Source organism: Lepidochelys olivacea (genome assembly GCF_965140295.1).
Source record: "Lepidochelys olivacea isolate rLepOli2 genome assembly, chromosome: 6".
Lineage (NCBI taxonomy): Eukaryota > Metazoa > Chordata > Testudines > Cheloniidae > Lepidochelys > Lepidochelys olivacea.
The window spans coordinates 20,250,844-20,375,996 of record NC_140416.1 but is presented as its reverse complement, the minus strand read 5'-3'; the positions used below and the strand labels follow the sequence as shown (position 1 = coordinate 20,375,996).

At 42.1% G+C, this 125,153-nt stretch overlaps 1 protein-coding gene across 1 annotated transcript; it reads right to left on the bottom strand.

The window, feature by feature from the left end:
* Nucleotides 1-10,962: 10,962 nt before the first annotated feature.
* MUC2 (mucin 2, oligomeric mucus/gel-forming) lies at nucleotides 10,963-79,973 on the bottom strand (the record flags this gene model as incomplete). The annotated part of the gene is given in 54 exon segments (XM_084629788.1): nucleotides 10,963-11,360; nucleotides 12,749-12,878; nucleotides 13,949-13,988; nucleotides 14,900-15,028; nucleotides 15,688-15,786; nucleotides 16,290-16,409; nucleotides 17,051-17,091; nucleotides 17,709-17,813; nucleotides 18,023-18,203; nucleotides 18,582-18,613; nucleotides 18,750-18,850; nucleotides 19,193-19,262; nucleotides 19,989-20,167; nucleotides 20,816-21,014; nucleotides 21,179-21,362; nucleotides 23,477-23,724; nucleotides 26,575-27,972; nucleotides 29,066-29,536; nucleotides 31,653-31,956; nucleotides 31,958-32,039; nucleotides 32,729-32,798; nucleotides 33,168-33,980; nucleotides 35,982-36,452; nucleotides 38,884-38,965; nucleotides 38,969-38,985; nucleotides 39,439-39,468; nucleotides 40,521-40,646; nucleotides 41,333-41,376; nucleotides 42,591-42,741; nucleotides 43,426-43,554; nucleotides 44,725-44,881; nucleotides 46,938-47,177; nucleotides 48,935-49,114; nucleotides 49,377-49,484; nucleotides 50,036-50,174; nucleotides 50,751-50,902; nucleotides 51,412-51,512; nucleotides 51,779-51,831; nucleotides 52,884-53,139; nucleotides 53,986-54,112; nucleotides 55,067-55,161; nucleotides 56,276-56,440; nucleotides 61,890-62,027; nucleotides 65,534-65,603; nucleotides 66,741-66,851; nucleotides 68,534-68,672; nucleotides 69,007-69,124; nucleotides 69,964-70,089; nucleotides 70,521-70,737; nucleotides 71,121-71,230; nucleotides 71,912-72,002; nucleotides 72,645-72,759; nucleotides 76,784-77,048; nucleotides 79,904-79,973. Coding segments are annotated over 54 exon segments (9,657 nt in total). The 3' UTR covers nucleotides 10,963-11,092.
* Nucleotides 79,974-125,153: the final 45,180 nt, after the last annotated feature.

The window sequence follows — 125,153 nt, the reverse complement described above, 5'->3', positions numbered from 1 at the left end:
TTTTTGTGGTATTTAATTCTTTGGGGATGAGCATGAGGGGATTCACTGCAGCTTTTTCCATTCCCCTTTTAAATACTTTAAAATGGTGTTTCTTTCTTCCCTTCCAGTTTTGTCTTTTTCTTCGTGGCAAACATCTTCCTTTTTATTGTGACTTATTGGACACAAGCACTCATGGCCCTGATTCAGTCCCTTTACTCCTTTGTTCAGACACCAGTGGAATTGCTCTTCCTCAGGATCAGTTTGTTGGTTATTATTACATGCTCCCTCTGCTGGCTGGATGGCTACTTCTGAGCAACAGAAGAAAAAATACTGTAGGGTCAGGCATAAAGCAATGGCTTATTTAAAGAAAAAAATATTGACAGCTGAGTGGTGGACTTTAAAAAGTGAAAGGGGCCAGGTTAGCTGCACTGGACACTGAAGTAGACTTTCCACAGAACAGGTGCAATGTTAGTACAGAGAATGCAAACTTCTTACCCCTACCATATAAATGTGTCTCAACCTTGCTTTGCAGGGATAGGAGGATGATTTAGCCTTCAGTCTCATAAAGCTGGAATTCATTGGTTCATTGGAGTTGGTTTTCATTGTGAGAACTCTGAGATTTCAAAAGCCCAGTTCACACAGGCCCACCAAAATACCATTAGGGCTCAGTCATGAGCTGGTCTATGCACTTATGCAAGGGGATTACCTTGAGGGACACAAAATATCTCTGCATCACCAGTCACCTCAAATCAAGGCCCATTACTTAGGTTGAAGAGTAGCTTGCTGGAGTCAATGGGACCACTCGTGGAGTAAGGTGCTTCTCAATGTGAGTAAAAGCATCAGAATCGGGCCCGAAAACATTAAGCCAAGGGGAGAGTCATTCTTGAACCCTGTATGTTTGTGATCGTCTATGGACAGTGATTTCTCCTGCAACAGTTTTCCCTGCTGTTCCAGCATCACTAGGGTCAGAATCACTTTATTCTCAATGAACTCAAGACTGTGTGTGACACTTTACTTATGTACAAATGGATGTGCCTAGGTGCTAATGAACAGAGCTGGGTGAATTTGTTTGACAGAAACGTTTTCAACCAAAAAAATGCAGGTTCGATGACCCTGAAATATTTAGTGACTGAGTGTTGAATTGTTTCAGTCAAAAAAACTAACAAATTTCAGAAAAAAATGAAACATTTAATTCCAACACTTTTGAAGCAAAACATTTTGATTTGAAATGACTTTTCATTTTGAAATTTTCTTTAATTTTATTTCAAAAATTAAAAAGCATTTAAACCTCAAAATTGAAATGAAATGCTACAGATGGAACAAAACGTTTCATTCAACCTAAAACTAGGTTTTTTGATGACTGATTTGCTGAAAATTTTGAAAAATTTGGTTTTGGTTTGATCAGTACGTCCCTCGGCCCACGCCATTTCCCACAGCTCCCATTGGCCGGGCACAGCAAACCGCGGCCAGTGGGAGCCGCGATCGGCCGAACCTGCAGACATGGCAGGTAAACAAACCGGCGGGCCCGCCAGGGGCTTTCCCTGAACAAGCGGTGTCCCAAGTTTGGGAAACACTAATCTAGTCTGTTCTCCTGCACATCTCAGGCCACAGAACCTCACCCACCCACTCCTGTAATAGACCCATAACCTCTGGCTGAGTTACTGAAGTCAAACCATGATTTAAACACTTCAAGTTACAGAGAATCCGCCATTTACTCTAGTTGAAACCAGCAAGTGACCTGTGCCCCATGTAGCAGAATCTGCAGCAAATACTTTGTGGGAGCTCAAAATCTGAGATTCTCAGCCCCAACATAAAAGAGGGTACAGTGGTTTTCAATTGGATTTTTTCCCAATATTCATTCTGTTTACATCATTCTATCTATACCATTCATTGTATCTATCAACATACATTATACCTATAGCTGGATGAATCATTAATCATTTATACTTTGGCAATCTTTCCACTTTCTCCCTTTGCTAATTTTCCATAAACAGATTGTAACTTTCTTATCACACTTATTCGTTGTGCAAGGTTATTTCCTGTGACTAACTCTTGGGCTTGATTTCTTGATGTTAGGGCTGATTTACCCTACTCTTCCAGTACAAAACTGCCTTATAAGCTGGCTTACCTGCTCACTGGAGGATATCCTCAACCACCATAATAGCACTTGTGCTAGCTGCCCTCCCGCCCAGCCAATCCCAGCTGCTGAGATGGCGCTGCGTGGCATGGGTTCCTTTACAGTTGGCTGCTAGAATGTCTTTTTTGGGCCTAGACGTGAGCCAGAATGACCCTAGAATTGGGGAGCGTTTTGACCTCACCCTCATTTAATGCCCCTTAGCCACAGCTCAAGATAGGGGCACACTGACAACACTGAATTAACTTCTTGTTCAGTGTGCAGTGAACAAGTCCTTGTGCACTATGTTATGGATGGTTTGCTTGCTGCTTTACCAGACTCTTTGGCATATACAAAGTTAAGCATCCTAGATCTGGCTCTTTGATTTCTTACTGCAGTTTCCCTGAAAGGTTTATGGGCATTCAGTGAATAACTCACAGAAGTGCAGGTGCAAGTCTCTGCCTGATGAAGATTTGCTGGTGCCGTTGCTTTTAAGGAAATCCCGCACCAGCAGGTGAGCACATTGTGCAGGACACGACACGTGGGTTCACATTGCCCCTTTCCCACTGCCTGTGCCCCATTACCTCCATTGTCTGTCAGTCACAATTAAACCAGGGCCCTCTGGGAGGTAAAGTCTGTTCCTGAACCTTTGCCATTTTGGCTGCTGCACAAAGCTGACATTAGACTTTATGGAACCAAGGCTGGAACTGCTGGATTTCTGTCCCCTTGCCTTTTAAACACAGCTCTTCTTCTACTCCATGCCCACCTGAACACTTAGGATGACAAACCACAGAATTCCTGATAGATAAATCAGAGTAAGAGAATATGCGTTAACGGATATTCAGGTGATCGTAATTCCCCTTTGTTCAATAGGGTACTATTGTAATAATCAGGTTCAGGCTTTGGTCAAACAATGCTCCAAGTGAGCCAGAATTGGGTCTCCCCATATGTACTGAAGGCCATGCGGCTGCTAGCAGTGATGACATTAGGGAAGGGTGATTAAACCAAGGAGAGACTGTTCCAGAATTAGTGGCTCACACAGACTGATATTTCAGGGGAGGAGCTATATCAAAAAGGTGTGTTTGGCCAAGGGTAAGGAGGGGATGCTGAACTCGGCTGAAACCTCCCCAGTAAGACCCAGTGACAAAGTCCTGGCATGTTGGTGTAGGCAGGTATTGCCTCCATGGCTACTGCTCAGGCATGCTGCAGTGAGGTGAGGGAAGGAAGAGGAGGGCTCAAGGGGCCAGATTCTCAGCCCTGCTCCTTTCCTTTTATATCGCTCAGGCAATGCAAAGGCAGCAGCAACCTCCCAAGAGCTCCTTGCTGAGGATACCCCTAATGTGGAGGAGCCCCCAGCATAATTAGAGCTAGCAGAGCTGATTACTGCAGGTTCTGCCCTGAAGCCGCCATGCATGGGGTGTTCTGAGGGCATGTCAGAAATGGCAGAAGGAGTGGATGGTGTGTGACTTGCTCCAGCAATCGCCATCTGGTAAATGTTCCCTTGGGGGAATATTGCCAGCTGGCACAAGTTAAAGAAACCCCCCACGCTGCTTCTAGGGAACAGGGCTGGGTAGAGAATCAGAGAGCTGTTATCACTGCCACCCGCCTTTGCTGCATTCAGCAAAAAAAATTGGCTTAAGTTAGCTGCCATCCTTTCCTGGGAACAGAACAAGCAATTTGGAAGGCTTTTACTGCCTCAGCAAAAAGGAGACCCTTCTCCCTCTTCTTCCCCTTTTTTCTCTATCTTGTCAGTTTTTTACCTGTGCTTGGGTCCTCTCTGTCTATTTTCTGGGAGCAACATTTGCTGCCAGTAACTGATGAGGATGTTCCGTTTCCAGTTCCTCTCCAGAAAGATGCTCTGCCACACTCTCAATAATCACTAGAAGCAGCCACACACTGGGCAGTGATTTCAGGAATGCTGATACGATAAGGGATTGAAGTAGCTTTTCGTAAGCTGTCTCATACCAACAAGGAGCCTGTGGGTATACTGAACCCACAGCACTGAACCAATACCACTGCATGCTTTCAACATATAACTTTTGCCTCTGTAACAATATTAGAATAAATAACTTTTCCCTTTATTGGGCCCCCTGGCCCAAGAGGCAGTTGATCTAAGCTTCTTGCTTTCCACAGATGTCCTGCCAGAGTATAATTATCTTGGCCTTTTTACAGCATATTTCATGGATCATTTGCCATTGAAGGGCAATTGTTTTTAGTTAATACAGTAGGTAAATATTAACTCCATTTTTTATCATATACAGAGGAAATACTTTGGTGGGCCAGATTCACCCATGCCTTACTGGAGATTTGCTGGCATGGAACTGGAGTAATGAAGGAATAAATCACATCCCATACCCTTTTCTAGACACTTGTTAATGACACACTTATGCTGATACTTATTGAATAACTGAGGGAATTAATACCATCCATCTCCAACTGCTTTGGACCACAGTACTTAAGTTCAGCACTTGCATTCATACCATTCAGTTGTACTGAAGGGTAGTCCTGTATGGATTATGTAAGTGTTGCAGCTAACCAAGATTTAAGCAATCTTAAATCTTGTCACTTGTGCCATTATGGAAATAGTCTGCATGCTGGTAGGATTCACACTGAAACCTTCTGACACCCCAGTTAATCTTGGATTAGAGAAAATGTGGCTTTTTTAACATAAATATCACCATAAAACACTGGGTTTATCCAGTCCTCTATTGGATAATGAAGTTTACTTAATTAACAGTGGACGGTTAGCCAAGATAGAGTGAGATTTGCTCATAGTCTCATTCCTATTAGTGTAAACCATAAACATAAATTTGGCCAAATCGAACTAGCAATGTCTTTAGGGTAAATGGTTGTTACATTAATTTTTTTATAGTTAGTCACATTCTAGTTTACCAGTAGGGCACAAGTACAAAATGGGAAGAATTAATCCCTGGTATAACTCCAATGAATTCAGGGAATTTACACCAAAGATTAATTTGGCCCACTCGATTTGGGTCTGATCATAATCTCGAGTCCATGGTATAAAAGCATGTTGCTTAAAGGTGACCTGCAAAGTGTGAAAAAGTGAGGTTGTGTCCTTGTTTGCTTCTTTATGATGTACAAAGTAGGAAGGTTTTATTTTATTTTTTTTTTAATTTAAAAAAAAGGGTTGGGGTTTTTGTTTTTTTGTCTCAGAAATTTAAAATTTTACCCACTCAGATTTTGCCATAGGGTTTGTTGAATCAGTGATAAGAATTGGGAAACTTTGTTAGCCCTTAACTGGAAGGCTCCCGTCAATGGCATCAGGTCCTCACTTCCGTAAGGAACAAATTCACACAGTATTTTTTTTAAAAAGAATTTTTTTTACCAATTTCTGTATATAGTAACAAATACATTGCTGGCTGGTGCTGGCATTTGCACAAAAACACTGACAGATCTCAATAGGCTTTAGGCAGCGCTCTATGAATAATGGATTTTCAGTTCACCGGCAGTTCCAAAAAAAATCATTACAAATTTGTCCTTTCAGGTCAACCCAAAACCAATTTTTTTCAGAATTTTTGATGAAGCAAAAAAAAGAAAAAAAATCATTTTGGGGTCAAACAAAACATTTGACCCAAAACAAAAACTTTTCATTTAGATTTTGAGAGTTTGATATTTGAGGAGAGTGGTGCCTGTTGATCATTTTTTAGCTGGAAGGTTCTAGTTAAACTTCCTTTATAAGAAGACAAAGCATGCAACAAGGCCGAATGAAGAGATGAGCCCTACAGGCCTGTGCCGGAGTCATGTGCTGAAATCAGACTCTCTTTATATTTTGCACAAAATGTTTCTCTAGCCCTCATGGATGTGACGAAGAAGCTTAATAGCATGGCCTGTCTGCATCTGACACCTGAGTTGCATACAGCCTGAAACAACAGCTCCATCAGTAGCAACCTATTCATCTTGACTGAAAATGGGTGCCATGCTGTCACTTGGTTAACCGTGCAAAGGCAGGCCTGGAACCTGATTGCCTGTATTTATGGTGCAACGTTATTGTTATAGCCATGTTGGTCCCAGGATATGAGAGAAATGAGGTAGGTGAGATAATATATTTTATTGGACCAACTTGTGTTGGTAAAACAGACAAGCTTTCGAGCTCCACAGAGCTTTTCTTCTTCTATTTATGGAGTGCTGTGCCATATGGAGCTCTGAAGCTGAGCACAATGGGCTACATGATGTAATTCTAACACAGCCAACGTTGTCATTGGTTTAAGTGGGAGTTTTGTCTGGGGAAGACTGTAGGATTTGGCCTACAGAATCCATCAATGCAAGGAACTGAACGTGGGAACAGAATACACTAGGCTAAAGCAACCTTATAAACCATATGTGTAATTTTAAACACTGCAGATAGGTTAATAAATAACCGCAAATAGGGAATTCACTTGATGATTACCTGTTCTGTTCATTCCTGCTGAAGCACCTGGAGTTGGCACCTGTCAGAAAACAGGATACTGGGCTAGATGGACCATTGGTTTGACCCAATATGGCCATGTTCTTCTGTTCTTAAGCTCTTCCCTCCAAAGAGGAACCTATGGTACAGTCCAGCTTCCCCTTCTCGCTAAATGGAATGCCTTCCACCAAACAGGAATCCCTATAATTAACCAAGAGTCCTTCTTATTCCAAATATAAGGAAGCCCATTAATCATTCCCACTTCCCCTAGAAAAGAACCCTTATTGATGTGAGGAAACCCCAAACTCCCATTACTGCCAAGAGTCCCTCCAAAGAAACGTCCAAGTTACAAACTGTCCCCTCAAAAGGGGAACCACATTACAGCCAGGAACCACCCTGCAAAGATGGACCCCCCTTCATAGTCATATCCTCTACAGAGTAAACCCCATTACAGGCAAAAGCACTCCAAATAGTATAGAGTCCCCAGAGAGATCATAGAATATGAGGGTTGGAAGGGACCACAGGAGGTCATCTAGTCCAACTCCCTGCTCAAAGCAGGATCAATCCCCAATTTTTGCCCCAGATCCCTAAATGGCCCCCTCAAGGATTGAACTCACAACCCTGGGTTTAGCAGGCTAATGCTCAAACCCCCTGAGCTATCCCTCCCCCCAAACACTGGTCTCTCACACTGCAAAAAGGACTATACCCCAGAATCCATTTCCATCCTCAAAAGATAAGCCCAGCTACAACCAGTAACCCCACTTCCATAGTACAGCCAGAAATTCTATTACCTGGGTGCAGTAGTTTTCAAACTGGGGATGTGCTCCCCGGGGGACACGGAATGTATTCTGTGGGAGGGTGAGCAGTTCTCTGCCCTCAGATCTGGGCTGCCGGACAGCAGCAGCTGCTGGCTAGGCACGCAGCCCTGAAGTCAACGCCGCCATCAGCAGCAGCGAAGGGTGTCAATGCCGTACCATACCACCCTTACTTCTCCGCTGCTGCTGGCAGTGATGGTGCCTTCAGAGCTGGGTGCCCGCCAGCCACCACTCTCTGCGCTGCCTTCGGAGGTATATGTACTTGTATGGCAGAAGTGGGGGAAGGGGCTGGTAAATGACTACAGACACAAAAAAAGCGGGTATGATCAAAAATAAGTTTAAGAACTACTGCGTGCGTGTATCTTTAATAAGGTCTGACACACAGGTCTGCTGGCAGGAAATGATTTTTCATTTCCTGGCTCCAGTCAGGGTTCTGAAAGGATCTGGTGAGCAAGAATGATGGACTGCAAAGACCAACAAACTGCGCAGATCTGTATCTCCTATTGCCATATGTTTTGCAGAGCCTGCTGTGGGGGTGCATGAGTATACAGATGAATATCAGGGCTCATTAGAGTCAAAACTTAAACTCCATACTAAGCAAGGGATAAACTGCTTTGTGTAGGATGAAGTCTGTGTGGGCAGCTTGCTTTCCGTCCCTTAAATAACGTTGCATTCTTGGCATCAGAATTCCCTGTTATGATGAAGCCAATACCTGCCTTGTTATCAAAAGCATTTTTACAGACTGTCATTAAAGTGTGTCACAAAACTTTGCTGTTTAGAAATATTTGCAGGGGGAGAGGGGGGAGTATTTTTTTTTAGGCGAGGGGAAGAATCAATTCAAATATGAAAGGATGGCAATGAGAAAAGATGTTTAGATCTCAAATATAAATTTAGCATGTATTAAATTCAAACATGGTGATGTGAATATATATATTTTTAAATGACAACTCCTTTTTCCATCCTGTTAGACAAGGGGTGGACAAACTTTTTGGCCTGAGGGCCACATCGGAGTTGCAAAACTGTATGGAGGGCTGGGTTGGGAAGGCTGTGCCTCCCCAAACAGTCTGGCCCCACCCCCTATCTGACCCCTTCCACTTCCTGCCCCCTGACTGTCCCCCTCAGAACTCCCCACCCATCCAACCCCCCCTGCTCCTTGTCCCCTGACTGCCCCCTCCTGGGACCACCATCCCCTATCCCTGTTCCCTGTCCCCTGACTGGTCCCTCCTGAACCTCCGCCCCATCCAACCACCCCATGCTCCCTGTCCCTTGACTATGCCCCGGGATCCTCTGCCCCTTATCCAACCCCCAAACCCCAGCCCCCTTACCATGCCACTCAGAATAGCATGTCTGGCAGCCGTGCCACGCCGTGCCACACGCTGCCGTGCTGCCCTGCATAAGCGCGCAGCCCCGCCACCCAGAGTGCTGCCCGCGTGGTGGCGTAGCTGCGGGGGAAGGGGAACAGCAGGGGAGGGGCCAGGGGCTAGCCTCCAATGCCAGGTGTTCAGGGGCCAGGCAGGACAGTCCCACTGGCCGGATGTGGCCCGCAGGCCATAGTTTGCCCACCACTGTGTTAGAGGGAGGTAAGCACTTGATCCATGGACTCTGCTTCTCCAATGTAACCAAGCATTTAAGCCCACAGCTCAATGTACATATGAGTCCTGTACCTCATTTCCTTCTCTTTCTACATGCCATCCTGTAGGCTTCCACACAGCCAAACCAGGTGTATTAATTCATGATGAGTAGCTGAGGTAGATGTTACACAAACATAGCTGGGATAGGATAGCCACTTCTGATGTTGCACAAACAGACATTACTAACTTTTTCTAACCCCTCACCCCAATTCAGTGCCAATTAAATCAATGCAAAGACTCCTGATGACTTCAGCGGGAGTTGGATTGATCCTTATGGGAGGCTTGCTGTATGCAGTGTTGTTGTCGCTGTGTTGGTCCCAGGATATTAGACAGACAGGGTGATTGAGGTAATATCTTTTATTGGACCAACTTCTGTTCCTGAGAGAGACAAGCTTTCTGGCTACACAGAGTTCTTCCTCAGGTCTGGAGAAAGTACTCAGAGTGTCACTGCTACATGCAAGCTGGGACAGATTGTTTAGAATAAGTAGTTAAGGACCATTTCAAGGGACCATTCAGGGTGAAGTGGCTAGTTAACACTGTTGGCATGCTGACATTTCTATCATATCAGGGTTAATTTCAGGACTCCTGATACCCACTGCAGCAGTCTTTTGTAGCCCATCAATGTTCCATTTAAACATCTGGTCCTAAATGTATAATAAAGTAAAGCGGGGGGGGGGTTACCTCCATATATTGGGCGCCTAGGTAGACATGAAATGGATAATGATATCTTGGCCACATGAAATCATATCAAGAATGGGACAAAGTTTAACATACCTATTGCCAGTCTAGATGCAAAACCTTTAATTGCATAAATTATTTAAAACATTGTTATGCCTAAAACAATGGAAAGAGATCACCAGCTCTATGTCTTGACATAACTTGAGGTGCCTCTTTTTATAATAGCTATCCCAAAAAATGTCTGGTCTGGGGTAGAATGGTAAGAGAAAGCAATGTGGGTACGAATGGTGGATTTGCATTTTTTATTCCATGTAATACTTTGTCATGGTATGAGACCCAAGAGAGGGTTAATTTAACTCTCAATGGTTGACGGGTGCTAGTGGCCAGCCGTAGAGTAGAATCTATCAATGAAACTCTTGTGATGATATAAAGCTTCTGTCTTGTGTTCCACTTACTGTACTGTGTATCCTTGGTGATGAATGCCTGCTTAGATGACGTGCATTTAGCAGGCCAAAAGATGGGTGGAATAGATGATACATAATAGGATGGAAGCTAACTTTTAGCATACAATACACCATAACTACAGAGGTTGGCTTCTATGTCATTAACTCGTCTGCCTTATTTGGCATGGACGCATGTATTTAAACTATGCCCGTGGCTATGCACATACAGATTTATTCCAAATTGCTAGGTGGGTAGACTACAATTTCCGCTTACCAATGAGTGTGCAAATATTGCCACAGATTTCTGCTAGACGCACTTTTCACACACAATGTAACTACATGGCCCTCAATTTTCAATTCCTGTGAGTAAGTGCAGCTATTTTTATTTGATGACTGACTGACTACTGGATCATCATTCACCAGAAGCAGCTCTTCAGGCATTTCTAATGCATAAAGAACAAAGTTGAAAACAGAGAGGACCTGATAATGGGCTACAGAAAATATGTCTGAAAATAACCCCAAATCGTCTGAAAATGGCTGCTTTCTAGTAAATTAAACCTGATCTTTCCCATGTTTTGTTTTAGCAGACATAGCATCATAATGCTGGTACAGAAGAGCCTAGCCTTGGGACCCAGAATCTAGACCTCCACAGATTCTATCACTTAGAGAGCCAAAATAGTTAGTCAACTGACTTAGAAAATCTGGCACTTTGCTGCTTAGGCCTTCGACAGATCTCCCTTCCCTTTAAAGCTCTGAAGGCTCAAGAGTGCTGGTGAATAAACACATAAAGAGCTCTCACATCTGAAATGAGTTTTTAATCATTTAAAGCAAAAGAAACTACGTTAAAACTAAACAAAAGAGACTCTGTCTCTTTTGTACACAAATAAATAGAGCACAGTTACAAATGGTCAGAGAGGGCACAGAAGAGGAGGAAGTCAGAAAAGGCAAAGCATTGATTTACTCTTGGAAGATGAGACTGGTGCATAGACCCTCCTAGTACTTTTTGTGCGCCATGACTTTTCTCCCCTTCATTTCAGTATTTTCTGAATGGCCCGCTTGACACGTTGGATGGTACTCTTTTCTTCACTTTCCTTGGACTGTTCGTTGCTCTTGGAATTTTCTGAGGAGTTGGATTCTGTGCACTTAGTGTCAAGACATTCACAACGGTCCACATGCAGGTAGCGGTGCATCACAGATTTCCCATTGGGGCATTGCAGTAGAACTTGCTTCTTGCTAGTCGCTGCCTCCCTGCAGCAGGAACACTTGTGCTCCATGGAGTTGGCCTCAGCAGAGTATCTGTTTGTTAGTGTGGAAAAAGATACCATTACACTTTGCCATAAGCTGGCATGCATTAGAGAGAGAAAGAGAGAGAGTGAAATGAAGTACGATGAGCAATTTTGGTGAATAAGCTGCTGTAAGGAATTGGGAATAATATGTAAAAGGGGCCCTCTGATGGTGAGAGTTAGGGGAGCTGCTCCTTTAGCTCAGCTGGCAGAATGCTAGGCACCCAGGTTCAAGTATCATGTAGTCTGCTGTTTTAAAAACCAAGCCATCAAGGCTAGGATTTTGAAAGGGGCTTAAGGGAATTAGGCACCCAACTCCTATTGGAAGTCACTGGGAGTTGGGTGCCCAATTTCCTTAGGCTCCTTTGAAATCCCTGCCCCAAACCATTTAAGTTAGATACTTTCTGTTCACAGCAGATCAGATGTAGTGTAGCCAGCTTCAATATAACCCTCCCTGCATCATCCTTCCAATGAAACCAGCCCTAACCATCCTATAAGGATCAGCCTAACTTAGACAGTAAACTCTTTGTGTCAGGGGCCATCTTTTTATGTTTATATACAGTGGCTACCCCAACAGGATCCTGACTGGGGCCTGTTGGTACTGCAGCAGTACAAATAAATAATCCCCATGAGGAATTTATGATTCATTTTCCACATTAACCAAAAACGGGCTTTCCTCCAGATAAGGGCTGCCAATTGTATTCAATGATAGGCTGCAAAGGATCATTCCAGTGGGAAATTCTGGTTATAGACTTAATTTGTCAGATGGTGTTCAGGAGCTGTATTCCAGGTTTCTTGCCAGGTTTTAGCAGCTATACCTCTGGTTTCTTCAAAGTTCTCTCATTCCAGAGCAATAATACTGACTCCATTATTTCAGGAGTCACAGACAGCCCTTGAGCACGCATCCTTTCAGTTCTTTACCACACAACAAGTGTCTCCCTCTGAATCCTTCTCACAAAGTGTATTTCAATAATGTGACTCTCTCTCTTCCCTCCTCCCGTTATATGTTCGTCATTGGAAAGTAGCTTCTTTGCTGTTGAAGTTCAGACATGGCTACCATTAGGATATTCCTTGCAATGGGAATGAACTCAATGCCACATATCCAAGTTGCTCTAACACAAATGACAAATGAGCTGGCTCTCGCTTTGTAGGCAATAAGAAATCAACATAGCTCTCTGGAAGCAAAGATGCAGCCCCATGTGTCCTTTTGCTTTGGACTTCATCAACGCTTCAGCCAGTTTCACCAAACCAGTTACAAATTTCAGTACTCATGAGACTGGGAGTCGAACCAGTTTTAGCTCTTCTACCATTCTTCAGCCTGGCTATGTATTGTCCCTTTTATAGGAACTGTCTATATGTCAATTAAATTCAGCATCTCCTTGCCTGCTTCACTTTACTTACATTGAGAAGGTTCCACATGATCCTTCACATTGAGTCAGGTAGACTTTGTCCACAGAACGGCAGCCCTTATGGGTGATATGGTCCCAGATTTGGGTGACAGAACACGGTGATGGGCTTTCACGAGGTATGCCTGTGGGAGAAAAGAGTGGGAAAGCCCTTCAGTCAAATGGCTCCAAAAGCACCATGCTGCTTCATCACAGGCTGTGAGTCACTGATGCTTTGAAATAACTGTGTGTAAAACACAAAAGTAGCCAGAAAGGCCAAACACCTTAGCATTCAGCTTTAGCCCTTAAACTGTAGCTGTCTATTGATTGCCTGGAGAACAGACTATCTACTGAACATGTCCCTAATTGGAGCTGCTGAATGGCAAAGGAAATGATGAAACAAGTGAGGAAGAGAGAGAATGGTTCATTTATCATATATTGTTTAGGTTTATAGAAAATCAAAGTATGTGAGAGCGTTTGGGAGTCTGTGGAGAAAAGAGTGAAGGCTGATTAAATCAAAACAATGATTTCAGAATGATTATTGTTTGGTGCTATCAATGTTACTAGTGTCCAGATCAGTGCTCAGGAGCATGTTTTGCTAAGCCACATGCAGTAGCCAGTTATTAGAGGTGTGTCAAATAAACTGCTGGCAGGAATTGTAACATACCAGCTTCCAGGGCAGAGTTTCAAACCCAAGGCCAGAAAGAAAACTCTTATAATTCTTATCTAGATATTTCTATGGCCCACTTCACTGCATTAGGCACTGAACTCAACAATTCAGAAGGGAAAGTCAGAAACCCCCCCGAAACATATAAATACAGTAGGTGAGCTACATTAGGAATGTCTTCCGATGCCATTGAGTTAGGTCCTTTCCTTCACCTGCCTTTCCTGTCTCAAAAGGCACTTTTGCTGCAAAGCCCCCTGTATGGCAGCACCGATTTATTAATAACAACAAAATCTGCTATGTGACCACATACTCAGCCAAGGCTTTTGCTGTGTAAATAATTTACTTTTCTCAGCTTAGACTGAAAGCTGCTTGGGGCAGAGTCAGCGTCTGACTGTTCTGAGCATACTTTATATGCTCCACAAAATAACTAGTATGAATGTACTTGCATCTATTTAAATTAATATGTATTAGCAATAGCTTTCAGATAGGAAAAACCGGTCCCCATTTTGTTTTGTAGTGACTATATAAACACTGAGTAATTATACTCACATGTTTTACAGCAACCATTAGGCAGCAGCGTAACAGTGCCCTGAAAACAAATCAGAAAAAAATATGTTATCTGTATTTTGACGTTTTCTGCATGCACAGTGGGGAAAAATAATTTGTTCCATGGCAGGAATTACTGGTTGAAATTGTGTGGCCTGTGTTATGCAGGTGGTCAGATTAGATGATCATAATGGTCTTTTCTGGCCTTAATATCTATGAATTCACAATGGAATCTGTTGGAATATGTAATTCTCTGAAGAAAGGCTTGTGACATATAAAGCTCACCACTTACAAATTACTGTTTACCATGAATTGCACGCTGTTTTGTCTGACATACCACAGTATTTCCTAATACTTTCAACAGGAAATAAGTGTGGGGTAACCCTTATTTATTGCAACCACTGTGTCTACAGGACACTCATGAAAATATGCTGTCTCATACAAACAGGATCCTGCAGACTATAGTGTGATAGGACATTATAGCCCACTACTGGTCAATTTTTAAGCCATGGGACACTGATTACCTACTATAAACCTCAGAACCCATCAATAAATATGTAGTATATGCACCATATGTCCCTTTTGTAGGATGGAAGCATGCTTCAAGTAAATTAGTACAACAAAAAATCATAACCCCCTCCCCCGGGCTTAAATTCTTATCTACTATTTCCCGAAGCCCCTCCACGCCCCTCCCCATTTGCGGCTTGCAGCTTCAGCCCTGCGGGAGGTGCTAGGGCTTCGGGCTTCAGACACGGGGCATGCCAGTGCATGCCCCACAGGTTTGAAAATATTTGCCAGAGCTCCACTCCAGACAGCACCGGCTGAATTTGAGCCCCGATAATAACAGTTATAGCAGCTCCTCTGCCCAGTAGTGTCTTTTGACAGTAAGGTGGCTGGATCAAACTAAAATGCATTGCCAAAAGGGGTGAGAGTGAATGTCCCAAATTTACTTACAGCTTTACAATTCTCCTCATTGAACGATGGGCAGGTAATCTCTGAGGTGGAGGAGATGAGCTGACCTTTGATCGACACACAGCTATAAACGGTGCAGTTGTTTTTTGGATCGTTTTCCATTTCACCAGGCTGTATACAAAAAGGAAATTCCACATACTCAGAAGGATTCAGAATGGGCTTAGACAGAAATCTTCCTATCTTCTGAAAAAACTCTCCTCATTTCTCAGCATAAAAATACTAGATAAATAACTGCCTTGGTTAGCAGGGTAGTGACTGTATTGTGGGGTCCCATGGGTGGAGGGGATCTTTGGAGCTCGATATGGAATTTTCCTTGGGAAAGAAAAAAATCCCTGTGTGGGACCAAGGGATTCTGGAGATAAGGACAAATAAGTGGGTGACATTTTGATTAGGGATGATGAGTAAACTGGTAGCTATTAAATAGGAATAGCCCTTTACTCAAAAAGGGCAACACAATTGAATCATGTTCAAGCTTTTCTGGGACCTTTCCACTTCTTGGTCAAAAAAACTGCAAGAAAGGCTCTTCTCATAGTATTTCTGAGAAAGGTTGGAGATCTTATCAGATCAGGCTGTCTTCCAGATCAGAGAAATTCAGATAACTTTCTTTCAGATGAGCAGCTGAACTTTTAAATGCACATCTGAATTTAACCACTGAACCTTTCCTTTCCCCCATCACTAATTGCCATGTCTTTCCTCCCAGTTAACACTTTGAAGAATACAACAGGAATGCTACAAGTTTAGTAGACTCCTAAGAACAGCAGCACACTTACATTCAAGATGAGGACAGTGTTGTCATCCTTATTTACAACACACTTGGTCTGCACGCATTTTGGACAGCATTCCCCTTTCACATCTTTAAGTTCATATCCCTAGGAATTAAAAAAGCACTAGGTTAAAAGAAATATTTGAGAAACAAACAAAAATGTAATAGTCTGAGCACCAGATTAAGGCGCTCTGTAAAAACCCAGCTAAATAGCAGCACTGATTATGATTTTAAGGATAATCTAGATCTGTCGTGTTTTCTAACAGACGGAGATCACCAGGTGAAGAGAAAGGGATAATGAAAGTAGAAAATAAATGGAGGCAACAAAGGCATTATAATAACTACACTGTGCTTAGATGTCACTTTATCTTCAAAGCATTTTTTAAAACACGGTTAGCTAATCCTCACAACATGACTATGATGCTCATAAGTATTATTATCACCATCTTTAAGATGCAGAAAACTGATTGCCCAAGGTGAGCCAATGTCAGAGCTCGAATTAGGACCTAGGAATTCCCACTCATTTGTTTAGAACATACGTCTCTCAAGCATGGCTACTTTTCAAGAAAATGTGCATGAAAAAAATTTTTTTTAAAGTTTGTTACTTACTGGCTGGCACACTTCAATGCACGGAATGTGCTTGCATGAGATGACATTCAGACCACTACTGTTCGATTTGTCAGTGCAGACACAAGTGTGGCACTTATCAGCAAGGACTGGGGAACCAGGCTAGATTTTTTTTAAAAAGCAAGAGTTCTGGTATTAGCAAGGCATGATGTGTATGAGAAACGTATCTCTAATATCCAATACTTCCCCCACAAACAAACATCCACTAGGGGAAACAAGTCATAGACACAGAGGACAAATATTCATGCTATGCATTATGGTGCATACGAAGTGGGTAACTTAATATCTGTCTGTATTAAATAAATAAAATAATTACTGGAGCCAATAGAATTATAGGGGGTGTAAGCCAGTACAGAATGTGGCCCTTACCCATCCCTCTTTATTTGTGACAGCAAGGCCTTAATATCATGCAGCAAAGTGCTGATGTTAAATGTGCCTTAATTTTTTAGGGATATGTACATTGTGTATTAAGAACAAATCTTTATATCCATGATGCTGCTGCTTAGAGCCAGTGCTTCATTCTCTCTTACCTGCAGCAACTTTCTCTGAAAAGTGTTACACTCTGTGTAACAGATAAACCCCTGACTACAGCTTGGGGTGGTGGGGGGAGGGGGGAAGTTGTCTCTAAAAATTGATTGTACCAAATGCAAACTGCCTCAAAGCACGTAAATTAAAGAGTGTTCTTGGGACTCAAATGTTTCTTGGGACCCATGAGTCCTTCTCATGAAGAAATGGAAACTTACCAAGTACTCAGCATTCTGAAGCACACAAACCTTCTTGGGAACTGTGAAATAAGGCAAAAGTTGTATGGTTATACATGCAAGGAAAGTGCCAAATTTTATTATCCCAGTCATGCAAATTTCCTCCACAAATAATCACAACAGAAATGTTAAAAGTGTCACCCAGATTCTCTTTTTGCAGTGCAAATTGTGCAATACATGGACACAAATATTGTAAGGTACAATTTGCACCCACAAAAGAGAAAGGCTGTCTGGTTTGAATATCTATATCCCAGGTTTTACATCCCAGGATGTCCACTGGACAGTTGCAAACTGTTTCCTGATATGTTTAGTTGGAACTTTCCAGGAATGGTCATCTGCTTTTCCTATCGCTAAAGTTCATAGGGACAATTTCTTATGGGAGGACTCAAGACCCAGTCAACAATCCCACTATTCTTACATAGGCATATAACCAGAAATATCTGACCTGACCAGGGTGAGCTATCTCTCATCCACCTTGCACTACCATTTTCACAGCTACTACTTGGGCTCGCCCATGGTAGCAACCTAGAATCTAAGCCTGGTTTTGTTGCCTCCTCCGAAAGAGAAGCATACAGTGTTGGCTACCAAGCTTAATGCTCAAGCAATACTGACTGTTCTCATATATTTAAAAGTGACTTACCGCACTCATATGTAGGACAGCACTTGCCAGGGGGAATATCGCCAACAAGTTCGTAACCCAGTTTACATTTAGGAGGGATGGTTGTGCAAAAGGTCACATTGCATCCTGCAAAGGGAAAAAGCCAAGAGAAATGTAAAATACAGGCTACAGAGAGAAATATGCCACTTGGCCGGGCTCAGTCCAAGCATTTAGCTGGCCTGGGCTTCACAGACTAATCTCAATTAATTAAACACAAATGAATAATGCAACCATTATTGCAAAAGAAAGTCTGAGGGGCAGTAGAGTGCTGTAAATGAAGCAAAAGGGGAACTTACTGCAGGAAGTTATGTTGCAGCAGATGTTGGCAGGATTGACTTCAGTGACCTCATAAAAGCCTTCATCACTGCAGCTTGGTTTATCCTCTTGCTCTGAACATTTGAGGGGCTCACAGACAATGCCACTTCCACCCTCCAGGCAAATGCAATTCTTACAGTCAGACTCAAACCTTTCCCCAAACTGTCATTAAAGAAAGAGAAGAAAGCAATTAAATGAATAGTTAGTGAAGAGAAAAAAAACCATAAATCTGTTGTTTTCAGTGGGCTGTGCTGTGTGTTTAAGTGTAAGTATGTGTACATGTACGTGTTAGGAGGGAGCAGAATGGAATTATAAATTAACTATTTTGTAGTCTGGAAACTGATCATCAGGAGCTGTCTAAAGACAATATCTCCCACTAATGTATAAGTCAAGCTGAGATAAATATAAATCAAGGATTTTCAAAATTCCACTCACCTACCAAATAAGTGTATGGATGAAAACCTGGGAGTCTTTACAAAACAGGACTGGTATGGAGGAGAAACAAAATACTTGCAATGGCAAAGCAAATGTGTAACATACCTCTCTAGGTTCATTATCTGGTCCAACACACCCTGCAAATAGAGCAAAATAAATCTCCATTACCACTGATACGATGACAGGTAGCCAGATTCAGAACTATATTGTATAAATGACCTGGCAACAACAAAAATGAAATGCAATACATTTAAATATGGTAACACAACCTACCACAGATTTTTACACAGACATCCACACCATCACCATAAGGTATTGTTCCCTCAGGACAGAAGCAGCCTTCCACGTGACTGGTTTGATTTTGTGCAACTTGGCTGTACAAGACAAAAAAGACCACCATTATCATCAATGACACACAGTGGAAGGTTGGCCAAATATATTTTATCCAGAAATATATGGGCAAAAGAAACTGCATATGTGACATTTATAGATTGTAAATCATCCTGATTCTAATCTTAGTTTATTCCACTATACAGTATTTGATTCAGCTGTATGAGAGGATACCAGGGCAGATACAATGATAACCAGTTAAAGGCTGTCTCAAAGATTTCTATTTTAAATCAAGATTGTTAAATTGGATATTCCTCACTTCTCTGTAGATTATCTATCAGTGGGTAGTTGCATGGGACCTGACTGGCAGGAAAGTTACTATTTACCTTGACTGGCAGGTCACCTCTTCAATAGGACCACATGCTTTGTATACTTTGTGTGATGGGCACTCAAGAGCTTGAATGGAAGAAATACAGAGAAAGAAATATTTCAGCAAGACCATCATAAGCAGGTCCAGCAAGTGTACACCTTTGACAATCTTCAAACAAACATTGGAAACAAATAGATTTAAAAATATGTCACACTCATTCAATAACATTGCAGGTCTGACTGAGAACCATAACAACCAAGAAACTCAGACTTAAGAGGGAAAAATCCATCCATGACCCCTCCCGCAAGTAGACAGGTATTGCAGGGCCTCTGGGTGGTAGGTGATTTTACATTAAGTAACATATGCAAAGCACATCCCCATCCTGTTGTGCCAGGGTAAGGACAGGATTTGACCTTCTGAATACAAATACTTTTGTTTGCTAGGGTTTCTTAGAGCCACATTTTCGAAGATAGGAATGCCCCCACACTGCACCAGCAAAAAAAAGTTGGTCTCCCATTAAATATGTAAATGCACCCATTGTGTCTGCAAAATCCACATACTGGGCACACAGGCATTTGCTCAAACAGATGTAGAGCATTTCACTCACAATGAGAACACATGCATTTTTACAGGCTCATCTATTTCCCCCATCTTTGAAATCTGGCCTGTAAAATTATTTCAACAAAGCTTTTGGTGTTTATTACAGTCATTAGAGACTTGGAGAGCCAAGTAACCCATTAACGGAAGGGGAACTGAAATAGACCCTACAACCAATAGTTCGAGTTAAATGGCAGAAAAATGTCTCTACTTACGGCAGGTATCATGGGTATGTCCTCTCCAATCAACACAGACACCCTGGTCGGCGCAGACGGCAGCGTAGCTTTGCAAACTTGCACACTCCAATTTAGAATTGGGAACAGCACAACTGTCAAAAACGCAGGCTGCATAGAAGTGGTCAGGGTTGACAAAGGGATGGCATGCTTTGAACGGGCTAGAAGCAGAAACATGTATCATTATTAGTTACTAAATGATCCGTGCTCAGTTTAATATGCTGTATGCCATATTGTAGCATGATGGGAGATTTGAACAGGACTCATCAATGATAGATCAACATTTCGCTGGAGTGCAGCCTTCCAACACACTTAGATCTTAATCTTTAGACTATCCCCCCACTACTCTCTTTCCAAAATACTGCTTCCCACCTAGTAGCTGAAGGAATATAATTGAGCGTTGCCATGAATTAGAGTTGTGGATAAGACTTGGTTGGACATTTCCTCTTTCTGAAGCCACATCCTGAAACTCAAGCATGAGATCCCTTTGGGATCTTCAGGGGACCTACATCTACTGCTGAGAGAGCATGGTAGAGGAGCAAAGTGGAAAGGGATGGAGAAGGCCAAGGGATCCCAGAAGAGTATGAGAGGGCCAAAGAATCATTAAAGAAGGCTGAAAGGCAGTGAGCAAGTTGCAAAGATTAAAACAGATTAGGGGGGAAGCTAGAGAGAATGGAAAAGAAGGAATGGAAGAGAGAGAAGGAGCAGAAGCAGCTGCAAGAGACGATGAAGCAACAGCAAATATTTGCATTTCAGATTGCCACTGAATTCCAAAATTAAAGGTCTGTACACACTTCTAGTATATTTACCCTTCTTTAATGAGCTTGCAGAGATCAGATGGTTTGCAGGATGGTGGGGTGATAGGAGGTGCCTTTGTAGGTGGGGATGGAGAGCAGTGTGGCTTTTCAGGGTCCTTAATCACCCAATGATCTGCCATGGTTTCACAGTTATCTATGATCTTTCCACCTGGTAACATGCAGTCATCTTTTGTGTTGTTGGTACAAGTGCCTAAAATTGACAACAGGAAGAAGAATTCACACACAAATCTTCACTATCAAATAATCATTGTATTTCCATCCATCACAGAGAACCAGCAACACATCTCTCTTACTGCCAGAGCTTACATTTAACTTTTTGTATTTCATACTAAAAGTAGAAAAATAGATCCTCACCGCACTGTCCTTGGGTGTTGTTGCCAAACCTCTGGTAGGGCAATCTAATTGAGAAAGCCAATCCATTGTAGGTTACGTTTACCCCAAGTCTAGAAATGTCCACTACATGATTTATGCCTGACTTAAAGACTCTCACGCCGTATTTTTCGTAAGGTGTAGCCACTTCCATATTGTTTACCGTCACCTAATGTGTAAAGGAAACGGAGAAGAGACATTTTGTATGATGTTAATAAAAACTATCTATCAATCATTAACTTACATTGGAGATACAATATAAAGGAAAGTAAAGTTATGTTTATGTCTCAGAGCTTCCTTGCTTTCTATTTCTAATGAGCTATATGTTTTTGCACATGTGACTGAAATGTTGAACTCTCTCTCTAAGGCCCAATGAAGGGGTACATCAGCCTGGGGATACATTTGCAGAATTTTGGAGAAATGAGGATGGAATTTAGAATGCAGCCCCCCTTAAATGTAATAGGAGATGCCTGCTAAATTTTCACTGCACCTGAGCTGAAATTTTCTCTCTCTCCCCAAAATGCTCCAAAGAAAGGGAAACCTTTGATCTACATTTGTACAAAAATGGAATTGAATGAAATATGGGGAGAAATTTTTTTATCATTTACTAGTTCAAAACAAGGTGGTGGGCCTAGTGCAGCGATTCTCAAACTATGGGGTGGTGCAGGAATATGTCAAGGGAGGTCCATGGGGATGGGGGGTGTTGTTTGTTTTTTAAGAGCTTGGGCTGTCAACCCTGGGTGGCTGGTGCTTGTGCGGAAGGACTGTGCACAGCTGAGAGGCAGGGATAAAGGGGACAGCCAGAGCCCCACCGCCCAAGCTCAGGCTCCTGCCTTATCAATCCCTCACTGGGAAGGAGCCCATGCTCAGGCTCTCCTCCTGCCCCCCTCCCATCCCTTACATGGAGGTAGTGTGGATCAGGCTTTCAGCCCTGGGGCAGCAGGGCTGCACCTGTCAGCAGCAGTGCAGAAGTAAGGCTGGCAATGGGGCACTAAGCCTGCGGTGAAAAGGGATAACAAACATCACTTTTCACATTGCCTCCCTTACTTCTGCACTGCTACACCTTTACTTCTAAGTCTGCTGTGAAAAGTGATATTGACGAAAGTCACTTTTCATGTTACCACCCTGACTTCTGTGCTGGTGCAGTGTTGCCTTCAGAGCTGGGTGCCTGGCCAGCAGCTGCTGCTGTCCACTCTACCTTCAGAGCTGGGTGCCTGGCCAGCAGCTGCTGCTGTCCACTCTACCTTCAGAGCTGGGTGGCAGTACATGTACTTGTGGGGAGGGCGCACAAATGACTACAGACACCAAGAAGCTGGGCCTGATCAAATAAGTGTGAGAACCACTGGCCTAGTGCATCTCCCTTAAGCTCATCTAGGACTGATAAGTTTTGCTCAGTCTCAGGAGGCAATGGGGAAGTTAGCCATATGTTGTAGTCTTGCAACACTTTACCTGTAGTTGCACCTCTAAAATTCCCCACCTTAATAGTCCAAAAGTCAGCAGAGATCTGCTGATGGCAAATAAGGAGGTGAAGAACCCTAAAAGTAAGTACTTCCAACACATTTTGAAGAAAACAGATTCTATTACATGCCACAGCCTAATCCTTGGAACATGGTGGCTAAACAATGACATAAAACTGATGACAGCCCTTCACTTGAAAAATCAAAAATGGAAGCATCTTAACTCATCTTGAGGTTGACTACTATCACCAAGCCATTGGCCTGTTGAGGATGTCTTTTAGAAACATCTTGGCCTACCACTTTGATTCCCATCTCTAATTCAAATGTGGTCTTTTGTTCAAACCCCAAAAAGATCCAATGCCCTCCCGCAATCACTCCCTCAATCCTGCTTTACAAGGACAATGGGATGATCCTTGCTCATTGGAAACCCTTTGATCTACTATAACATTTATTTCTTTAGGCTGTTATCTACATTAAAATCCTTAAAAGTCATAATACAGTATTCCATTTTATGTTGTCAGCTAAAATGGATTCTTCCTATAATCCATGTTTTGAATGGTCAGGGGATTGTAAAGATCTGAGTTTAGAAAAGGGGATGAAGGGGATGATCTCTTTCTATATGCAGATGAAGTAGTGTTCCTATAAAACTCCTTCAAAGCAACCCACAGAACAAATATTCCATTTTCCTAACATTGCTGCCAAAGTTATCAGCTTTGAGTGCCACTAGCGTATAAAGATGTGAATGTGAACAAGTGAGGGCAGGTGTAGCTGTATATCAATACCAATCTGAGCATGTACATTTGGTTTATTAGTCACTTTCCAATACCTGTATTTGGAAAGGAAACATTCTGAGAGTCTTTATGCGCACTTCCTGGGTCTCGTGTCTCACGATGAGTGTGCGTGGACAGGACACTCTGTCCCGTGCATCGCAGTGATAATTGTCAATGTAGACTCCAAAGTTGTCAATCTTTTTGTTAATCTCTTCCACCAGGACATACGTACAATTCCCTTGGTAGCTATAGTACTGTCCATCAAATGTCACATAATGTGGGTCTCCCCAGCCAGTGCAATAGCCTACCGAGAGAATGAGAGTTAGTTTAGCTGTATATGGTGACATATGAAAGCAGAGCTAGACTATGAATAAAGTCTTTAGTAAGTGGAAGACCAATATACCCTACTAGCATTGGAGTCAAATAGGAACGAGAGAACCTGGATGAAGCGCACTATAGATAAGTATAGAGAATTAATCTAAAACCTCAGTTGGACCCAAAGTGGAACTTTTTCATATTTAAAGAAGCTGAACTGTTTCTTTTTATGTTTGTTTCTTTCTTTCTTTCTATGTTTACATTTTTCATTTCCTGGATCTCCAGATTTCAGACAGGACGTCAAACAGAAATACCAAAAATTCTCTGAAAGAGGCTGTTCTTGTGCTATTTCCTACCAAGTTGAAATCAGTAAGTGCCATTACTCTCACAAGTAGGCCTGTACTTGTGAGAGTTTCCGGATCAAAGAGTTCAAGATCATTTCAAGCAGCTGTCTCAGGATCCAAATTCAGCAGCTTGGACCCATCTTTAACGTAATCATATAGGGCCACATTCCACCACTCTTCTCCTGCCATGTAGTACCATATGCCGAATTATTTTGATGGGACTACTCGTGTAGTGAACTACCAGTTGACATGAGTAATTAAGTGGTATCATCAGGTCTGTATAGATGACATCATAAAAAAAATTGCCAGAGCCAAACAATTTGAAGAACAAAATCTGAATGCATTTTTTCATTGTTAACCTTAATTTATATCAAGGGTTCATACATATTAATTTGTAATTGAATAATTCAAATAATTTAATAGAATAAAAAGCTAAAATGAAAGACTGAAGAATATAGCATTTCATGAAACATTGTTAAAAGCAAGTGCTGTGGCAGAGCTGGGGGGCACCCAGGACTAAGCTAGCAAGTGGTACTACAGTTAAGACTGAATTGCGTTGCTAGGGATATGAAGGGCTAAACTTGCACAGCACTTGCCCCCACTACAAATAGTGTAGCTCTTGTAACTATTACTGTCTCCATCAGAGATAAAAATATCCTTCAAACTATATACTCACAGTCACACTGCCACTGCGGACAGCATTCACCCTGCACCAGCACAGGAGAGAGCCCATTGGTACAACTGGGCTTAGGAGGAAGTTCACATTCAATCGTAACCAGGTACCATGTGTTGTTGGAAATGCATATTGCCTTGGTGCAGTTACATGGCCAGTAGCTTTCACCTGGCTGGATTTAAGACAGAAGAAGAGGGGGGTGGAAGGTGAGATCTACAATGAAGCAATCAGACTAATAAACAAAAAATTGATTTCTGGATATTTTACACAGCTTTATATTCCCAACATCTTTATTCCAAACAAATATTTGAAAGTGAGAATAAAGCATGCCATTCAGCACTGTCATCAAGGTCTGTAAAATGAGATTGCTGCATTGATAATTATTAACTGTAAAGGATTTATTATGAGCACTATGCCAGTCACCAAGGTTTTATTCTGATTTCCCTTCCCTGGGTCACAGTGTAAAACAGCAGCTGCACCGGAGGTATTGACAACTAATAGTCTTTTTGGAAAGATTATCATCAGTCAACCAATAGATGGATCCAAAATTATTTTGTATGTCACATTTCACAAGCAAAAAGTAAAGGTGCAGGTGAATATGCCGTGCCTGTAAAAACTTTGTACACTTTAATAAGTCTTTAGTGCAGTGATTCCAACCTTGTGCTACTAGAGGCAAATACACCCTTTCAGAGCACTTCATGAGGCGCTATCTAAATTTGTTTGATTTGAGCTCCTCTTGCTATCCCTGGCTTCAGAAGCCTGCTGATCAGAGGAGTGGTCCCCATGCAACTGATGCATGCAAGGTAGAACACAGTGGCAAAAAGAAAATGGACTGGCATTGCCAAGACCCCTCTTTGGCCCTACAAGAAGTGTCTCAAGTTTCTTTCCAGCTGGAATTATAAATGGAAAAAGAATGGAGTAACACGTCCCTTCCCAGAACAAAGAGCCAAAATGGAGGGGAGATCTGATCATATAAAATGGAATCATAGTGAGACACAAAGTAATTCTGGTGCAATGTTCCGAGATGTTCACCTCCATGCATCATGACAATACAGGATGATGTTATATTGTCAGTATATCTTAGCATGGTTATTTTTGTCTCTCTGCAACTGCATTTGGTGATGAAGAGGATCTCCGTCTCTAAAAGGCTGAGCACCACTGTTTTAGAGTAAGACATTTTCAACTGCTTAGGAGAAAGCAGCCATGAGCTACAGATTGGAAAGTTACTGGGTCAAATCCAGAAAGGGGCTGGGCTATTGACTTCCGTGGGAGTTCCAGGTTTTAACACATTCTCTGTGCCATTCAGAATATGGCTCATTAAATCTGACCAAAACTACAGTTCATGACTGATTTGGGTTGGTAGATGAGTTAATACTTTGGCATAATCATTCTGACAAACACTAGAAAGATAAAGAGGAAGGGATGGAATGTGGAATTTGCTGCTGGTAAGAGACTTTTTGGTCACTCTTTCACAAAAGCTCCTTCACAGTATGACAAAGCTCTGCACTGTGATATGATCCCTTGAAGAAATGCCACTTGAGAGCTTAAGTTCAAAGAATGTTATGATGTCTGAGCTACCATAATGAGAGAAAGGGTCACCGAGTGCCATGACAATAGCCAAGAAATTAATATGACATAGATGGAAAAATCTTTATATACCCAGCATAATAGAGGATCACTATGTTAATGAATGAATTAAAATATCACAAGATAGCATCCTCCAAATTGCACATATAGTAGTACAACTTGGTCTCCTTTCATAGACATATAATAAAAATGTGAAATATACTTACTGGAATGATAGTATTATTAGGTAACTCACATCCGTACGGGATGGTAGAAGTTGCTATGGTAGTGGTGATGGTAGGTGTCGTCGTCTGTGGGGTAGTCGTTACTGTGGTGGTGGTGGTAGGTGTCGTTGTTGCTGTAATGGTGGTGGTGGTAGGTGTCGTCGTCTGTGGGGTAGTCGTTACTGTGGTGGTGGTGGTAGGTGTCGTCGTCTGTGGGGTAGTCGTTACTGTAGTGGTGGTGGTGGTGGTAGGTGTCGTCGTCTCTGAGGTGGTTGTTTCAGTGGTGGTGGTGGTAGGTGTCGTCGTCTGTGGGGTAGTCGTTACTGTAGTGGTGGTGGTAGGTGTCGTCGTCTCTGAGGTGGTTGTTTCGGTGGTGGTAGGTGTCGTCGTCTGTGGGGTAGTCGTTACTGTAGTGGTGGTGGTAGGTGTCGTCGTCTCTGAGGTGGTTGTTTCGGTGGTGGTAGGTGTCGTCGTCTGTGGGGTAGTCGTTACTGTAGTGGTGGTGGTAGGTGTCGTCGTCTCTGAGGTGGTTGTTTCAGTGGTGGTGGTGGTAGGTGTCGTCGTCTGTGGGGTAGTCGTTACTGTAGTGGTGGTGGTAGGTGTCGTCGTCTCTGAGGTGGTTGTTTCGGTGGTGGTAGGTGTCGTCGTCTGTGGGGTAGTCGTTACTGTAGTGGTGGTGGTAGGTGTCGTCGTCTCTGAGGTGGTTGTTTCTGTGGTGGTAGGTGTCGTCGTCTGTGGGGTAGTCGTTACTGTAGTGGTGGTGGTAGGTGTCGTCGTCTCTGAGGTGGTTGTTTCTGTGGTGGTAGGTGTCGTCGTCTGTGGGGTAGTCGTTACTGTGGTGGTGGTGGTAGGTGTCGTCGTCTGTGGGGTAGTCGTTACTGTAGTGGTGGTGGTGGTGGTAGGTGTCGTCGTCTCTGAGGTGGTTGTTTCAGTGGTGGTGGTGGTAGGTGTCGTCGTCTGTGGGGTAGTCGTTACTGTAGTGGTGGTGGTAGGTGTCGTCGTCTCTGAGGTGGTTGTTTCGGTGGTGGTAGGTGTCGTCGTCTGTGGGGTAGTCGTTACTGTAGTGGTGGGGGTGGTGGTAGGTGTCGTCATCTCTGAGGTGGTTGTTTCTGTGGTGGTAGGTGTCGTCGTCCGTGGGCTAGTCGTTACTGTAGTGGTGGGGGTGGTGGTAGGTGTCGTCGTCTCTGAGGTGGTTGTTTCGGTGGTGGTAGGTGTCGTCGTCTGTGGGGTAGTCGTTACTGTAGTGGTGGGGGTGGTGGTAGGTGTCGTCGTCTGTAGGGTAGTTGTTACTGTAGTGGTGGGGGTGGTGGTAGGTGTCGTCGTCTCTGAGGTGGTTGTTTCGGTGGTGGTGGTGGTGGTAGGTGTCGTCGTCGGTGGGGTACTCGTTACTGTGGTGGTGGTAGGTGGTGTTGTCTCTGAAGTAGTCATTGCTGTGGTGGTGGTGATAAGGAAATCAGATATAAATATCCAAATCATTTGTAAAAAAGTTACTATAGTAAATACATATTCTACCCGTACCATGTTGCCTCTTGTGATAATGATCTCTTTGACAGAAGGTACCATGAATCCAAACTATGCTAAATGACATAAATTTGATTGTACAGAGCATTACTATGTCCTGGATTCTTAAAATTCTACCTCAGCTTCACATAGGTTGTGTCTTTCTTGTAAGAACATCAGTGTTATTCACTAGAATTCACCAGAGGCCTGGTGGAATCAAGGACTGCATATATTTAGGGAAAAGACAAATGTGATCATTAATATGCACATCCAGTGAGGCTGCAGTCAATCCTTCCATTCAAGCCTTACATGTGGGAAGATGCAGGAATAATAGCTAGATACAGGATGCTGAGCATAAAGTTATATTAACTCCTTTGCTCATGAGCAGCTCAGCATCACTTGCCTAAATAGCAGTAACAGCAATTGCTCTGTGCACTCTTTAATACCTGTTTCATCCTTCTGAGCTTTGGAGGGACAGGTGTGGAACCAGTTTACACAGGAGTAAGGAACATAACATGCCTCTTATTCCCATGTAAACCGTGGCCAGGATTTGTTCTAAGTAGTAATATGCGTCTCTATTATAGTATTACTAAATCTCAAAAAAACCTTGTTTCAAATCAACTGGCAATAGATAGCTTTAAAATATCAATTACATTTAAATTAACACATGGAAGGACATCTAAGACCACATGTATAATGTTCAAAAATGACATTTTTCCTGTTGATGCTATATGTCGTGTAATATTTTGTTAGAAATTCTGGAAGGCTAAACAGAGATGAACCCATTAAATAAATCTTTGATGTTAGCACAATTCTGACTGTAGCCTCTGTATCCACCCTACCATATCTGAATTGTTAATGATGGTTACCTGTGGCTAATGAGAATCACGAAAGCTTATGCTCAAATAAATTTGTTAGTCTCTAAGGTGCCACAAGTCCTCCGTTTCTTTTTGAGAATCACATGAACACCTATAGAATTTTGTTGTTATCATTAAGTGTGGGCAGTGATCATTCAATACTTACCTGTTGAAGTGCTGGTTTTGGTTGTAGTAGTTGATGTTGGGATAGTGCTAGTTGTAGTGGTTGTCAGGGTGGTAGTTGGAGACTCAGTGGTGGTGGAGGCTGTGGGGGTTGAGGACTCAGTAGTCGTTGGAGTGGTAGGTGTAGGTGTGGAGCAAACTGATAAGCAGCAGTAAACACTGATCTCATAATCGTAGCATACTGGAATCAGGCTCTCGACTTGGTCTTTATTCTTACAGGTAAGCCCAGTGGAAACATCACATTGCACTTTTTGTCCTAAATCTTCAATGGGGACATCAGGGAGTTTCTGAGCTCTGCATGAAATATTTTCTGGTTTCTCACATATTGCTGAGGCGTTCCATGCTCTGATTTTCTCATAGGTTTCATCATCACCTTTATCTTCACCATATTTTGGGACACTGACACTAATCCAGGAAGACCACCAACAATATTCAGACATAGGTGTACATGGTGCTGCAAGACAACAATGGAACACAGAATTTAGAAAGAAGAGAAACATGCATGACATGGTAGTGAGGTAAGCAGTGCTGAGAGTGATGCACTGGATGTACATTGGTCCAAACAAATAACTACTGCAACCTACAAAGATTTGACATGAGAGCAGGATTATGATCTCATCTACACCAGTTTAAGTCACAAGTGTTTCAATTCAAGTCAATGGAGGTAAACTAGTCTAAAAATAGTGCAAGATCAAAATCAGGCTGTGAATGTGCTAAATTGGTATTTCTTATGCACAGAAAACAATATAGCATGAACAGTTACATGTAAGAGTAGAATGGTAGAAGGAAGAAGATCAAGTAGGCACTTCCTACTTTATCTGACACCCTCCTGTTAGTAGCTTTTCCAGCCACTTGCATCTGATGGAAATGATACAAGGCGGCGGGGGGGGGGGGGAGGGGAAAGGGGAAGGAAAGCAGATGTAAGTATCCCAATTATTTATAAAACAAATTTAACTGTAGTAAATACATTCGCCTCCCCTCTCACACACACAGTTTTCTGAGATAATAACCTGTCTGAGAGAATCCAAAATTTGCTAAGTTGTATAAAATATAGACTGTAGAGAATGTCCCTCATTACAACACAAAGGATTCTATCCTAATCACTAAAGACAGAGCAATTGCAGCAGTGGCGCAAGGGTGCAACCTGGCTGGACTCCGCAGATGCATTCTGGCTGCCTCAATTGGAAAGCCTCTGGGCTTCTCGAGGAGAACATGGCAGACTGGAGGACACAAAACCCTTGGAAAGGGTGCAGCATCTGTTGCTTATGTGCAGCCCTGCTCCAATGAACTGTGCAAGAGATGCAGAACAGCAGAGCCATGTTCTCCTCCACTTTGGGATATGCCCAATGTCACTGATAGTATTAGATACCCAGGTCCTTGCGAGATGGTTCTCTTTTGGCCCAGATGTGTGAGGGATCTCAGTCCCGCCACCCCTCTTTCCACCTTTGTGCACTTTTGAAGGGCTAATCGCAATCTAGGGAGAAAGGAAGTTCTTTGACACCCCCACAGCAACAGTGAACCAGAGACTGTAGCACCATACAAAGTAAATAAGAGCAAAGGGAGCCTTACCTCACCTTGCCCCGTCTAACCTCCTACAAAATTCCTGCATTGGTTAGTCACAATAAATATCCTTGCACTCTTCTCAAGGAGCAATATGAGCTCATCCTCACTCTGCATGCACTATTTTCTAGATTCTTAAAATTCCACCTTTTCTACCTGGAGGTTGTATCTTTTTTATAGGAACATCAGTACTATTCACTGGAATTGACACCATAGGACAGAAAACTCCCTCTAGGACTGGTGGAATCGAGGGCTGCATATATAGAGGAATACATGCAAATATGATAAATATTAGGCATAGCTGGGAATGCAGTAATCACTCATCCCACCCAAGCCTTACATGTGGGAGAGACATAGTAACAATAGTCAGATGACCAGTCTTGGGCAGGAACACTGTGTGTATACTTATATTAATTCCTTAGCCCATGAGTAACTCACTATCACCTGCCTACAAAGCAGCCCCAGAGAAGCTCTGCACACTCTTTAATACCAGTTTCAGCCTCCTGAAATTTGGTGGGACAGATATGAAACCAGTTCACACAGGAGTAAGGGTCTTAATATGCCCCTTACTCCCACGTAAACCAGGGGCAGGATTTGTTCCAATTGAAAATACAAGTCGCTATAATTTTATTCCTAAGCCTCAAAAAATACCTTGTTCAAAATCAATTGGCAATACATATTTTTTAAAAATATCAATTACATTTAAGTTAGCAGGTGGAAGGGTATCTTGGCCAAAATGTATATTGTTGAAATAAAAGAAGATGGGGGAGTTTTTTCCAGTTGATGCTATATTTCATATGATTTTTTGTTAGAAATTCTGGAAGGCTAAACAGAGATGAACACAGTAAATAAATCTCTGCTGTTAGGGTTCTTCTGTTTATAGCTTCCATGTCCATCTTACTATATCTTAATTTTTACTGATGGTTACCTTTGGTTAATGAGAATCACGTCAACACTTAAAGATTGTTATTCTTATCATTAACTATGGGCAGTTATTCTTCAGTTCATACCTACTGAAGTACTGGTTGTGGTTCCTGATGTAGCACTTGATCGTGGCATGGTGGTAGCTGTAGTGGTTGAAGGCTTAGTGGTGTTAGTTGAAGTAGTTGTTGGTGTTGGGGTTGGAGTGAGTGTCGGATGCTTAGTCGTGCTAGTTGTCAGGGTGGTGGTTGGAATGGGTGTTGGTGTCTCAGTGCTGATAGTGGTTGTTGGTGTGATTGTGGGGGTGGTTGGTATGGGGATTGGAGGCTCAGTATTAGTTGCGGGTGTGGGGGTTATGGGTTCATTGGTAGTTGTGGTGGTGGGTGTGGGGGTTTGGTGAAATTGTCATTGTGGCTGTGGGGGTTGGAAACTCAATGTTGTGTTGGTGGGTGCGTGGGTTGGTGGATTGGGGGTAGCTATGGGTGTGAGGATTGGGGGCTCTTTGGTTGCTGTACTTGGGGCTGAAGGCTCAGTGGTAGTTTTGAGTGGAGGGTTGGGGGGCTGGTGGTAGGTGTACTGGTCAGCACTGGGGGCTTTGTGGTCATTGGAGTGGTAGTTGTAATTGTGGTGCATTGTGGCCAGCAGCAGTATTTGCTGATCTCTGAATTGAGGCAGACAGGTATTGGAATCAGGCCCCCTGGGACTTGGTCTTTATTATTACAGATAATCTCAGTGAAAACAACACATTGCACTTTTTGTCCTAAACTACAATGGAGGTGACAGGGAATTCCTGAGCTCTCCATGAAATATTCAGTGGGTTCTCATATATCGCTGAGGAGTTCCACACTGTGATTTTTTTTCATAGGTTTCTAATAATCATTTTCTGGGCCATGTAAAAATATCAAAGATTTGCCTTTCAGGGAGATGCCGGCTCTCTTACACCAGCCTTTACATCATCACTGATTAAGGCCTAGAGACTTTTATGTGTATCATAGCTGGTTACACCAGGTCTAAAGTTGTCTGACTGTTTAAAAGCAAGCTTTTTGTTTGCCACTTAATTCATAAAATGCAAGGATGAAATACACACGTACACACACATATTCTTTTACCATTCTAAAATGAAAATGTATCTCTTTTTCTTTCTTGTCCCTTATTTTCTACCTACCATGTTTCACAATGAGGAGCTTCGTAATAAAGAAACTTACTTGTAGAGGTTGAAGAGGTTGTGGTGGTAACTGCAATGGAAAAATAATAGTATCACCACAAGAGTTCCAGAGGAATGAAAACAGTAGCTAAAATCCCACCAACATTCAGTTCAGGATTTTTGTCCAAGACACTAAGGGCACCTTCCATCAGTGCACCAGCCCCAAAGATTTACAGCACTTGCTTCAGACTCCCAGCTGTGACCTTGGGATTCAGGAACATTTTCATAATGGTGAGACCATCAGTCACACCAATATCTGAGGTTTCCCGCATTGAAGGATAGAGCAACATCTAATATTTCAAAACTTTCTTAGTTCACCATGATAAAACCATGCAAAAGCATAGTTATAAACAGTTGTAAGAAGCCAAATTTCTATGCAATCTATCTGTAAAACTCTTACCTGGGGTAGTCGTTGCTGTGGTGATGGTGGTGGTAGTTGTTGTCTCTGAGGTGGTTGTTTCCGTGGTGGTGGTGGTAGGTGTCGTTGTCTCTGAGGTGGTTGTTTCCGTGGTGGTGGTGGTAGGTGTCGTTGTCTCTGAGGTGGTTGTTTCCATGGTGGTGGTGGTGGTGGTAGGTGTCGTTGTCTCTGAGGTGGTTGTTTCCGTGGTGGTGGTAGGTGTTGTTGTCTCTGAGGTGGTTGTTTCCGTGGTGGTGGTGGTGGTAGGTGTCGTTGTCTCTGAGGTGGTTGTTTCCGTGGTGGTGGTGGTGGTGGTAGGTGTCGTTGTCTCTGAGGTGGTTGTTTCCGTGGTGGTGGTGGTGGTGGTAGGTGTCGTTGTCTCTGAGGTGGTTGTTTCCGTGGTGGTGGTGGTGGTGGTAGGTGTCGTTGTCTCTGAGGTGGTTGTTTCCGTGGTGGTGGTGGTGGTGGTAGGTGTCGTTGTCTCTGAGGTGGTTGTTTCCGTGGTGGTGGTGGTGGTGGTAGGTGTCGTTGTCTCTGAGGTGGTTGTTTCCGTGGTGGTGGTGGTGGTGGTAGGTGTCGTTGTCTCTGAGGTGGTTGTTTCCGTGGTGGTGGTGGTGGTGGTAGGTGTCGTTGTCTCTGAGGTGGTAGTTTCCGTGGTAGTGGTGGTGGTGGTGGTAGGTGTCGTTGTCTCTGAGGTGGTAGTTTCCGTGGTAGTGGTGGTGGTGGTGGTAGGTGTCGTTGTCCCTGAGGTGGTTGTTTCTGTGGTGGTGGTGGTGATGGTGGTGGTAGGTGTCGTTGTCTCTGGGGTAGGTGTTGCTGTGGTGGTGGCAGAAGGGAATTCAGATGTAAATATCCAAATCATTGGTAAAAAAAATGACTATAGGAAATACATATGCTACTCTTACCACATTACTTCTTGTGATAATGATCTCTTTGACAGTAGGTACCCTGAATCCAAACTATGCTAAGTGACATAAATATGGTTTGTACAGAGCAGTGCTACATCCTGGATTCTTAAAATTGAATCTCAGATTCACATAGGCTGTGTCTTTCGTATAAGAATATCAGTGTTATTCACTAGAATTCACCATAGGAATGGTGGAATCAAGGATTGCATATATTTAGGAAAAGGACAAATGTGATAATTATTATGCATATCCAATGAGGCAGCAATCAGTCCTTCCACTCAAGCCTTACATGTGGGAGACATAGAAGAATAATAGATATTAACTCCTTTGCTCATGAGCAGCTCAGCATCACTTGCCTAAATAGCAGTCATGGGAATTGCTCTGTGCACTATTCAATACCTGTTTCATCCTTCTGAGCTTTGGAGGGACAGGTATGGAACCAGCTTACACAGGAGTTAGGGACTTAACATGCCTCTTATTCCCATGTAAACCGTGGCCAGGATTTGTTCTAAGTAGTAATATGCGTCTCTATTATAGTATTACTAAATCTCAAAAAAACCTTGTGTCATAAATATAAAGGGAAGGGTAAACCCCTTTGAAATCCCTCCTGGCCAGGGGAAAGCTCCTCTAACCTGTAAAGGGTTAAGAAGCTAAAGGTAATCTCGCTGGCACCTGAACAAAATGACCAATGAGGAGACAAGATACTTTCAAAGCTGGGAGGAGGGAGAGAAACAAAGGGTCTGTGTGTCTGTCTATAGTCTGTCTTTGTCGGGGATAGACCAGGAATGGAGTCTTAGAACTTTTAGTAAGTAATCTAGCTAGGTATGTGTTAGATTATGATTTCTTTAAATGGCTGAGAAAAGAATTGTGCTGAATAGAATAACTATTTCTGTCTGTGTATCTTTTTTGTAACTTAAGGTTTTGCCTAGAGGGGTTCTCTATGTTTTTGAATCTAATTACCCTGTAAGATATCTACCATCCTGATTTTACAGGGGGGATTTCTTTATTTCTATTTACTTCTATTTTTATTAAAAGTCTTCTTGTAAGAAAACTGAATGCTTTTTCATTGTTCTCAGATCCAAGGGTTTGGGTCTGTGGTCACCTATGCAAATTGGTGAGGCTTTTTATCCAACATTTCCCAGGAAAGGGGGGTTGCAAGTGTTGGGAGGATTGTTCATTGTTCTTAAGATCCAAGGGTCTGGGTCTGTAGTCACCTAGGCAAATTGGTGAGGCTTTTTACCAAACCTTGTCCAGGAAGTGGGGTGCAAGGTTTTGGGAAGTATTTTGGGGGGAAAGACGTGTCCAAACAGCTCTTCCCCAGTAACCAGTATTAGTTTGGTGGTGGTAGCGGCCAGTCCAAGGACAACGGGTGGAATATTTTGTACCTTGGGGAAGTTTTGACCTAAGCTGGTAAAGATAAGCTTAGGAGGTTTTTCATGCAGGTCCCCACATCTGTACCCTAGAGTTCAGAGTGGGGGAGGAACCTTGACACCTTGTTGCAAATCAATTGGCAATAGATAGCTTTAAAATATCAATTACATTTAAATTAACACATGGAAGGACATCTAAGACCACATGTATAATGTTCAAAAATGACATTTTTCCTGTTGATGCTATATGTCATGTAATATTTTGTTAGAAATTCTGGAAGGCTAAACAGAGATGAACCCATTAAATAAATCTTTGATGTTAGCACAATTCTGACTGTAGCCTCTGTATCCACCCTACCATATCTGAATCGTTAATGATGGTTACCTATGGCTAATGAGAATCACGAAAGCTTATGCTCAAATAAATTTGTTAGTCTCTAAGGTGCCACAAGTCCTCCGTTTCTTTTTGAGAATCACATGAACACCTATAGAATTTTGTTGTTATCATTAAGTGTGGGCAGTGATCATTCAATACTTACCTGTTGAAGTGCTGGTTTTGGTTGTAGTAGTTGATGTTGGGATAGTGCTAGTTGTAGTGGTTGTCAGGGTGGTAGTTGGAGACTCAGTGGTGGTGGAGGCTGTGGGAGTTGAGGACTCAGTAGTCGTTGGAGTGGTAGGTGTAGGTGTGGAGCAAATTGATAAGCAGCAGTAAACACTGATCTCATAATCGTAGCATACTGGAATCAGGCTCTCGACTTGGTCTTTATTCTTACAGGTAAGCCCAGTGGAAACATCACATTGCACTTTTTGTCCTAAATCTTCAATGGGGACATCAGGGAGTTTCTGAGCTCTGCATGAAATATTTTCTGGTTTCTCACATATTGCTGAGGCGTTCCATGCTCTGATTTTCTCATAGGTTTCATCGTCACCTTTATCTTCACCATATTCTGGGACACTGACACTAATCCAGGAAGACCACCAACAATATTCAGACATAGGTGTACATGGTGCTGCAAGACAACAATGGAACACAGAATTTAGAAAGAAGAGAAACATGCATGACATGGTAGTGAGGTAAGCAGTGCTGAGAGTGATGCACTGGATGTACATTGGTCCAAAACAAATAACTACTGCAACCTACAAAGATTTGGCATGAGAGCAGGATTATGATCTCATCTACACCAGTTTAAGTCACAAGTGTTTCAATTCAAGTCAATGGAGGTAAACTGCCTAAAAATAGTGCAAGATCAAAATCAGACTGTGAATGTGCTAAATTGGTATTTCTTATGCACAGAAAACAATATAGCATGAACAGTTACATGTAAGAGTAGAATGGTAGAAGGAAGAAGATCAAGTAGGCACTTCCTACTTTATCTGATACCCTCCTGTTAGTTGCTTTTCCAGCAACTTCTATCTAAATTCTGTCATTGCTACAATGGATTGGCTAGTATAGTATAAAGACCCAGAACAAAGCAGCCATAAAGCAGTGTTTCATCCCCAAAAGTAGACTTGCAGTGGCTCATTGGGCAAAGAGACGGTATCCTGAGGTAGTATGTCACAAGGATAGAGAATACCCATGAGGCATAATGAGATATTGTAATACCAAGCCTCAGTCCGCAATCGCTGTGCTGGGCATATACTGAAAATATAGTCAGTAAGTCCTGCTGTAGAGAGTTAAACAAATACATATTCATGCTTTTGTGGAATCAATACTTTTCATAATGGAACTTGTGGTTGTTACTGATGGATACGACACAAGTGGGGGAAAAGAAGAGCAGATGTAAATATCTAAATTATTTATAAAACAAATTTAACTGTAGTAAATACAGGTTTCAGAGTAACAGCCATGTTAGTCTGTATTCGCAAAAAGAAAAGGAGTACTTGTGGCACCTTAGAGACTAACCAATTTATTTGAGCATGAGCTTTCGTGAGCTACAGCTCACTTCATCGGATGCATACCGTGGAAACTGCAGCAGATATTATATACACACAGAGATCATGAAACAATACCGGGTGGGAGGAGGTTGTGTCTTTTTTATAGGAACATCAGTACTATTCACTGGAATTGACACCACAGGACAGAAAATCCCCTCTAGGACTGGTGGAATCGAGGGCTGCATATATCAAGGAATACATGCAAATGTGATAAATATTACGCATATCCAGGGATGCATTAATCACTCATCCCACCCAAGCCTTACATGTGGGAGAGACATAGTAACAATAGTCAGATGACCAGACTTGGGCAGGAACACAGAGTGTATACTTATATTAACTCCCTAGCCCATGAGTAGCTCAGTATCACCTGCTTACAAAGTAGTCCCAGAGAAGCTCTGCACACTCTTGAATACCAGTTTCAGCCTCCTGGGGTTTGGTGGGATAGATATGGATCCAGTTTATACAGGAATAAGGGACTTAATATGCCTCTTATTCCCATGTAAATCAGGGGCAGGATTTATTCCAAGTGAAAATACAAGTATTTATTATTTTATTCTTAAGTCTCAAAAAATACCTTGTTCAAAATCTATTGGCAATACATACTTTTTTAAATATCAATTAGCTTTAAATTAGCAGGTGAAAGGGTATCTTGGCCAAAACGTACAATGTTCAAATAAAAAATAAAAAGGTGGTGGGCTTTTTTTCCAGCTGATGCTATATTTCTTATTTGTTAGAAATTCTGGAAGGCTAAACAGAGATGAACACAGTAAATACATCTCTGCTGTTAGGACACTTTGTCTGAATTTTTACTGTTGGTTAACTTAAGTTAATGAGAATCACATCAACACTTTCAGAATTTTATTCTTATCATTAATTGTGGTCAGTTATCGTTCAATGCTTGCTTACCTGTTGAAATGCTCGTTGTGGTTCCGCTTATAATATTTGCTGATGGCATGGTGGTAGTTTTAGTGGTTGGAGGCTTAGTGGTGCTAGTTGTAGTGGTTTTTGGTGTTGGCATTTGGTGTTGGATGCTCAATGGTGCTGGGGTTGGCAGTGTGATGGTTGGAGTGGGTGCTGGGGGCGGCTCAGGGCTGATAGTGGTTGCTGGTGTGGTGGTGGGGGTGGTTAGTGTAGGGGTTGGGGACCTGGTAGTAGTTATGTTGGTGGGTATGGGGGTTGCTGGAAGTTGCGCTTGTGGGTGTGGGGGTTGGAGGCTCAATGGTCACTGTATTGGTGGGTGTGGGGGTTAGGGCCTTCATGGTAGTTGTGGGTGTGGGGGTTGGGGTCTCGTTGGTTGCTATATTTATGGGTGTGAGGGTTGGGGGCACCTGGTGGTAGTTGTGCTGGTGTGTGTAGGATTTGGGAACTCGGTGGTAGTTGCAAGCGGAGGGTTGGAGAGTTTGTGGTAGTTGTGACTGTAGAGATTGGGGGCTTGGTGGTCATTGGGAGTGGTAGTTGTAATTGTGGTGCATTCTGACCAGCAGCAGTAAACACTGATCTCACAATTGAGGCAGACAGATATTAGAATCAGGACCCCTGGGACTTGGTCTTTATTATTACAGATAAGCCCAGTGGAAACATCACCTTACACTTTTTGTCCTAAAACTACAATGGAGATGACAGGGAATTTCTTAGCTCTGCATTAAATATTTAATGGATTCTCATATATCGCTGAGGAGTTCCATACTGTGATTTTTTCATAGGTTTCTAATCACCATTTTCTGGGCCATGTGAAAACGTCAAAGATTTGCCTTTCAGGGAGATGCCAGCTCTCTTACACCAGCCTTTATGTCATCACTGATTAAGGCCTAGACACTTTTATGGGAATCATATCTGGTTACAGCAGGTCTGGAGCTGTCTGTTTAAAAGCAAGCTTTTGTTTTGCAACTTAATTCGAAAAATGTAAGGATGAATTACACACGTACGCACACATATTCTTTTACCATTCTAAAATGAAAATGTATTTCTTTGCTGCCTGGCTATCTCTTTTTCTTCCTTTTCCCTTGTTTTCTACCTACCATGTTTCACAATGAGGAGCTTCCCTATAAAGAAACTTACTTGTAGAGGTTGAAGAGGTCGTGGTGGAAACTGCAATGGAATAATAATAAGTATCACTATACAGTCCTAAGAGTTCCAGAGAAATGAAAACAGTAGTTTAAAAAACCGCCAACATTCAGTTCAAGATTTTTGTCCAAGACACTACGGGCACCTTCCATCAGTGCACCAGCCCCAAAGATTTACAGCACTTGCTTCAGACTCCCAGCTGTGACCTTGGCATTTTCATCATGGTGAGAGAACCAGTTACACCAAAATCTGAGGTTCCCCGCATTGAAGGATAGAGCAATATCTAGCATTTCAAAGCTTTCTTAGTTCAGCATGATAAAGCCATGCAGAAGCATAGTTATAAACAGTTATGAGAAGCCAAATGTCTATGCAATCTCTCTGTAAAACACCTTCAAGGAGAAAAGTATTAGATGTCCATCCACACTGGAACTTTACCGATATTACAGAATACATACCAATATGATAATATTATGCATATTCAGGGAGGCAGCAATCACTCCTCCCACTGAAGTCTTACATGTGGGAGAGATCTAGGAACGATAGCCATGTGGCTAATCTTGGGCAGGGATGCTGAGAGTATCATTATATTAACTCTTAATCCATGCGTGGCTTCGTATCCCCTGCCTAAAAAACAGCCATAGAGATGCTCTGTGCACTCTTTAATAACAGCTTCAGCCTTCTGAGGCTTGGTGGGGCAGGTGTGGAACCAGCTTACACAGGAATAAGAGACTTAAAAAGCCCCTTCCTCCCATGTAAATGACAGACAGGATTTGTTCCTATCAATATTATATATATCTATTATTTTATGGTTAAATCTAAAAAAAATATCAAATTCCAAATCAATTGGCATTCAGTATATACTTTTAAAATGTCAACTGAATTTAAATTAGGAGGTGGAAACGTATCTGGACAAAATGTATAATGTTTCAAAAAAGAGTGATTTTATTCAGGTAATGCCATATTCCATAAAATTTTGTGACAAATTCTGGAAGGCTAAAGAAAGTAGAAACTATTAAATGAATCTCTGCTGTTAAGGCAATTCCGTCTATAGCTTATAGTTATTGTTAAATTCTTGCCTGTTGTGGTCTCTGTTGTAATTGTTGATGTTGGCACAGTGGTAGTTGCAGTGGTTGTCGGCGTGGTGGTGGTGATGGTGGTGGTGGTTGTGGGTGTGATAGTAGGGGTGGTTGTTGAAGGACAGCCTGCAAGAAAGAGCTTCTTTGTGAAGTTGTTCTTCTAAGAAATGATCAAGAGCAACAACATGCCAAGACATTTATGAAAGTGCCTAAGGTAAATCTGATATTTTTGAGTGTGTGAGAGGTGCACCTCTAAGAGCTATACCTGAAGCTAAACTATGCAACCCTCATTAATTTATATTTGCATTTAGGAGGAAGCTAAGATATATCTAATAAAGCCCTATGTAGGTGAGGTACATAAACTAATTAGCAAGAATAGTAATTTCATTTAGAAGCAGGGTTACTAAAATACTTCCTAATACAGTAGCAGATCTAACATAATGAATCTGTTATAAAATACCACATGTTCTTGAGGGCTAAGTGGCTTGAGCTGAAAATTAATATTTTAACCTTAACCCTAACCCTAGGATATTGGGGAAGGGGCATTGTTCTAACAACACCAAAAGAAAGGGGCAGTTGTTACACTTTGATCTTAAATCAGCCTTCACTTTTTTGTCATATCTTTAGATGTGTGAGTGATGACTGTGAGGTTACAAAGTGTTACCCAATTTTTCTTTTGTGCAATCCTGGCTAGAGCTGCAAAGAATCATTCAAAATCATTACTAAATCTCCCATGGAGACAGATGGAAGAGATACGTGGCATTCCTTTTCTTTCCCTTTCCAGTTTGCAAAAAGAATAAAATGCAATTTACCTGGGACAGGTTTGCACACAATATTTCCTGGTGCGATGCAGACACTAAAAGAAAAAAAATTCAGTCAAAATGAACATTTTTGCAAACCAACAGCAGCCCCTGCAGTAATTTCTGATGATTCCCTGCAATTAATTTATAGCACACTATTTGCAGGGGCTAGGAGTCTAAAAACTTAAAAACAACTTTATCACTCAAACTTCACCTCATGAGACTGGATATTTCTTTGGCAGTTGTTTGCTCCAATATTGAGAATTGCTATTTCCTCCCGATACAACCACCGGCTTTCCTTCCTCCAAACATTCTTCCTTGATATAATTAATTACCCTCCATCAGGAGCAGGGAAAATATAATATGACTAACAGCCACTGCTCCCTTAAACCATTTTGCTCCATCTCTGCTGCACAGATCCTTATATCTCGACAAATTACTGATCAGGGGTATACTGAGGAGGGCTGAGGGTATGAGGGAACATGGCCAGAGACATTTGTGCTCCAGTGATCCCCCAGCTGGTTCTATCTGGCAAAACGTAGAACAGCGTAAGGGCTGCGCTAGGTGTAATTTCCAGATATGACATATTAAAAGTAATATTTAATGCCATTATCAAAAGATATATTAATGGGACATTATCAACGTGAAATAGTCAATTTCAAAACATGAGTTTAAAATAGTTTTAGGCACTACATCTGCTTCTGAGTTTTCCTGTCAATTTTTGAAGTTTTACAGCCACATGTTCCTATTTTTAAAAAAATCTCTCCTCCGCTGTTGCAGAGACAGACGTGAAAGACATACAGGAACAACAGGTGCAACTGACTTTAGTGAATAATTGAAAATGACTATACACAATATCCTGTTAAATTCACAATGTGAATAAATTCAAAAAATCTAGGTACTTTTATTTCTCTAGTCTCTCCCAGTTATAGCAATCTGTGGAATTACTTCTAACAATTGCAGGTAAAAAAATGCACAGAGAGAAATGTGAGTAGAAATAGATGGCGTTCCTTTGAAATCCAACTGTATTGTAACTATGGAAATTAGCATTTATATGGAGAAGGGCCAATTCACACCGAGGTTCTTGCAGGTAATCTGTAATATTACAGCCTTCATTCAGGAGAACACGACAGCATGGTCTGTTCACAACAGCAGTTAAGCGTGTGCTGAAGACCCATTGAGGTCAATGGGATTTAAGCATGTACTTAAGTGATTTCCTGAATCAAGGTCTAAATATGCATTGCTCCATCACTTTTGTATTTCCACATACCATTCCAGACAAGGGTCTTCTGTGGGTATTTTTGAGCCATTTTCATAACGAGTGCCATTTTCAATATAACAGCCACATTGATCTTCAGGTACACATTTTCTGAGGTCTTCATCAAAAATGGGCTTTTCTTCAGGGCATCTTGGGTAGCAACCTGTTGACCACAAATGGTCCATTTTGTAATATTAATAAAAACTGTTAATTTAGTGATTACATTCTTATGGGAGGCCTGATCTAAGGCCCATTGAAGTATGAAAAGACTCCTTCTGATTCTAGATGAGGCCCTGGATGATGACCACTTCCAAAAGTGGTAAGTTATTCATTGTAAATCCTGAATATTTCCCATGAGCCATCCATTAAGAGGCCAATATTTACCAGCACTACAATGTCTGAGATCAGTTATGATCAGTTATTTCTTTTTGCAAGGATACAGAAATGCTGCAGTATCTCAGTTACAGCAATGTATAGCTGACACAGCAAAAATAAATAAAAAATTTAAAAGAAATAATTAAGCAATAAAATTCTACTTTTCTTTACCACAGTAAGAATCTTTTCTCCCCCTTGAGGTACTCTTAAAATGGTATTGGCCAATGGGGATGGTGGATCAATCTTATACTACAATTCAGGAAAATACGGCACGTGCTCAACATGTGAGTATCATCCCATTGATGTCAGTAAACAGTACGTTACACCACACCAAATGCTTGTGTCTGATTATAGATTTAGGAATGGCCAGGCAATCAATTGATCTCATTAGCTAATAGCTCCAACTCCATCAAGTAACATTTCAACTAAATCTTCATGATATGCCATACAAAAACAATTAGGAGTTTCTTACCTTCCAGATATGGCAATGAGAAGTTGGTGCTGACATTGTTAATGATCCTGCAGGTCAGAATTTGACGGCCACAAGGCTCGTAGTGCCATTCGCACTCATTACGAGGGTTGTAGTAATCACAGAATATTGCTGATAGAAAACAGAAACTGATAAAAAAAAACAGCCGACAGAACAGAATCCCATTCCCACCTCTAACCATGCCAGCCAAATGCCCCTACACCGTGCACCGGTAGCAGTATTTCCCTTGACACATGAGACCTGGATTTTTTTTTCCTACTCAACCTGAATACAGAACACATGAAACTCTGGATTTCAGCTCCTTCACGTTTAGCACCACTGTTGCAGGAAACAAATGTTTGATTGAAATCACACAACTGCTCAGAATCAATTTTGAATTCAAGCTGTCTGTTGAAGTGTTGTGATTTTTTTTTATTTATTTTATTTTTTTTTTTACTTCTCTGGACATCTGCAGACTCTTAGGGCTGATGGTGTGTATAGGCTGAAATCAGTTTTGCCCAGATATATCAAATGGAGTAGTCACATGGTGTTCCTCCAGTAAACCCACATGGACATGCACAAACTCTTCAAACCTGAACCTTTATGGGGGAAAGCTTAACGCATTCAAAACCAAATTCCTCAAACCATATGGCCTATGAACCAGTGTGAATTGCCACATGGCTGCAGAATAAAATTTGCAAGATTTCTGAGTTGAGAAGTGATGTACTGTGTGTAAGAACAAGTCCACACTGTGAAAAGCTTAGTTACTGCTCCTACTGGTTGGATCGGTGGAAGTGTTACCCGTAACTCATTTAGTATGATCACCATCCCAAGTTGACTTTTGGTGTCAGTAGCTATATGCAAGAGGCACATACAACAGCCTAAAATGAAGTCAGTGGGATTTTATGAGTATAACTTAAACACAGTTTGGCCTAGGGGGACTAGTCACATGTGACTGTGCTATACACAAAATGTAAAAAAAAAAATACTAGTAACAATTCTGGGTGGGAGGTTTTGTCAACTAGATAAATATGCTGGGAAGGTCAGTCCACCAGTTGGCACACAGAATGGGAAGGATCATTTGAAATGTCATTTAAGGGTCAACCCATAGTGACAATTTAAATACACTGAACTCATTGTTACAATAATGGGCAGCTGCTTATACTGAGATGATGAACCCTTTCCACTGTGTGCCATAGCATACAATCCTGTGTCAACATACTGCTGCAGTGATTAAAACTTTGTGATATCGTTCTGATAGGTCCAGTTGTACTCAGTGGGGAATATTTGAAGGTTACTCACGGCATATATCAGGAGTTCTCCAGAAGACACAAGCTTCAGCCTTAATGCACTCTTGGGCATAAGCAGCAACTGCGGAACAGAAGCACTCACAGTCTCCACCACTGTCACAGGAGCAGGCATCATGAACACAATTGTCATAGAACGGAGCTGGGTCCACCTGTGGGGGAAACACATGGGGCAGCTGTTAACACCAGAGCTCTCTTTCCAATTTGGAATCTCAGATGGAAATCCTTTAGACCAGAAGTTGCTTACTGTCTGTCAGGTAGCAGATCTGAGCTAGGTTAATTTCCATTACATTATCTTAATTTCTTCTAATGTGGTTATGGGGAAAAAGGTAACTAAAAGAAGTGTCTTGTGCATTGACCATATCTTCTGATGGGCATCATTTTAGTTTAATGACAAAAAAAATTATTACTCCCAGCACAGGACCACTGTACCAATGTCAAAGCAAAATTTTATTCTATTCTGTGTCCTGCATTATCAACACAATTATCCGCTGAGTTCTGAATCCAGACTCTTTATCAATAAATATGATGCACAAAGTAGAAAGAAACACTTTATTGAATTTACAAAACTGGTGATTAGAAAAAATGTGGTTTGACTGGCAAACTGAACTATTTGGACAGGAAGAAAAGGAGTACAAGTGGCACCTTAGAGACTAACCAATTTATTTGAGCATAAGCTTTCATGAGCTACAGCTCACTTCATCGGATGAAGTGAGCTGTAGCTCACGAAAGCTTATGCTCAAATAAATAGGTTAGTCTCTAAGGTGCCACTAGTACTCCTTTTCTTTTTGCGAATACAGACTAACACGGCTGCTACTCTGAAACCTATTTGGACAGGGAAGTTGCTGATGGAGAATAAAAATAAGACAATTTGAGGTTATTTTTACAACTGCTCTTCTAACCATAACCACATTCTGAAAACAATTTTGTTAAGCCTCCCTTCTAAACCTATCTGCTATTAGGATAGTATACTTCAGCTTTCAAAAAAAAAATCCCTGCACTTAAATTAGCCTCCTTTTACAAGCATCTAACTTGGACACTCTTCAGGGTGCCATAAGTACCTCACTCAGGTTCTCTTCTTCTTCTTCTTTAAAGTGAATTAATCTGCTAACTGTATCACCTTCTTCAATCTACTGTACTTTATGGCTGCTGATACTACTGCTGATCTAAAAGAAAATTTGATTGAAGTTAATGAAATTTTCTCTTCAGTTAGTTAACCAGCCAGGTGGTGTACATCTGCCAGACATACCATCTGGTAGCAGAGAAGAAGCAGAGACAGTTCTATACCTGCCTAGTGTTGGTGCATCCTGTCATACATTAGCAAATGCTTTTTTTCCACTTTGGATGATCAGAGGGAGAACCCAGACTGGGTTTTATGCCCCCACTGAAAGGGGCATAAAAGCATATGCTAGAACAACAGGAATCACAACTCTTTGTCCTCCTTCCTATACTTATAATGCATGTAAAGCACTTTGAAAAACTCTGTTAAGTGCAAACTATTATTATTATTAAATTATTATTACACTTCAATTGAGGGTCATGGCTTAGATAAATTACATAACACTATGTATACCTTGAGCCTATAACACTGTGTTTTGTTATTATGGTTTGGATGCATTTTAATATGAGATAGGGTGATGTAAGCATGCTTAAACTATGAGCTGATTGATACCAATTATCACTTAAAACAAGGAGAGTGCAATGCAACAGATGGAAACATCTAAAGTCTGTCCACAGTCAGAACCACCATCTGTGATTGGAGAGGGGGAGGATCCATAAAAACCCAGTGACATACTGGATAGGGATCCCAGTCTGCACACTAGAAAAGAACCTCCATTCTATATGTAAACAGAGTGTTACTTCTGTGTGGCTCACAAACAATACCACGGCAGGGAATTTCTCCCAAACTAGAACAAATGGATGCTTCAGTCCAATCTATGAAAACATACCAAATCCCTGGTTTGACTATCCCAAGGAATAGCGGATGCCTGAACATCTAACTTGCAAGTGTAGTACCTCTTCTTATCAGGGGGATGAACCTGATGATCTCAAACTTATTGAGATCCTTACTGAGAAACTTTCCAGTTTCTAACTTCTGAGGCTACTATGATTCACTGTTCCCTCACTCAGCTGTGCAAATTCAGCCTTCCTCCGTCTTCTTGCACAGAGGTTCACTTGTAGGTAGTAGCCACCGGCCTCTCTACTAACCTTGGCATGACAAACTTTAAAGACTTCACTCCGGATGATGCTGCACTCCTTCTCTGCCCAGGACTTGCGGTGAGGTTTCAGATTGCAGGGCAGGATCTCTTCCACCACATCAGGGCAGGAGCCAGACAGTTTCCAAGAATTACCAAACTCCAGAGGATTGGTCACCAGCAGCCCGCTCCTTGTTGTGAAGTCATTGTTGGACTTGTCATCAAAGTTGCCACACAAACCACAGATTTTGCCCTGAAAAAGCAAAAGTTGTTTGATTTCAGAACATGTCATCAGATTTTCAGTTTGCCCAGTAAGTGAACACCAGTAGAGTTAGAACCAAAATAAAGATACAAAGTGAGGGAACAATTTCTCTCTGTATCTTACTTATTTTCATATTTACTTCAAAATCATGTGTATAAGTTAAACTTATTTTTGTGTGTTTATCTCCCTGGTTAGCAAGCTACCGATAGCCCAGGCAAAGAACCTGTGTCTTCCCTTTCTGCTACATACAGTATCTAGTAACTATATCTATATTTCTTTGCAGCCTCCCATTCAATTTATAGGGATCCAAACAGTGGCTACACTTCTCTCACCTGACAACAAGCCACCTCTTTACAGTGCATTGTGGTATGCAGCAACTTAGCTGCATGATTCCTATTAATATAAATAGGAGTCACATGACTACATTTTCCCTTACACAATGCACTGCAAATTTAGCCCTAAGTCTATTCAATGTTAACTGTGAAGAGTTGGCTGATCATCTTTAAGGCAGATTTCCATCATTTGCAAAGAGTAAGACGGAATAAGGAAGAAATAAAGCATCCTTGAATAAAACTTAAAAGTCAGTACAGTGGCTTCAGTGGGTTTTGATTGGCTGGCATCCTTCTAGTCAGGGACGTGTTTGCAATAAAAACTAGGAATCTTTTGCCTCTCTTTTTCTTCTCCCTCCATTTTTTTAACCCTACTCAAGCTATTTCAAGGTTTCCAGCAAAGTGTCATGAAACCATTTACCCTCTTAGGAAAACAAACTAAGCAGTGTCATAAATGGACACAAGTGTGGGGTCCTAAAATGTGTGCACAGCCCCCAACACTACAAAGGGCTGCTTGAGTCTCTTGCTAAATAAGTCAAATGCTTTATAAGGGAAGATGTCCGGGTTGGAAGCGTTTCATCAATAAAGGACTTTTAGTTTCTTTTCAGACAGGTCCCTTACACAGAGGCTGTGAGATGTTGCCACACTTTGCACTACTTGAACCACAGCTGCATTTCCCCAAGGTAAAATACGTTGCATTATTATTTGAGAGCTGGAGTTATTCTGTGGCAATCTTGTGAATTTTTGTTCTGTCTTCTATTGGGGAATTACAATGTTTTAGCCATTTCTTTGGTACTAAGGGTCATACATATATAAAATACGCACGTACGCTATACTATTATATATAATGAATAACTTGTGATTTAATAGTGAAATGCCTCCAAATATAAGTTGGCCTCTACCACTGCTTGAGAGCTCAAGCCTAGCAATATAGCTCACTGTCTGGAAAATAGGGCCCCTGTTCTGTTTTTCCCTTACTTTACAATATAGAGCAAAGTTTTGGTCTATAATGATGAGAAAAATTATGTCTGGGGTCCCAAGAGTTTATTCTTTTGGGGCCTGATCCAAAAACTCATAAAAGTCAACAAGAATATTTTAATGAACTTCAGTGGGATTTGTATTAGAGCATTAATGTTTACAACTACTGGAAAACCACAGGGGACTGCTCATCCATATTGCAATAGTACACAATACACCCACTGGTATTGTTGCACTGGATCATACCATAAGAAGCAACAGACAATGGCACCCGCCATCATGGATAATGCAAGATATATATGAATCATCAACATAAACAAGATTTAGGGACACTATTAAGAGTAACAATAAAACATCATCCATATTTACCTGCATTCAACTATTCATAACCATATCAGCAGATTCCCTAATATTTTAGAAAAAAGGACTGGAGTTGCTCACCTTATAATTAGGAGTCAGCTTTATGAAAATAGTAGTCTTCTTATCCCAGATGAGCATCACACCATTGCTGGCCTCAATAACAAGATAGAGCCCCACTGTACGATTCCAATATCGTACATGTTCGCCAACATCTCGCTGAATTTCTACATACTGCTTCTCCTCCAACTTCAGTTCGGTTTTCTGAAGGACAGAAAGAGAAGGGATATAACAGCACTGGCTTTATAGTGAGGCAAGCTATTGGAATGATGATGCTGATGGACTTCATTGTGAAGCTAAGACTGCCAAACCACAGCCTAAATCCTTAGCAAGTGGAAATCACCATAGTTCCATTCACTTTAATGGAGCTATACCAACCTTCAGTTTCAAGGCACATGACTACAAGCAAAGGGCAGTTTTGATCAGCTGCATTCTAGGGCTGAACCCATCCACAGCCACCACTCACCCCTAGAAATATTTTAATAGCCTTTGAGCAAGTGACTCCGGTGGTTCCACATGGAACATTCACTGTGACAATACTAAGCGAACCTCTGGGATCCTCGCCACAATAATCCTGTTGAGAGTGGAAAAAAGAAACAAGTCAATGAAAGGAACCATATTATTTATTTTGATTTCAATCTAAAATAATTTAAAATTATTCTTCAAATTCCATTACACACACACACACACACACACCCCTGCGTGCCATTTAACTCTATGTTTACCAAATACTGGGAAAGAAGTGGGACAATTGAATTAAACAATATTTTATGTCCCTAAATATATGGATGATATTTGTTTTCCAATTTCAGAATCAGCCATTTGTTTTGGAGTAGCATTGAGCTGACAACTTTCATTGTTGAGCTAGCCCAGTTGTGTACAATCTGCAACAACATCAGCAGAAGAAATGTTCACTCAAGGGCCATTAATTTCCTTGCACAGCTGGGATTTGTTGCAAATATGGAATTTAACTTGGCAGAAGTTGCAGTCATCACAGAAACAGTGATCTTAAAGAAAAAGGGTCTAAGAGAGGTGGTCCAAGAACCAAACTGATAGCTATGTTGTTGTAAAACTTTTCATTCTTTTTAGAAGTTTTGTCTGCTCACTGCTCCCATTGGACATTACCTGGGCAGCCACATATTCACAGTGTCCATCAAAGTCATAGTATTTTCCATCAAAGCTGATATAATGGCCACTTCCATATACAGTACAAGTCCCATAGCACACATGATTGGTGCAGGTCCATCTTCCTTTTTGGCAGGTACTAGGGAAAGAATAAAAGAGTTGGATGAAATCTGAAAAGTGAAGTCGGAATGCTGATGTATGCTGCTTTGGAAGCTGCAGGATAAATCACATAGCTGGCTGACACAAGGAATCCATCACATGCATAATATTATGTTACAGGGTATTATAAGACACCATCTCATCAACAGTCCCCACATGGAATGGGCCCACTGACAAATTTATAGCATGGTTGTTAGCTCTGCACAGCTTCCTTTTTTGTTCCCGCATCAACACTACCCAAAACTTACACTACTGCCCAATCAGAGATGCCCTTGGCAGAGAGATGGATTCTGAGCTCAGTTACAGTGATCACCCTAAAAACTTGTCAGTTTTGCCTGAGATAAACAGAGATAATTACCTTAATGTTTGTAGTATTACCTAAATTTACACAAAGGGAGTCATCCGAGATCACAAAGAAACCAGAGTGGAACTGAGAATCAAGGCTTGTATACCTATATCCTGCTCATCACAGTGGTATTTAAACCATTTCATTACTATTCATTTACTACAAGAAATATACATCAAAAGGAAAGAAGAGACCTTTACAGCATCTTACCATTTGTTGCAGCCCACTTTTACGTCCTCTCCAGGAGAATAAAACTCCTTGTTATGAATACATGGACAGTCCTTCTCCTTGACACAGCCCCCTCTGCCATCATCAATCAGTCCATGAGGACACACGCATCCTGAGACACACTCTGTCTGGAACTAAAGAAGATAAGACAAAAATTATATTATTGTATAAGAAAACACGACTTCTCTGTTATCCCACTTCTTCTACAAACATTCATCCCATGTGCTTCATTCCCTGGTTTATAACTCAGCCATTTTTATTTATTTAATTCTATTGGTCTCATCTCTCTAGTATCTGAGTGCCTGAGAATTTCCTTCATATTTTACGGAGACATTAAGTTCAGACTATCTTACTTTTGTTCTACACGGAAAACTAATGTGCTGCATTGTGAACAAAATGTCTATCCATCCAACCCATGATTTTCCTACTGAGAAAAGAGAAGACAAATCTGTGAAAAGAGAAAGGATGGCAAAAAGTAGTGGAGAACTAGAACAAAAATGATGAAAGAAAAGAAAGGATGGAAATAAAAGGAAAGAAGAGAGAAAAGACTAAAAGATCATGTTAGTCAGATTTGCACTGCTTCATTCAGGGACTAGGGGAAAGAAGAAGCCATGCCATAATCAGAGGTAAAATGAAAACGTACATAGTCAGTATCCAGTGTATGACAGCTTAGCTGCAGAGGGGTTTGTGAAGACCAAGACTTGACGCTGCTGCAATCAAAGTGAATCTTGGGGGATGGACACTCTGTAAAACAAAGATACCATGTTAGATGGGTGAACTCTGAAGATCAAGGGAACAGAAAAGAAATAGGAAGGTATTCGATACTGAGACAGAAACAGCAGTGTGTACCCCTTAAAAATAATAAATGTAAACATCGTTTCTAATACAAGGTAAAATCCTTGGCCAAAAGCAAAGTGAAAGGTGGTGACTGTTTCACAGAAGGGAAAAAGAAACAAGTGAAGAATTCAAATGAGAAACTGAGATATTTCTCTCTAAAGCATTTCACTTACTGTCATTTATTATCTTCACTTGAGTGCAATGGAGAACTGCATTTCGGCAAACACTACAAAGGGTGAGAAGATAGAAATTCATAGAACGTAAGCCTAATGTTTTCAAATGATGAACATCTGAGAACAATTTGCAGAGGCATAAATGAACAAATGAGATTATTACTTCTGCCAGACAATTATTCTTTTGGACCGTCAAAAATTCCCTATTGCTGTGGTATGTTCTTAGGTGATAAAGTAATAATGAACCCATTAATAATGATCTATTAGTGGAATAATATTTAGCAGTGGCCTTTGTGAAATATGCGCCTTGGGGAAGAAGTCCCACATGATTTCAATAGAGATTTCACAGTGAGCTGGGGAAAAGTTTTGCAGAACTTTTGAATGTTACATTATAAACAGATGGTAAATTCATGATTTTCAAAGAATGGCCACAAATTATCCTGCAAATCCTCAAAATTGTACTTTTTAGCAATCAAGGGAATACATAGTCATACCCTTTCAGAGCATGTCCTTAGCCTCCAATAAATACATGAAAATACATATCACCATTTTATGCCAATTCCAGTCAATTGCAATAACCTCATTGGCCTGTACTCTTATCTCCTTGTTCTCTCCTCCTTGAAAGGCAAGGAAATATTTTACCATTCACAGCATGAGTCACTAGAGTTCATGCAAAAGACTATTGCTTCTGGGAGCCTGCATGTTGGTTTTGGAACTCATCATCTTGATTAAATGGGTATCAATTAGTAACTGTTACAATGCAAAGTGAAATGGAATAATCTGTTTTCAGTGAGAAACCTGCTAATTGCTCATGTAGCTTCTTTTCCCCATTGCCTAGCAAAACTCCCATTGGCTTAAGTGGTGCAGGATCAGGTCCAGGGTTACCACAAGAGGCCACCACACACCTCATAAATAAAGAGATATGCCATACATATTAATAAGTTAAGTCACAGCAGTATGACGTTTTGTTCTGCTACGGTGGTGGCAGGTAATATATACCTTTTATCTACACGGTATCACCATAGATATCAATATATAAGCAAAGATAAGAAGTGGGGGCTTTCACCTCCACAGTCCACAAATGACAAGCCATAAAATAACCTACCAGCGTTCTTCTTGTTTCACGATGACATCCCCAGGTTCCAGGTATGACCCTTTATAGTAGCATGTACAATGGGAGATGGGCACACAGTTACCCTTCTCATTCATATAGGTGTTATCAGGGCAGCCACAGCCATCAATGGGAATGAAGCCCTCCAAGCAGTGCTTTTCGCCATCAGCAAGGGAGCGACAGGTATGTTGACATGTGGTCAGATTGTAACGAAAGACCTGGGATGCTGGGCAAGAGGACACTTCTTTGTCTGGAGAGGGGGGAAAAGACCAATGGTTGCTATACTGGCAAATAAAAAAACCCTGACTGGGCATTATAGAATTTAAATCTTTCTTTCTGATCTCTGCCCATGCAGTATGTAATAGGAAAAATGAAGGGACTCCCTCCCATTGTATGATTGAATAAATTATGGCAATTAATAAATAGTGTTGCCTTCACTTTGTCCTACCTTCCAAATTACCACCTAGGAAGTAATACTATTTCTACTCTAAAGGGTATATTCTTCCTTTAACGAACAGGCATAATTTCTTTTATTATAAATGGGAGTTGAGTATATAGAGGAAGCAATGAAAAGATCCATTAAATACACGTAGCGTTATTTCTTTTCCTTTTCCCTTTAGTTAATGGATCTTTTGCTATTGGAATTTGCTTTCTAATAATAATATCTTTTTCTCTGTTGCTTCATAGCCCTATAACCCTCCAACAGAAGCGCAGTTTACCAAAGCCCAGTTCCCAGTGTTGATGGTACCATTGATAATGCTGGTCCACACCCAAGAAAATAAATAAAATGGAAGAGCCATGACGGCTTATATTCCACTGGACAAAGAAAAGACAGATTAGTGTTTGTGAAGTGGTAGAGGAGAAGACGATAGGGAAAATAATTACTCCCCCGTTCATGAAGTGGTCCTATAAATGAAGGACATTTAAAGAATACAGCTTTAACCATTCAAAATTCTTGACACTGTCCCCTTAAATTGTATTGGGCATCTCCAAGGCACCTCTAAACTCTTAACACCGAGGTTAATGTAACTGTAGTCAGGTGCACTCCGTCCATTCCTATGACTGGTTTCAAGGGGATTACAGTGTCATCACTTACTGCAGATAGTTTGTCTCCAGCCCCCGAGCATGATTCCTTTGAAGGCACAGGCCCTTGCGTAAGAGGATAGGGCCCCACACAAGCATTCTTCACTGTTCTTACAGCTGCAGGTGTCATATTTACATCTCTGAGACAAATAAGAAGCAGATTGTTAACAAGCCTGCAGGAGGAGGATTAGAACCATAAAAGGAAGACTGTGAAAACTGGGGCTCCAGTACAGTAACTGTAGAACACCCAGTACTTTCTTTCCCATGTGGCTTTCATTCACTCCCAGAATCAGAGAGCACAGCAGATGAGCAGAGAGCTGAGGGACCAACCCCAAAAGGCTCAGGGTGTGTTTGATTAAGCATGAAAAATGTGGATAGTTCGCCAGCCCTTGTCTGAACAGCCAAACCTTTTGAAAGTCCAGTGTTTAGCCAGCTTCCTCACAGCAGCCTTTTTTAAGGGAACTTTGATACTTTTAATTCCTGATCAGTCACAACTCGGAAATGTGCAAGCCCACAGAAATTAAAAATAATAAAAGCAAATAAATTAGCTGAATGGGTTAAGATCTTCACAAATGTTCAGCTCAGACTGAATTGTAAAAGTGAGGGGGTTCTTTCTTTTCTCCCCAGATTGGTTTGTTTATCCCTCCTCAACAGAATTGAAAACAGAAGGAAACAGACCAGGAATAAAATGACACATAAATGGGTTGTTGTTTATCTCCCGATCAAGTAAACTCAATTTATTCTTTATTAAACCACAAAATAGATGAATGGTTAAGGGCTGGGTTAACATGTGACTGTCATGGCTCAGTATTCCTGCCTCTCTTGAATTCTCATATGAAAATGAGTGCCCTTTCACCACACACAAGCTCCACCCCCCAAAAAAGCACAATGATTTCCATCTTCTAAATTAGCATTCTATGAGAAAGCCTATTGTAGGAGATCAGGGATGCACTCAATGCCATTGGACAGGTAATCATTACAAAATTTGAACCAATTTTTATGGCCAAGTTTCAATAATCCCTTGAACATATGTATATGGTAAGACACGTATTAGACCAATGCCAGAAGGTGTCAGTATAGTATAAAATCCACACCTTATAATATTCCACAGGATCAATGACTGAGTGACATCTGGCAAAAGGAGATTCTGAATTTTTCAGAAAGGAACACCAATATTCAGCATAATTTTCTGTAACAAAAGCGGAGAGAATGAATTATTTTCCTTGCATCATACCCTGTTTCACCATACTGTCACATTACAATATGCAAAATAATCTGACCCAAGCAACAAAATGATAAAAATGAGAACCCTAAACTTTTCTGGGAGTGGAGAGATCGCACAGAACCAATATAAATTTGGCCCACAGTCTCTGACTCAAATACCTAGTGGCAAACACAAAGTGGAAATCATATCCTATTAATGCAGTCTGCCTGCACAGGATTGTCTTCCTCTAGCCTCCAATTGTTTGAGAACCCATGATCAGAGGATCACAAATCCAAGCTGAACATAAAAAGAAGCAATAATGCTAAGAAAGGTGCACCACTACTCCAGACATATATTTTAATATATTAACGACTTTTCTTCTATGTCTTTCAACACAGGGTTACCAATTTCCCTCTGAACTGTTCATCTCTTTTATAGAGTCACAGATTCAAAGGCCAGAAGAGGCCATTATGATAATCTAATCTGACCTCCTGTATAACACAGACCATAAAATGTCCCCAAAATAATTCCTAGAGCAGATCTTTTAGAAAAGAATCTAATATTGCTTTTAAAATTGTCAGTGATAGAGAATCTACCAGGAGCCTTGGTAAATTGTTCCAGTGGTTAATTACTCTCACTGTTAAAAAAAATTCTTATTTCCAGTATGAATTTGTCTAGCTTCAACTTCCAGCCATTGGATCAAAACCTACTGCCTGAACAGAAAACTGAACACTAGACCCTCAGATTAAGAATCTGACACATTACCACGTAAATTCTCCAGGGTCCCATAAATGATTAATGGAATTTTGAAATAACAGCCTTATTTTGTATTTATTACCATCTGAACCAGGCAGAGCAAGGACTTGACCTTGGGTCTTCCACAGCCCAGTTGCATGCCTTAACCATAGGACAATCAATTACTCCAAAGGAGAAGCACCTGTTAGCTGACATGTGCAAGCCCACAGTACATCAGACAAGCACACACATTATTAACTTGTCAGCCTTCTAAATAAAGATTATTATTCTGAAACTGCTATTTGACTGTGTATGAGATATAGAATTGGAGGAAAGAGGATCTATGAAAATGTAGTATTCCTACCGCTTTCAAAGCTGAGAACACAAGGGTCTTCCAAATTATCCACTTGGTCTTTACAGGTGGCTTGTGCTTTCCAAGTGTTAGCAAAGGCAGATCCTGTAGCTTCTACCAGCCCACCAGCTGTTTTAAAATCATCACATTCTATGCCATTGAAATTCCCACAAAGACCTGTTGAGAAAAAATGTGTTTTTTAAAAATTATTATTCATTTTTCTTCTAAAAGAGCAACAAAAGAGGAAAAAGATGATTTACCACATGACTAACAGTCAGAACATCAAACAGAGGGCTCCTCCAACTCAGTATTAAAATTGCAATCACAAAAGTAGGCATTTGGGGGGTCTCACTTTAAAAATCCAAGTTCTGGAGCAGGTGGTCTTCAACTGGTCTTCGGTGTTTTGGGTGATTCTCCCTAACATTCTTTTATGGAATAGTTTCCAAAGACTGGCTACTTAAGTAATTTAAAACTAGACTGAACAAATGAGAGCTGTAAACAGGGGAGTTTGAGTGGGAGTTTGAAAGGGGAGTTTGTCTTGTGGTGCTTGTTTTTTGATGTGGGTGGTGGTGTTTTGGTGTGGTTTGTGTTTCCCAGATTAACAGGATTTAGGTGGGAAGGCAATGACAGATACAGAGGTAGCAGTGGGAGTGACCCATGTAGCAGAAGACACAATGAAGATGACTGAATGTGGAAGCTGTGGTATGTACATGATCCTGGAGGGGGCACCTGGTAAGAGTATTGTCTGTATGAAGAACCTTCTGATAGAGCTGATGGAGGAAAAGATCCGAGGTTTGGAGATGCAGGTGGAAAGTCTGGTAGAGTTTAGGAAGGGGTTTGAGCAGATTATGGAGCAAAGACATGAGGTATCTGAAGGGAAAAGCTCAGACTTGCAGATGGGAGCAGGACTGGGGAATTCTGAGGGGAGACTGGGTGAGGAAAGTGGTCAGTGGAAGCATGTGACTAAAAGAACCAGGCAGAGGAAAAGACGGGCTAGTGAAGGAGAAATAGATCTTAAGAATAGATATGCAGCATTGGAAAATGAAGAAGGGGCTCAGCAGGTAGTCACTGAAGGTGGAAGGGCAAGGAAGAAGAGAAGAGCGGCTAGTTCTATAGGAAAAGGGGAAGAGTTAATGGAGATTACATGAAATATGAGCCCCAGGAGGATACAGGATGGGTTGAAGAGGATTACAAGGGAGAATAGGAATGGAAAGAACTTGCAGCCAGAGGGAACAGGGGATAGACTGGAGAATAGCACCATCACTAGGAAAAGACAGGTCTATGTGATTGGGGACTCTTTACTTAGAAGAATAGATAGGCCTGTAACCAGAGCTGATCCGGAGAATAGGAGAGTGTGCTGTCTTCCAGGTGCTAAGATACGGGATGTAGACCTGAGGTTGAAAAGGATCCTAAAGGGAGCGGGAAAGAATCCACTAATTATCCTTCATGTGGGAACAAATGATACCAGTAGATTCTTGTTGGAACGTATCAAGGGAGACTATGCTAGGCTGCGGAAGACGCTTAAGGAAATTGAGGCTCAGGTGATCTTTAGTGGGATTCTCCCTGTTCCTGGAGAAGGGCAACAAAGGTGTGACAAGATTATGACTATCAACAGATGGCTTAGGCAGTGCTGCTATAAGGAGGGCTTTCGGATGTATGGCCACTGGGAGGCATTCATGGATAGAGGACAGTTCTCTCGGGATGGACTTCATCTGAGTAGGGAAGGAAATAGACTTCTAAGATGGAGGCTGGCACAACTAATTAAAAGAGCTTTAAACTAGGAATTAGGGGGAGATAGTTGGGAGATGTCCAGGTAATCTCCATGCTGGATTTTAGCATTGAGAGGGAAGAAAACAAAGTAAGAAAGGATACAGCTGTGGGTAGGAGGAAGGGCAGTGTAGATACAAGTCTAATAGGTTATACTGGTAGTAAAATGACCCGTGCCTAATAGGGTACAGAATGTGAGTGAGGCCAAACAGCAAAAATTAAGATGTTTGTACACTAATGCGAGGAGCCTGGGTAACAAAATGGAGGAACTAGAGCTACTGGTGCAGGAAGTGAAACCAGATGTTATAGGGATAACAGAAACATGGGGGAATAGTAGTCATGACTGGACTACAGGTATTGAAGGGTATGTGCTGTTTAGGAAAGACAGAAATAAAGGTAAAGGTGGTGGAGTAGCATTGTATATCAGTGATGAGGTAGAATGTAAAGAAATAAGAAGCGATGGAATGGATAAGACAGAGTCCATCTGGGCAAAAATCACACTGGGGAAGTAAACTATTAGAGCCTCCCCTGGGATAGTGCTTGGGGTGTGCTATAGACCGCCGGGATCTAATTTGGATATGGATAGAGCCCTCTTTAATGTTTTTAATGAAGTAAATACTAATGGAAACTGTGTGATCATGGGAGACTTTAACTTCCCAGATATAGACTGGAGGACGAGTGCTAGTAATAATCATAGGGCTCAGATTTTCCTAGATGCGATAGGTGATGGATTCCTTCAGCAAGTAGTTGCTGAACTGACTAGAGGGGATGCCATTTTAGATTTGGTTTTGGTGAGTAGTGAGGACCTCATAGAAGAAATGGTTGTAGGGGATAATCTTGGCTCAAGTGATCATGAGCTAATTCAGTTCAAACTGAAAGGAAGGATTAATAAAAATAAATCTGCAGCTAGCGTTTTTGATTTCAAAAGGGTTGACTTTCAAGAATTAAGGAAATTAGTTAGGGAAGTGGATTGGACTGAAGAATTTATGGATCTAAAGGTAGAGGAGGCCTGGGATTATAAATCAAAGCTGCAGAAGCTATCGGAAGCCTGCATCCCAAATAAGGGGAAAAAATTCATAGGCAGGAGTTGTAGACCAAGCTGGATGAGCAAGCATCTCAGAGAGGTGATTAAGAAAAAGCAGAAAGCATATAGGGAGTGGAAGAAGGGAGGGATCAGCAAGGAAAGCTACCTTATTGAGGTCAGAACATGTAGGGATAAAGTGAGACAGGCTAAAAGTCAAGTAGATTTGGACCTTGCAAAGGGAATTAAAACCAATAGTAAAAGGTTCTATAGTCATATAAATAAGAAGAAAACAAAGAAAGAAGAAGTGGGACTGCTAAACACTGAGGATGGAGTGGAGGTCAAGGATAATCTAGGCATGGCCCAATATCTAAACAAATACTTTGCCTCAGTCTTTAATAAGACTAAAGAGGATCTTAGGGATAATGGTAGCATGACAAATGGGAATGAGGATATGGAGGTAGACATTACCATATTTGAGGTAGAAGCGAAACTCAAACAGCTTAATGGGACTAAATCGGGGGCCCCAGATAATCTTCATCCAAGAATATTAAAGGAATTGGCACAAGAAATTGCAAGCCCATTAGCAAGAATTTTTAATGAATCTGTAAACTCAGGGGTTGTACCGTATGATTGGAGAATTGCTAACACAGTTCCTATTTTTAAGAAAGGGAAAAAAAAGTGATCCAGATAATTATAGGCCTGTTAGCTTGACATCTGTAGTATGCACGGTCTTGGAAAAAATTTTGAAGGAGAAGGTAGTTAAGGACATTGAAGTCAATGGTAAATGGGACAAAATACAACATGGTTTTACAAAAGGTAGATCGTGCCAAACCAACCTGATCTCCTCCTTTGAGAAAGTAACAGATTTTTTAGGAAAGGAAACTTAGTGGATCTAATTTACCTAGATTTTAGTAAGGCATTTGATACCGTGCCACATGGGGAATTATTAGCTCAATTGGATAAGATGGGGATCAATAGGAAAATTGAAAGGTGGATAAGGAATTGGTTAAAGGGGAGACTACAACGGGTCCTACTGAAAGGTGAACTGTCAGGCTGGAGGGAGGTTACCAGTGGAGTTCCTCAAGGATCGGTTTTGGGACCAATCTTATTTAGTCTTTTTATTACTGACCTTGGCACAAAAAGTGGGAGTGTGCTAATAAAGTTTGTGGATGATACAAAGCTGGGAGGTATTGCCAATTTAGAGAAGGACAGGGATACCCTACAGGAGGATCTGGATGACCTTGTAAACTGGAGTAATAGTAATAGGATGAAATTTAATAGTGAGAAGTGTAAGGTCATGCATTTAGGGATTAATAACAAGAATTTTAGTTGTAAGCTAGGGACGCATCAATTAGAAGGAACGGAGGAGAAAAAGGACCTTGGAGTATTGGTTGATCATAGGATGACTATGAGCCGCCAATGTGATATGGCTGTGAAAAAAGCTAATGCAGTCTTGGGATGCATCAGGAGAGGTATTACCAGTAGGGATAAGGAGGTTTTAGTACCATTATACAAGGCACTGGTGAGACCTCACCTGGAATACTGCGTGCAGTTCTGGTCTCCCATATTTAAGAAGGATACATTCAAACTGGAACAGGTACAGAGAAGGGCTACTAGGATGATCCGAGGAATGGAAAACTTGTCTTATGAAAGGACACTCAGGGAGCTTGACTTGTTTAGCCTAACTAAAAGAAGGTTGAGGGGAGATATGATTGCTCTCTATAAATATATCAGAGGGATAAATACCAGAGAGGGAGAGGAATTATTTAAGCTCAGTACCAATGTGGACACAAGAACAAATGGATATAAACTGGCCACTAGGAAATTTAGACTAGAAATTAGACGAAGGTTTTTAACCATCAGAGGAGCGAAGTTTTGGAATAGCCTTCCAAGGGAAGCAGTGGGGGCAAAAGATCTATCTGGCTTTAAGATAAAACTTGATAAGTTTATGGAGGAGATGGTATGATGGGATAACATGGTTTTGGTAATTAAATATTCATGGTAAATAGGCCCAATGGCCTGTGATGGGCTATTAGATGGGGTGAGATCCGAGTTACCCAGGAAAGAATATTCTGTAGTATCTGGCTGATGAATCTTGCCCATATGCTCAGGGTTTAGCTGATCGCCATATTTGGGGTCGGGAAGGAATTTTCCTCCAGGGCAGATTGGAAGAGGCCCTGGAAGTTTTTCGCCTTCCTCTGTAGCATGGGGCACGGGTCACTTGCTTGAGGATTCTCTGCTCCTTGAAGTCTTTAAACTACGATTTGAGGACTTCAATAGCACAGATATAGGTGTGAGGGGGTTTTTTGTAGGAGTGGTGGGTGAAATTCTGTGGCCTGCGTTGTGCAGGAGGTCAGACTAGATGATCGTAATGGTCCCTTCTGACCTAAATATCTATGAATCTATGAATCTATATTCCCGCGATCCATTCTGCATTGACATGGGCCTGATGGGTTTATTTAATCTGTAGTATCAATAATTCATCTGTAAAATGTGTGAGCTGTGGGGCCATTCTCTCATGAAATTTTGGATTCTGCTCTCATTCTTTCTATATTCAACCAGCTAAACATTTCTGTCTCTAGAGCCAGTGCCTTTTAAAAAATATGTATCACTAAATATCAAAAAGTATTCATTTGTTAAGTCTATACTAGTATCTTACAGGCACACAGTTCCCTTAGTATCTTAATTAGTATGGAAGATTCATTAGCTCACAATTTCTTGCTATGCCAGTCACAGACACATCTCACCATCAATGTTAAGAACACACAGCACTTCAGTTGTAAATATTTTGGCTGCATCTTTCTCCTTTAGAAGTAGACATAAGTAGGCACTTACCTTGCAGTTTTCCTTGGGCAGATTGATCCACAATCACAAACAGCTGCATGATTGGAACCAATTGGATTTGTAGCTTGAGACCAAAATAGGTATGCACAATGAGATGGTATGAAGTTGGCTGGAAAATTGAGAAGCTTGCTGGAAAAGGAAAGAAAAGTCATGTTTCCCTGATTTTTTTTTATTTGTTTTTATCACCTCTTTCTGTTATCATCCAGAAATGTCACAGACAGGAAAACACTAGCCTGCTGAAAGCAACACTTTACATGAGCAGCCTGAGTCACCATCTGCCCTGAAAACTGCAACAGGCAGAGGACCAAGGATCAGATTGTGACAGATCCAATGCTATGGAAACATGGAATATTCAAAGACTATTGTATCAACTTTTACATGTATCATTATGCGCTAGTTAGTGATTGTATTCCTGGCTCGATGGGTGAGCTAAAGGATGCTTCCCACAGGAACTAAAGACACTGGATAGTAATTAATGCAAATCCCCAAGACCGAAACCATGCAGGTAACAAATCTTGTAAAGTTTTGCACCCTCTGGGCAATAGCATCTACTGGTTTGACCTAGTTCAAAAAGTCTTAACAGGCAGAGGACTTGAAACTGTACAAAATGACAGCCATGACCTGGGAGATATTCTCTCACACATGATCCAAGAACTTGCATGAATCTGTGTCCAGAGACAGGCTTTGTGAGAGGGCCCAAAATACTTTAAAACCTACCCGAGATTCCATGTGGAAGATGGGTGATTGCTTGGTAAGCCAGACATACATATAAACTGTTCAGAGTTTTAAAGATATGCTTTTTTCTGAAATGCTTTTGTTCTGAATAACTAGTACTTGGCTTTATGAGGGCTGGCTGGTCACTGTTAACCTTATCCTCACTGTCACTGAGAGAACAGCAGGTGCTGGACTGAAGTCAGATCTGCTGAGGTAATCACAGTGCATTGCAGAAGTCTGCAGGCTAAGCCCCCGTCTGAAGGGAGCGGGTTGTGGGGGATCCTGCCCCAGGAAAGGTGATGGCTGGATGCCTGAGAGATAAGTGGGGTGCCCTTCCAGAGCGGGAGAGGGTATGAGAGGTACAGTTAACTCAGGACCCGTGACACAAACCTCTCTTATTTTACTCTGAAGAACACTGACTGCTTAGCTATAGTGCCAGCCCCTGCTATACTAACAACCCAGCTACTTATGATGACTGTGCGGGATCAGGAATCAAACAGATCACCGCTGCTCTGTGGCATGACGGCTCACAGGGCTGAGTTATATGCTGCTGTATTAAAAGCTTTTTTGAAAAATCACTATCTCTGCCTATAACAGTATAACAATAAGTAAGAGTCTCCCTCCCGATGCCCCCTGCTTAACTACCATTGGTTCCTGTTTCTATTTGAAGATCTCCTTGTTCTTCCAACTTCCTCCGTGGGCTGGTCTATTTACTTAAGGGTTTGGTGCCTCAGGTATCACAGTGAATGCTGGGTACAATGAAAGGGACAGCAGTGACAGTGACTCAAAGGGGTAACTCCCACTATCCTTTTGAGAGGAGAATGACGGTGACTCATAAGTTTCTGCCACTGTAATGACGAGTTATTCCAGTCAGATTCCTGTTTTAAAACCAGTTCAACCTAACACAAGATACCTGGAGCAACTAATGGTAAGACCCTGGATATCCCCCCAAATAGAGAGAGGAATTGCCATACCAGAATAGACCAATGGTCCATCTAGTTCAGTGTCCTCTCTCCAATATTGGCCATGCTGGCTAGCTCAGGGAAAGATGTTAAATCCCTGTCATGTGCAATACTGCACTGCAGGGAACATTTCTTCTGGACCTCACCCAGTGATCGATGTATGCCCTTAAGTTTGGAGACTGAGATTGCTTTCCCCATTTTGTCCTACATCCATAAATCAGTGTAGGAATGGATTGTATGCCATATTATATCAAATGGAAGCACTACTCAATTGTAAATCTTAAAAAGAAGTAGCTCTTGAATAAAAGTAGCATCCCAAAATTGAACTCCCTATTAAACGTTCCTTGCTTTTAATATACAAGTACTGAACTTAATTGATGCTTGAGTTGAAGTCAAATCCAAAGAACAAAAAGAAGAGTTGTTTTTGAAGCTACCCATATATTTTTTAGCGTAGGGTTTTCCAGTCACCCATATTCCTCAGAACTGGAATTCTCAACCTAAGTCACAAACAGGTGTCAGGAGTCGTAACTACCCTGCCCTTCCCATATTGCTAAATGGGAGAGGAGTCCCACTATGGAAAAGAGTGTCACAATATGGAAAGGTTTGAAAACCATAGCTGTTACTGATTGTGGCTGTGGCTATTTATGCCCGGGAACTGAACTGGGTGAAAGTTAAACCAGCTCTCAATATGTGACAGCTGTTCATAAAACACTCAAAAACAGCTGAGCTCTGACACACTTGGAGGTATTATATATAGGCAATACAGCATTATCAAGCCTGAGTGGAAAAATCAACAGAACAGCCCTACAAAATAAATAAACTGGAAGAGCTAGGCCCACTGATGCCTCTGTGATGTTGCCCAGAGAGAGTCATATGCTAAGGTGAGGCTATTTAATATGTGGCCTGTAGATTATATTGTTCATTCTGTAGAGTACTTTGATCTGGATCCTTTCTACCAGGCAATTACAAACTTCTCCTTCCATGTGTGTCTGTCCTCCCTCCGCTCTATCTATGCAACTGAATAGTTTTTCGTAGAGGGGGCAGTGACTGAGAAGTAGTGCTGATTATGGAGCTGGTGACTCTGCAGTTTAAACCTCCACAATAAGCAGCACTAAAAGGATTTACAAATTTGGGGGAGGTTACTTCAGGATCCTCTGTTCTCTGTTTACTGATCTCCCACAACAACCCTCACAGATTCTGCCTCACTGCAAACATCTTTCTAGCGGAATAAGGCTACATGTGACTCTTTCTATGCACCATGAGCACTGCTCTGCGCATCGCCACAGGGTGTTGTTTGACACAAATATAAAGTAACTGCCTCATTAAAGCTCCATACCCCAAATATACCTCCACTGAGCTTTCTACGAGGTCAGCTCAGCGACAGAGAGACCTAAGATCAGTCCCCAAGACCACCAGCCTTGAAAAGAGTACTTAAAGGGAAAAAAGGAAACAAGAAGAAAAAGATCCTCTTGTTGGAATTTAAGTGATAGATATAAATCAGAAAACTTTTTCTCTCTCCTAACCAGAGTATATGGGTAAAAATTACCCGAGTTAAATATGACATTCCTGGTCCTATACAGAACATATGCTGGCAGTGAAGTTCATTTCTATCTATTTATGTGAGACACGTGCAGATTAAGCTGTTTGCCCAACATCATACGGGAAGCCTGTGCAGAACTGGGGCTCAGGCCAGTGCCTTAATCACAAAACCATTCTTCTATCCTTACTGATTAGCCTCTGTACACAGAGACACCATCTCGTGGTTAGGTCACACTTTCCTCCATGTATTTTCTCAAGTCCCCTTCCTCTCAAGCTCTTTACATTGCAGTCCAGTTCATTCCAGCACAAACATTCAAGAAATGCCTCTCTGCCTTTCTTTCATCAAAGGCTCTAACACATAAAGAGCTTGCTTTTCCCTTAACATCAGATATGCATTGGAGAGGTGGTCACATTCCTTACCTGTCACATGGGGCAAGTGCACTTCCAGTTCATTCAGCAGCACAGTGCCATCTGATCTGAAAACCAAGATCTGTGTGCAAGCAAAAAGAACATGTTTAAATTACTGCAACTTCATGTATACAGAGGGAAACAGACCACAAACATTAACCTTAAAACTGGGGAGACAAGAAGGGATCACGCTACTTTATGCAGACGAACTCAATATTCTAGTCACAGTTTTAAAAAGGAGCAATCTAATTAGCTAATGAAGATTCTGTCTGCCCTAGCATCCAGTACATGTACAAAGCTTTGGGCTTGTTGGACAACTCTTTAATGTATACTGAAACAGTTTCTACTAGAGAAAAAACGCTCCAAGAAAGTCACTTATTCTGGATACCAATTTTGCCAGGTGGCTGAAAGCATTTGGCGCTTGACAACAGTGTGTGTAGGGATTTGCTATACGCACACACCTTGCCATGTGTTATTTCTTACATAATTGTACAGCATTGGTAGAATCATAAGGAAGTGCTTCAGGAAATTCTTAATACAAATTTTAGTATGTATTTTTGGGAACATAACTAGTTTCACAAATGTTACTGTCCAGAGCCAAGAAGACCAGAACTATATGGCAGGAAAGGAGGAGAAAAAACTCACAGAGGTCTAGATATTATGATGATGGGAGCATTAGAGATAAATTAGAGAGACAGAACAGAAAAAAATAGATTAGGCAGGAGGGCAGATTGAATAAGAGTGAGAACTTTCCAAGTTCCCCCTTCACTATTAAACAAGAGTGAAATTCAAACAGTTGAGAAGCTTGGCTTAATGAGTATTCAAGAGTTTGACTCCTAACCAGAACATCTTAGGTCTGCAAAATTGGACTTAAATCTCAACAAAATAAAATATCAAGGACTTCTTATTTCCAATCAAACTGGAAATGCCAAGAAAGCAGACTCACAATGCTTCCAGCACTGGGCAGAACCAGAAAGAGCGAAAAGAAAGAAAGAAGGAAGAAAAAGTCAAGCAAAAACTTTTAACTCTGAACTTCTTCAGACTGTACAGAGCTGGTCTGATTTGTACAAACATTTGGACTGGTTTTTATTTTTTCTGTATTCAACCATCCTTACTCAGGATCCCCAGAAAAAGATTATCAAAAGTAAGTAGGGAAAGAGGAATCAGGGAATACATAGATAGAATCCACTCATCCAGCAGACCCCCACACATCACTTACATTTTTCTTGTGGTCTATTAACAGCACAACAGTCTTCAAACAGGTCTGTTTGTCTGTGGAGCCACAGGGAGACAGCTCTGCCAGGAGGGCGTGAGTGTCATTTATACTTTCCTGCAGTCAAAGTGGAAAAAACATAAATTAGTACAGTATGATGGGTTGCATAAACCCCACACTGGCTGAGAAGGGGTTAACTGGAGCCTGAGCGCTTTATTACCCCCACATTATTACACCTGGAGTATGTGTCAGGCTTAGGAATGAACAGGGCTGGATTTAGGGGCAGGCTACCTGGGTGACCGCCTGGGGTTCCAGGCTTGGAGTGCTGTTTTTGTTGTACAGATCCTAGCATGCAAATTTATTGTCTTATATGACATGGATAAATCATGCATACAAATTGTGAATCAAAATCATGAAATGGGCTACAAATGCAATAAAAAGTAAGGCATTCAAAAGTTTAACAAATGGAGGGGGGGCACCAAAGACGTTCCTCACCTGGGGTGCCATTTGGTCTAGGGCCAGGTTAAAAGGAAGGAGTTCAGTGTAGCTGGAAGAAGGAGAGAGATGATCTGGACTTCCATCTCTGTGGGAAGGGTCAGGTGGGATCCACGCAGAGAGAGAACCAGGCGAAGGCTACAAGCATGCAATTAACTACTAGAGTGAGCCTTGAAAAAGGAGCAGGACTCCAAAGAGACCGCCATGTGGATAACAGTTCTGCAGAAGAGCGGAGAACACGGGGAAACCTAAGATAGACTAAAGTCTGAGATGGGTAGAAGTTGCTTAGTTTGTGTTTTGTCTGTTTTTAGGGTTTTACTGGGGGATTCCAGGGAGAAGGCCTGAGACCTTCTGCTCTGGAAGCAAAGTGAGACTGAAGAGCCCAGGTGAGGTGGAAGGCATTATATTTGCTACCATTATTTTGTCAGACACTGTTTGGGACATTCATACTTCAGAAGGGATGGAACTATAGTGTGACCTGTCTGGAAGGCCAAGTCATCACCAGACCAGACCACTAACGTTCCAAGGAAGAGAGCTAGGTGGAGTTGCTGAAATGCTGTTTCATGCCACACAGGAGCACTCTGGGACAGCGAGTCTATGACACACAGGAAGCCCTTTCGTATCCTGAGCTGATTTCTGTCACAGAGGACTGAAATCATCTGTTAAACTAACAAACACTGTAGAGCTTTGCTTTTGAGAACTTTCTTTCTAGCGCTACCACTGGAACGAGGACTTCCTTTCAAAGCTCCAGTGGCAAGCATTCAAGTGTTGATAAAGTCAGATCCTTGTTCTCTGGAGCAATGGGGACCAGGCACTTCAGGGACAAAGGGATGACATAACTCGCTGTGCTCTCCCCCACCCCTCCGATTGACTCAATATCACCCGAACACAAGCATAGGTATATTACAGATTAGGTAGGACACTTCCAATCCTCATTTCAGATCTATTAGGCAGAGCTGAGTCCTTCAAGTTGCAGGTCCAGCCATCTGTTCACTAGCACCAGTGTGCTCCTCTGGACTCTTATAAGTGAGACTGGGTTGGGTAGCATAAACCTGTTCCATAATCATCATGAAATTGGAAACGACTAAGGCAGTCAGAGTCTAGCAGGTGAGCACAAACCCTCACTACCACATCAGTGGACACTGGGGATCATGACTCACTTTGAATTCTCTGGTATAGACTCTACAGTGTCCTCCTTCCCAGGCTCAAAAAGTATAATGAAACAGTGATCTGCAGCCACTAAACCAGAAGGCAGATGCATCTATATTTGCTATCTGAGAGAAGAGACCTTTAATACACGGTACCTTGGACAGCACATAGTAACAGTCTCCGTGGAAGGTGTATTTCTTCCCGTCAAAGGTGGTGATGTGAGCACCTCCTTCCACTAAGCATGAGCCTGGACAGGATAACTGCTTGCACACCCACCTGCCTGAATCACAGGTGCTAGAAACACAAATAAATAAGGAATCAAAAATGGGGTTAGGTGTCAGAGCGACGGAAAGCACTGAAAAACATCTGTATACAGAGCACCGTTGGGACAAAGTATCCCTAGGTGCTTTGAAAATTTGTCACTGGCTATTTATTTAAAACTCTCCTCTTCCACATATTACAGACTCAAGATGCCATAAAATTGGCTCACTATAACATCTTGACATTGCAACACATGTAAAGGCACCAGGACTTTTGCAGCAGGACATATACAAATAGGTAGCAACTCTACTGACAGACCCGTGCACAGTCATTCTGAGAGCGGTGTAGAGTCAATTGTAATCCTTACCATTCTTCACATTCATTGGTGATATTTTGCCCAGGTGAATACAGAAATCCATGCTGTTTGCAGTGACATTGGTTGACAGACACACAGCCTTTCCCACTGATGTCATCATACACAGTTCCTACAAAACACAACCATAGGCTCTCATAGTTCATGTCAAAATACCTGCACTAACCAACCCAGGAGAAACTCTTGGAGCAGGCACACTCTCAACCGGACCCAGAATTAATGGTAATTGAGGCTATCAAAAGGGGATTAGGCCACAGAGCTTCCATTGTTTTTAATGTTTAAATTAATATTTTAATGGAAGTTATGTGGCTAAAGCTCCTCGGCCACTTTGAAAATCTCAACTTAAATCTGCACATTCTAAATGGTTGGATTTAAAATTCACCTAAACTATTGTTGTTGTGCTATCACTGTGAAGGTATTTTCCAAGGTTGGCAACAGGGTCTTGACTATTACATTTGAGCTCATTGTCACATATTATTAATAATATCTCCATGGAGAAAATATATATGTAATTATGCCCCTTCTCTGGGTTACCTACAGAGTCTGAATCCAGAAACTCTGCATCTAAAAACATGCATGGCTACTGCTTAACCCGAAGGACCAACTCTCAGTTCAGAGGCGGTAACAGTCTCATAAACCATGTGGCCTAGCCACAGACAGAAATAAAGAGCCTAACTGGGTTAGTGTGAGTTAAATAAAGCCAAGCTAATGCATGACTTTTGTAAACATGCTAGAATTTTATTAATTTACAGGAACAAATTTACTCCACTGGTAAAATGTATTCATTTCTAAAATGTAACTTGCTTTATACTGAATATTTCAATCCTGAATTTCTTGATTTTTTTTTTAGTGAAGGTAAAGTATACAGCCTTTTTCAGATACATTCTGGAGTATATGAAGAGACTTGAATCCAAACCTATTGTCTCATATAGGACTGAGAGAGACACCTACCTTCAGGGCAGAAGCAGCCATCCATGAAGTGTTCCTCACAAAGGTTGCTGATCTCCAAATGGGAACATGTGCTAATGCATGGTGAGCTGCTTTCCTGGTAGATCATGTTTCCAGGGCACCTCTTAGCTAAAATAATGAAAGAAAAGATCAGTGACTTGAATATAAACTCTGCGTTCCACAGAAACCAAAGAACATATATTGGATCCAATGAAATCAGTGGAATGGACTCAGTTGGCTGCAATTTGGCCAAATGTATTTAATGTGTTTGATTTCTGAACCGCTTTTTTTCTTCTCTACATTCTTTTCTTGCTTCTTGAACAGAAGACAGTGATCCTAATCATGCTTCCACTGTAACTAATGGCAAAAAATCCCATTACTTTCACTGGGAGCAGGATCAAATCATATGGCTTTCCATTGGAACATAATTTCTACTTCCAATAGATGTCCTTAATAACAAAGGCAAGGGAGGGGGAAACAGGAAATATACAAGATGAGCAGTTTTAAATATTTCACCCAGGATGAACTGATTGCTCTGCCAAGTTTGGGAAGATGCTTACGGCAAAATTCTTCTGTCCTCCAGCTTCCAGGCCGGCCACCAGCATGGGAACATTGGCGAGAGTACTCAGAGATGGTGCTACAGAGGCAGAAGGAATCCTCGGCTCCCTGGCAGGCACACTTATCCTGCATACAGGCTTGAACGTACTTCTCCAGGTTCAGACGGAACTCACAGTCAGCGAATACTGAAGAAGTCAGCAGATTCAGACACTCATCACGCTAAAGAGGTGGGGGGGGGGGGGAAGAAAAGTTTAAAAGGCATCCCTGGCACCTGAGTTTCTAGAGAGGATCCTTTGTGCTAAAATGGTGCTTTGCTTCTGGACATCACTAATGGTTGCAAAAGAGGGATGGGTCCAAGTCTTAGGTTATCTCTGGATAATTCTGTGTCAGAAACAACACACATGCAACTAAGATCTTTCATCAGTTCTACTCCTCCTTTTAGAAGGCATAACAATGTTAATGCCTTTGGAGTTAGTTAGGGACACGGTATGTGCCTTGGAAAGTTCAGGCTGTTACCCATCTCCACACTCAGTGGTCTCCCCATATTGCAAGGAATGTCTCCACCTGCCAGCTAAGTAAAGTTGACCACTATGATTACTCACATGCTGATTACAGGTTGAGACAGTCTGTGTTTCATCAGGGTCCTCACATAATGTGTTGGGTTTGTTTATCTTTTGCATATTTCCAAATGTGATGGGATTGAAGATCATGTCTGTGAGGGAGATGTAAAAAAGTCTTGATAAACACAGCAAACTTAACAATACACATCTGATTCCTGGCACTCTAGTGATCAAGCAAACTGTTTATTATATATCAGGCACTGTACTGACTATTTTAATACTATTAAGAAAATCCATTTCAGAAGGACATGAAAAGCTCACTAATATTCAAACAAGTGAGAAAGTCTACACCAGAAGTTCTCAAATGGGGGTCGGGACCCCTCCGGGGGTCACGAGGTTATTATGGGGGGGGTCATGAGCTGTCAGCCTCCACCCCAAAATCCGCTTTGCCTCCAGCAAATTGCTTCCGGCTCTAATAGAATATCAGGGTTGGAAGGGACCTCATTTAATGGTGATAAATATATTAAAAAGTGTTTTTAGTTTACAAAGGGGGTCGCACTCAGAGGCTGGCTATGTGAAAGGGGTCACCTGTACAAAAGTTTGAGAACCACTGGCCTACACCAACAGAGACACCACAGAATCAGCTGATTCACATGGAATATAGTACACTATTAATAATTTATCTCTCTATCTCGTAGCAATCCCTGGAAAATCTCAGACAGAATTTAAGTTCCTGTACTGTAAATTCTACCTTTACCCTCTTTGATGCTTCCACATACAATATCTATAAGCCTGCCTTATATGGTATCTCTATAGACTATCAGACCACTTACCGTTAGAGAGAAATTCATTGTAGAGCTGCTGTCCATTGTAATCCCCACAAAGACCACATGTATTGTTGTTAAACTTGGGATCCAGCTCCAACTAAATAATGAAAACAAAACCAGAAAGAAAATCAGCTGTAGTGCTAAAAAAAAACATTCCCAACAAGAATAAATTCACTAGGAGGGGAAGTTAATAGAGGAGAGATAGTGAATGCCTCTCCATTGTAAATTAGGTTTCAGTACATCTAACATAATAGTAGCACCATCCAATGCAAACAATTACCAGGGGAAAATAAAAACCGTATCATGGAAGAATGTGAGACGTTACTATACCATGATGGTGCCTCTTGTCAACATTATGTCAAAGCTTAGGAAGAAAATGTGCTTTAAATAAAAAACTTTTCCCCTTAAGGGGTGAATTTATTCCTTGCTGGGAAGCTGAATAACAGAGCACAGCAATCCAAGGGACAAACAAACGGATTGCAGATCAGAATTTGTTAGGACTTTTTAACCAAAATATTAGCTGTTTCTCATTTCCGTCTCATCTTCTCTTGAGAGTGAAGAAATGTTCATTTCTATGCCCAACTCCAGTCACATAATGGACAAAGGAACCTTCTCACCTGAGAATAAACTATCTCCATTCCCAGTTGGAAGAGGCTGCTTAACGCAATGACTCTGTTCAACCTATGCTAATTTGTTAAAACCGAATAGTAGCAAAAGTAAAGTTTAGTGTCATACATACCATCAGTGAATCTTCACGGTTCCACATTAGAACAAGGCCCGCTCTTGCATAGACTTTAGTGTAGACTTCATTGCTCTCAATCAGCAAACCAGAACTATAGTATGGTGTTGTTACACTGAGAAGAAGACAGTCAGAGATTTGTTACTAGATCTAATGTAGAAAACAAAAAAGCAGTAAACTGAATGTCTTTGGTGCTGCAAGAGGAACATCAAAGGGCATGGAAGAACCAGGCTCTGCAGATTACACTTTTCTGGCCTCCATCTCTGAGTCCCACACAGCTGTTCTCTGCTGTATAGGACAGACTCTGTTTAGCGGGGAATTAAATCCCCTTCCCTTCAGATACTTGCTGAGGTAAGTTATATTTTGTTTGACCCGGTTTAAATTGCTCTAATCAGCATTCATTCCAGTTGGTCACAGAAATCCAGTTCAGATTCTTCCTATTTCAAGGCAGTTTTGAAAACTTCACTGCCTGATGCTTGCACAGACTTCATTAGATAACAATTATCTCCTGTGGCCATCACATATAAAATTTCAGACTTGATATTTTGGTGCCAACTGGAATTTACCATGACAAGGCAAGGCAATCTCAGAGCCACGGGCTCCTTAAAGGGATAGATTCTCTATCTCAGGCTAGGAAAGAAGGCAAAATGCCAGTGAAGAAATGTGATTCAGTCAGTAAAAGCACAAAACAAAGGATCTGAACCTGGGAAAGCAAATATTCACTGCTCGCCCATGATTGAGGTTCACATAGCAAATAGGCACAAGAAACTGAATAGTGTCTGTCATTTTCCAAAAATCATATACTGTTTCAGGAGACTGGATATCCCCTTTAAATAACCTTTATTATTTGAGAGAATGGCTTCATGATTTGGGATGGGGCCTGATGGTCAACATAGGTGGGAGAAAAATGTGGGGAGAAAAGAGCTTCTTAAAAGCATCAGAATTCAATAATCTAATAATCTAATAATAAGAGATGAATTATTAATTGAATCAGTAGAGGGCATTAATTTGACCTGAGTATCTCAAAGAGGATTGAGCAAAGATGCTGTTGACTGATAAAACATTGATCCACCCCGCTGTTGCACGACTCCCTTATGCTCACTTTGTACACAAGCCACAATGCAGAACTTGGTTCCGTGATAAAAGCATTCCCGCAAACAGCTTCTTACAGTAAAACCTAAATAGCTCAACACTTGACCAAACAGAATTAGTTACATTGGAATCCAGCCAAGCCAATGAATAGCTGTTTCCTTCTCTAAACAGTTCTCAGAGCAAATGCTATTGCTAGTTTAATGGTGTGTGCCCATGCATACATCCCCTCTCACAATTTCTTTCCTAGCCTTTCACAAGAGTATTTTAAGTCTTAATTTCTTGGTGCCAGAGCTTTTCTAACTACTCATCTTGCACATTTCTAATGCATGCAATCACTTTAGCAAGGGTCTAGACACCAAATAGAAACTGACATTCCTACCACAAGCTACAGGTCACATCATGAACATTGGAGCATGAACATTTTTTAAAGAGAATTGTAAAACACTAGGCATCTACTTGACAGCATGGACTCTTCTGGGATAAAGCTTTTTCTAATGCTGACTTTAAGCTAGGGAATCAGAACAGAGGAGTTTTGTAGCATTTATGGAACCAACACCGTAGCACCAAGCCTTTATATAAATAACTGTTCTTTCTTCTATTCTAATTTCCACCTTTGTACATTTTATTTCTTTCATTCTTTGATTTTATAATCGTTTCTTTTCTTATCTTATACCTTATATCTTTTCTTATCTTATACCTGTAAAGTAGTAAAAATCTAATTCTGAAGATTGCCTCTGTGGAACATGCAACTATATGCAGATACTGGAGTTTGCAATGGGGACCCACACTTACTAGGATGGCTATGAGTACCTGCTATGGGATTGTGTTTGGCTTGCCTGTATCAGCTATGCCATTGAAATGCATAGAAGTGGCATTTCAAAAATCTTTATCTGCTCTATGGAGCCCAAAATTCTGTGGCGATCCACAGAAGAACTAGAAAGTCTTAGGATATGTCGACACTACAAATGTAATATAAACTAGTAATTACTACAGTGGTGCATGTTCACAGTACCCTCCTTGGGTCAGTGGTGCAGGTCCTCAACAGGAGTGCTCTACCAGGAGAGCCCTCTCAGCTCTGCTGGGAGCTCCCTGCTGGGATCCAGGCTGCCCCACAAACTCCCAGGTTCCCGGTGAACTGCCTCCTCTTCCTTCCCCCTTCCCCGCTGGGAGCTGGGGGAAGCCGCCTAGGGCTTCTTGCCCTCGGGGAGCGGGGTCCAGTTGCCCCCCCTGCTCCCCGCCCACCCCCACCCTTGGCACCCCCACCCTGCTCCCCGCCAGGAGCCGGGCAGCCTTGTCAATTTGAAATTGACAAGGCTGCCCCGCTCCCAGTGGCAGAGGGGAGGGCACCAGGGCTTCTTGCTGTGGCTCCCAGCTGGGAGCGGGTTCCGAAGCTGCCAGGGCTTCTCACTGTAGTGCAGACCCTGACATAATTAGGTTGACAGAAGCTGCCTTATGTCGACCTAACTGTGCGGTGTAGACCAGCCCTGAGAGACTCACTCTTTCCTGCCCTCTGCTGATTGATATCTCAGGACCCCTTCGAAGCTGCAGAAGTACCACCAGTGGTGCAGGACTAAGTCTGAGTGCTGAACTCAGACCCAGCCCATCTCCCCTAGGCAGAGCATGATCCCCAAATTATTCAATATTAAGATATAACTTGGAAACCAGATGTCACCAAATCAGCATGTGAAGAGCTATTTGATTACCACAATATCCAGTATTAATTTTGTAAAAAGAAAAGGAGGACTTGTGGCACCTTAGAGACTAACCAATTTATTAGAGCATAAGCTTTCGTGAGCTACAGCTCACTTCATCGGATGCATATCGTGGAAACTGCAGCAGACTTTATATATACACAGAGAATATGAACCAATACCTCCTCCCACCCCACTGTCCTGCTGGTAATAGCTTATCTAAAGTGATTATCAGGTGGGCCATTTCCAGCACAAATCCAGGTTTTCTCACCCTCCACCCCCCCACACAAATTCACTCTCCTGCTGGTGATCAGGAGGAGGAGGGTGAGAAAACCTGGATTTGTGCTGGAAATGGCCCACCTGATGATCACTTTAGATAAGCTATTACCAGCAGGACAGTGGGGTGGGAGGAGGTATTGTTTCATATTCTCTGTGTATATATAAAGTCTGCTGCAGTTTCCACGGTATGCATCCGATGAAGTGAGCTGTAGCTCACGAAAGCTCATGCTCTAATAAATTGGTTAGTCTCTAAGGTGCCACAAGTCCTCCTTTTCTTTTTGCGAATACAGACTAACACGGCTGCTCCTCTGAAACCTGTTATTAATTTTGTGTTGGTAGTCAATGGATTGGGTCCTCCCCAGGCACTTTAAAAATTCTATAGCTTTCATTGCACTGGCATGTAGTGGGACATGTGCCACAGGTATGGTTTAAAGAGTATGAAAGTCTATAGAACACTGAATCCTATATACAGTGAAAACCTGTTCCACGAGTCTTCTTTTATTAGGGTTTTATTGTTTTAAGAACAATACATAGGAGAAGAATAGGTTCAGTGCATAGGAAAGCAATCTTTAAAAGACCCCTAAAAAGCTGCTTGTGAATTTCTTTTTAACACTTTTGTGCACAACTAAGCAATCTCTCATTTTTGGCAGTAATATATGTCAAAAAACTTCATGATATTTCTGAATATATTCTGGCTTGGTGCCTGGAAAATAGAACGCTATTTTCTATTCCTTAGTAGGCATTCACTGGAGTGGGTTTGACCGTTTTTAATAAAACCTGGGCTCTAGTTAGAGGCAGCAATGACAACAGAGGGGTACATATTTATTTGATCATGTTAAAATCTGTTAAACCTGGTCCAGGTTCTGGCACCCTTAATCCAGTGCCACTACCTTACCTAGTAAGTGTCTCATTCGCTTTAGTGGGTCTATAAGCAATATTGTGTTCCTTCCCCAGAATTTCTTTTGCCTGGTGAAAGGCTCACAATAGATATCTTAATGCTACATATTGTACAGTTCTGTTTGTCTATGGATGCATCTTACTGGACATTCTTTCAAGAATTATAATACTAGAACTCACATTTCCTGATCCACCACAACCGTATTTCGGGTGAGGTACATTACAACATCCTTTATGGTGATCAGGACATATTGCATTTCAGGGTGTCCATTTTCATTCACAGCACGCTGGACATGGACTGAGAATTCCTGGTAAGACCCTCGGCAGTCAGAAGCAAAGTTGTAATCACAGAGGCCAGGGAACTGGTAGAAGTCTCCATCAAAAGTTTTGAAATGATTGTTCCCCCAGGTACTGCAGACATAGTGGCCATGGTTTTGGGTTCTGCCTGTTAAGTGATGGAGAAGGGATGAAGAAAGTGAAATAAAGTAGCTAGCACCCATTGTTAATAATCAACATTACACAACAAGACAGCTAAGGAATGATACTTAAACGATTCAGCTATGGCATGCTACTAGGTTTACACAAGAAGATAATCTGCTATATATACAGAACAAGCCATTTATAAATATATACTCAACAATTTGCCAAAACACCAAATCCTCAGTGTTAGCATAATAAACAAATGATATGTGCATCTCTCTGGCTGAGAGTCGTGCATTTTTACATGCAGCTGGGGCCTGGATACCTCTTGGAGTTCTGACTGCATGTGTGAGGGATGAGAGCACTTGCCTGTCGAAACTGAGAAGCAGAAATGGGCACAATTGGTTGCACAAATAGTTTATTCACTGAAAAAAGCAGTTTCAGTAAGCCCAAAACTATTTCTGAATTTGAACAAAGTTGCCAAATAGGTTTGTCTCAAATAATGTAGGGAGGTTCTATTCACAAAGGGACTCAGGCTCCATTCACAGAAGAAGAAATGGTGGCAACTCCTTTATACCTTAGAACCCTTAGTGGTTAGGGCACTCCCCTGCGATGTAGGAAACCTGGGCTCCATCTCCCCCCCTCTGCCTAATGTAGTGCAGGGACTTGAACTTGGGTATCCCACATTGCCAGAGTCTGCCATAACCGGGATAAAGAGTCATTCTCATACCCTGTCTCTCTGGCCCAATGACTAGTCAAGTATTTTATACAAAATGGAATAGCTTTAACAGGAGAAACTGAGGGACACCCCTCCCCCCGGAATAGCTGATAGCCCAGCAGTTAGGGAACAGGCCAGGTGAGTGCCCTAACCACTGGGCTAAAGGACGATCCTCTTTGGCCTTTTTATGAATCTAACCTCTTAATTTCCCTTGCTTGTTATTGTTAAAATGTCCAAAAATGAAACCTAATGCTCTATTCAACTTAAAATAATTTCTGTTGACTTTTTTGATTCACTGATTTTTTTCAGAATTTGACATTTGGTTTGACCCAAAGCAATTTTATTATTTATTTATTTTTCAGAACTGCGAGTAAACAAAATAAATCAGTTATTTTCCCAGCTCTACTGAGAAGCTTTAACACTCCTGTCATATGACACTCCCATACCATTAATGTAGGCTCAGGCCAAGTCTATTAATTTATTCTAAATATTTTTGTCACTTTTCCAATTTTTTTGCAAGATACTTTCTTTATAGGAATTAATCCCTTATGTAATCCAAATTCCAAGTGTGAATTCATTATTTCCATTAAAAATAATGACTTGGAGTACCATCGATATTCACAAGAACTCAAGATAAGACAACAACTAAATTATGTCAGGACGGTAAGAAGAAAGCAATAGCAACCAAATGTTTGGAAGTCTCAAACTCATTCCACCACCATTTGTCCACAACAGTAACTGACACAAATTTACCACAACCTACAAACCATTCTCAAAACTGGAATTGCAGGGATTGTTGTAGATTAGGTTTGAGGTTCATTGTCAGAGCTATGTGTGGTAAGGGAAGCAGCCAAGCAAGCATCAGCACACCTCACATTCATAAACACTAGGTTAACTTTTTTTTAAATTGAGTGAACAAAACCATAGGTCCCCTTGAACAATTCATATTTAAAGGCATCAAGATATGCTGTATGTAATACACACAGCAGAGCATCACATTTTCAGTTCATGGGTCTACTTTGAGGCTCACTTTCTCCAGAGATCTATATGTAACACCGACAGACCCTGGTTGTCGGTGGGCGGGATCAAACCTGGGGTGTCTGGAGCATAGTGCATGAGCCTCTACCACATGAGCTAAAAGCCAACTGGGCATTAGCTAAGACTGTAGAGCAGACTCAATCTCTCTCTCTTTAAGTGGTCTCGGTGCCACTAGATGGGACAGAACACTACACCCAAGAGGTGTGTGGGTTACATATAGATATTGTTTGCTTTGGGAGAAGTGCAGGGATCCTTTAGATCTCCTAATTTCTCTACTTTCTACTCCATCCAAACAAATCCTTGTGTTGCAGCATCCCCCTCTTCATTTAAGGACAGGTTCACATCCATCCTTCCAAAGCCCATCAACGCTGATTCTTGCATCCACTAAAGAGTGGGATTGGAAAGCAATGCAATGTGTTCCCTTCTTTCCAATTACTAACATCAGGTGCTCTCCTAGCCATAGCATATTCAAGAAGGGACCATTCCCAGGATCCAACCCCCTGATCACCTGCACAGGAAAGCATCACCCAGCTGTACCAAAATATTTGCTATTTTTCAATAATACATATTCATCCTAACACCTCAAGCAAATTAAGTCGGAGACTCATTCTTTTAGAAAGGTAGATTAAGAGATCATGGACTAGGATTGCTGAAGTAATGGGTTAAAAATGAGCTAGTCCAAGTGTTAACACTATATACATCTTTTGGACAAGAAAGCATATACTGCTATTTCTGAATAGCCCAAATGCAGAGTTTTCCTTATGACACTCATCCCCTTTCTCGGTTGCTATTGCTCGGTACCTGCCTAACTCCTGCAAACCTTCATGCTAGGCAATTGTTACTTCATCACATACATCAAGCTGGAGATCAACATAATGGATTCAGCCAGCCACAGAGCTCAGAAAGAAAACTATAGAATCTTCCACCAAAAGAAGTCGCATCTATTTCAGCTCATACATTTGGTCTCAGCATTTGAATGTTAAAAATGAAGGGAGGATATTTGATACCATAATATTCCCCTTAATTATTTCATCGCGTGATTAGCTTTTTCTTAACTACACTAGTTAAATCTTTCCACCCTTTTCTAGTGGGAAATTCCTCACCATCCCATTTCTAGCTCTTACCTTTTTTAATTTCGTTCGCACAGGAAAGAGCCAGCCACAGTGCAAAAAGGCTGGCAAGTCTTAGCCCCATGGTGGCTAAGCTGCTTGCACTGAAAACGTCTTCAGAAAACCTCTCTTTATATAAGGCCCTTTGGTACAATTAATGCCATCACAGTGGAGGACATGTAAAGTGAGAAGGAGGAGCAGGAGGAAACAAAATGGGTGTAACGTTTACTGAGATAAGAAAGTAAACAGACATAGTTGTTTGTCATAGTAAAATTGGGAATCCGGCATACAGGATACAGGACAATATTGATTCAGTTATCATGCAACTGGAATTTTATTGTCTTTTTATATTTCTAGCTCATATAAGCTTAACCCACAGTAACTCTTGGCAACAGAGAGCGAACATTTTGGGGGCAGTTGAACAACAAGGGAATCCCTGAAATGAAACTTAACCTGGGATATCCTCAAGTGTCTGCTTTGAAACCAAGAGTTTTTAATTTTGCATTATTGCTCAGAGGTATTTATGTACAGATTAAATAATGTTTGTAAAGAACCTTGAAGATGAAATTGGCACTTATGGGTAGGGCCCGACCAAATTCACAGTCCATTTTGGTCAATTTTACATTCATGGGATTTTAAAAATCACACATTTCACGATTCCAGCTATTTAAATCTGAAATGTATGGTGTTGTAATTGTAGGGGTCCTGACCCAAAAAGGAGTTGTGGGGGGAGTTGCAAGGTTATTATACAGGGAGTCGCAGTACTGTTACCTTTTCTTCTGCGCTGCTGCTGGCGACGGCTCTGCTGCCTTCAGAGCTGGGCAGCTGGAGAGCAGCCGCTGCTGGCCGGGAGCCCAGCTCTGAAGGCAGCGCCACCGCCAGCAGCAGCACAGAAGTAAGGATGGCCTGGTATGGTACGGTATTGTCACCCTTACTTCTGGGCTACTGCCTGCAGAGCTGAGCCCTCAGTCAGCAACCGCCGCTCTCCAGCCGCCCAGCTCTGAAGGCAGCAGCACAGAAGCAACGGTGGCGTGGAACGGTATTGCCACCCTTACCTCTGCACTGCTACTGGCAGGGCTCTGCCTTCAGAGCTGGGTGCCCAACCAACATCTGCCGCTCTCCAGCCACCCAGCTCAAAAGGCAGCGCAGAAGTAAGGGTGGCAATACCAAGTCCCCTGCAGCTCCCTTTTTGGTCAGGCCCCCAATTTGAGATTTGTTGGTTTCCCCCATGAAATCTGTATAATATATGGTAAAAGCACACAAAACACCAGATTTCACAGGGGGGAGAACAGATTTCATGGTTCATGATGTGTTTTTCATAACATTGAATTTGGTAGGGCCCTACGTATGGGCTAAGTGTTATTATTATATGTTATCTGTTGCAAAATTACAGTGCAAATAACTGTTGGGATTTCAGTTCTGGGATTCATACAGCGCTAGATCCTCAGATGGTATAAATTACTGAAATACACCTACTGAAGATCTAGCCCATAAAGTATATTGTATTGAAAAGTATTGAAAATCTGTGGGGGTGATCTCACGCAACTTCAGGTACTCCATACCAAAGGCAAGGTCCACAAAACAGCTCTGCAGTGCTACAAAGTCCACCAAAAGTTTATGGAAGGTCTCACAAAGCAAACACCACTATTTCAGGCTTTAAGTAAAGAAGGAAGAAGTTGTAGTCCACACCCATCAGCATTAAACCTAGGCAATGCAGGTTTTCACATAGAATGCCCCCTGCATCATTTATTTTTGTCATAAATAAATTGCTTACGTACTGCTTTACTGATAATCTGTCACTCCCTCTTATTCCCCTAGCCCGCAGGCCAGCTGTTTCAAAAGACTGCAGCATGAAAAAGGCTATCCTGCGGGCTCTGCTCAGTACAGACACAGGAGAGAAAAAAAAGGGGGATTCTTGTGAGAGTTACAAAAACTAAAATTAGTTCATAGCATTGCTACGGAAATAACTGCCTTCTACATGAACTTTCTTCTCTCTCTCTCTCTCTCTCTCTCTCAACTGTTCCTGTCATAAATATAAAGGGAAGGGTAAACCCCTTTAAAATCCCTCCTGGCCAGAGGAAAAATCCTCTCACCTGTAAAGAGTTAAGAAGCTAAAGGTAACCTCGCTGGCACCTGACCAAAATGACCAATGAGGAGACAAGATACTTTTAAAAGCTGGGAGGAGGGAGAAAAACAAAGGGTCTGTGTCTGTCTGTATGCTGCTTTTGCCAGGGACAGAACAGGAATGGAGTCTTAGAACTTTTAGTAAGTAATCTAGCTAGGTATGTGTTAGATTATGATTTCTTTAAATGGCTGAGAAAAGAATTGTGCTGAATAGAATGACTAGTCCTGTCTGTGTGTCTTTTTTGTAACTTAAGGTTTTGCCTAGAGGGATTCTCTATGTTTTGAATCTAATTACCCTGTAAGATATCTACCATCCTGATTTTACAGGGGTGATTCCTTTACTTCTATTAAAAGTCTTCTTGTAAGAAAACTGAATGCTTTTTCATTGTTCTAAAATCCAAGGATTTGGGTGTATGGTCACCTATGCAAATTGGTGAGAATTTTTACCAAACCTTCCCCAGGAAGTGGGGTGCAAGGATTGGGAGGATTTTGGGGGGAAAGACGTGTCCAAACTATGTTTCCCAGTGAACCCAGATAAAGTTTGGTGGTGGCAGTGGAAATCCAAGGGCAAAGGGTAAAATTAATTTGTACCTTGGGGAAGTTTTAACCTAAGCTGGTAAAAGTAAGCTTAGGAGGTTTTCATGCAGGTCCCCACATCTGTACCCTAGAGTTCAGAGTGGGGAAAGAACCTTGACAGTTCCTCATCACAAAAAGTTTCTCTGTAACCTTCCTTAGCAGGGAAAAGACACCCTCTCATTTCAGTTTGTCTTTAACACTACTGCTTCTCAACACTCACAGGCTCCTCCTAGTCCATTCCCTTTATAATCCCCAGCAAGAGTTTCTCCTTGCAGTTTCTCTACATAAACCTCTAATCCTTTCAGCAGCTCATTCTTTGTCTCCTTCTAGTTGCTCTAATAGAACTTTTAAACCTTTCAAAACCACCGTGGAAACCAGACTGTCTTTAAAAAAGTGTCTCAAAAGGGAAGGAATAAATAAAAAAAAAAAGTCAAGAGTGAGTTTTGGAATAGAATATTCAAGTAAAGAGGATATAGATCCTTGGACTAAGTGTTCCATTTCTAGTCTTTCCCCTGACTGGCATCAGATATAATAAATCTCCAAAAATAGCATCTGTGTCCGGTCCTTTGCCTGTGTTCAAGAAACTTTCACTCAAGTGCACAGCAGAGACAAAATTAAATATGAACTCTCTAAGAAACGGAAAACTTGGGGCTCTTGGAGGACTTTAACAGCCTTAACAGAGACATGTTGTTTGGCTCCACAGAAACCTGCGCATAACATACTTTATACCTGTGCTAGGGCATTACCGGTATGTACATGACTCACCACCAAAAAAAGCGTGCAGTGTTGTCACACCCTAATAGAAGGAAACCAAGAGTGATCAGGGATCTGTCCCCTGATGTCAAAGAGAAGGATCACACTGAAAAGAAAAATCATATCCAGTCTCTCTGCACCTTCTCTTTCACCTCCACAACTCAACTCACAATAGATTATTGATACTGAAAGTACCATGAGGTGGTGGCAGAGGGGTGTTTTGGGTGGTTTTTTAAATAAACCATTACATGTTCCATAATAGAGCTTAAATACTTTGAGAAACTTCAGTTTGGCTTGTCACTATACCATAGTAATGAAATTACATTGTTCAGGTTTCAAATTTTAAATTATTTTAATTACTGTCAATGGGAGTGATAAGATTCCCAGTGACAGACATAAATTGAATATACTCCCAGACCATCTTAAGCTCCTTGCCAGAGTTTGATCCAGGTGGTGCTCAATCCGCACCCTTTGGGATTTGCCATGATGATGATGACGATGGGTGGATGGATCATGGGCTTGGCAAATAATGAGTTCAATCAGAAATCTGTTGTGTAAATACACCAACTCTCAGGCCCAATCCAAACCTCCCCCTCCCCCCCCCCCCCGGGGATCTTACGACTATTTTTAAAAAGTGAATTCAGTGTTGTACTTGTGAAAAGCTCCAATGACAGCATCAACATCAATGTACTTGGGACAATACCTGTAGGTTTCCAAGAGAATGACGCTGTGAAAATCAGTTCTCCTTTGCCTCTGCCCATTCACCAACCAGCCATTCCCATACCTAAATCACATAGAAGCCTGAGCATACAGAGATCACATAGAGTGAATCCTTCAGGATGGGTCACTACATTGCCTGAAGATACTCTTCCCCCCCTCTCATATTTTGACCCAGTAGATCTGGTTTTCCAGATCTATCCTCAGTTTGGGAAATATTGGAAAGAAGGATATGATTGTGTATCTTTGGGAGTTGGGAGGTGAGAAGGAGTTCGTACTTCTTTGAAGAAGTTATTTTGGTGATACGGTTCAGTATGGAGTTGGGGAAAGTGCAAAACAGAGTTTGCATAAATAAGCACTTATTTTCAGGTTGGGTTTTACCTTTCATAGAATCATAGAATATTAGGGTTGGAAGGGACCTCAGGAGGTCATCTAGTCCAACCCCCTGCTCAAAAGCAGGACCCATCCCCAATTAAATCATCCCAGCCAGGGCTTTGTCAAGCCTGACCTTAAAAACTTCTAAGGAAGGAGATTCCACCACCTCCCTAGGCAACGCATTCCAGTGTTTCACCACCCTCCTAGTGAAAAAGTTTTTCCTAATTTCCAACCTAAACCTCCCCCACTGCAACTTGAGACCATTACTCCTTGTTCTGTCCTCTTCCACCACTGAGAATAGTCTAGAACCATCCTCTCTGGAACCACCTCTCAGGTAGTTGAAAACAGCTATCAAATCCCCCCTCATTCTTCTCTTCTGCAGACTAAACAATCCCAGTTCCCTCAGCCTCTCCTCATAAGTCATGTGTTCCAGACCCAGACTAACACGGCTGTTACTCTGAAACTAATCATTTTTGTTGCCCTTCGCTGGACTCTCTCCAATTTATCCACATCCTTCTTGTAATGTGGGGCCCAAAACTGGACACAGTACTCCAGATGAGGCCTCACCAATGTCGAATAGAGGGGGACGATCACGTCCCTCGATCTGCTCGCTATGCCCCTACTTATACATCCCAAAATGCCATTGGCCTTCTTGGCAACAAGGGCACACTGCTGACTCATATCCAGCTTCTCGTCCACTATCACCCCTAGGTCCTTTTCCGCAGAACTGCTGCCAAGCCATTCGGTCCCTAGTCTGTAGCTGCGCATTGGGTTCTTCCATCCTAAGTGCAGGACCCTGCACTTATCCTTATTGAACCTCATCAGATTTCTTTTGGCCCAATCCTCCAATTTGTCTAGGTCCCTCTGTATCCTATCCCTGCCCTCCAGCGTATCTACCACTCCTCCCAGTTTAGTATGATCCGCAAATTTGCTTTGATATTATTTTCAGTATCAAAGATGTTTGAGGTGGGGAAGCGAGGAAGTATCCAGCAGAACCGGAAGGTGTTCTGCTTGTCTGTAATTCTAAGTTCTGAGATATTAATGTTTTCTTTCATCTTTCTACTTCTAACCCCATTGATACCTTGTCACAAAAAAACTGGACTGTAGTGCTCCAGCTCAGATCACAGTGTTACTCTCTATGCACATCCCTCAGTTTTGCAGTCATATGCAGATGACTTTTGGATAACACTCCAGCAATCATATGTACTCCCTGGTCATTAGAGTGCACTTTGGTCCACACTCCTACTTCAGGATATTCTCACTATAGCCATTCTTCTATTGAAAGATTAAGATTATTTCATATTTTTCTGGGGAGGTTTATTTTACAGCCTAACTTGTTGACTATGGATAGCATTTCTGTTTAGCTGACAATTTCACAGGCTTAGGATCAAAGGTCAATATTTAGGTAATCAAATCATGCTCATCTGAGCAATTTACATAATTATTCAAAGTCCTTGCAAGAGACCACAGAAACCTTGGATGGGATATATATTGACATTCTGGAGATGAGCATTCCATTTTTCACTTCCTAGTCCTAAACCTGTACTGGATTTACAGGGCTTACAGTACGCCTTTCATCTAGTCAGCCATTGTGTACATAACTAAATCAATAATTTACGGTGCTCACCATACAGAGTGAAGGGACAGACAACATCAAATATGAAAATATGCCTAGCTTGTATCTGAGTCTTCCAGCTGTTACACACATTTTCCAGGACAATAGCTTATCATTAAACTTTCAATCATCAGAAAATACATCACAGATAAACACTGAACCAAAACAGAACTTTAGTTTTTTCTTGTTTTTATAAGCATTCTATAAAAGTAGTAGTTGGACAAAGCATTGGAGAACAAGCACTAGAAAACATACCATCGAGAAGAGTCCTGACATGGCAAAGGAAAGGAGGAAAATATTAGTTAACCTAATAAATATTTTCTACCCCTTATTTCTCTGATTCTGTGGTTTTAATGCCTAAGGACCAGATCCTCAAAGATATTTAGGTGCCTAATCCCCACTGATTTCAATAGGAGTTGGTGCCTAAATATCTTTGAGGACCTGGGCCCAAATGTATAAAAGTGTGTATATTCAAGATGTATTATATCCCGCTGGAGTGCCTACCCTCAGTTTCCTGGAATCACACAATTCTCCAGACTTTGGGGTAATATTACAAACCTTATCAGGTGCAAGACATAGGCAATGTGGAAATGGATAGGAAAAAGGACAGAAAAGATCAGACGTGACATTGATTGACACCAGCTGAGAATCTGGCCCTAAAGGATTAGAGATAGCATTGCTAACATTTAATATCCAGGAACAGGCTAGTTAAATGCATAACCATTATTTTTAATGTACATTTTTCATAACACAAAATAAAATAAAACCAACACTCTTCCCTAATTTTTCTTTTTTCCTATTTTGTATTAAATGTCAGTTTTGCAGATTAATTTATTTACCTTATTAGAGGCCCAAAATAGCATCAGTGCCCAGTAGCATTCAGTGCTGTACAGGCACATAGTAAAAACATTGTAAGCTCTTCAGAGAAAGGACTATCTACACTCACAATATAAAAGGGTGGGAAACAGAATTATTATGAACCCAAATTACAGAGAGGGAATGCAGGCAGAGAGAAAATAAGTGCCTATGTAAGGTACTTATGTGACCCCATTATTGTAAGATCTGAGCACCGCAAAACCTTTAATGTAGGTATCTCTACAACATCTCTGTGACGTAGGGAAGTATTATTATCGCCCGTTTGCAGGTGTGCAGTTCCACAAGGCAAAAGCAGGCACTCGCTAGAGAAGAAAAGGAGCCATTAAGAGACCAAGCAAAAGAAAGCGGTGGAGGAAGGGCCCCTAATTAACAGGCATTCTGAAATTGACTTTCACCATGAACGTGTTACTCCAGGGATATACAGACAGGCTGCATTTTACTGGGCAGTGCTGCGCCACATGACTGATGAACTGTGCATGCTTTGAATGGGCATTCTGCAAAGCCCATTGAAGTCAATGGAAAGACTCGATGAGCTTTAAATAAGGTCTTGTGTACTTGATTGCATTTACCAAGCCTGCATGTACACTTTTACAACTGCTGCTTTTCCTGCTAACTACTTGCCACTTTTCACTGCTGTTCTTTGCTTAGACTTGTTTATATTTTGGGTGGTTTGTATTTTACTCTTCTCCATTTTTGCCCCTTCTCTTCCAGTCACTCTGAAGATATAACACCCATTTCCCAGGAACCATACACAATACATCGTCTAGATTAATCTTTTGTCAATATTAATTTAATTCCAGGATATTCTGGTTAATAGTTTCTTATAATTTACTTGGTGCATTGCTTGTATCATAGGTAAACAGTGTTCCACAAATGCACATATACCGTGTGTGACACCTAAGTATATAGTATTGCACAAACAGACCTTGGCCTTTTAAAAATAACTTCAGTACATCTGTAATAAGTGAGGGTGCACACAGTTGTTGTATAAAACCCCTTCACTTACCTCTTGTATGTTTAAAAACCAATTTATTTATCTCTTCCTCGTGTTTATTATATTACACATGGTTGATGATTGCAAGTGGCTTTCATATAAGGAAGCTAGAAATTAAAGGTTCATTGTCAACTTGAAAATGACATTTGTCTGACACATTTCTGTCTAAAATATTTACAGGTAACTCCTAAAATGACTAAAACTGAAATAAATTAGCAAAAAACAAAACAAGCCCTGTATATAGTTAGTCTGTTCCTTTTGTGTATTTGACAAAATTTTGTGAGTTCTCAGTTTCATTGTTCCCCTTTACAGTTGTCTGTGAATTAGGGCCAGACCCAAAACCCATTTAAATGAATGGGAGTCTTCTACACAGATTTCAACATGCTTTGGATAAGGTGTCCTGAGAGTTTGTTTCTTGCTTGTAAAAAATTAAAAATATAAAAATAAATATATCAGTATCTAGTACTGAAAATATGCTGTATCAGATTTTGGAATTTGTTGAATTAAAAATTAAATTAAAAATCTGTTCAAGTTAGTATCCTTTTTACTACTTGTGTTTAAGAGGGAGATTGGCTGAAAAGACACATGCATTCTTTGATTCACACATCTGAATTTCCACAATATCCTGCATGGAAAAGAAGACCACTTCCCCCATAAAGTATTATAAAATTAGAAGATAGTAACATTAGTTGGCTCATGGAAAATTTTCAGATTACAAATAAATTTGTTATAGCATCTTCAAGACATTTCTGTTTTTCTCATTCAATCTCTCCCATTCCATTGTTGTCCAGCCAAGGAGTCTTTAGTTCCCCCTGATAATCCTGTATCCGAATCTGGCCATTTAGCCTCATTTTGTGTTGTTAACTCAATAATTTTTAATGAAGACGATAGATACAGTGTAGAGAAGCCCCTCTTGTTGCCATCTGAACAGAAAGTTATGGGATTAATGAATATGTGGCTTCGATATGTGGGGTCTGAATGGCTAAGCGAGAAGTCTGTCTTGTAGAAAATTATCTAAAGCCCTGATGATGGAAGAAACTTCATGCAGGTGGTTTGTAGGAAATTATTTCCAAGCCTAAGCCTTGATCCTGGAAGGGATTTCATGCAGATGTACTCCCACTGAAGCCATTGAGATCTGAGCAGGACAAAGAGTTCACCTGCATAAGGATCATGTATTTAAAAAGTCCTGAATAGGGATGCTTTCCTGAATTGGAGCCTCAAGTGTAGTCCTGGAGTCAAAGACAATCAATTTACTGCCAAGATAATATAATCTGATTTCACCTGCACTTTTACACTGTATGTGTCAGTACTCAGCTATTCTGAATGAGGTCTCAGTTATAGAAACATCCCTTACAGAGTACCTGAACATTACCATTCCACTGCAATTTTTCTAGGAAATTGATTATCAGTACATTTCCAAAAAAGGGTAACTAGTGCTTGAGTCAGGCAGAGAAAATTTAGTATATGCAACTGCCTATTTGCTTTCAAATTTACCATTTTCTTATCTCTACCTGTCCAGCTGAAGCACTGAGGATAGCTACAATGGTATCATGATGGATTTGAATCTAGTTTTATTATTTTAAATGTTTTTCTTTTTCCTCTCATATAAATCTAAACATATCTATTAGGTAGAATCTGGCACTGAACAGACTTCCTGTGTGATCGGGGACAAATCACTTTGTCTCTCCGTGCCTCAGATTCCAACCTGTAATTTAGGGTTATAAAAATTCTTTTCCTCCCTTCTTTACATTGTGAATTTAGATATTCCTTTTCCTAAAGAGGTAACAATGTTTTTGGTATGTGTCTTCACAGCACTGAAAGCAACGGGTTCTCTATATCATTACGGACCTACTATAATGTAAATAAATTAATGTGCAAAACACATTTAAGAAGAAGAAGAAAAAAGAAAAATTAGGGAAGGCTAGAAAGTTATGTTTTAATTTGCCATTTTATTATTTTTATCTTTATGCTATCAAAAGTTACCTTACAATTAGAGAAACAATGAGGAGTACTTGTGGCACCTTAGAGACTAAGCCCTGGTCTACACTAGGACTTTAGGTCGAATTTAGTAGCATTAAATCGATGTAAACCTGCACCCGTCCACACGATGAAGCCCTTTTTTTCGACTTAAAGGGCTCTTAAAATCGATTTCCTTACTCCACCCCTGACAAGCGGATTAGCGCTTAAATCAGCCTTGCCGGGTCGAATTTGGGGTACTGTGGACACAATTCGACAGTATTGGCCTCTGGGAGCTATCCCAGAGTGCTCCATTGTGACTGCTCTGGACAGCACTCTCAACTCAGACGCACTGGCCAGGTAGACAGGAAAAGAACCGCGAACCTTTGAATCTCATTTCCTGTTTGGCCAGCGTGACAAGCTGCAAGTGACCATGCAGAGCTCATCAGCACAGGTGACCATGATGGAGTCCCAGAATCGCAAAAGAGCTCCAGCATGGACTGAATGGGAGGTACGGGATCTGATCGCTGTTTGGGGAGAGGAATCCGTGCTATCAGAACTCCGTTCCAGTTTTCGAAATGCCAAAACCTTTGTCAAAATCTCCCAGGGCATGAAGGACAGAGGCCATAACAGGGACCAGAAGCAGTGCCGCGTGAAACTTAAGGAGCTGAGGCAAGCCTACCAGAAAACCAGAGAGGTGAACGGCCGCTCCGGGTCAGAGACCCAAACATGCCGCTTCTATAATGAGCTGCATGCCATTTTAGGGGGTTCATCCACCACTACCCCAGCCGTGTTGTTTGACTCCTTCAATGGAGATGGAGGAAACCTGGAAGCAGGTTTTGGGGATGAAGATGATGATGAGGAGGAGGTTGTACATAGCTCACAGCAAGCAAGCGGAGAAACCGGTTTTCCCAACAGCCAGGAACCGTTTCTCACCCTGGACCTGGAGCCAGTACCCCCCGAACCTACCCAAGGCTGCCTCCTGGACCTGGCAGGCGAAGAAGGGACCTCCGGTGAGTGTACCTTTTAAAATACTATACATGGTTTAAAAGCAAGCATGTGAAAGGATTAATTTGCCCTGGCATTCGCAGCTCTCCTGGATGTACTCCCAAAGCCTTTGCAAAAGGTTTCTGGGGAGGGCAGCCTTATTGCGTCCTCCATGGTAGGACACTTTACCACTCCAGGCCAGTAGGACGTACTTGGGAATCGTTGTACAACAAAGCATTGCAGTGTATGTTTGCTGGCGTTCAAACAACATCCTTCTTTATCTCCCTGTGTTATCCTCAGGAGAGTGAGATATCATTCATGGTCACCTGGTTGAAATAGGGTGCTTTTCTTCAGGGGACACTCAGAGGTGCCCATTTCTGCTGGGCTGTTTGCCTGTGGCTGAACAGAAATGTTCCCCGCTGTTAGCCACGGGGAGGGGGGAGGGTTGAGGGGGTAGCCACGCGGTGGGGGGAGGCAAAATGCGACCTTGTAACGAAAGAACATGTGCTATGTATGTAATGTTAACAGCAAGGTTTACCCTGAAAGAGTGTAGCCATTGTTTTACAAAATGTGTCTTTTTAAATACCGCTGTCCCTTTTTTTTTCTCCACCAGCTGCATGTGTTTCAATGATCGCAGGATCTTCTCCTTCCCAGAGGCTAGTGAAGATTAGAAAGAAAAAAAAAACATACTCATGATGAAATGTTCTCTGAGCTCATGCTGTCCTCTCACACTGACAGAGCACAGACGAATGCGTGGAGGCAAATAATGTCAGAGCGCAGGAAAGCACAAAATGACCGGGAGGAGAGGTGGCAGGCTGAAGAGAGTAAGTGGTGGGCTGAAGACAGGGCTGAAGCTCAAATGTGGTGGCAGCATGATGAGAGGAGGCAGGATTCAATGCTGAGACTGCTGGAGGATCAAACCAATATGCTTCAGTGTATGGTTGAGCTGCAACAAAGGCAGCTGGAGTACAGACTGCCGCTACAGCCCCTGTGTAACCAACCACCCTCCTCCCCAAGTTCCATAGCCTCCTCACCCAGATGCCCAAGAACGCGGTGCGGGGGCCTCCGGCCAACCAGCCACTCCAGCACAGAGGATTGCCCAAAAAACAGAAGGCTGTCATTCAATAAATTTTAAAGTTGTAAACTTTTAAAGTGCTGTGTGGCATTTTCCTTCCCTCCTCCACCACCCCTCCTGGGCTACCTTGGTAGTCATCCCCCTATTTGTGTGATGATTGAATAAAGAATGCATGAATGTGAAGCAACAATGACTTTATTGCCTCTGCAAGTGGTGATCAAAGGGAGGAGGGGAGGGTGGTTAGCTTATAGGGAAGTAGAGTGAACCAAGGGACGGGGGGTTTCATCAAGGAGAAACAAACAGAACTTTCACACCGTAGCCTGGCCAGTCATGAAACTAGTTTTCAAAGTTTCTATGATGCGTACCACGCCCTCCTGTGCTCTTCTAACCGCCCTGGTGTCTGGCTGCGCGTAACCAGCAGCCAGGCGATTTGCCTCAACCTCCCACCCCGCCAGAAACGTCTCCCCCTTGCTCTCACAGATATTGTGGAGCACACAGCAAACAGTAATAACAGTGGGAATATTGGTTTCGCTGAGGTCTAAGCGAGTCAGTAAACTGCGCCAGCGCACCTTTAAACGTCCAAATGCACATTCTACCACCATTCTGCACTTGCTCAGCCTGTAGTTGAACAGCTCCTGACTACTGTCCAGGCTGCCTGTGTATGGCTTCATGAGCCATGGCATTAAGGGGTAGGCTGGGTCCCCAAGGATAACTATAGGCATTTCAACATCTCCAACAGTTATTTTCTGGTCTGGGAATAAAGTCCCTTCCTGCAGCTTTTGAAACAGACCAAAGTTCCTGAAGATGCGAGTGTCATGTACCTTTCCCGGCCATCCCATGTTGATGTTGGTGAAACGTCCCTTGTGATCCACCAGAGCTTGCAGCACTATTGAAAAGTACCCCTTGCAGTTTATGTACTCGCCGGCTTGGTGCTCTTGTGCCAAGATAGGGATATGGGCTCCGTCTATGGCCCCACCACAGCTAGGGAATCCCATTGCAGCAAAGCCCTCCACTATGACCTGCGCATTTCCCAGGGTCACTACCCTTGATATCAGCAGATCTTTGATTGCTAGGGCTACTTGCATCACAGCAGCCCCCACAGTAGATTTGCCCACTCCAAATTGATTCCCAACTGACCGGTAGCTGTCTGGCGTTGCAAGCTTCCACAGGGCTATCGCCACTCGCTTCTCAACTGTGAGGGCTGCTCTCATCTTGGTATTCATGCGCCTCAGGGCAGGGGAAAGCAAGTCACAAAGTTCCATGAAAGTGCCCTTACGTATGCGAAAGTTTCGCAGCCACTGGGAATCGTCCCAGACCTGTAACACTATGCGGTCCCACCAGTCTGTGCTTGTTTCCCGAGCCCAGAATTGGCATTCCACCGCATGAACCTGCCCCATTAGCACCATGATGCATACATTGGCAGGGCCCATGCTTTCAGAGGAATCTGTGTCCATGTCCTGATCACTCACGTGACCGCACTGATGTCGCCTCCTCACCCGGTATCGCTCTGCCAGGTTCTGGTGCTGCATATACTGCTGGATAATGCGTGTGGTGTTTAATGTGCTCCTAATTGCCAAAGTGAGCTGAGCGGCCTCCATGCTTGCCTTGGTATGGCGTCCGCACAGAAAAAAGACGCGGAACGTCCGACGTGACCAGGAGCACCTTGGACATGACGATGATGGCTACCAGTCCTACTGTACCGTCTGCTGCCACAAGGCAATGGATTGCTGCTGCTGTGTAGCAATGCAGTACCACGTCTGCCAGCACCCAGGAAACATACGGTGACGGTTACCTGAGCAGGCTCCATGCTTGCCGTGGTATGGCGTCTGCACAGGTAACTCAAGAAAAAAAGTGCGAAACGATTATCTGCTGCTGCTTTCACGGAGGGAGGGAGGGAACGGGAGCCTGACAATATGTACCCAGAACCACCCGCGACAATGTTTTAGCCCCATCAGGCATTGGGATCTCAACCCAGAATTCCAATGGGCAGCGGAGACTGCGGGAACTGTGGGATAGCTACCCACAGTGCAACTCTCTGGAAGTTGACGCTTGCCTCGGTACTGTGGAAGCACTCCGCCGAGTTAATGCACTTAGAGCATTTTCTGTGGGGACACACACACTCGAATATATAAAAACGATTTCTAAAAAAACGACTTCTATAAATTCGACCTAATTTCATAGTGTAGACATACCCTAACAAATTTATTTAGGCATAAGGTTTTGCGGGCTAAACCCCACTTCATCAGATGCATGGAATAGAAAATACAGTAGGCAGATATATATACACAGTACATGAAAAGATGGGAGTTGCCTTTCCAAGTGGGGGGTCATCAGTGCTAACAAGACAATTCAATTAAAGTGGAAGTGGGCTATTCTCAACAGAAGAACACCAAGGGAAGAAAAATCACTTTTGTAGTGGTAATGAGGGTGGCCCACTTCAAACAGTTGACAAGAAGGTGTGAGTATCAATAGGGGGAAATTAGTTTGGGGAAATTAGTTTTTGTAATGACCCATCCACTCCCAGTCTTTATTGAGGCCTGAAACCATTACAATTTGAGGTTGTAAATTAAACTAGCAAATGCCTGGAAATTAATTGTTAGCAGTGATATCCTTAAGCCTTTAAGGCCAAGTTTTCAGCTGCTATATATTAATGTAGCTACTCATCTTCTCTCTCTCTTATCCATTTCCATGTTGTCTACATCTTGCAGCTGATAGGGTATGTAATATTACTCCAGTATCTGCAGAATTCTGTGATTCCAGGAAACTGAGGGCAAGTACTTCAGTAGAATAAATTGCATTTTGATAGACATACCATTATACATGTTGTAATTAAAACCATGGAACTGACAGATGGAAAAGACTTATTAAGGTATTTAATCCATTCCTGCCTTTCTGTCAGGACCAGACGTTTTTCTATAGTATGTTTTCTAATGTTTGTTCTCCAATGTTTTATCAAATATGCATACTATTATTTTCATAGCAAGCTTATTAAAGCAAGAAAAGCTACAGTTATGTTTTGGTTCAGTGTTTATCTGTGATTATTCTGATGATTGAAGGATTAATATCCTGGAAAATGTGTGTGGCAGCTGGAAGACTCAGATACAAGATAGGCATAATTCTGTCTTTGACGTCTTTCTCCCCACCTTGTTTTGCGAGTACTGTAAATTATAGATCCGGTTCTGTACACAATGGCTGAAAAGAGAAGAACCTACTCTACGTCCTGTAAATCCAAATAGTACTGTTCAGGGGTAGGAAGAGAAAAAGGGAATGCTCTTCTCCAAAATGTGAATGCATAACATAATAAAGGTTTCCATGATCTCTCGCAAGGAGCTTGTGTAATTCTGTTGATAGCTGAGATATGCAGAACTTGATACCCTAAATATTGTTGTTCTGCATCAGTTAAGTAGAAATGTTATCCATATGCAAGAAGAAAGAGTCATAAATCCTCCACAGAAGAATGGCTAGAGCAAGAATTTACTGAAGTAGGAGTGTAATATATTACTTCTGCCCCAAACTCATTTGTAATATACTAAAAGCTGATGTTGGACAAAGGTCTTCAATTTATTTGAGGAAACAAAACTTCCTCAGACAGAATCAATACCTCTCACAGAGTGGTCCCTCAGGGTGTGATTAGAGCTCCTAATGTGCAATGCTGGAACTATTCACCTGTGATTGCTCTGCCCGAACCTGTGTTAAGAGTAGATATGAAAACTAAGTAGTGGTAGAACTGGACAGGAGTGGAGAGAACAGGCAGAAAGAAGTAAGGTGCATATAATAATTTTCCTCTGCTTAACACAAGCATTAGTTATCCTGATAAATACGTTGGCAGAAAAATTGCAGAAGAACGGTATTTTTTTCATAAATCTGTAAGGGCTGTCTGTATAACTAAGACTTCATCCAGTATAGCTGAGTACAGCCATGTAGTATAAAAGCTCGTTGATTACAATATTTTGGCAGCAAATTAGCTTTCCTTAGATTTAGCCCCATTGTGACCCCCATTCTGGAAAGCATCCCTTTTCGGGACACCACTTAAATACATGCTTAATTTTAAGCACATGCTTAAGTGCTGCTCTGAGAAGAGCCCCCATTCTTTGTTCCTAGATGTTCATAGTTACATTTAAGCACAGTCTTTATGTGCTAAATTATTTAAATTCTTTCCTGAATCAGAGTCCTGACTTCTTGACCTGCCCAGAACCCCACTTATTTCAATGGGTTTCCACCTGCATCAAGTCCCTTCCAGCATCAAGGCTTTAGATAATTTTCTATAAGCCAGACTTCACACTTAGCCATTTAAACTCCACGTATTGAAGCCAAATATTCACACTCATCCAACAACTTTATGTTCAGTTGGCAAGGGGAGAGGCTTCTTCTACACTGTATCCACTTTCTCCATTAAAAAGTATTCCATTCAGCCACACAAAATGAGGCTAAATGGCCAGGCTCTGATACAAGATTACCACAAGTTACTGATGGCTGGACAACATGGAAAGGGATAGATTGAATGAGAAAGACAATCAGCTCTTGAAGAAGGTGCTTGTTATGACTCAATGTTTCCTACTCCCGGGGCTCGGGTAACTGCTGCCATTACCAACCTTCAGACTTGGACATTTTCTCATGTCACCTCTCACTCTGCTGCCTTATTCCAAAGTCCCTGTACCCAGGGATGTTTCTGATAAATGCATCAGGTGTTTTTCAAAGGCTTGCAGGAAAACTCAATTACCACAGCTCCACTCCAGACTTTTTTTTTAAACAAATTCTTACCTTATTAATTACAAGCAAATCCATGAATGAACTCAGTTACTGTTCATATATATGTGCCCTCTTTACCATCTCAAGCACAGGAGAGTCTGATCTGATCCCAGTTCAAATTTCCTTTTCAGTAGTCGTTGGGTCCTATGTCCTCCAAATTTGGTCTCAAAACCACATTCCCACTAGCCTGGAAGCAGTCCATGAAGACACTAGTCTTGGGTGTCTTTAGGGTCTATCCAGTCACCTTTAGCCAGTAAAATTCACCTCCAGCCAGCAATCCTCAACTGTTCCTTCCACTAGTCCTCACTCAAATGTCGGCTTTTGAACAAAAATTTTAGGGTGGCTCCCAGCAACCAAATGGGCTTTTACACAGTCCTCAGATGTTAAATCACTGTCTCATGTTCAACCATGGGTTCTACTTCCTACAACCGCATACATAAAATAACAGTAACTCAACAGATTATCTAATGTTCTCCACAGTGCTATATGACATATATTAGTCATCTGAAAAATGCCTGGAAGCCAACTAGAGTTACTATCCACAAATTTTCTAACTCTTTATGGCAAGATTTCCCCATTCAATACATTTGTGGAAATTCAGATGTGTGAATTCATAGACATGTGTCTTTTCAGGCAATCTTCCTCTTAAATACAGGCAGTAAAAGGATACTAATTTGAATAGTTTTTAATTGTCTAGTTACAACAAATTCCAGAATCTGATACAACATATTTTCAATAATATATACTGATATTTTTATGTTTATATTTCTAATTTTTATAAGAATCTTTTCAGCAAGAGACAAACTGTCAGGACAACTTACTCAAAGCTACTGACATTAGTGTGAAAGACCCCCATTCACTTCAATGGCTGTTGGATCAAGCCCTATCTGACTGGCAAATATAAAGGGGGAACATTTTTGTTAACTTCTTTCACTTTTAGTAATGTTAGGCATTACTGATAACCTGAAATTACTGAAATTTTCCAGACAAATATCACTTTCAAGGTGACAATAACCCATAAATTTCCTGGTCTCTTACATGCAAGCCACTTAAAATTGTCAGAGAAAAACTTTATGGAATATAGCAAATATAAACAAGAGATAAAGAACTGGTTTTTAACCATACTGAAAGATTATTTGCCTATGTACAAGGAAGGGATTTATACAATAGCAGCATGCTTTCTCACTTATTACGGATGTACTGAAATTACTTTTAAAAGGCCAATATCAATTTGTTTGAGCAATGATGTATACTTCAGTGACACATACTGTATACTTTCATTTGTGCAATACTGTATACTTAGGTGACACCCAATGCACAAAGTAAATTTACCAAAATTTATAAAAGAGTATCCTGGAGTGAATTTAATATTGACAAAAGATTAGTCTCTTGTACTGGATTACTTAACATGCTCAAGGGGTTTGTGTAAGTTACTAAGAAGGTGTATCCTGTATATATTATGCATGGTAAATAGCTATTATCTCTTCAGGGCAGCTCAAACAGGGATAGATTATTTGTCTAAAAGCACCTATTTCCCTCAGATTCAACCAAGACACAGGGACAGAAATGGAGAAGAGTAAAATACAAAGTAATGAAAATAAAGACAGAAGACCTAGCTTCCAAATTGTCTACACAGTCCAAAATTAATAAAATGTTCGACAAAGTGGACTATATTAGAGCAAGACCAACATTTCAGGGATGCAATTGAAAAAATATTTTCCTCGGGTGCAGAAATAACATACTTGATGGAAGGTCTTATAAAGCCTTTCATCATCATTGCCTGCCTACTCCTGTTCCCCCAAATCCATGTGTTCAAGTTCATCTCATGAAAATGGAATATACATCTGAAATCACCTAAAATATAAACAAGATTAAGTAAATAATAGCTGTGAAAAATAATGATTCGTTAGCAGGAAAAGCAGCAGCCACAAATATGTATGTGCAGGCTTGTTAAATGCAACCAAGCACACAAGACCTTATTCAAAGCTCACTGAAGTCACTGTGAGTGTTTCCATTGACTTCAGTGGGCTTTGTATCATGCCCATTCAAAGCATGAGCTCTTCAAAAACTAAGTGAAGCAGCACTTCCCAATAAAATGCGGCCTTTCTATGTCACTGGAATGACGTGTTCATGGTGAAAGTCAGTTTCAGGATGACAGTTAACTATGGGCCTTTCCTCTACTTCTTTCTCTTGTTCACTCCTCTTGTGAGTTTACCTTGTGCAACTCAGCCCTCACTGGAAATGGATCCTTTCTTCCTTGGCCTTGGACTGAGACAGGAGTGGAGTGCCCCAGCTTTCAGAACTCTTCCCTTAAACCCCCATTTTTAGGTAATCTGGGTGTTTTTTCTTCAGCAACAAAACTGCAGTGGAGGTATTTGAAAAATGGCTTTCTCCATCCCCCGTCCACAATGGAAAGTGTTCCTGATAACAAAATAAAATTATTTGTAAAAACTTTCCATAAATAATTTGAATTTTTAAGCAAAAACCTGAAAATCAAACTTTTCTGTATTCAGGTTTTTAGTTTTTTGATCAAAAGTCAAAGCAGACACTTTGAGAAATATGATAGTGAAAAAAAAATGTTGACCGAATTTTTTTAAGCATGTAGACATTTCAAAGCTATAACCAAATTTCCTTGCAAATAAGATCTTTTTAATAAAAGAGAGAAAAAAATACTTCAAGCAAACATAAATTATTGTCTCACCATATCAAGATTAATTTATCCCAATTGCTAATTAGATTTTAGATTAAGTTACAGAAATATGGTCAAAGGTAATTCCTTCCATGGTACATAGAGCAATCTGGCCTTCTGCCCTCTACTCAAAAGACAACTTCCTCCTCTTTTGTCTCCTGCCAAAGAGCTACCTTAGTATGAGTCTCTGCTCCTTTAAGAAAATCATTCTTCCCATTTGTCACAGACCTGCCTGAGCTCCCCTAATGGTTGGTCACCAGACTGTGATAATCAGACCCAACTCTGGATCCCATGTGTATCCAAGCCAGCTGGACCTAGGCAGAGTCCAGACACTGTTTCTAGCTCTGGCCTCCAAGACATACTGCCGGGGCAGACTTCCTGTCTTGTTCCCTTCCTTGATTTGTGGGACTCAGCTGTCTAATGGCCCTAGTTCCTGAAACCTGTTCTGCACCTCCAAGAATCCCCAATTGCTTGTGCATGATCCCCTTAGATCCATCTCCATGGGCACTCGGTTTATAGTTTAACTTCAAGGACACATGACAAGTAAAATATGGTACACAGGCTCTGCAAAGAAACTTCTTAAATACACACACTTTACTCCTGGACAGCACAGGAGAGTTACACATCTAAGCAAAACAATAAATGCCTGAACACAATCTGCGCATGAGAGACACCACTTTTGAGAGAGTCTGGGTTTTGTCAGTGTCACTGAATGAAGGCAAAGCTCCTCCTGTCCCTGCTTCTCCAGCTGTGTCTTCTGTTTCTGGTAGTAGATTACCTCTTTTGTTTAGAGAGCATGTCACTTTTAAAAGGAGCCTCTGACACATTTTCTGTTTCTTTTCTCCTGCTAGTGATTTTCTGTGCTTCAACCTCTGCCACTAAAATGACTGGCTCTACCAGTACCAACCCCATCTTCCCACCAGGTGTTCGTCTGACCACACCTTACCCCTTAAGTGTATGCATAAGGTGTTAGGTGTTGTCAGAACAACAATATAAAAGAGGTTTCCTGGTAAGGTAAAAGCGGGAAGACCCCCAGGGGACAACTCCATGAGAAATCCCATGATCAATGATCATCTGTTACAAGATGATAAAATGAAAGATGATAAACTGAACTGATTGGCTCCACAGGATAGGACTACTGAATGTTGATTGCCCCTTGATAGCTCCTTTTCAGCTTCCCAGACACAGTCAGTTTCTGCTAACAAAATGGATGTTCTAATCCACACTGAAAGTTACAATCATAAATACAACAAGGAGTCTGGTGGCACTTTAAAGACTACCAGATTTATTTGGGCACAAGCTTTTATGGGTAAAAAACCCACTTCTTCAGATGCATGGAGTGAAAATTACAGATACAGGCATAAATATACTGGCACATGAAGAGAAGGGAGTTACTTTACAAGTGGAGAACCAGTGTTGACAAGGCCAGTCAGGGTGGATGTGGTCCACTCCCAGTAATTGATGAGGAGGTGTCAATACCAAAAGAGGGAAAATTCTTTTGTAGAGAGCCAGCTACTCCCAGTCCCTGTTCAAGCCCAAATTAATGGTGTTAAGTTTGCAAATGAATTGTACCTCTGCAGTGCAAAACAGAAAGGAATTCATAAACTGACATAAACGTATTTCCCAATCTGTCACATTGTTCTTTCATTACACTCCAGCAAGAAACTATTAACATAATTACAATGACCTATGCTGGCTGCAGATGTATTTCCTGAAGAGGCAGCCCATTCTCTCTACCCCAGTCCAGTTTTACCAGTCCTTAGTTTGCAGATTTACTCTTAAACACTAGTCGCAGTGACATCTGGGCTCAATAATCACAGGTGAAGAGTTCTGGAACATAGTATTAAGATATTTATTCACACCATGATGGCCCCCAGTGTGAGAGAGATTGAATGTGTCTTGGAAAGTTTTGTTTTCTCAAGAAAATTTAAGCCTCCTATCCAACATGAGTTGTTAGGATATCTAACTAAGTTTAGGGGAAGAGGCATATTATTCCACATCACACATCTAAAATACGATTAATAATTGGTAACATTGCCACAATAACCAAACACTGCCATTAATATATTGAAAATTGAGAAGTCAGCTGTGCTCAGCTTTGGGAAAGCCTGTTCTGTACTTGACTTGTTTCACTATGCAACATGACCGTAAGTGCTAATGACGGCATGGTGACAGATTTAAAATGTAGTTCTGCTCTGAAAGGTGATTCTAATAACGATCTTACTCCACAGGTCTGTTCTAGTGCTAGCTTTTGTAGCCAAAGTAAGATATTACTGCTTTTTTACTTCTGTTAGCCATGTAGAACCAACACAGCTAACTCTGAATGACTGCAGATTGAATTCTGTCATCTGAATCATCAACAGAATTGTCCAGTAAGTCCTGCTCAGTTATACTTGTGCAACCCTACTAAAGAAAATAGGGTTGTGCAGGTGTTGGTGAAAGTCTAAATCATTATTACTCATGATGATGCATAAATTTGGGAAAAGAAGCATGATTCTCAGAGTCCACACTGAATTTGCACAGCAGAGTTAGAAAGCACATCTATTTGTAAACTAAGCACATCTAATGCAGAAACAGAGTCAATAATAACACCTCTGTGGTAGATAAACATAGCCAGATATTTGCCAGTGGTAATCCACTTAAAACAGAGCCCACGATATAGTCATGAAACATGTGCTTCTTTCTCACTACTCCATGTTATGCTGGTTTTTTTTCTCCCATTTGTTTTGGTAGTTTTCCCTTTTTCATGCTCTGTCCATGGTGCTGCAGATAAAACCTTTTCTGATCTCAGGCAGACATTTTCTGGTAAGCTGATTTGTTTGAGTACCAATTACCTGTTCACCCTATGGAAATTTGGGGCCAAATCTTCAACTGGTGTAAACTTCACTGCAATTAATAGAGCTACACCAATTTACAACAGTCAAGATTCTGGCCTTTAAGATCATTTATAATCTGGTCAAGATTTTCCAGAAAGGAAGTTCTGACAATGATGCATGATATTTTGCATATGCAGAACTTCATGTTATGGGAATAAGAGTGCTTCAGGAAATTCATGGTGACTATGCCAAATATTTCTCCCTGTGTGTTCACAGTCAAGAGTGTTGCTTTAGAGACTTCTAAACAGTACACTGTGATATTCAGTGTTTGATGGGTCAATGGTATATTACATAATATTCAGGAACTCCCTTTGTTGAAACACTGTCCTAAATTAGCCAGAATGAACAAAGGTCCCATTGCCAATGTGAACGTCGGCTCCATGGATGGGCGGTTGAAAGCAAACAGTGTGGACATCAGGTAAGCACGCATGGGAGGAATGTAATTAGCAGCATGACCACTCCTCTCTCTCTCTGCAGCCAAGCAGCCCTCCCCCATGTTCTTCCTCCCCATGGCACTGTATGTTTGTGAGAGGGGTTTGGCTTGAGGACTTATGCAGCAGATATCAACTCGGTGGAAGGATGGTCAAATATTTTCTGTTCAAAATTGTTTTTTTAATGAAAACTGCAGTTTGATTAACTGAAAATTTTCACAAAAAGTGTCTGCTTTCCATGGGAATTTTCATTTTATCAGCAAAAGATTTAGCAAAAACATCAGTTTTGGGGGGATTTTTTTTATCAGCTCTATTAGAAGGCCAGTGGGGGAAAAGCAGGCTGCAACCTGCGACAGGTCTGGTGGAGTGGTGGTCCTTCAGGCGCATACACTCCTAATCTGCTGTTAATTTCAGAAGCTCAGCTGACTGATGGAACATTTTCAAGTGATGAGTCTTCAAGGGTTCATATAAAAATGGAGATAAAACATAAATTTTGGGGACAATCTGGGTGTTCTAGGACACATTGTCACAGTGTTCCTTGTTAAATTTCTCCCTCCCTCCCATTTCTTCTCACTTCTACACCATATTGTCTGTCTCGCTCCTTTCCTCACACTCCCCTCCATGTTGGCTCTCTGTTGTCTGACCTCTTGCCTCCCCCACAACATTGTCACCCCTTCCACCCCACATTTCCCAACTCAGGACATGGTATCATCCCTAAAAAAAAGGATCCAGGTTTGTGTGTAGATTTCATAGAGTCCTTTTTCCTGCCTTACAGAAAATGCTGACTTCTGGCAAAATCACCAATCCCACTTCTAGCAATTATTTGAGAAGTGGCATTATGGGAGAAGGGAAAGGCACCCCATGTTTAGCACCCACACTTGAGAGTTAATCCAGCCTTGTATACAACCACTATCTAAGTAAATTAATTTGAAAGCTTAACAACTGTGGCCATCTCTTTTCATATCAGTTTCACAGTGAGTGGACTTTACGTAATTAGTAGGTACTCAGCTGGTTTCCCTTATACAGTTCATTTTCTGATGGGAAGGATTTGCCTTTTCACCTCTATTTCCTTGCTACTTTACACATAACCTTCCTATGAACTAATTTACCTATGTACACTGTATCTTTATAAACACTAGCAAAATGTTGTTCTCATGTTGTAAAAGTTATTTCAACACATAAGAAAAAGCAAATAAATGTGACAAGAAAAAACAATATACTACTAGTTATGCAACTTCTCCTAGGAAGATCCAAATACTGATTGTGATGAATATAAACAAACGTGATTCAAAGAAATTGTTTGCATTTGAACAAATCAGAGTTAGAAGATATTCATCTATTCCCCCTGCAATTGCAGGATTTCTTCCTACAGTGTATTTTCTACTTTTTCCAGTCTATTTGTAAGTGATTCAAGTGATGGAGCTTCCATTGGGTGACTCTTCCACAGAATATTCACATATACAGCCAGAATTTTCCTTTCTGCAATTTTATTTCATTACTCCTGGACCCCAGAAATAATTTAATTGTCAAATCCGCTTTAGTTGTCATCTATCTAAGCTACAGAGATGTGCCTCTTTTTAATGTTTAATTACTCCCTCCAGTACCTTAATTATTTTTCTCTTCTCTTAATTTCCTCCATTTCATGGACCTCTTTCTTGTTTTGAGGTGCCCAAAATTATAGTGGGGTCTCTATTGTGAAGAGAGTTTAATAACACATTCAGTAAGCATACTGTGGTTGCCACTAAGAAAAACAACAGGTATAATTAGTTAATGTGTTGTGTTGTCCAGGACAACACAGTACTGTCCAGTGATTGTAGAACTGTGGTGAATGAGATATCATAGCGTTGTAATTATTGCTACATTTTAATTTTTTTAAATTGACAAATTTTTAAATTACCTGCCTTTTATGTATGTACGAACTATAGACAGTCCATTATGTTCAAATTTCATATATTCTGGATTGTATAACATAGGGCTTGTCTACACTACCCACTGGATCGGCGGGCAGCGATCGATCTAGCGGGGTCGATTTATCGCGTCTCGTATAGAGGTGATAAATCGACAGCTGAGGGCTCTCCTGTTGACTCCAGTACTCCACCAGAAGGAGGAGCGCAAGCGGAGTCAACGGGAGAGTGTCAGCTGTTGACTTACCGCAGTGAACACACCGTGGTAAGTAGATCTAAGTACGTCGATTTAGTTGCGTATCTTAGATAGACCCTGCGCGGTAGTGTAGACAAGCCCCTAGAGTTCATTGTATTCTACAGGGCATAAAAAATTTGAATACAGCAACTAGGGTGGGAGTAGAGGATGCGGTTGGGGGCAAAAGGATATCAAAGCAGCTAAGCCTCCTGCTGTTATGCCATCTAAAAGGCAGGGAAACGAGTATTAACCCACATACACCTAGCATAGAAGGAAGCTCAGTAAGTCTGGCAGTCTTCCTAATGATTGTACATAAAAGTAAGGCATGACAGGAGGAAAGGTTAAAAGGAGAGATGGCTGAGAAGGTTGCACGTAAGGACTACATGGATCAAATGGCTTACAATGCATTTATACTGGAAGAACTAGATTCTAAAGGACAGTTAATGTGATCTGGAGCCTTTTTATATCTAGGTTACCAGTTCAGACCAAACCCAGATCATGGCAGTGACCAAAAGTCATTACTGTATGTTGACATTTCAGTGGTCTATATGACATCTACATGGTGTTTTCAGTACAATTCCTAATAGGCAAGTGTCCATCTCCGTAAAATCATAATCACAGCTAGTATTCATTGATACCCTGGTGTTTGTTTCAGTAGAGATATCTAGGATTGAATGGGCATGGAGACTGAGGTTGCCCTTGCAATCCTAGAAGTGGTTCCACTATGTCAGGACTGAGATACAATGGTGAGGTGAGGAGGAGAAGCTTGAACTGCTGCTGCTTGTACTCTACCTGTTCTGTGGATATATGAGAGCTTCAGACACACAGCTTCCATCATACCTTGTGTTTCAGAATGTGATCCTCCAACTATGTGTTGTAGATGTGTACACCTATGTAACACAACAATCATTTTCAGAACAGTGTTAAAAATTAGTGGAGAATCACATACTGTACATACAGAGCTCATGATTTCTATTCCTGATTTTAACTTCATTATTACTGAACAAAATTTCAATATTAATACACAAAATCTATGTTGTGAAACAATTTAAGGTAATATACATACTACATACCTGATACAAAATCCACAAAAGCAAAGAAATAAAAATTTGCACCATCTAGCAGTATATACCTTCAGTTCCTCCATTCATAGGCACACAACTTACCACTACTACAACTACCCTACTACACAGCCCACACACCACAACCTTAAGTCTGCCCTCCCCTGGGGATGCCAGCTTATAAGTATCCCCTTTTATTAAATACTCTCAAACATAATCAAAAAAGAAATTTACTTAAAATGTTCACCTTTAAGCTAAGAATAATAAACATGACAAAATTTAAACTTAAGCAGAATTTTTTGGAAAGCTAGAAGCAATAGCAAATATTATATAATTAGATCACAGATTCAAAATTTCCATACACTGAGCCCTCGCTCAAAAGATCTTGACAAAATACACAGAAAGGAATTAAATGGTTCATGCACATTTTTGATGCATCACTCAGCTGTGATATTAATTTACTCTTGGATCTGAATAGCTTAAATATTTTAAAATGTCTCCAAGACCACTCAGATCTGGGAAATGGCATGTCTTTCTATGATAGAGTTAAGTACAGGAGTCTTATAAAAAAAATTTATAATCCAAAGTAAACAGGCGGGGTAAGGAATTCCATCATGTGTCAGTTGCCACCTAGTTTCTTAAAGGAACAAACAATAAATGTTTCAGTCTGCGTTGAAGGAATTGACGACAGCTGCTTGCCACGAACTGATAAAAGCTAGCTACGTTTATGAGGTGGCAAAGGTGTGTTCTGCACCTAATTTCCCCAAAGCTTTTTTGCTTTATGGCAAGTTCCTGTTGTAGACTAACTAAGCTCCGGTTTACAAGCTATTTCCTTATTGCAGCTGTATGAATGTAGGGGAGCATCATGCAAGGTAACTAATTTTTAACTTCAATCTGAAATAGACCATTTTCATGCACGGTTCCATGGCAACTCCATGTCCTTCATATATCCATCAGGACCAGTCACAGAGGTCTGACAGTGGTACTTTTGTTCTGAGCTGCTCCACATCCCATTGTACAATATGTTTTATTGTGATTAGAATGTTAAAATGAAATGATAATGAAAATGGCTCTGTGAGATCTTATAAATCTTATAAGTATATAAATTAGAAATGGAAAAAAAAATTAGGTCATTTATATTCCTACAAATGCAGGCTTGATCCCTACAATATATTTCTTAGTGTTTTATTAAATACTTCTTTAATCTCTAAATTTCTATTGTATATGTATTATAACATTTATTTATTAATAATTATTATTAAAATTTAGTGTGAGATATTTCAAAAGTGTTTAGCACTGGTCTAATTCTATCCCCACTGAAGTCCATGGGAGTTTTTCCATTAACTTCAACAGGAGCAGAGCTCAGAGATTATAAAACCAGAAGGGACCACTGTGATCATCCAGTCTGACCACCTGCAAAGCACGGGCCATAGAACTTCCCTGAATTAATTCCTGTTTGAATTAGAGCATATCTTTCAGAAAAATATCCAGTCTTGACTTACAAATGGTCAGGGATGGAGAATCCACCACAACACTGGGTAAGTTGTTGCTATGGTTATTATCCTCATTGTTAAACATTTGCACCTTATTTAAGTTTGAATTTGTCTAGCTTCCATGTCCAGCAATTAGATTTTGTTATACCTTCGTCTGCTAGATTGAAGAGCCCATTATCAAATTCTTAGTCCCTGCGTAGGCACTTATAAACTGTGATCAAGTCAACCCTTAACCTTCTCTTTAATAAGCTAAATAGAATGAGCTCCTTGGGTCTCTCACTATAAGACATGGTTTCCAATCTTTAATCAGTCTTGGGACTCTTTTCTGAACCCTCTCCATGTTTATCAGCATCCATCTCAAATTGTGGGACACCAGAATTGGACACATGATTGCAGTATCATAGTGGTCGTATCATTGCCATATACAGAGTTAATGGTACCTCCATACCCTATCTGATAATCCTGTTTATATATCCAAGGTTTGACTAGCACCTAGAGCTCGTGTTCAGCTGATGAGCCACCATGACATTTAGTGTCATTGCTTTCCAGGATCTAGTCTACTATACTCTAATGTTTCCCTACATGAAATTACTTTACGTTTGGCCATATTAAAACATTTCTTGTACCTAGATTACTAAGTGATCCAGGTCACTCTGTATAAGTGACCTGTCCTCTTTATTATTTAGCATTCCCCAACAAACTTTACCAGTGATGATTTCATGTTTTCTTTCAGGTCATTGATAAAAATGTTCAATAGCGTAGGACATACAACTGATCCCTGCAGCACCCCATTTGAAACACACCCACTCACTGATGATTCCAATTTACAGTTACATTTTGCGACCTGTCAGTTAGTTAGTTTTTAATATATTTAATGTGTTCCATGCTAATTCTGTATTGCTATAGTTTTTAAATCAAAATATTGTGCGGTACCAAGACAAATGTCTTACAGAAATCTAAATATATTACATCAACACTATTATCTTTAGTGACTAAACTTGGAATCTCACCAAAAAAGATATCAGGTTAGTTTGACAGAATCTATTTTCCATAAACCCATGTTCACTGGCATTATTGCTATCACCCTTCTTTGATTCTTTACTGATCAAGTCCATGTCAGGTGTTCCATTATTTTGCCTGGGATTGATATCAGGATGACAGCTCACACCATTTATCCTTTTGTTAAAATTGGCACATCACTAGCTTTCTTACAATCTTCTAGAAGCTTCCCAGTGGTTCCAAGATGTATTGAAAATCAACATAAATGGCCTTCAAACTCCTCGGCCAGCTCACTTAAAACTCTTGGATACAAGTGAGCTGTACCTGCTTGGTGAACACCAAGAACTTTTGAAAATCCCACCCGTCCTAGAGGTCTGGCCACAAAGTTGAGGCCCATTGTGCTAAACACTGTATAAACATGTAGTAAATGACAGTTCCTGATTTGAAGAATTTATAATCCAATGTTGCAAAAGGGACACTATACTTGAAGTTGAGCTAATATTTTCATTCTATATCTCTGATTTTTAATCATATTTATAGTGGCTGATGCCACTGAAAAGTTCAGAGACAGTTCTACAGATTATCCATATAATCTGTGAATTCCTGATCTGTTACATGAAATTGTCCTCTTCCAGCAAGAATGAGTTTTGCACTTTTCAAAGATAACCATTATATCTCAGGCACTGATGTCCCAATTACCAGCACTTCAGTGATCTGCTCCACAATATATGAGATGCTTCATTTACCAACCACACCAAAGCACACACTCTTATCACCAGTTGTCCAGTTTCAGTGCTGTGGTCAATGGCACAGGAGAGGGTCCACAGCTGAGAAAGATCATAATAGAGACCAAGGTCGAATGTGGTAAGAAAGAAAAATTAAGAGTTTGGGTGGGTCTGAGGAGCTCTTGAAAATAACTGCTTATCAGAAACATAGGGTATTGGGAATCTATGAGGGAAGATATTTTTCTTTACACCCTTACAAATATGGAAGAAACATAACGCAATAAATGGTTAACACTTACAGAAAAACCTTCAATAAGAACCATAAGCATCTAATTTTAAATAGCTCCAAAGTTTCCAAAAAAATTTAATTCAGCTTTTATCTATAGACAAACAATCAGGCAAACAATTTATCTATTAGGCAAACCATTTTTGTTGATACCTTCAGCAGATACTTAAACAGGTTTCACTGTAATGCAGTAAAATAAAAAAGGGGCACGAAAGGGTGAACTATATTGCCGTACAGTTGTAACTTCATGTGTATTGAATTGCATGAGGCTGAAGATCAGTTGTTTCCAACCATTCAAGAAGTGCAACTACAAACAATTGAAAGGATTTTATTGTGATTATAAAACAGAGTGGGGTTGCTATAGAAATTGACAAAGTTTATTTTTTGTATGCAAGTGTTGTTGTAGCCATGTTCATCCCTGAGTATTAGTTTATTTTTTATTATTTCTAAATAAGGTTACAACTGTAGGACAGTATAGTTTACCCACTTGCGCCCCTTTTTTATTTAATTGCAGTACAGTGAAATGTGTTTAAGCATCTGCTTTAAAGTATCAACAAAAATGGTTTGCCTGTGTAGTGAGGCGGTGTGGTCCCCCGCCACCACGGAGAGGGACAAGCCCCTCCGGACACCAAAGTGGGCAGAGCCAGCAAGTCCTGCGCCAGCCCCCAGAGGTCAAGGCACAGGACAGGAAGTATAAAAGCCCAACCGCAGAGCTCACTGGAGGAGCAGCCGCGGGAGAGGCCAGACGCCTGCAGCCTAGCTCCCAGTTGGGAGATCCTGGCAATTGGCGGCAGACCTGAAGACTGACCTGCTTGACCAATGCCTGATGCTGACCAGAGCGCCAAGGACTGTCATGCCTGCCCCTTGCCAGTTACCCAGGCCAGCCCATGGTGCTCGACCCCCCGGAGGACACCCTCCGGACCTAGGTACCTCTAGAGGGGGAGTTAGGAAGTAGTAGGAAGGAACTGACGAGGCCCTTGCTGCACTGCATGCGGCAAGACATCAAGGAGGAATTACAGTCTATGCCAGACCTGGGAGTCATCAAACCATCGCAGAGCAAATGGCATAGCCTGGTAGTGCTGGTACCCAAGCCCGATGTAACACAGTGCTTCTGTATCAACTTCCAATGCATCAATGCCATTTCAAAATTCACGTATCCAATGTCCCGTGTAGATGAACTGCTGGGCCGTTTAGGGGAGGCCTGATTCCTCACCACTCTCGATCTGAGCAAAGGGTACTGGCAGATTCCCCTCGACCCCGCCTCCAGGGAAAAGACCACATTTGCCACCCCCAAGGGCCTGTATCAATTTACTCGGATGTCCTTCAGCCTCCATAGGGCACCGGCAACGTTTCAACGGCTGATGGACCGCATTCTCCAATCCCACCAAGACTACGCTGCAGCATACCTGGATGATGTTGTTGTTTACAGCCACCATTGGGAGGACCACCTAGAGCAGGGTAGCTGTGGTCCTGAGGTCCCTGTGGGCAGCCGGGTTGACGGCCAATCCAAAAAAAATGCTGCTTTGGATGGCAAGAGGCCACATATCTCGAGTACACCATCAGGAGAGGACAAGTGAAGCCCCTTGTGGGAGAAGTTCAGGCCCTGGCGGCCTGCCTGCTACCCATCATGAAGCACCAAGTGCACCAGTTCCTGGGACTTGCCAGCTACTATTGGCGTTTTATTCCCCGATATGCATCCATCGCAGCCCCCTTGACCGGGCTTTTTACCAAGGACAGCCCCCAGCATGTAGTTTGGACCCCAGAGTGCGAAGACACCTTTCAGACACTCAAAGAGAGTCTCTGCCACGAATCTGTCCTATATAGCCCAGACTTTGACCAGGAGTTCATCCTCCAGACAGACAGAGGTAGGACTTGGGGCCGTCCTGTCCCAGGAGATGGATGAACACCCAGTCTCGTATATTAGCCAGAAATTGTTTTAGCGGGAGAAGAACTACACGGTGGTAGAGAAAAAGGCCTTTGCGGTGAAATGGGCTTGTGACATCCTGTGGTACTACCTCCTCGGGGGCCCATTCACGTTGGTCACCAACCACACCTTGCTCCAGTGGCTGGCCAAAATGAAAAATAATAATACAAGAATAATGCACTGGTACCTGGCACTACAGCCGTATGCTTTTATTGTTTGCCATAGGGCGGGTAAGGACCACATGAATGCAGACTTTCCATCCTGCCTGGGAGGTATGGAAGGGTCTGGCCCCGACGAGTGGGAGCCAGACTTGAAGGGGGGCGGTGTAGAGAGGCAGTGTGGTCCCCTGCCATCCCAGAGAGAGACGAGCCCCTCCAGACACCACAGTAGGCGGAGCCAGCGAGTCCTGTGCCTGCCCCCCAGAGGTCAAGGCGCAGGACAAGAAGTATAAAAGCCCAACCCCAGAGCTCACTAGAGAAGCAGCCACCGGAGAGGCCAGATGCCTGCGGCCTAGCTCCCAGTTGGCAGACCTGAAGACAGGCCAGCCCGACCAACCCCTTATGCTGACCAGAGCCCAGAGGACTGTCAAGCCTGCCCCTCGCCAGTTACCCAGAGGAGCTGCCAAACCTACCCCTCACCAGTTATCCATGGTTCTTGATCCCCCGGAGGACACCGTCTGGACCCAGGTACCTCCAGAGAGGGAGTTAGGAAGTAGCCCAGGGGCAGCTGACCCTAGTCTTGCCGCAGCACTGCCAGAGTCTATATCAGTGTATTATGGCCAGGATCCCACTGACTCAGCAACGGGTCTTCTGCCGCTGCAAGGGCCCCAAGCTGGGACTCAGTGGAGTGGGAGGGCCTGCGTCCCCCTTGCCACCCAACTTGTGGGTGGCAGTCTGCCCCTCTCCCAGGCTTTTCTGAGCTGAGAGCCTGGGCTGGTTGTTTATCTGTGTTTGCTCAGCCCCTGGCTGAGGGCCTGAGCCACTGACTCTCTGCTCCACCGCCCTGGCCCTGCTAATTGTTTAAACTGTTGCTCAGTTCCTGCCTGAGGACCTGAGCCCTGGACTCACTATTGCCCACTGACCACAGGCCAGGTGTGAATAACTGTCTGTGTTTGCCCCCTACTGCTGCCACAGCTAGAGACTCCCACGGCTAGGCTAATTCCCTGTCAACAACTGGAAGGAAGTACCGAGGCAGTGTGGTCCCCCACTGCCCCAGAGAGGGACAAGCCTCAGCCAAACCCCTCTACAGCTTGATAGAAGAAGTCTGTAGATAAACTTCTAAATAAATATTCTGCTCAGCTCCGTGGGGTGTTTCACCCATGTAATTGCAGTACCATAAACTCACAGCTATGAGTCACACCATTCACCAGTCAGGTCATAATGGACTCCCGTGCAGGATGTCAATGACGGAGTGTCTACACTTTGAGCTGGGGGTACAATTCTCAGCTCAAGGACACACAACTGCACTAGCTCTGATCAAGCTAGCTTGCTAAAGATAGAGCATAAAGCCCTAGCCATCCCAAATATGTACCCATCCAAGATGCTAGGCACATACTCAGGGCAGCTAGCCCTTCCTGCTGCCAAGGCTACACTCTATTTTTAGCAAGCTAACTCAGTCAGAGCTAGCGTATGTCTCCTCAAGCTGTGAATTACACCCCAAGCTCTAACTGTAGATGTACCCTGAGAGTTGTGGTATGCCAGTTACTTGTAGGTATTTGGTGGCGTGCTATGCGTACTACAACCTCATAGGCAAGAACTCTAAGTGTTCCAAACTCTAGGTGCTACATTCCAGCCACTCATAAACTTGTATTGAATAGATTAAGTGTCTTTACTGGTGCTGGCAGGAAATAAAGCTTATAAATACTCTTGGCACAAAGTCTCAATAGCACTTTGTACCACCAGGTGGCCTAACTTATCACAACAAATTAGTTAAGGCCCCATTTTCCCATTTGCTCAAGACAATATTCAGTGATTGAAAGATGAGACTATTAAGGTGTATACAGTTATTATAGCCTATACTTATCCTGAAACACTCCAGTGAGATGGAGGAGCTTATTTCTGGGAGCAGAAAGTGTGTCCAGATTGGATAGAGTGAACCAGACAGAAACTGGAGAGTGACCTGCAAATGTCCATGGGATTCACAGGGGTCAAGTAAGAAGTGGCTGGTGGGGCAAAAGAAGGTAACAGGAGCTCCAGGGGATTCCTCATGCCTCCAGCCTCTTCATCCTTGTGCCCCAGTCTCCTCCATTTGACCCTCTTAACTCCCTGCCAGCAAGGTCTTGAGGCATCCAGCTGCTTTCTCCTCCTCCCTCACCAGTACCATGCTGGCTGATTACCTACAGGAATGGAGAGCAGAGGAGGAAAAAGAAACAGTCTTCCTGCTCTCAGTGCTGGTACCACAGCACCCTCCAGTAGCAAGGCAGAATCACTGCAGGAGAAACTCTGCTGGGTACTAGGAGCCCTGCTGGATGTGAGAGAAAATGAAGCTGGAACAAGGGAATCTGACAAAAAATCAGAGCTAGTTGGAAAATGAAATTTCCATTCTGCAGGAAGTTCCAATGTTTTGAAATTTGTTTTCATTCTGAATTGCAATGAAAAGCTGAAATTTCTAAGTTTGCCATAGAATAGAAATTCTGAAAAATTTCCGTTCAGAACCATTGAAACATTTTGTTTCCATAATGTCAAAATGTTTCACTTTAATAAGGTAAAAACCTTGTTTCAATAATGTCAAAAATATTTAATTAAATACAATATAAATATAATATAACATATTATAATAAAGTCTAAATTAAACATTTTGACATTATCAACATGAAAAAAGTTGAAAAACTGACTTGACATTATTGAAACAATGATAAATTTGAAATGCACAATTTTAACTATCTTGCATGAAAAATTGTCAAAAGTGACATGTTTCTGCAAAATTTTTCACTTTTGACAACTCTGCATTTTCCAACAGAAAATTGTTGTCACTTTTTTATTTAACCTTCTCTACATAAAATCCAAGCCAGCCATTCTTATTTTCAAGAGTTTAAATAAGGATGTAAGACAACAGTTTAGACCCTGTAGCTTGAGAAAACCTGCAAGAGCAGAGCAATATAGTACTTCCTAACTCATTCCCCAGAGCCAGTTCAATAAGGTGACACAGTGGTAACCCACCACGCTCCTCGGGCCTACTTTCTGGCGTGCCACATTCCCACCCTGGTTTCAAGTGTCCCATCAGCCAGAGTTCAATCCTGTGGTCTGCAGTCCCATAAGGAGCCCCTCCGTGGTACTTCCATCTTCCAGCTGTAGGAGTTGCCTCCTGCATGCAGGCTACTCCTGGGTTTCCACCTGCAGCCATCTTCCTGGTTGCTTTCCACAACCTTCTGCTCACATGCACATTCTCCTTCTATCGCTCTGCCTGTGATTGAGCTTAATGCCCTCTCAGTGTCATTTTCTTCTTACTGTTCACTCAGAATTACAGAGTCCTCTACCACAGTGGTTCTCAAACTGTGGGTTGGGACTTCAAAGTGGGTCATGACCCTGTTTTAATGGGGTCACCGGAGCTGGTGTTAGACTTGCTGGGGCCTGGGGCTGAAGCAGAAGCCTGAGCTCTACTACCCAGGGCTCAAGCCCTTAGACTTCAGCGTTGGCCCACACACACACACACACAGGGTGGTGGGGCTCAAGCTTCGGCTTTGTCCACCCTACCAAGGTAGTGGGTCTTGGGCAGGCTCAGGCTTTGGTCCCCCCTCCTGGGTCATGTGGTAATTTATGTTGGCACTGTGGTCAGAAGGGGGTCACAGTGCAATGAAGTTTAAGAACTGCTGCTTTTTACCAGCCAGATATTGAACTGGGTCTCCCTATCCCTCACAATGGTCTGTGACATAATCCTTTTCTTTAGGAGGAGAGAGTATCACTAATGAGCCAGTGGGTTCGCTACGAGAGGAAAAGCCAGTTTCAAGATTGCAGCATCCCCTTGCACAGGTGCACAGTATTGCCAACCACAAAAATAAAAAATCAAGTCAGACTACAAAAAATCATGAGATTGACCCTAAAATCATTAGGGTTTTGTTTGGGGGAGGAGGCGGGGTTTTGTTTGAGGGGTTTTTTTTTTTTTTACATTTTATGTTTTTTAGTCTGTCTTTTGATTTCTGAAGTCCCCCTGCTTCCTCCACCCCCATGTGTGTGCAACAATTACAAAATTGCCAGCTCCCCCAAATATAGGGAGTAAGATGATTTTTTCCTACACTGCAAGAGCTCTCAGAGCAAGATCAAATGGCAATTATTTGTATAAAATGTAGCCTGATGGTGTGGGGCATCCAGATTCTCCCTAAACCCCAAAACTCTAATTGTGTATGTCCCCCCAGCCACAGTGCAGCTCAGATCCCTCAACCCGACATCTTCCCTTGCCCCTCAGTGCATCTCTGTTCCTCCTGTAGCTTCAGGGATTCTTCACCTCTTCCCAGGCCTGGGAGCATTTGGAGCAGGATCCCCATTCTCCCCCTTGCCGGGCCCCGGTGCGGGGGATAGCTCGAGCTTCAATCCGCCCCCATTCCCAGTCCTGGTGTTTCAGGGATGGAGAGGGGAAGGGGGAGCAGAGAGTAGACTGACCTATTTTTCACAGCAGGAGTTCCGGAATGGAGCAGCCTCAAGCTGCTGGCCTCTTTCTCATTTCCTTTTCCCTCCAGTGAGAATGTTGTCTCTTCCCTAGCAGACATGGAAGTGAGGAAAGTAGCCAATCAGAGCAAGGCTGAAAATTGTGTGTGGGCTGGAGTTTCTTGAGTCTTGGTCCGATTATCTCCAGCAGGGGTCAAAAATCACATTACTAGTGATTAAATTGTGAGAGTTGACAACATTGGCTGCATGTGATGAGGATGGCTTTTTGCCTCCTTTCCCCCCATCTTCCCCCTTGTGGCCATAATCTCGCCTTTAATTATCAAAACTACAACAAGCTGACATCTCATCGTCAAAGCCTGTGCCATTTTCAGGTACTGTGGCTTCTTTGAAATAAATGTGCATCACACAAGAGCACTGGTATGAGAACACTATTTCCTGGCACACAACAGAGACCTTTATCGACTGACTCCAGTGTCTAGTGTAGTTATAACATTCACTGACCTGTAAAGCAACAAAAACAAAGACCCTGCCATATAGATGTGTCTGTTTCCTGCTCATCATGAAAGGAAACTGTCTATACTCACTTACAGGTCCTTTGCATCTGACATCAGACACAAATCGCTTTTTAATGCTCTTAGAACAAAATAAACTATTTGCTTAACTAGGAGGAAAGGCTTATAACACTTCACCAACAAGCTAAGCTCTCCACTAAATTTGGAGAGGTTGATAATTAATGATGACACCAGAAATGCTGCTAGTCTTGAGGAGAAAGATGTAACGTTTAGCACACTTTAGTGGCCCTGTGTTGCCATTTATGGAAAAATATTTCCATAGCTTCCAAAGGACCAGTGTTTTCAACACTCAGCCCTGTGTGACCTACATAAAATGTGTAAAATCAGCAAAATGTAAACAGGAAATATATTCTCAATCTGGCTCCTCAGGATCATCTGTTTTCTGAAAAGAGGAAATACAGAATCATTTATCTTATGTTCGGAAATTAACAAAGCCCAGAACCCACGTGGGTTTTTACAGGGAAAATGCATTTTGACAAATCCAGTACTAAAAAGGAATAGTTTACTAAGTCAAATTAAATATTAGCTGCTGCTGAACATTTTAAATTTAGTTCTTATAAATATTTCCTTCTGGTATTTTCCCTTAAATTTAAGCTGGGTGTCTGAGTGCAATATTACCTCTTAACAACATTTCATATGTTCTCAGATGACAACTTAAGCACTGTAGTTTTAGGATTGCTGTTGTGATGTTGGTCAGTATTTGAGGAGAAGGAGGAGGAATAGTATTATAAGATGAAAAAGCAAGCCCAGAATGAAGAGGCGAGTCAAAGACTTTTTGATCAGTTAGAGAGATGTTCCTATCACTAGATTGCAGAAGTGAGCTCTCACATGGGACCTAGAAAAAGCCTAGGAAAAGTATGAAACTGTAACATTGGAGTAGCACTGAGATTTCCCAAAATTAATTTCTACTTTTTTTAAAATTCAAAAATGTTGCTTCAAAATTCACATTATGCTAGGAACTGTTGTCCAAATACCTATTCAATATCCATTCAAAGGTGCTACCAAAATCCATTCTTAGCAGGAACATACACTGCAATAGGAATCTGTGTGACTCTCATAGGTAAAATACATTAGTTAGTGAAGTCATCAAGAGGACCATTATTATTAGTCTCAGGGAGACTCATCACTTGGCATAAGGAATGAAACATGAACTTCATTTCTCTGTCAGTCTGAATTGACCTCAGAGGAAAAACCCTTTCACCTGCAAAGGGTTAAGAAGGTAGGATAACCTCACTGGCACCTGACCAAAATGACCAATGAGGAGACAAGATACTTTCAAAGCTGGAGGGGGGGGAGAAACAAAGGTTCTCTCTGTCTGTGTGATGCTTTTGCCGGGAACAGAAAAGGAATGGAGTCTTAGAACTTAGTAAGTAATCTAGCTAGATATGCGTTAGATTCTGTTTTGTTTAAATGGCTGATAAAATAAGCTGTGCTGAATGGAATGTATATTCCTGTTTTGTGTCTTTTTGTAACTTAAGGTTTAGCCTTGAGGGATTCTCTATGTTTTGAATCTGATTACCCTGTAAGGTATTTACCAGCCTGATTTTACAGAGGTGATTCTTTTACTTCAATTAAAATTCTTCTTTTAAGAACCTGATTGCTTTTTCATTGTTAAGATCCAAGGGTTTGGGTCTGTGTTCACCTATGCAAATTGGTGAGGATTTTTATCAAGCCTTCCCCAGGAAAGGGGGTGTAGGGTTTGGGAGGATTTTGGAGGGGAAAGACATTTCCAAGTGGGCTCTTCCCCTGTTATATATTGGTTAGATGCTTGGTGGTGGCAGCGATAAAGTCCAAGGGCAAAAGGTAAAATAGTTTGTACCTTGGGGAAGTTTTAACCTAAGCTGGTAAAAATAAGCTTAGGGGGTTTTTCATGCAGGTCCCCACATCTGTACCCTAGAGTTCAGAGTGGGGAAGGAACCTTGACATGAAAGGGTTTTTCCTCTGGCCAGGAGGGATTTAAAGGTGTTTACCCTTCCCTTTATATTTATGGCACACACAATGACTTATTAGCCAGTCCCTTCAAGTGCATTGTAGTTGGACAAACTGAATCAGAGCAAAAAGTATTTCTACAGCCAAAAAACTATATCACCGATCACAGATCTGACTTCCTATTCTAGTCTCCCATTCTCCAGTGACTGGAGGTTGAATTATGTTCACAGCTGATGGTGGAATATGTTGCATCACTCAACAGAAACCCACCAGTCTAAGAAGAGACAGGTACTGAGGTGAGTGTCAGTCTTGGCTAAAATGATGGTGACTCCAGCACTGAGCCTTCAGAGTGGAGATTAAAACTTGCAGGAAATTGAGGCCTACAAATGGGATGAAAGAGACACTCTGTGCCAGAGACAGGAATAGCAACAGATTAAATGTATTCAGCTATTTCCATAGGACACATTATACAAACATTAGTTTCATTGATTAAGAAGACATTAATAATTAATATGACCCTCATTACAATTTAATTAAAGGTCTTTATGCATGACCACTAGGTATTTGGCAGGACATGTATCCTTCTGTGTGCCTCATTGACTTAATTCATCATGATCCATGGATTGCACACAAAATTAATCACTTCAGTGTGACATTCATGCCCCAGATCAGTGTAGTAAACTTGACTAAAAGCATTTGTAACTCAACTGCAGATCATACATTGATTATAAGTCTTATTATGAGGCCACTTACTTCCAGCAAAGGTTACCTCCTCTGACAGCAAATGGCACCATGGATTCTGTTTAGGGAAAGGTAATAAACAAAAGACTAAAAATAAAATCTGTGTAAGTAGCAATAGTTATGTCCTCTCCTGATGAATTCTGTAACCTTTTCTTATAAAAGGCTGAAAACTCTTTTGAAAGCCCTCTGTCTCAGATGTTATTTGTTGTATTCAAATGGACAGCTATAGTTAAAAAACAAAAAAGACAAGACACCGTCTTATCAGTCCTGGGACTCTGCAGTACAAGATAGAAGTATTAAGGATTGTCCAACACAGTCAATTTTAAAATCAAGATTGGATGTTTTTTTCTAAAAAACATGCTCTAGGAATTTTTGGGGGGAAGTTCCAGGGCCTGTATTACACAGTGGGTCAACCAGATGATCTCAATGGTCCCTTCTGGCTTTGGAATCTTGGAAGGAGTCCCAGCCCAGTGACGGCTATAAGGTCTTACATGTTATGGCTCCGCTGGGTTAGATAAAGGAACTGTAAACCACAGCACAGAGAGCATTTTCATCTTTCCAAGTGCACATGGAGTACTTGCTTCTAGGAAAGTCCCTAGATGCAGGACTTAAAATTTGTGACCATTTTATGTATAGAAAAGCTATTTTCCACCTCTTTTTCTCTCTGAACCCCATTCAGTTAGACTCATGATACAGAGGTAGTCTGGCTTTATAGAGAAAGGGATACAAAAGACATTCACAATGTTTTTAAAAACTCTGAAGTATTTTTAAAATGTTCTCTAGTGTGTGTGTGTGACATATCCAAAGTACATGATTGTGTGATGTGGTATTAAGATATGATTGGCACTCATTTGGGATGATCTACACAACTCATTTTTGGCTTCACCATTTGTGAATTAATTTCATCATCCCAAACTCATGTTGATTAAACCTTTATATCACATTGCAAGGCTCCTTGGGTCTCAGGGCCAGGGCGCCCCCTTCGACGGCAGCAGGAAATCAGTGTTTATGCCAGGTGGGTCGATCTGGTGTCCTGGATCACAGCAGGTCACTGGGCAAATGGTAGCTCAGGCCTCCTGGATGGTTCTAAACTGATAAGCAGTCTGTGGTTCAGACCTCCTGGCCTAGGGATTAGGGCTCATCCTAGGGTTGCCAACTTTCTAATTGCACAAAACTGAACACCCTTTCCCCGCCCCTGCTCCACCCCTTCCCTGAGGCCCTGCTCCACTCCTTCTGAGGCCCCGCCCCCACTCACTCCAGCCCCCCTCCCTCCGTCACTTGCTCTCCCCCACCCTCACTCACTTTCACTGGGCAGGGTCATGGAGTTGGGGTGTCGGAGGGGGTGCAGGCTCCATCTGGGGGTGTGGACTCTGGGGTGTAGGAGGGGACTCCAGGCTGGGGCAGCGGGTTGGAGTGTGAGAGGAGGTATGGGGTGCAGGCTCTGGGAGGGAGTTAGGGTGCAGGAGGGGTTTCCAACCTGGGGCAGGGGATTCAGCTGCAGGCTCCAACCAGGCAGCACTTACCTCAGGCAGCTCCCAGTCAGCGATGCAGTGGGACTAAGGCAGACTCCCTGCCTGCCCTGGCTCTGCGCTGCTCCGAGAAGCAACTGGCATGTCCAGCCCTTAGGCAGAGGTGCGGCCAGGAGGCTCTGCGCTATGCGTACTGCCCGCACCCACGGGCACCACCCCCGCAGCTCCCATTGGCCACAGTTTGCAGTCAATGGAAGCTGCAGAGCCAGCACTCAAGGCAGGGGAAGCACACTGAGCTTCCTTGGCCACCCCTGCGCCTAGGGACCGGACATGCCAGCCACTGCTGGGAATGCATGGAGCCAGGGCGGGCAGGCAGGCAGCCTACCTTAGCTCCACTGCACCACCGACCCGACCTTTAACAGCCTAGTCAGCAGTGCTAACTTGAGCCACCAGGGTCCCTTTTTGACCAGGCATTCCAGTCAAAAACTGGATGCCTGTCAACCCTAGCTTATCCATCCCCAAATGCAGGGCCAGGGGTAGGGAGTCCAAGGCCCACCCTCCTCCACCAGGTCCCAGCCTAGAAGCAATGGGCAATCCCGTCACAGGGTCAGCAGGGAAGCGTGGGGTCATTGCTTTGTCTCCTGGCAACACAGCCAAGTCAATGTTTCAATTCCCTGAGTTACTTCCTGTGGGAGGCTGGTGGGGCTGCTCCGTGACCGCTGGAGCCTGGCTGCTCATCTCCATGTTGAGGGCTCACTCTCTGCTTCCTCTCTGGATCTCTCCATCTCCCAGGGAAGCGGCTGGCCTTCTCTGCAGGCTGGCTCAGGGGAGTCATAGTCTGCCCCAGCCAGTCGAGGGCTCTGCTGCTGCTGCTTCGGCTCCCTGAAAAGGATATCTGACTCCTTCCCTGTTCTGATCCCAAATGAGCTACAGGGCCCTACTCTTATACTTCCTGCCACACCCCCATACTTCCTGCAATGGGGGCAGAGCAGGATTAGCTGAGTCCAGAAAGGTGGGTTAACCTCCTCTGTCCCGGAGTGAGGCCACTCTGCCTCACTACACAAATGCACCCCTCAAGTTCATCTCCGACTGGAGGTGGCAAATACATCTCCCCCCCCCCCCCCGGAGAAAAAAATATGCCTTGAGGGTGCCTTTCCAGTTTCATGTCCAACTGAGAAGGCGTATGGTTGGAGGGTCAGATACACCTCATTAACCGTGGGTTGATCTCTTTTGCAATATGCAGCTACATCAGTGGGGAGCAGTCGGTCACTGGCTTAAAGGGAGCTCCCAGCAGATAATATCACAAAGCTCCTATGGCCCACTTGACAGTGAAGGCCTCCTTTTTAATTACTGAGTAGTTCCACTTGTGGGGAAACAACTTTCAACTTATGTAAATCATGAGGAGCTGCTCTCCCTCAACTTCTTGGGAGAGGCCCACTCCCAGCCCCTCTTCTGAGTGTCGGTTTGAAGGATGAACTCACAAGAAAAGTTGCAGTTGAACAGCCCAGGTTCTTGCACAAGCAGTCTTTAAGTGCCTGGAAGGTTCAGACACAGTCTTCTGTCCAGCAAATTTGTTGGGGGCTGTCCTTCTTCAGCAGTACAGTAAAGGGGCTGCAATCAATGAGAAGTTGGGGACAGCAGTGGTAATAGCCCACTAACCCCAGGAACTGTCTGAGGGACCTCAACTTTACCAACAAGAGAATGGACTTGGCTGCACTCCTGGGTGTATTTTAGATAGGTGGTCTCTTCCCAGCCTAGTTTGCATTTGGCGGGATTCACCGTGGGCTCGGTGGCGCATAGGGCTGGAGGACAGCTGCCACTTGGTTGAGATGGTCTCCCCTGTTACTGCTATACATGACCACACTGCCCAACTAGTTGGCAGCATAAGTGCCATGAGGTTGTAGGATGTGGTCCATCAAAGTGCTGAAAAGGTGACTGGAGCCCCATAGAGCCTGAAGGGCATCCTGTAAATTAGTATAGTCCCACTGGGGTGGCAAAGGCCATCTTCTCCTTGGAGACCGGATCCAGAAGGATCTGCCAGTACCCTTTTGTGAGGTCTAGAGTGGTAATGTAGTGAGCATCACCAAGCCAATCAAACAATTCGTCAATCCAGGGCATCAAGTACGCATCTAATTTTGATATGGCATCCATCCTCCTAAAGTCTGTACAGAACCTGAGGGTCTCATCGGGTTTCAGGACCAGAATGATGGGGCTGTGCCACTCACTCTGGGACTCCTCAGTTACTCCAAGCTCTATCATGGCTTGGACCTCCTCCTCCACTGTCTCTCGCATTCGCTGCAGCAGGGGCCAAGTGTTCTCACTGACTATCTTTCCCGACACTGTCAGGATTGTGTGCTGCATGAGGGTGGTTTGTCCTGACTGGGCCCTGAAGGTCTTGGGGAAGGCTTTCAACAGACTACTGACTTGCTTCTTTTGTTCATGAGTCAGAGTGTCTCTGATTTGGAGTTCCTCAGCATCAGTCGGGATGGGGACCTGTGCACCAAATTCCAGTTTGGGGTTATATGGGACAATCAGCAGACTTCCTCCAGATCCTGCCAGGGTTTTAAGAGGTTTACATGATAAATTTGTCATTTCTTTCTCTTGTCCAGCTACCAGATCTCATAGTTAATGGGCCCCACTTGGCAGATCACTTCATAGGGCCCCTGCCATCAGTTTTGACTGCTCAGAGGGGAGCAACAGGAGAACCCCAGCTTCAAAGCCCTTTCCTGGGCCCTGTGGTTATAAGCCTTCTCCTGTGATTTCTGAGCATTGTAGAGGTTGTCACATAAAGCACCCATCTTCTCCAGATGGTCCCACAGTTGGAGGACATGCTGCAGGAGATCTTGCAAAGGGGAAGGTGCCTGCTCTCAGCTCTCACACACAGGTCCAGGAGTCCCCATGGTTGTCTCCCATAAAGCAGCTTAAATGGAGAGAACTTGGTTGATGATTGGAGAACTTCCTGAATTGCAAATAGCAAAAGGAGGATGAGCTGGTCCCAATAGCAGAGCTCCCTTGGGGAAACCTCCGGAGCATGACCTTGAGGTTCTTCAGCTAAACTGTCAATCTGAGAGTGATACACGGATGTCTGCATCATCTGAATGCCCAGCAGGTCACTGACTTGTTTGAGCAGCCTCAAAGTAAAGTTTGTCCCAAGGTCTGTCAAGATTTCTCAGAGGAGGCCTACTCAAGCAAAGACCTTGAATATCTTGGCCACGATAGCCCAGGCTGTGATGTTCCAGAGGGGAATTGCTTCAGGGAAGCGGGTAGCACAGTCCAGGATCACCAAAATGTACCTGAAAATGGTGAGTTGGGGATGCGGTCTCAGCATGAGTGTCTGTCCACACTCCGAGTCCATGAACACAGCAATCTGTACCCCATCGATTTCCACAGGGATCATCAGCTTACCAGAGGGTTGTATCCAAGCCTGAGCCTTCCTAGTCCAGACTTGTCTGAAGTCACAATTCATCGCAGGGCACTCTCAGCAGAGGTGGCCATAATGGCCTCAGGTGAAAAACAGGCTGATATCAGGTCTCTTGTGCTGGTCTCTAGGACTTGTCAAGAAGGTTGGGTTTGCAGGGACCCGGGTTTCCATCATTAGATTAGCGGGCTCTGGGGCCCCCTTGACGCTCTGGGCAACTGCTTCCAGTACATGGGATCACTCTCCACTTCTTCTCTGGGTCTCTCAATTGGTCCTGGCCACAGCCCTGCCCATTGTTCCTCTTTTGGTTGCACAGTCTGCCGACTGGGCTTTTGGCAGCCATAAAGTTCTCCATCAAGGTGATTGCCTCTCTCAGGGGCCCCGGTTCAAGGTGGAGGACCCATGTCCTTCCTTGTGTCAGTAGGATGTGAATAAATTGCTCCAGAATTACCTGTTCAGCAACCTCAACCCCAGTGTGCCGCTCGGGTTGGAGCCACCACCAGTAGGCATCCTTTAGATGCTGTGCAACCATCCACAGTCTGGCCCCAAGGGGATACATCGCTCCCTGGAACCACTACCAGAACATATCGGGCATAATTTCCAGAGTGCCAAGCACCACGCTTTTCACTTGAGTGTAGTCTTGGGCTGTAGCTTGCACTGCGCCTCTCAAATATGATGCTAGGAGGATGGTGCTGCCAAGGAGACCTGTTTGAATGTGACCAGAAAGGTCTCCAGGTCATCATCGAGCCCTATCTTGGTCAGACATATGGGTATATCAGGGATGCTCTACCCTGGGGCCAGGTGTCCTGGCAGCTGCAGCACAGCAGTGATCTGTTACAGGCATTGCTGCTGCAGCTCCTGATGCTGGGACCCCAATTCTCGAATCAGCTGCTGCTGTTTGTTGCCCAGCTGTTGGAGGAGCTTCTGTTGCTGGGCAGCCTATTGCTGTTGATGGCCCTTGGCAAGCCACTTTATCGACTTCTCTTTCTCCATCAGGGTGGGAGGGGGGAACTCTCTGCCTCTCTCCAGCCGGTGACTCAGGTTCATGTTCCATCCATCCCCTCACCTCAGGGCTGGGTTGTTGCCCACATTCTCCACCACTTTTATAAGCTTCC